The sequence below is a fragment of the Chelonoidis abingdonii genome, chromosome 10 (genome assembly GCF_003597395.2).
Source record: "Chelonoidis abingdonii isolate Lonesome George chromosome 10, CheloAbing_2.0, whole genome shotgun sequence".
Lineage (NCBI taxonomy): Eukaryota > Metazoa > Chordata > Testudines > Testudinidae > Chelonoidis > Chelonoidis abingdonii.
In genome coordinates this window covers 6,650,033-6,794,211 of record NC_133778.1, presented here as the reverse complement: position 1 = coordinate 6,794,211, position 144,179 = coordinate 6,650,033, and the positions used below count along the sequence as shown (strand labels likewise).

General features: G+C 48.8%; 1 protein-coding gene across 1 annotated transcript; it reads right to left on the bottom strand.

The window, feature by feature from the left end:
- Positions 1-37,965: 37,965 nt before the first annotated feature.
- Positions 37,966-106,760, bottom strand: COL6A1 (collagen type VI alpha 1 chain). Its single transcript, XM_032769467.2, has 35 exons — positions 106,469-106,760; positions 105,323-105,452; positions 99,152-99,352; positions 92,952-93,111; positions 91,850-91,969; positions 91,689-91,709; positions 90,795-90,815; positions 90,650-90,694; positions 89,293-89,346; positions 87,034-87,078; positions 86,868-86,894; positions 85,893-85,919; positions 85,748-85,792; positions 84,734-84,787; positions 83,698-83,760; positions 81,489-81,551; positions 80,707-80,760; positions 80,588-80,623; positions 79,449-79,511; positions 72,440-72,502; positions 59,761-59,823; positions 58,940-59,002; positions 56,414-56,464; positions 56,284-56,319; positions 55,335-55,397; positions 52,666-52,731; positions 50,284-50,319; positions 49,774-49,810; positions 47,639-47,647; positions 46,584-46,717; positions 44,230-44,339; positions 43,094-43,280; positions 42,475-42,649; positions 40,810-40,839; positions 37,966-39,846 (listed from the first exon to the last, which is right to left on the bottom strand). Exons 1-35 carry the CDS (start codon positions 106,575-106,577, stop codon positions 39,266-39,268), a joined length of 3,042 nt encoding a protein of 1,013 aa, XP_032625358.1. The 5' UTR covers positions 106,578-106,760; the 3' UTR covers positions 37,966-39,265.
- Positions 106,761-144,179: the final 37,419 nt, after the last annotated feature.

Below are 144,179 nucleotides of genomic sequence, written 5' to 3'. Positions count from 1 at the left end.
GCACAGAGAGCTCTCCCTCTCTCTCTCTCTCTTTTTGCTGGGGCTCGGCTTGCTCAGTAGCCCCTTTGTGCCATGTCCAGTACCCACCCAGTAACTCTAATGAACAGCACAATGGTTTTGTAGCATAACAAAGCCCCTGCTGCAGCCTCCAGTCTGTCCTGGCAATATGTGCTAGCAGTGCAACCTGGTCACTCTCCACTTCTCTTCTCTTCTCTTCTCCATGCACTCCGGAGACCCTGGACCAGCCCCTCAGTGGGTGTATGTTGCTGTAGCTCCAGTGAGTTATGCTGATTTACGCCAGCTGAGGAAATAAGAACATAAGAATGGCCCTACTGGGTCAGAGCAATGGTCCCTCTAGCCCAGTCTCTTGTCTTCTGACAGTGGCCAATGCCAGGTGCTTCAGAGGGAATGAACAAAACAGGGAATCATCAAGTGATCCATCTCCTGTCATCCATTCCCAGCTTCTGGCAGAAAGAGGTTTAGGGACACAGAGTATGGGGTCACATCCCTGACCATCCTGCCTAATAGCCATTGATGGACCTACCCTCCATCAACTTATCTAATTCTTTTTGGAACCCAGTTATACTATTGGCCTTCACAACATCCCTTGGTAATAAGTACCATGGGTTGCCTGTGCATTGTGTGGGGGAGGACAGATAGCTCACTGGTTTGAGCATTAGCCTGCTAAACCCAGGGTTGTAAGTTCAATCCTTTAGGGAACGGGGGTAAAAATCTGTCTGGGGATTGGTCCTGCTTTGAGCAGGGGGTTGGACTAGATGACCTTCTGAGGTCCCTTTTAACCCTGATATTCTATGAAATGTTTCCTTTTATTTGTTTAAAACCTACTGCCTGTTAATTTCAATGGGTGACTCCTAGTTCTTGTGTTATGACAAGGGGTAACTAACACTCTCCTGTTCATTTTCTCCACATGAGTCATGATTTTATAGACCTCTATTATATCCCACCTTAGTCGTCTCTTCCAAGCTGAACAGGCCCAGTCTTTTTAATCTCTCCTCATATGGAAGCCATTCCATGCAGTTGTACATATTACAGAAAGCCCCTAATATCAAGATGGTCCTGAAAATATCAGGATGTCTGATCACGTAGGTTTGCTGCCCAGTCACCCAGTTTTGTGAGATCCCTTTGTAGCTCTTCGCAGTCTGCTTTGGACTTAACTATCTTAAGTAGCTTTATGTTACCCTTCTGCCCCTCTGAGTTGGCAGCAACAAGGGCTGGGTTAAGTATCCAGGGGTTCCGTTTCAGTAACACAATACAAAACCAGCTCGAGCCCCCACCCAGTGACCTGGGACACTTACATACCACCCCCCCGGGTGCATCTAGGAGGCAATACTGCCCCACTCACTAGCACAGAGTCTGAGTGTAGCAAAATCCTTTTAATAAAGGAGGGAAACAATGCAGCATTACGTTGGGGAAACACCACAAACAGGATTATAACACAAACCATGAGCAAAAGATCCACCTCCAAGTACATTTGGCAATGTCCTTTCCCCCTTAGGGTCTTAAGTCCAACACCCCAAAGTCCAACAACCCAAAAGTCTCTGGCCCTGGTCAGTGCCACTCCAGTGTTCAAAAGTTCATCGGCAGAGTTTTACACCCCCCCCAGCCTGGGTGGAATTGGGTGGGGGCACACAGGGTGTTAAGGGGCACCTTACGTGAGCGAGGCCGACTGCCCTGCCTCTCTGTGGAGATCTGCTGCAGCCTTCACCACGAATGGCTCTGCTCCACCAGCCGCTCCACTCCTCTCCTCCAGTCGTTCCTGCAAACCGCTTTGCTCCGCTCCGCTCACTGTTCCGTGGGCTGCTCCAACCATCCTACAAGCTGCTCCACTCCACCAGCCACCCCATGAACCACTCTAGCTGTCCCCGCAAACTGCTCAGCTCCACTCCGCTGTGCTGGCTTACTGCTCCAACTGTCCTGCAAACTGCTCTGCCAGCTGCTTAGCAGTATATCTTCAGGCTCCCCCACTAGTTAACACAGCACTCAGTGATCTCAGTTCAGTAGTTTTAGCTCTTTTAGTGATTTCAACTTGTAGTAGGGGAGCCCCAGTGCTGGTGCACTATTGGCCCAAAGTGAATTCAGCTCAGTAGCCTCTAGCTAGACTCCTAATAGAATCAAAATTAGCTCTGCTATTCAAGAGTGGAGAGAAAAAGGAAGTGCAACTGGTGTGCTAAGCCCTCCAGAACAGCCCATACCATCAAATACACACAACTATCTCCAACCTCTCTGCATTCACTGGGTTTTGACACCCATGTCCCTTGTCTAGCAAGTGCTATTCACTTGATGGTGAGATTCTCTGTCATACGGCAGTTTCATAGTTCCTCATTCACATAATCAGGGTGACAGCACTTTATTCTTCCTTCCCCAGTAACAAAGAAATTGGGGATCCCACAGCTATCAAAGTAACCATTTTAGGCTGCCGTGGGCTATGCTAGGCGGGGTGGGCATGCCTGTGCAAACACAATCAGTCCCTAAAACTCTTTTCCACGCTCACCATAATTCACCACCAGATGTCAGGGTAGAGCTCATCCTGACTCTGCTTACATCTATATCATCTGCAAATTTTGCCACCTCACAGTTTACCCCTTTTTCTAGATCATTTAGGAATATGTTGAACAGCAGTGGGCCAAGTACAGACCCTGGGGGAAAGCTGCTATTTATCTCTCTCCATTGTGAAAACTGACCATTTATTCCTACCCTATGTTTCCTGTCTTTTAGCCAGTTGATCCAGGAGAGGACCTTCCCTCTTCTCCCATGACAGCTTACTTTGCTTAAGTCAGCCATATTGGTCCCAGGATATTGTCTCTCTCACCAACAGAAGTTGGTCCAATAAAAGCTATTACCTCTCCCACCTTGTCTCTACTTTGCTTAAGTACCATTGGTGAGGGACCTTATCAGAGGCTTTCTGAAAGTCCAAGCACATTATCGCCTACATGTTTGCTGCAGCCCTGTTTTCCTTCATAACTACGCTGCACATGGAATAAGCCATAGGCACATATTGTGCTGGCAGCCTGAAGGACATGCCCAGGTTAGCATCATGCTTCTGTCTCTGGATGCCCTTGTGTCCAGACTCAGCTGAGCTCCCTGAGTCACTTGCTTTGTGCCAGAAGGACCCTTACTATGGTCTGTGAAGCCCAGCATGGCCAAGGCAGGGTGGCGCTATGTGCTTCCTAGCCAGGCGTTGGAAGTGTACAGTCTGGTGTATGCAGTGTGTGTTTCCTGCAGCCTCCTCCCTTGGCTGCTGGAGACACTCTGAATGCTGCTGCCTGTCCAGTTAAGCTTTTCCATCTGTGTGTTGGTTTGAGGGAAAGAGAAGTCAAGATCCCGGCCATAAATGGAAACATTTGGAAGGGGCACACGGAGCTGCCAAGTTCCCGGGGCGATGACTGAACAGCGCAATTAAAACAAGATACGGCCCCCTCGGCGGGAGTGCTGCTGCTCCTCCCTACCAGGCACACATGCTACCAAGTGGTTAGAGGACGCTCCATCCTGCACTTTCGGAACATGTCATTCAGCTTCAGGGGGAGGCTGGCAGCTTATCAGCCCCCAGGGAGCCTCATCCTCCAAACCCTTCCAAAGCAGCCCAGCTGGAGCACGGGCCTCAAATAAATCTGGGATAACGCTGGAGAGTGAGGGAGGAGAAATCGCCTCAGGGAGCATAAACAGCGCTCCCCATCTCCGGGATTCAGCCTAAGCCAAAACAGGGGTGGCAGAGGGCACCCCCATTCTTCCCTTTTCCTCACTGACCTCCCTCATCCCCCTACTCCCAGATGCTTCTCTGTGACATCTCAGAGCAGAGATTTAATGCTTCCCTGCAGGCTTTGGGGTGGGGGGGAGGTAGGCGGCTTGCAGCCCCAGCCCTGCGCTATTCACCAGCCCCTCTCATTAATACAAGGCAGACAAGCATGCCTTGGGCCTTGAATGGGTGCAGGGAAGTTTGGATCCAGGTCTGAACTTGGGCTTAGGCCCGGCTCTGCTAGTAACTATGACAGACTGGGACTGAATAGGAACAGGAATACGCAGCGAAGCCAAATCATTTGCAAATCAGTGTATGGTTCCTTACAGAACTCTGATCAGACCTCTGAGTAGGGTTGCCAACTTTCTAATCACACAAAATTGAACACACTAGCCTTGCCTCTACCTGAGGCCACACCCCTTCCCCACCCCTTCCCTGAGGCCCCGCCTCTGCTCATTACTTTCCCCCTCCCTTCGTGGCTGGCTGGCCCACAACCTTACTCACTTTCATTGGGCAGGGAGTTGAAGTGGGCGTGGGGGGCTCTGGCTGGGGGTGCAGGCTCTGGGCTGGGACCAGGGATGAGGGGTTGGAGTGCAGGATGGGGCTCCAGGCTGAGGGGTGGGGCCAAGGATTTGGTGGGGGCTCAGGGCCGGTGCTTGCGACAGGGGCAGCAAGTGGAGCCCTGTTGCCCTCCCCCTCCCACCTAGGAACCTGACCTGCTGGCCGCTTCTGGGGTGCAGCATGGTGCCAGGATAGGTAGAGAATTGCCTGCCTTAGCATGGTTGTGCTGCCGGCCGGACTTTTAACAGCCTGGTCGGAGGTGCTGACCGAAGCTGCCAGGGTCCCTTTATGACCGAGTGTTCCAATCAAAAATCGGACACCTGGCAATTTTAAAAAAGTTATTCCAGTTATGCATTGAATATCTTATACAGATGGCAGTAAATGTCCATTTTAAAAAAACATAATGTGGCAAATTGCCGGCACTATTATGATGGGTCTTGCACTTTCTCTTCATTGGGTGGGGGTTCAGCGCGCCATTTCTTGTCCCTGAATTGGAATATTAACTGCCCCACTAGTGTCCTTGAGGAGGGGAGTGGAGAGGGAGGGACCTGGGCCCACCCTTTACTTCAGGTCCCAGCCCAGGGGCCCTGAGGATAATTGTGAACCACTTGAACTGGCGGTTCCTTCCCCTGGGCTACTTCCCTCTCCTGCCCTCCAGCTTGTGGAGGGCTTCCTGCCCTCCCTCTATAAAAGCCAGGTGCCCCTTTACCTAGAGTCTTGGACTTCTTAGCCCACCACAGCACTTCTCCAAACTGTTCTCTGCTTCCCTTCAAACTGTTCTCTGCTCCAGCACCAATCCTCTCTGCTCCATTCAAACTGTCCTCTTCTCTAACACCAGTCCTCTCTGCTCCAACTCCTCCAAACTGTTCTCTGCTCCAACACCAATCCCCTCTGCTCCGACTCCTTCAGACTGTTCTCTGCTCCAACACCAATCCTCTCTGCTCCGACTCCTCCAAACTGTTCTCTGCTCCAACACCAATCCTCTCTGCTCCGACCCTTCAGACTGTTCCTCTGCTCCAACACACAATCTCTCTCTTCTGCTGCCGACTCCTCCAAACTGTTCTCTTGCTCCAACACCAAATCTCTCTGCTCCAACTGCCCACAAACTGTTTCTGCTCCAACACCAATCCTCTCGCTCCGACTCCTCCAAACTGTTCTCGCTCCAACACCAATCCCTCTGCTCCGACTCTCCAAACTGTTTCCAACTCCACTCCTCAAACTGTTCTCATGCCTAACACAATCTTTCTGCTTCTGACTCCTTCAATCTGTTCTCTGCTCCAACACCAATCCTCTCTGCTCCGACTCTCCCAAACTGTTCTCTGCCCAACACCAATCCTCTCTGCTCCGACTCCTCCAACGTTCTCTACTCCGATCCTTCAAACTTCTCATGCTCCAAACACCAATCCTCTCTGCTCCGACCCTTCAGACTGTCTCTGCTCAACACCAATCCCTCCTGCTCTCACTCCTACCAAAACTGTTCTCTGCTCAACACCAATCCTCTCTGCAACCAACTCCCACAAACTGTTTTGCTCCAACACCAATCCTCTTGCTCGAACTCCTCCAACTGTTCTCTACTCGACCTTCTTCAAACTGTTCTCTGCTCTAACACCAATCCTCTCTGCTCCAACCCCCAAACTGTTCTCTGCTCCAACACCAATCCTCTCTGCTCCGACTGCTCCAAACTGTTCTCTGCTCCAACACCAATCCTCCTCGCCCAACTCCTCCAAACTGTTCTCTGCTCAACACCAATCCCCTCGCTCCGACTCTCTCAAAACTGTTTCCGCGCTTCTGTGCACCAATCCTCTCTGCCCGACTGCCTCCAAACTGTTCTCTGCTTCCTTCAAACTGTCTCTGCTACCAATACCAATCCTCTCTGCTCCGACTACCCGACATAACTGTTCTCTGCTCCACTAAAGAATCCTCTCTCGCTCCGACTGCTCCAAACTGTTCTCTCTCCTTCACTGTTGTCTCTGCTCCCAACACTCAATCCCCTCTGCTTCTGACTCCTCCGCAAACTGTTCCTCTGCTCCAACCCAATCCTCTCTGCTCCAACTCCCACAAACTGTTTTCTCTGCTCCACACCAATCCTCTCGCTCCGACTCCTCCAAACTGTTCTCGTAACTCCGACTCCTTCAAACTGTTCTCTGCTCAACACCAATCCTCTCTACTTCCGAGAAACTGCTCTGCTCCAACACCAGATCCTCTCTACTCCGACCCTCCAAAGTGTTTAACTCTGCTCCAACACAATCCTACTCTGACTCTCCGACTCCTCAAACTTGTCTCTCAACACCAATCCTCTCTGCTCCGACTCCTCCAAACTGTTCTCTTTCCTCCAACACCAATCCCTCTGTCCGACTCTTTCAGACTTTCTCTGCTCTAACACCAATCCTTCTCCTGCTCCGACTCTCCAAAACGTTCTCTGCTCTAACACCAATCCTCTCTGTCCGACTCCTCCAAACTTTCTCTGGTCCACACCAATCCCTCTGCTCCGACTCCTCCAAACTGTTTCTCTGCTTCCAACACCAATCTCTCTACTACTTCCGACTCCTTCAAACTGTTCTCTGCTCCAACACCAATCCTCTCTCCTCCGCTGCTCAAACTGTTCTCTGCTTCCTCAAACTGTTTTCTCTGCCCCACAACCCAATCACCTCTGCTCCAACTCCTCCAAACTGTTCTCTGCTCCAGCACCAATCCTCTCTGCTCTGACTCTCCATAACTGCTCCTCTTCTCTAACACCAGTCCTCTCTGCTCCAAACACCTCCAAACTGTTCTCTGCTCCAACACCAATCCTCTCTGCTCTGACTCCTCCAAACTGTCTCTTACTGCGACTCCTTCAAACTGTTCTCTGCTCCAACACCATCTTCCTAGCTCTCCAACTCCCAATTCTGTTCCTGCTCCACCCAATCCTCTCTGCTCCGACTCCTCCAAAACTGTTTCTCCTCCAACACCAATCCTCTCTGCTCGACTCCTCAAACTTTCTCGTGCTCCAACACCAATCCTCTCTGCTTGACTCCTCCAAACTGTTTCTCGCTCCAACACCAATCCTCTCTGCTCCGCACTCCTCCATTCTGTTTCTCTGCTCCACACCAATCCTCTCTGCTGTCCGACTGCTCCAAACTGTTCTCTGCTCCAACACCAATCCTCTCTGCTCTGACTCCTCCAAACTGTTCTCATGCTCACACCAATCCTCTCTGCTTCCGACTGCTCCAACTTTCTCTGCTTCCCTTCAAACTGTTCTCTGCTCCAGCACCAATCCTCTCTGCTCCAACTCCTCCAACTGTTTCCTGCTCCAATACCAATCCTCTCTGCTCCAACTTCTCCAACTGTTCTCTGCTCCAGCTACCAATCCTCTCTACTCCGACTCCTCCAACTGTTCTCTGTCCAACACCAACCTCTCTGCTCTGACTCCTCCAAACTGTTCTCTACTCGACTCCTTCAAACTGTTCTCTCTAACACCAATCCTCTCTGCTCCGACTCCCAAACTTTCTCTGCTCCAACACCAATCCCTCTGCTCCGACTCTTTCAGACTGTTCTCTGCTCTAACACCAATCCTCTCTGCTCTGACTCCTCAAGATCTTGTTCTCTGCTCCAACACCAATCCTCTCTGCTCCAACTCCCTCCAAACTGTTCTCTGCTCCAACACCAATCCCCTCTGCTCCGACTCTTTCAGACTGTTCTCTGCTCTAACACAATCCTCTTGCTCCGACTCCTCCAAACTGTCTCTTCTCCAACACCAATCCTCTCTGCTCTGACTCCCACAAACTGTTCTCTGCACCAACACCAATCCCCTCTGCTCGACTCCTTCAAACTGTTCTCTGCTCCAACACCAATCCTCTCTGCCTCCGATTCCTCCAAACTGTTCTCTGCGCCAAAACCCATATCCCCTCTACTACCGACTGCCTCAGCTGTTCTCTCTAACACCAACCTCTCTGCTCCTGACTCCTTCAAGTCTGTTCTCATGCTCCAACACCATCCGTCTGATCCCGACTCCTCCATTCTGTTCTCATGCTCCAACACCAATCCTCTCTGCTCCGACTCCTCCAAACTGTTTCTCCTCACTCTCCACTGTCCCACAATCCCTCTGCCCACTCCTAACGTTCTTGCTCCATCCTCCCACTCTCCCAAACTATCAACTCCTCAACTTTCCTCCCACATCCTCTGCTCCGACTCCTCCAAAATTTCTCTCTCCAATCACCAAAATCCCTCTCTCCGATCTCCTCCAAACTGTTCTCTGTCAAAACCCAACCCCTGCCGACTCCTCTCAACTAGTCTCTGCCTCCAACACAATCCCCTCTGCATACCGACTCCTCCAAACTGTCTCATGCTCCCAACACCAACCCTCTCCGATCTCCAAATTCTCACCGCTTAAAACTGTTCCTCCTTCCAACACAAATCCCTCTGCTCCGACTCATCAACTGTCTCATGCTCCCAAACACCAATACCCCTACTCCGACTCCTCCAAACTGTCTCTGCTCCAAACCAATCCTCTCTGCTCCGACTCCTCCAAACGTTCTCCACTCGACTCCCTTCAAACTGGTCTCTTCCTCCAACACCAATCCCTCTGATCCGACTCCTCAAACTGTCTCCTGCTCCAACACCAATCCTCTCTGCTCCAACTCCTCCAAACTGTTCTCTGCTCCAACACCAATCCTCTCTGCTCCGACTGCTCCAAACTGTCTGATTGAAGCAGGGGTTTTTATCAGGTGACTGACTGCAGGTGCTCTAGTTAATCTATAGCAAAGCTTCTCCCCTCTAGAGAGAATAAGGCTCTCTTCTAACCTTCTGCAGCTGCCCTCTGGCCATGCTGTATCACAATAATAAAGCAAATTTCTTGTCAAGTGGCTTAATGGAAATTTCTGGTTCCTGGAAAAGATGTGCGGTGTACCAAATTTATTTGCACTAATGCAGCACAAACGTTCCCATAGCGTTCCAGTGGCTAATAAACAATTGTCTGCTAAAAATAAACTGAAAAACCAGTGTCCAAGGGCTGACTGTGATTTCATGTCAGTTGAGCGCAGTGGTTCCCAGTGTCACAGCTCTGTAAAGAACACTAGCCTTTCATTTCATTTGGCTGCTACGAGCCAAGGAGAACAGGAATTTGGGGCAAAGTTCTTACAGATAAGACACAACTGGTCAAGTTCCTGCTAATCCACCCAGAAAATATCAAGTAACATTTACAAAGTTCCTGCGGCGCCAGAGCCTCATATACACAAGTGACCTTGGGCACAGCTACCTGGGGTTTAAAACCTGCTCCAGTGAATCTGAGAGCCTGGGTGTACGGACTCAGGCTCGCACTGCAGCAGTGTAAATGCTGGGGCTCAGCTGGAGTTGGGGCTCTGAAGCCCCCTGGCTCCTGCTCAAGCTGTGGTGTCTACCCTGTTCTTTTTTGTGCTCTTTTAGAGTCGGCCGCCCTGGGTGCTGAAACTCACTGGCGCGGGTTTTTAAATCCAGTGTAGACGTACCCTGTGGCATTGAGAAGCTGGAGTCCTGTTAAAAGTCAACAGGAAATGAGCTCCCGAGGGCCAGCACCACCAAGGGACCCAGCACCTCCAGATGCAGACAGGCACGTGGTGGGATTGCCAGCACACCCAAGCAGGGCAGGGGCCCGACCCCATCGACATCTCCTGTGCCAGTCCCACCAGCTGGCATCTCAGAGCCTCTGCCATGATTCCTTCCACCCAGCATGGAATTTTCTCAGCTTTCTCTTTTCACCAAAAATCACTGGAAAATGCTCCCTTGGGGGGTGACATGAAATAATCTATTTTGAATTGTTTAGTTCAGCTCCCTGTCTGAAAAATCAGCTGTTCGCACAGCTCGACATGTTCATAGTAGGTCACTGATCATGCAGGTCACTTGGTGAAAGTGCCCTGCCCTGGCAGGGTTTTGAGCCGTAAACCATATAACAGAGGCAAAAGTTGGCTAAAGTCTTGCATCTCAAAGTGTCTAATGCCTGTTATGTATTGGAGGGGGCTCTCCCTCTGTCCCCTCTGGGTGGCACTCCATGCAGGTGGCCGTGGATTCTCTTGCCATTGTCCTTTCTTATTCTTTCCAAGATGCAGCAAACGTTCTTGCCTGAGCCCCCGGGCAACTGACCAGGTGCAACATGTTTATCAGCTATCTCCTCCTTGCCAGACCACCCATCTAGCAGTCAGCCACCCAATGGACAGTGTGTTCTCTTCGTAGTGTGTACAGAGGACTTCCTGCCAAAGTGCCTTCAGCACATCCTTCTGCCCGTCACTCACTACATACGCGTATCACCCAGTGACGGTCTCTGTCTTTGCTGGGACTAGGTGTCTGATTTTGTATCAAGAATAAGTACGGAATCAGCCTGCTGTTAAGTCGCAAATCAGCCTGAAAGAGCCTCAGAGAAACAACCAAACTGGGAGACGCTGTTGGTTCAGCTCCTATACAGGTATCGGCTCATTTGCTGATCATGCTGCTGGGAACAGCTACGGCTCACACATGCAGGGCATCCAGGCACTGAATCCTGCCATGAGCGAAGCAGAGAAACCCTGTGCCCTGCTGCAGTGTCATTGAGTCAGTGGAGCAGCCCATGGCTGTGGCTGTCCGTCCCCTGCCCCACAGTGGGACACAGACACCAGGGCCTGTCCCAGCACCTTGCCAAGGGCCAGCTGCCATGGCCAGATGTTTGTCACTGTGCTCTGTCCTGCAGCTCAGGCAGCTCTGCACTGCCCTCCCTGCCCAGGCCAACCTCTGGGATCCATGGCTGCAGGTCCCTGCGTTCTCAGAGGAGCTCCAAACAGTTTGTGGCTGCGGGGAGGGTTGTGCTGCTCAGGCTGACATGACAGCACAAGGCTGCAGCATATTCCTTACCACAAGTCCCCTGTGGGTGAACTCAGGGGACCTCCAGCTACAAGGAGAATATTTCAAAGCAAGTCCTGAGGCTGGGCTCTAGGTGTGAGCCCTGTGCACAGGAATCAGGTACTTTCCTGAGTTCTAAGGAGACAAATTATTCCCAGAGCCAAGGGGACTCTGGGAGGAGCTGTACTGAGCCATGGAAGGTTTGCAATAGGATACTGCTGGTAAGGTGCAGTCTCAGGCAGTCCCGTGCAGCCTGTCTGGCTTTGGGGAGGGCTCTGAGCCCTGCTTTTCAGGAATATCAGAGTCACTGGGCCAAATCATTAGCTCGTGCAAACTGCCCTTGCTGCATCAGGTCAGTAGAGCCAGTGTGATTGCCTGCGGGGGAGCAGCCTGGCCCACTGTTTGTGGGATGTGGAGTGTCAACAGAGGAGGAAGATTCTGTTGAATGGGGATAGCGTGTCTTAGCTCCTGTGTCAGCAATGAGACGCACTCCACGCCAGGGATGGATGCTCCTCAATCGAGCACAATGTTTAGTTGGCTCCATCAGTTTTGTACAGTAGATAATGAGAGTAGGACCTATAACAAACAAGTTATTTCAGGCTGATGTCTTCCTGAACAGGTTCAATCACTGCAAGCGGTGCCTCCTTGTGGCTGCTCTGGAGATCAGCTCTGGTGCCCTCTTCTGCTGGTTACTCAAGCTATGACTCTCTCTCTCTCCACGACTCGGCCCCCCAGCCAGGTCACTATATCCTCACCTTTTGGAGCGCCTGTGCCACTCCCCAGTGACTGGCAGGGGAACCCAGGCCTGCCATCTACCCTGGAGTCCAACCCAGGGCCCCTATAACAAGCAGCCATAGTCTGCACAGTTCTGTCCCTTGCCTCTTTCTACCTAACCTGCTCAGGCTTCCTTTCCCCACAGCTCTGCTGGGGTTGACCCTTCTGCCAGGGCTAGAACCCCAGGGCTTATTCCCTCCTTGGGTTCTCCCCCCTCCTTCTCTCTGTTCCCAGAAAGTGACCACAGCCCGCCTGCCTGCAGCCCCCTTCTGCTGCAAACTGCCTGGCTTTTTAATCCAGCCCACTTCTGCCCCACTGGGTTTTTTGTTCACTGAGGTCTGGCTCTCCCTCCAACTGCTGCAAGGTGCCCTCGTTGGCCCCGCAGGCCCACATTAACCCCTTTGGGCCCTGTGACGGGCACACACTGCATCACAACTCTCTGCAAAATCCGGGAGACAAGGTTAGGTTTTGCTATCCCACTGCTGACATTGACGCTAGTTCTGAGCATGGAGCAGGATCTGTAAAACTGGGGATAATGCTACTTGCCTCCTTCCCAGGGGTGTGGGCAGATAGATACGTGAAAGCCTGAAAAGCCTTATGGAAGCTGTGGATGAAATGCTCTAGATAAGAGCTGGGCATTATCAGACTTAACCTGTTGCATCTGTTCTCATCCCCCTCCCCCCATTATCCGTCCTTTAACACACCCTCTTCAGAGCAGCTGGGACTCCATTGGGGTGACTCAACCATAGGCGCCAGCAGCTGCATCCTGTTAACAACACGTCTGGCTCTTCCCAGGGAGGCTGTCAGAGCAAGGGAACTACAGCTCCTCATTATGTCCTAGGCCTTCGCTGAGACAAGGGTGGTGTCCAACACTCCATCAGTCCTGACCATGTGAGGTCAGAAAAGCAACATGTTGCTTTTCCAGGCTGTTCTTGAAAGGCATGAGGAAAACACCACATACATGTCTGCTCAGTTTCCACGTTAGATACAGGTCTAAAGAGTTCCTTTAACAGCTGGGGAGAGAGGGCAGAAATCCTGGGGCCAGCCTCTCCATTGGGGATGGAAGCAGGAACATCTGAAGAGGAAGAGCAACAACTTAATGTTGGTGCTGTGCTCATGGGTGTGGATTCCTTCCCACGCAGGGGAGAAAGATTGGATGCTTGCAGAAGCTAGTGCACAACACTGAGTTACTGCATGTTCAGGAAAGTCTGAGCTGCTGGGTTATGCAGTAGTGACCAGCAATCCTGATTCTTGCTTAGCCCAGGCTTCCGTTTATCTAGAATGTAAAAGAAGTCGCCCTTGGAAAGCAATCATTTGAATCATGGCTGAGAAAGTGCAGTAACACCAGCCACTTCCCGGCCTGCCCGTCCCCTCCCCAACACACCCCTTCTCATGCCCACGCACTTTGTGATTGGACCCAGAAACTTTGCTCTTAGGCCTGGTAGCATAGGCAACAGATCATACAGCTATCTGATGCGGGGAGAGGGCCAGCCTGGGCTCTCAGGTTCTTCAAGCCCCTCAGGAGAGGTGTGAGATGAGCACCAGGAGGCCGTGCAGTGGTAGGGTGGGGCGGGGGGCAACCTGGCTAAAGCAAGGCTCCACTGCTGAGCCTGGAGCCCCCCACCCTCACCAGCTCCGATTCTTTGCACTTTGCTGGTAGGTTCAGACAGGCAATACCGGGTTAGTCCCCCCCAGGGGGCCTGGCTGCAGGAAAGCTGGCTGGGGTGGGAGGCTGTGGTGTGTCCTGGGCCTGCAGTTTGCCCTATGGGCTGTGGGCCCACAAACTGTCATGAGGTGGCAGAGGAGGGGTCTGTGGGCCACTTGGAGATGGTGTCCCAGCATCCACCCCAGGCTGATCTGGGGGCAGTGTCCCTCTATAGTGACCCCACCAGAGGAGGTGCTGAGGCTGCTGGGCTCCCCCAAGGAAACAACCCTGGACCTCTGACATCCTCCAGCCAGCCCAGGGCCGGGGTGTTGCAGCCCAGCTGCCGTGCTAGCTCCTAGGCTGGGATCTAGCCCATGCCCCTCTGGCCAACAACACATGGTGTGGCATCTTCAGGGGGTTGAATCTGTTGCCTCAACCCCCACCAGACTATGCAAGGCCAGAGTAGAGACTCTTTCCCTGGCACACGGTATGGGGGGGTGCTGTCCTCAGCACTCCACCCCAGCACTGCCCCTATGTGAGTCTTAGGTGGCCTGGGTAAAGGTCATTCCAACCCCTGGTCGTCTCTCTGAACCAAAGGGAGCCTTGGGAGGCTTGTGACCCCTACCTGAGCCCCATTCCCGACCAGGGGCAGACACGGCTACTGCAGGGCTGGCTCGATGGAAAGCAGCAGCAGGTTGTGGGGGCTGGTGTTTGCTCTTTAATTTACAGGCTCAGAGAAGTCACTGAGCCAGCAAGTGCTGGTGAGACTCATTCCCTAGTGAGTCTTGAACCTGCAAAGCTGCTTCTCTCCACGGGAACATGTCATTTAATGCCAGCCTCAGTCACCCAGCAGAGTGCACGGGAAAAGGGGAGCTGGGCTAGAGCAGACAGCTGTGATCTCCACAGAGCAGGTGCTGCACAGCTCTCCTGGGGGCTGACAGACGGAGCGCTGAGCCCTCCTGCATGGCCAGCCTGATGGGGCCACCGTCACAAGCTCTAAGACCCTCCCCTCCTATGAGCAGCAGCTTCCCCAGAAGAGGTCTCTGGGGGTGGCTTGCCAAGGGCCATTTGCTGCCTGCTGTATGTTATCTCTTGACCACAACAAAAGCAACCGTTTCCTTCCTGTCCAGAGAGGGGTCTCATCTTCATTTGGTCACAGTTTGAAGATGTGATGGGTTTGGCCACAGAGACCCCCTTGGGACTGTCAGCTGCTGTGCTGAGACTACCTCTGAGTCCAATTTCTCTGCCAGTTTGGGCCTTCAGGACCCTGCCTTGTCGAGCCAGACACGCAAGCCTGCTGCAACACAGACTCAGGTCTGAACCACACCCTCAAAGCTGCAGACTTAACAGAAAACAGCTTAAGAAGTGCTCCTGTCTCCGGCACCCAGACATCCAGCTCCCAGTGGGATCCAAACCCCCAAAAATCCATTTTACTCTCTATAAAGCTTATACAGGGTAAACTCAAACTGTTCGCCCTCTATAACACTGATAGAGAGATATGTACAGCTGTTTGCTACCCAGGTATTAATTACTTACTCTGGTTTAATTAATAAACAAACATGATTTTATTAAGTATAAAAAGTAGGATTTAAGTGGTTTCAAGTAATAACAGACAGAACAAAGTAAGTTACCAAGCAAGATAAAACAAAACGTGCAAGGCTAACTTAATACACTAAGGATCTAGTTACAAATACTAACTTCTCACCCGAGATGTTATCTTAGGTACAATCCTTTCCAGACAAACCTTGGAGATTAAGGCCCAAGTCCAGCAATCACTCACAGCCCCTATAGTTACAGTGCTTTGTTCTGGTTTCTTTCAGGCATCTCTTTGGGGTGGAGAGGCCCTCTCTTGAGCCAGTTAAGATAAAATGGAGGGGCTTCCAGGGCCTTTTATATTCTCTCTCTTGTGGGCAGAAACGCCTTTGTTCTCCTGTGCAAGATCACAGCAACAAGATGGAGTCTGTAGCCACCTGGGCAAGTCACATGTCTGTGGATGATTCAGCTTTTTGCAGGCTGATGTCATAGTTTACATGTTGGTTTGAACATTCCCAGGAAAGCTCAGATGTGGACTGGCGTCTCCGAAAGTCCATTGTCAGTTGAATAGCCCCTTCACAATATATTGGCCAAACCTCCCTTATGGGTTTCCTACAGCGAACACTAAAATACAAGCATGGAGCCAATGCAGATATAAAGATGATACATCCATACAGATAGGATGTATATATTCAGTAGAGCATAACCTTTGCAAAGATGTCGCATTTATCTTATATTTATGCTTATAAGCATATTTCCATAAACATACAGAGTGCAATGTCACAGATGAAGTCTAGCAAGTGTTTCTGGTACCAAGTGAGTTAGTATCTTGTAACCCCCGGTTCGATTCCTCTTTCATTGCAGTTTAGGTAGCTTTAAGTCCCAGGACACGACTGTGACAGTCCCCCAGATATGTTTGTGTCAGCTTCTGAATCCAGGGCCGTCCTTAGCCATAGGCAGAATAGGCAGCTGCCTAGGGCACCACTAGGTCTGGGGGCACCACTGTGCTGGGAGCCCGAACAGACGGGAAGCAGTGGAGCATGTAAGAGCAGGGCTGCTGGGTCCTAGAGAGAGCCGAATGCAGCACAGTCTGAGGGAGGGGATTGGCTGCTGGGGTCTCTGGGAAGGGGTGGGGGAAGGAACTCACCTGTAGAGTGACCAGATGTCCCGATTTTATAGGGACAGTCCTGATTCTTGGGTCTTTTTCTTATATAGGCTCCTATTCCCCCCCACCGCTGCCCCGGTTTTTCACACTTGCTGTCTAGTCACCCTAGGTGGTGGTAATTGGTACCTATATAAGACAAAGCCCCAGATATTGGGACTGGCCCTATAAAATCAGGACATCTGGATCTGGTCACCCTAGCTAGGGAGCGCGTCTCTCCCTCGGGCTGGCAGTGATCCATCTTATCCGGGGAGGGGGAGGGAGCTGCACAGGGCAGGATAAGCTGCTGTGGCTCTATGGGTGCCCTGTCCCTGAGATCAGATGCTATGCTAACTTCACCATGGTCTATTGGGCTGGTGGTGGTGCCCATTGGTGAGTGATCGGACCTGAGGGTTTGCTGCTGCTGTTGCCACTCTGCACCCAAAGAGGTGGATTTTGGGGTCCTGCACTTTTCCACCTATCTCCTCCTCTACTGCAGCTGTTGGACCAGCAGGCTGGGGGGTGAGCCAAGCACAAAAGTAGTACGGCATTGCCATTTAACAAATTTGTTCACCAAAAATGCTTGCTAACAATCCTGAATTCAATTTCAATATTTTTTGTTTAAAAAAAATCAATATCTTAGCCAAAAACAGAAAATTAAGTTGTTGACAATTATTTGTGACAAGTTTGGTACGGGGAAGGGAGTGGGCCAGTTTTCATCAGAGAAACAAAAAATATTGACTGACTTTCCTATAGCCCTGTTACTGCTAAATAGAGCCCTCCAACAACTGTAATATGCTCATCTCCTTACTAATGTATAGAGCAGGGGTCAGCAACCTACGGCACAAGTGCCAAAGGTGGCACAAGAGCTGATTTTTGGTGGCATGCAGTGGTGGGCTGAGCGGCTCAGCCCACCACTGCTCTGGGGTTCTGGCTGCTGCCCCATTGCCACCCGGGGTCCCGGCCACCGGCCCCATTCAGCAGCCACTGCTGGCCTGGGGACCCCCAAGGAACCCCAGGCTGGCAGCGGGCTGAGCAGGCCGGCGGCTGATACCCTGGCTGAGCCACTTAACCTGCTGTCGGCCTGGGGTTCCATTCACTCAGCTGGTAGGTGGGCTGAGCAGGACTAAATTCAACAAAATAGGAAAAGAAGAGCAACTAATGACAAAGTGCAAGAACCTACAGCAGTGGTCCCCAACCTTCTTCATCTGGTGGGCGCCAGATGAAGGACCATGGAGGTGGACAAGCATCTGCCGAAATGCCACCAAAATTCAGTGGCATTTCAGCGGCAAAGCCTCTGGATGATGCTGCTTGTTGGCAGCAAGCGGAATCATCCAGATGTGTTGCTGCCGAAATGCCGCCAAATTTTGGTAGCATTTTGGCAGATGCTCATCCACCAGCCAGTATGCGGGTGCACTGAGAGGCCTCAGCAGGCACCATGGCACCCTCGGGCACTGCATTGGGGACCCCTGACCTAGAGAGCCTCCTGAAGCACGGCGATCATTTTAATTTAAATGGACTTGAACTGTATGAAGAATTGAGTACACTGTCATCAATGGTGCCACATGCAAAATCAATGATGGACATTGCACAGTTCACTCATACCAGTAAACTTGTTGACATATATCCTAATGTGTACATTGCCACTCGTATTCTACTGACAATTCCTGTAACAGTAGCATCAGGAGAACGGAGTTTCTCAAAACTAAAGCTCATTAAAAACGATCTCCGCTCTACAAGGAGTCAGGAACACTTGACTGGTCTTGCTATTCTTGCAATCGAACAAGACATCACATTGTGTTTGTCATACAATGACATTATTCCTGATTTTGCACCGAAACTAGCCAGAAAGATTGCTTTTAATTAAAAACAAATCTTTGTTTTAATACCTCTTCATATAAATTTCCAATAAAATGCTGACAAATTAAAAAAATTATATTATTTGCATCATTCTGTCAAATCAGAATTTTTTCTATAGTGCTACCTCTTTAGTGCTAGTCCATCAGCATTACAATGTGTTTAATTAAGTTAAACTGGTTTTAGTAACATGCATGTGGCAAGTTTTCCAGTAGTGTAAGCTTATGTTTGTGTTGCTAAGAGCAAGACAGGCACAGGGGCACCAGCTTAATAATCCCGCCTCGGGCACCATAAATCCTAAGGACGGCCCTGTCTGAATCCCTTGTTGTGTATGAATAGCATTTATGGCTGTGGCTATCAGTGTGGACTAGCACCTTCCTCTGTCGCAGGAACAGACTATGTTGGGAAAACTGAAACAGGGCCAGCAGCACGGACTAACCCAGTGCTGGTGGGACAGTGGGGTTGCTGCTGGCAGAGCCACAGATTTTTAACATCTCTGTGCCCAGCCACCCAGAGGGGGTTCTGAACATGGGACATCCCCAGCAGAACGTGTCCGGGCCTACTCTTAAAACTGGCATGCTCTCTAAGCAAGGGGGCCAGGCCATTGCCAGAGAGAAAAGAAAGAGCTGGAGGAGTGGGGGCTGGAGGGGCTTTACCTTCCCTTGAGGTCTCTGCCCAACCCCAAGGCCTATCTGGAATGGGGAGGACAGGAGGTGGGAGGAATTGCGTTCAGGTGTTTGTTGTTTTGCCTAGATCACACTTGTGGCACCTTAGAGACTAACAAATTTATTTGAGCATAAGCTTTCGTGGGCTAAAACCACTTCATCGGATGCATGGGCTGGAACATCTAAGGGTATGTCTACACTATGAAATTAGGTCAAATTTATAGAAGTCGTTTTTTCAGAAATCGTTTTTATACAGTCATTTGTGTGTGTCCCCACACAAAATGCTCTAAATGCATTAAGTCAGCGGACTGTGTCCACAGTACCGAGGCGAGAGTCGACTTCTGGAGCATTGCACTGTGGGTAGCTGTGAGTAGCTATCCCACAGTTCCTACAGTCTCTGCCACTCATTGAAATTCTGGGTTGAGATCCCAGTGTCTGATGGGGCAAAAAAGTGTCGCGGGTGGTTCTGGGTACATCGTCAGGCCCCACCCCAAATGAAAGCAACGGCAGACAATTGTTTCATGCCCTTTTTCCTGGGTTACCTGTGCAGATGCCATATCACGGCAAGCATGGAGCCCGCACAGATGAACATTGCTGGCCAATGTGGGACTGCATTGCTACACAGCAGCAGCTCATTGCCTTTTGGCAGCAGACGATGCATTACGATTGGTAGCCATTGTCATCGTATTCCTGGGTGCTCTTTTAATGGGCCTCGGTGAGGTGAGTCAGGGGTGCCTAGGCAGACATGGGAGTGACTCAGCCTGGTCATTCCCATCTTCCGCCGAGCACCCAAGAGATGACGATGGCTAGCAGTCGAATTGCACCATCTGCTGCCACCCTAAAGATGTAAAAGACAGATGGAGTGGATCAAAACAAGAAATAGACCAGGGGGAAGTATTTGGGTGAACTGTTTCAGGAGGACCAGCTTGACTATCTGGGCCCCCGATTTTATTTTGGGTTTGAGCCACCTCCAGCATGCTTTTCGTAACTTCTGGACGACCAGCTGGGTTCCTGCCTCCGATATGTATTGCTGGAATGTCTCTTCTGAGAGGTCCAAGGAATCAGTGTATGGCCTTGGGCCTCACCGGGGCCTAACACATGATACTCAGCTTGTGCTACTCTGGTTAAGTACAGCCCATTGGTCTCCAAGCTACTGAGCTACTATGGCCACTTCTCAGGATCATCATCGGGCCTCATCTTGGTAAGTTTGAACAGGGCGTCAATCACAGGTGCGGTGTGGTGTGGCTGGCTCCGCTAGAGTGTGATCACCAGCTGTTGCTGTTGGGCTGCTAGCTTGTGGATCGGCTGCTGCTGCTTGTTGGCCATTTGCTGAAGCAGTTGTTGTAGTTGCTGCTGCTGGTGGGTGTTTTGTTCGGCCAGCTGTGTTAGTAGCGGCTCTATCTCCATTTAGCAGGGTGGGGGTTTGTGCTGGTGGCTTAAGGGTTTTCGCCCCTCTCTCTCTCTCTCTTTTTTTTCTCTTCAGTTCCCTTATACAAGGAGGACATCTGCTCATGCTCTCTACCAATCTGTAACAGCTGACTTGGAGGGCTGAGTGGCCTAGTGGTTGGAGTGCTGGACCTTTGGCCCCTCCTTGGTTGAGGAGCCTCAGTCTTTAAGGCCAGGGTGATGGGGGTACCAGGCCCTCCCTCTCCACTGGGTCCGAGGCCAGGGGCCTGTGTGCATCAACCCCTGAACAGGGAAGCCCTCCCAGCAGGGAGTCTCAGTCCTCCGTCCTGGGCTACTTCCTACCTGTGTTCATCCAGTTTGGGGTGCGACCCCTCTAGCCCAGTTGGCGGATGGCTTGCTTCCCACAGTGCCTTCTTGCGGGTTTGCTAACCCAGTTACCTCTGGAGCTGGAGGCTCCTAGGTCCCCTTTGCAGTTTCCCTTGGCTGGGGAGACAGTGCTCACTCCCAGGTGGCTACCTTGGCTGGCAGGCTAGTGCCCCTGCCTCTCAGGTCAGGAGGTGGCTGCTTCTGCCTCTTTGCCAGTCATTCCCCAACTGAGCCAGAGATGAGGCTAGCTGGATCCCAAGGCTCTCCTTAACCCCTGCTGTGCTGAGGGGTGGTTTCTATGCATCATCGCAGTGGAAATTCTGCTTTTTGATCACCTCTCCTCCATAATGATCCCAGCTGGGCTATTATCGTGCAACATCCAGCAGTAAGAGATGTAGAAAACAAGCCATCTCACCAGCTGAGCAGGATTCCCTATGGATTTGTGAGTTAGCCGAGATGACATCCTCATGATAATGAGAACGGGTGTTGGAAAAATCACAGTGCTGGCTGGCTACAGAAGACAGGCTTGTTAATGAGGATATAATGAAACACTTAACAAGAGATTAGTAAATTCCATTAAAAACAGTCACAATGTTTTGGAAATTGCAGGCTGTTCTGCTGGGCTGGCAGAGCAGTCCAGCCAGCAGGGACCAATGAGGACTGTACCCCAATGTTTAAGTAAAGACTTCTTATGAAGAAAGGCCTTTCCGAGTACTTTGTACGAGCAGATAGAGGCTTGCATAAAAGTTAGCTACAATGTGTGCACCCTTCTGATTTAAGCCAAAGTAGAGTGTCTGAAGCAGATTGGTGGCCATTGGAACGCATTTTGGTATTGTCTGTCAATGTGCACAGGGGACAAAGCAAGGACAATGGTGCTAGGAAAGCTGGCTATGTTCAGGAAGTCGCAGTTTCTTCCATGGAAATAAATTCTTACTAGAGGCCCTGGGCAGCTCATCTCCTAGTTTCAGTCAATAGTTTATCTCCCAAGCCCCCTAGAATAATTCTGAACTAAATGTTACAACAAACAGACAAAAGTGTCCTTTTGCCAGGAAAAAAAAAATCTCCAGAAACATGTTGTGAAGGATACGATGTGGCTGAATTCTCCTGGTTTCCTATCATTATTTCTCTCTCTTTTTGCTCATGATAATATTCAGAAAATTTTCTCCAGCTGTGTTCTTCTGGCCTACATCTCACAAGTCCCAGTCACTTGGAAGCTAAACACCAGTATTTCATGGGGAACAAGAAAACACAGCATTTCCTGTAAGCATTTATCACAACAACTGATGGGACTGGGAGTTTTGTCCAGTTGGGACTGTAAGCCGATGGAACTACGGCTTCTTGTGTATTAGTTTACTGGACTAAATTGCAGCCTTACGTATCGATCCCTGGTGGAAATGCAGTGTAACTCTCTTGGTATGCTTTGCGCAAAGGTATGTGATTGTTCCTAAGTCACAAGTTTCCTGTCCAAGGGAGACGCTGCTTATGGTTAGAACCTCTAGGAACTCACTGGGTCCCGATCCTGAACTCTGATCCACTCAGTGGGGGTGTTCTTGTGAGCTGGGCTCCACCCATGAGATCACCTGTGTTATAGATATGGGGCACAAGCCACAGCTGTACACCACCAGTGCCAGGCGCTGCTGGGGATGGAGAAGATCCACACCAAACACTGGCAGCTCGCGGAGCTGGGAGTTGTTCTACACTATGCCCCAGAGACACATCCTGTGCTTGAGGCTGGGGGAAGCGGGTGGTGTAGAGCCAGGCCTAGCTGTACACCAACCACCCAGGGATTCTCCCAGGCCAGGGAATCCCCAGCTGATGTTATACAAGCGTCCTGGACCCTTTGCATCTCCAGAGCACCCAAAAGGGGCTGGAGTGGGATGGGGAACTGGCAGCCAATGCTGCTGTATCTGAGAAGAAAGTGCTGTTGTTTGCACATACATGTCGCATGCCTGGAACTCATCAACATGCCATCCAGAGCAATCCCAGCCCTGTGTGTGACACTCTGGCATGTAGTATGTAACAACCAGTGTGGAACTCAGAGGGATGAGCACAGGTTGCAGGAGGGAATACTGTGGAGGAAGCACCAGGAAGTCAGTCTGTGTGCACATGGCTAGAATGCTGGCAGCAGGTTACTCCTGTGGCAATTCTGTGCCACTGTGCATGTGCGGTATTTATGACCCTCTGCAGGTTTCTTTGCTTCCCTGCAGAAAAATGACTTTCTGATGGGGAAGCAAAGGGAAGTCACAAGAGCAGTCATACGACTCTCCCCAGAAGTGTGTTTTGAGTGCCCAGAGCAGCTGGCAGAGAGGTAAATTACTGTGGGGCAGGGGGCGAGACTGGATAAAACCCAGCTGGTGGCTTCTACCCTGTGCCAGGCTCAGCTGCTAGTGCCAGTTGGGCTGGGGAGGATGGTACTTCCTCTTCCCCTGCACAGCATCTGGGGCTGTGTCAGACCCACCCCTAGATTTCTCCCCTGGGTGTAGGAAGCTCTGCAAACTGTCTCTCCACCGCGTGTTTCCTGCACCCATTGCTTCTTAGCTGAAGGAGGAAAGATCACTGTACAGGGACCTGCTCCTCCATCCACCCAACCCCCGTTCATCCAGACCCTTTCATACCCAGACCCTCGTGCCGAGTCTCACCCAACAGAATGAAGGCAGCAACAGGGTGGGAGCAAGTCCCCCCACTAACAGCGATAATACAACAAGATGTGGGAGACTGGTTTAAAGACAGCTCGCTTGAAGGACTGAGGCTTGATAGGCCTCAACAGACCAGCACGAAAGGGCTTGTCCTTGTAATGGACTATGTACTGGTGGCCTCTGGTCCCAGCACATCAGCAACCACTTGCACAAGAGACATGCTTACAACAACAACACTTATTAAAAAGAAAGATGTAGCAATCTGCATGTGCCTTGGAAGGAGGAACACAGCTTGCAGCAGGGGAGAGTTTGGAGTAGCTGTGCGTGCGTGGTTGGAATGCTAGCTACAGCTGCAGCACCTCTGTACATAATTCTCTTAATAAAGAACCAATTTACTTTTAGAAACCTAGAGATCTCAGCTGTTATCGGACACAGCAATCTCGGCCCCATGTGTGACAGTCTAGCACACTTGGGAACAAGTGAGCCTCTGTGGTAATTCAGCCTCCCAGTCCCAGACCTGGACTTTAGCGTCCACAATCTGGTCCTGTCCCAAACCTGGACCTTAGCGTCCAAAAGTCTGGGGGCTTACCTGAAACTCCCCCAAGCTCACTACCAGCTTGGGTATTTGGGCTGCCACCAGGTCAGGAATTTAATTAGAGAGCCTGACCCCCCTCTTTCCTCTCTCTGGTGCCCCAACCCTCCTTGGTGGGACCCCGGATTCCAAATCCCTTGGATGCTAAAAGCAGGGGAGAACCCCTGCCCCCCTCCTTCTCAGGCTTGCCTCTTGGTCGAGCCTGCGAGTACAGGAAACGGTTTCTCTGCTTCCAAGAGATAAGCGTTTCTTTACTCTCAGGACATGAGATGCAAAATGCCAACAGCTTGGCTTTGCCTTCCCCCGTGCCTGCTCTTTCCCTGAAAGCAACAGGAAACTAGCCACAGCCTGGCTGTTTCCCTTCCCTTTGCCTCCCTAGGAAAAGAAACTTTCAACCGATTTAAAAAAACTTTATAGAAAAAAAAGAAGAAATACAAAACAATAATCTTGCTTAAGAACTCAATACAGGCTTTTGCTATAAAAATATGAAGAAACAGTCTGATTTAAAAGATAGCCCGATTAAACCAGTCCAACCAATTCACATACATGTAAATACAACCAAAGCTCCTCATAGCTGATTGCTTGGGGGTTCCTTGTACTCACAGATGTGTAGGAGACACTGGAGAAAGATGCAGTTAGGAGGAAAGCTTGTTAACTCACAGCCGAGAAAACAAAAAAAGACACAGCCATCCACATCTATTCGTACAACCCAAAGCTCCTCACAGCCGACTTGCTTTGGGGGTTCCTTTGTACTCACAACTTTTGTATAATATTTGAAATAAGAAGGAGTAGGAGGAAACCTTGTTTACTCACAGCCGAGAAAAAAAAAGACCCGAGTATCCAATCCCGCCCCTGAACTTAACAATCCATTCTCCGATTGGTCCTCTGGTCAGGTGTTTGGTTACCCTTTCCAGGTAAAAGAAACTTAACCCTTACCTTACCTATCTATTTATGACAGCCTCACAGGGAGGTGGGGCATATCTGTGGATTGGTGTCTCTCATCCCTTTGGGGGATATATTCTGAAAAGGGGAGAAGTGACATATATACATTTGCATGTTACTGGGTTAATACTGCTGGGTATTTTGCCAGCAGATAAGTTACCCATTTGCACAGGTGTGCGACAGGGTCTTCTCTACTCACTGCTCAGTGGCACCTCCTTGTGGTTCATCTGTGGAATTAGCTCTGCCACCTGGTCTGATGCCCCTTCCTGCAGTTATTCAGCCCACGGTTCCACTCACTCACTCCATGGCCTCTCAGGAGCCAGGAACGTTAGTGCTTTTCTCGTCCTGGATTAGCCCTCTGGCTCAATCTCAGTAAAGTTCTTCCTCCTTCTGGAGTATCACCAAAGTCTACTTCCAGAATTCTTCCAGCTGTCCCCAGTTGGACTCTCCTTGGTGTGTCACTCCAGCAGTGACTTGTAGGGGAACCCAGGCCCACCCTCCACACCAGATTCCTATCTGGGGACCCTCGATCCAGCAGCTCTGGGCTTTTACTTTCTCAGCCCTTCCTGCCACCTCCCTGGACTGCTTCCTATTCTGTCATTACAGCTTCCTGCATCAGGGAATATGACTGCCGATTTCCTCCCGGCAGCCTACCAACTTCCTCCTTCTCCAGCTGGACTTCATCACAATTAGGCCCTAGCTCTTCCTGGGCTTTCTCCAAAACTTAATTGGCTTAATTTACCCCTTTAGGCCTTGTGTGGGTTGAATTCCCCATGAGAGGGTGATTAGCTGCTTTGTATGCATCCAGCTGCCCTTTAGGAATTCAGCTGTGCAGTGAATGTTCCTACAACCTCCCTTACAAAGCGTGTTCAGTAATGCCACCAGCCTGGGCTAACCAGCAGAACTCAGCACTGCTCACACCAACACCCTCTATCACCTGTGGACAAGATGTGGCTCAAGGACACGGAGCAGCATTAAACTCAGACAAAGAAAGTTTAGTTACAGTAAAAGGCTGAGAAGTGGACCAAAGTGTGTCTTTGTTACATAACACCTCCATCCCCCAGCGCTGCTGAACATCTGCATAGCAGCTGAGAATTAGCAAAACAGGCCTGCAGGGTTTTGAACCTTCCTTGGATGGGAAGTTAAATGCAGAATGAAATGACAGCAGTTAGCAAATGCAGAAACGGGAGACAGGAAATGCCCAGCACTTATGGGTTCACTCTGCCCCAGGGCACAGACCTCCTCTGTACTGGCTGTTACACAAATGGCCAAAGGATAAACAAAAGGGACAAAATATGCATTACACTGAGAGACCGGGAATGAAAATTACAGCTAGGCAATATCTCTGGACCAAATATTTTTTGTCAGAAAATGTGGCTTTTGTGACATTTTTCATGGGGAAAATTTCTATTTTTCAACCAACTCTAATAAAAATGAGACACTCTTGAACTTCAGTGATGTTCCAAGTTAATGTGTCTGGGGGCATGGACTCCTCCTTACCTCAGCAGAGGTCTTGATGCCAGAAGCGAAAATTGTGGGGCCTTCATTTTTTAACTCAAGTGTTGATGTCTTCCTAAAAAAAAGTGCTTTAGCTCAAACAGACACCGTGGCCTTGATGCAGGAATTCAGAGGTGCCATTTCCTGGCCTGTGCTCAGACTAAATGGTCTATTCTGGTCTCAGAACCTATGGGTATGTCAGCATTGCCGGTGGGAATGAGCCTCACAGCTAGATACCCACTAGCTCTGCCTGAGCTAGCGCACTACAAATAGCCATGTGGATGTGACTCCTAATCTCCTGTTAATCGGATTGAGTCTGAGCCTGGGGTCACTTAGAAGGCTCAGTGGGACAGGCGCTAAGTGTAGCACTTTGATTCTTTGCCTGGGGCCTGGTCTGCCTCCCAGCATGTCTGCCCGGCCCCAATTCCACCATGACTGGGGAGGCCAGTCTGGACACAAATTCAGGACACCTACTTCTACATAGAATCAGAGACCTGGAAGGGACCTCGAGAGGTCATCTAGTCCAGTCCCCTGCACTCAGGGCAGGACTAAGTATTATCTAGCCCAGGGGTAGGCAATCTATGGCATGCGTGTCGAAGGCTGATTTTCAGTGGCACTCACACTGCCCAGGTCCTGGCCACCCATCCGGGGGCTCTGCATTTTAATTTAATTTTAAATGAAGCTTCTTAAACATTTTAAAAACCTTTATTTACTTTACATACAACAATAGTTTAGTTACATAATTATAGACTTACAGAAAGAGACTCTAAAAAACATTAAAATGTACCATCGGCACATGAAACCTTAAATTAGAGTGAATAAATGAAGACTCGGCACAGCACTTCTGAAAGGTGCCGACCCCTGATCTAAGACCATCCCTGACAGGTGTGTGTCCAACCTGCCTCTAAAAATCTCCAATGATGGAGATTCCACAAACCTCCCTAGGCAATTTATTCCAGTGCTTAATCACCTGACAGTTAGGAAGTTTTTCCTAACGTCCAACCTAAACCTCCTTGCTGCAAGTAAGCCCATTCCTCTTGTCCTATCCTCAGAGGTTAAGATGAACAATTCTCTCGCCTTTTATGTACTTGAAACTGTGATCATGTCCGCTCTCAGTCTTCTCTTCTTCAGACTAAACAAAACCCAGTTTTTCTTCATCTTGCCTCATAGGTCAGTTTTTCTGGACCTTTAATCATTTTTGTTGCCCTCCTCTGGACTTCTCCAATTTGTCCACAGCTTTCCTGAAATGTGCTTCTAGAACTGGACACAATACTACAGTGAGGCCTAATCAGGGTCGAGTAGAGCAGAAGATTATTTCTCGTGTCTTGCTTACAATACTCCTGCTAATACATCCCAGAATGTTTGCTTTTTTTGCAACAGAGTTACACTGTTTGACTCATATTTAGCTTGGTCCACTATGACCCCAGATCTCTTTCCACAGTGCTCCTCTAGCCCAGTCATTTCCTACGTATGTGTGCAACTGATTGTTCCTCTCCTAAGTGGAGTACTTCATTTTTTCTTATTGATTTCATCCTATTTACTTCAGGCTATTTCCTCAGTTTGTCAGAATCATTTTGAATTTTAATCCTACCCTCCAAAGCATTTGCAACCCCTCCCGGTTTGGTATTGTCCACAACCTTTATAGTGTCTTCTATGCCTTATCTAATGCATTGATGAAGATATTAAACAGATGGACCCAGGGAACATTCCTGCAGGACCCCACATTGTTAATGGCTTCTAGCAGAACTGTGAAACCATTGATACTACTCTCTGGGAGGACTGGTTTCCAAAGCGAGTTTTGGCATATCCACGTATAGTAGCTTCCATCTAGTTTGATTCCCTAGTTGTGTTTATGAGAAAAGTCATAACCAGACAGTTACACAAAAGCCCTCACTTAAAGTTCAAGATATACCACGTCTACCGCTCCCACCCTATCCACAAGGCTTGTTACTGTATCCAAAAGAAAGCTATCAGGTTTGGTTTGACATGATTGTTCTTGACAAATCCATGCTGTTTTGTTACTGGTGATTACAGCCATGCCATGAGGCAGCATAAGAGGTGTAGCCAGGGGCCTTAGTCCCTGCAGGAGTGAAGGTTTGCGTTTAATTAACTAGAACAGCTGTGGCAAGTTAAGCACCTGACTCCAGTTAGAGCACCTGACTCCATTAAGAGCACCTGACCCAATAGAGCACCTGACTCCAGTAGAGCACCTGACTTCATTAGAGCACCTACTCCAAGCATGCGATACTAAACCCTGCTTCAAGTCGACAGGGGTGTAGTTAAGGAAGAAAGGTGGATTGGAGCAGAGTGGCAGATGTTGCAGAAGAGAAGAGTTTTCCAGAGAGAAAATAGAAGTTTTGAGGAGTGCTGCAGTGATTTGGGATAGCCTAACAGAAACCCCCTGGTAAGGGGCACCAGGCTTGTATAGAGAGAGGCGAGGAAGGCCCTTCACAAGCTGACGGTAATGAGAGGGAAGTAACCCCAGGGAAGAAACCTAGTCAAGTGGTTCACGCACAACCCAGGGCCCTGGGTTGGGACCTGGAGTACTGAGGGCGGGCCCAGTCCCTCCCTTTTCCACTCCCCTCCTCCAAGGACACTAGGGAGTGATTTAAGAACTGATTCAGAGGCCAAGCATATCGCCTCGAACCTACCCCAAGTGAGAAAGGCCGAGACCCAGAGAACACCGGATTGACCAGCATTTGCTCACCTGGAATGAATCAGCAAGTATCGGTGAAGGACCTCGCGGTCTCTATCAACACTCTTGCTCACTCCAGCCAGGGCTTTGTGTCAACGCCGACCTTAAAAAACCTCTAAGGAGGAGATCCACCACCTACTCAGGTAACCCATTCCATGCTTCATCAGCCTCTCTAGTGAAAAGTTCTTTCCTAATATGCCACCATAACCTCCCCCACGCAACTTGAGACCATTACTCTTTCTGTCATCAGGTACCACTGGAGAACAAGTCTAGATCCATCCTCTTATGGAACTCCACTTTCAGGTAAGTAGAAAGCAGCTATCCAATCCCCCTCCTTCTCTCTCAGCAGATAAACAATCCCAGTCCCTCAGCTCCTCCTCATAAGTCAACGTGCTCCCAACGCCCCCTATATTTTTGCTAGCCCTCTCGACTTGGACTTTTTTCCAATTTTTCCACATCCTTCTTGTCAGTCATGAAGACCCAATACTGGACACAGTACCTGAGAATGAGGCCTCATCAATGTCAAATAGAGGGGAAAAATCACAATCCCTGCGATCTGCTGGCAATGCCCCCCCTGACTTATACAAGCCCAAAATGCCATTAGCCTTCTGGCAACAAGGCATGCCTTGTTGCCAGAAGGCTATGGATTTTGGCTTGTATTAAGTCGGGGCATTTGCCAGCAGATCGCGGGATGTGATATTCCCTCTATTTGACATTGATGAGGCCTCATTCTAGAGTACTGTTCGTATTGGGTCTCATCTACAGAAGGATGTGGAAAATTGGAAAAAAGTCCAGCGTCGGAGGGCGCAAAATGATTAGGGGGCTGGAGCACTTGACTTATGAGGAGAGGCTGAGGGAACTGGATTGTTATCTGCTGAGAGAGAAGAGGGGGAATTTGATAGCTGCTTTCAACTTACCTGAAGAGGAGTTCCAAAGAGGATGGATCTAGACTTGTTCTCAGTGGTACCTGATGACAGAACAAGACGTAATGGTCTCCAGTTGCGTGGGGGAGGTTAGGTGGATATTAGGAAAAACTTTTTTCATAGAAGGCTGAAGAAGTGGAATGGGTTACCTAGGGAGAGGTGGTGGAATCTCCTTCCTTAGAGGGTTTTTAAGGTCAGGCTGACCAAGCCCTGGCTGGGGTGAGCAGGTGTGACTAGGATGACCGCCGAGGTCTTCCCAACCTCTGATCTATGATTGGTCATCGTGAATAAGTAAGTGCAATGCCGAGTACTGTGTTTCTGGTCTCGGCTTTCTTTCTCATGGGGTAGGTTCAGGGCGATATTGCTGGCCTCTGAACCAGTTTTAATCACCTCCCCTTAGTGTCCTTGGAGGAGGGGGAGTGGGAAAGGAGGACTGGGCCCGCCCCTCTACTCCAGTCCCAACCCAGGGGCCCTGGGTTTGGGTGACCACTGACTAGGGTTTCTTCCCTGGGGTTACTTCCCTCTCATACCGTCGCTTGTGAAGGGCTTCTTCCCTCTCTTCTATACAAGCCTTGGATGCCCTTCCTATGGGGTTTCCTGTTAGGCTATCCCAAATCCACTGCAGCACTCCTCAAAACCTTCTATTTCTCTCTGGGACAAACTCTTTCTTCTGCAATCTGCCACTCTGCTCCAATCCAACCTTTCTTCCTGTCTAACTACCACCCCCTGTCTGACTGAAGCAAGGGTTTAGTTATCCCATGCTGGCAGTCAGTTGCTCTAATGAAGTCAGGTGCTTCTATCTGGAGTCAGGTGCTCATTGGGTAGGTGCTCTAATTGGAGTTCAGGTGCTCTAACTGGAGTCAGGTGTCTTAATTGCCACAGCTGTTCTATAATCTAAAGCAAACCTTCCTCCCTGGCAGGACTAGGCCCCTGGCTACCTTCTTATGCTTGCCCTCTGGCATGCTGTATCCAGTTAACAAACAGCATGGATTTGTTCAAGAACAATCATGTCAACACCAACCTGATAGCTTTCTTTGATACAGTAACAAGGCCTAGTGTGGATAGGGTGGGAGCGTTATTAGGACGTGGTTATTTGAACTTTAAGTGAGCTTTTTGTACTGTACTTGGTATTATGCTTTTCTCATAAACCAAACTAGGGAAATACAAAACTAGATGGGAGCTTACTATAAGGTGGATGCCAAAACTGCTTGGAAATCAGTCCTAGAGAGTGTTATTCAATGGTTCACAGTCTGCTAGAAGGCCATTAACAAGTGGGGTCCTTCAGGAATCGGATTCCTGGGGTCCATTCTGTTAAATATCTTCATCAATGATTTAGATAAGGCATAGAGCCACACTTATAAAGGTTGTGGACAATACCAAACCGGGGAGGGGTTGGCAAATGCTTTGGAGGGTTTAGGATTAAATTCAAAATGATTCTGACAAACTGAGGAAATAGCCTGAAGTAAATAGGATGAAATCAATAAGAAAAAATGCAAGTACTCCACTTAGGAGAGGAACAATCAGTTGCACACATACGATAGGAAATGACTGGGTAGAAGGAGCACTGTGGAAAGAGATCTGGGGTTCATAGTGGACCACAAGCTAAATATGAGTCAACAGTTGTAACTCGTTGCAAAAAAAGCAAACATTCTGGGGATGTATTAGCAGGAGTATTGTAAGCAAGACACGGAGAAATAATTCTTCTGCTCTACTCGACCCTGATTAGGCCTCAACTGTAGTATTGTGTCCAGTTCTAGAAGCCACATTTCAGGAAAGCTGTGGACAAATTGGAGAAGTCCAGAGGCAGGCAACAAAAATGATTAAAGGTCCAGAAAACATGACCTATGAGGCAAGATGAGAAAAACGGGTTTTGTTTAGTCTGAAGAAGAGAAGACTGAGAGCGGACATGATCACAGTTTTCAAGTACATAAAAGGGAGAGAATTGTTCATCTTAACCTCTGAGGATAGGACAAGAAGGAATGGGCTTACATTGCAGCAAGGAGGTTTAGGTTGGACGTTAGGAAAAACTCTAACTGTCAGGTGATTAAGCACTGGAATAAATTGCCCTAGGGAGGTTGTGGAATCTCCATCATTGGAGATTTTTAGAGCAGGGTGGACACACACCTGTCAGGGATGGTCTAGATCAGGGTCGCACCTTCAGAAGTGCTGTGCCGAGTCTTCAGTTTATTCACTCTAATTTAAGGTTTCATGTGCCGTGGTACATTTTAATGTTTTTTAGAGGTTCTCTTTCTTGTAAGTCTATAATTATGTAACTAAAGATGGGCACTACATTAGCCTTTTTCCAGTCATCCAGGACCTCCCCGAATCACCATGAGTTTTCAAAGATAATGGCCAATGGTTCTGCAATCACATCCGCCAACTCCTTTAGCACCCTCGGATGCAGTGTATCTGGCCCCCCATGGACTTGTGCTTGTCCAGTTTTTCTAAATAGTCCTGAACCACTTCTTTCTCCATAGAGGGCTGGTCACTTGCTCCCCATGCTGTGCTGCCCAGTGCAGCAGTCTGGGAGCTGACCTTGTTTGTGAAGACAGGCAAAAAAAGCATTGAGTACATTAGCTTTTGCCACATCCTCTGTCACTAGGTTGCCTCCCTCATTCAGTAAGGGGCTCACACTTTCTTGACTTTCTTCTTGTTGCTAACATACCTGAAGAAACTCTTCTTGTTACTCTTAACATCTTTTGCTAGTTGCAACTCCAAGTGTGATTTGGTCTTCCTGATTTCACTCCTGCATGCCTGAGCAATATTTTTATCCTCCTCCCTGGTCATTTGTCCATTCTTCCATTTCTTGTAAGCTTATTATCTTGTAGGTGTTTGCAAACTGATTGCTTAATTATTTGTTCAGTTATCTTTCTGGGTACAGAAGTTAAGCTGACTGGTCTGTAATTCCCTGGGTTGTCCTTATTTCTCTTTTTATAGATGGGCACTAGATTTGCCCTTTTCCAGTCTTCTGGAATGTGTCTCGTCTTCCATGGCTTTTCAAAATAATTGCTAATGGCTCAGATATCTCCTCAGTCAGCTTCTTGAGTATTCTAGGATGCATTTAATCAGGCCCTGGAGATTTGAAGACATCTAACTTGTAATTAATTTTGTAAGTAATTTTTGACTTGTTCTTTCCCTATTTTAGACTCTGATTCTACCTCATATTCACTATGTTAGACGTCCAGCCGTCACCAACCTTCTTGGTGAAAACCAAAACAAAGAAGTCATTAACCACCTCTGCCATTTAGGGTGACCAGACAGCAAATGTGAAAAATCAGGATGGGGGTGGGAGGTAATAGTTGCCTATATAAGAAAAAGACCCAAAAATTGGGACTGTCCCGATAAAATCAGGACATCTGGTCACCCTACTGCCATTTCCATGTTTTCTGTTATTGTTTTTCCCCCCTCATTGAGTAATGGGCCTACCCTGTCCTTGGTCTTCCTCTTGCTTCTAATGTATTTGTAGAATGTTTTCTTGTTTCCTTTTATGTCCCTAGGTAGTTTGATCTTGTTTTGTGCGTTGGTTTTCTAATTTTGTCCCTACATACTTGTGTTATATGTTTATATTCATCCTTGGTAATTTGACCTAGCTTCTACTTTTTGTAGGACTCTTTTCTGAGTTTTAGATCATTGAAGATCTCCTGGTTAAGCCAGGTGGTCTCTTGCCATCCTTTCTATCTTTACTACACAGTGGGATAATTTGCTCACACCCTTAATAATGTCTCTTTGAAAATCTGCCAACTGTCTTCAATTGTTTTCCCCCTTAGACTTGCTTCCCATGGGATTTTACTTACCAACTCCCTGAGTTTGCTCAAGTCGCCTTCTTGAAATCCACTGTCTTTATTGTGCTGTTCTCCCTCCTACCATTCCTTAGAATCATGAACTCCACCATTTCATGATCACTTTCACCCAAGCTGCCTTCCACTTTCAAATTCTCAACCAGTTCCTCAACATTTAGGCATCTAAATAGCAGTGATCTTATTTTCAAAGGAACTGGGTGCTCCCAGCTCCCAGTGCAGTCAGATCCACTACCAGACATCTTAAATGGAAAAGGATGAGGGTCAAACTTGGGAACTGGAATTGCTCATTCGATAAGTTGCATAAATTTGATCTAGTTGGTGTTAGTGAATGGTTCCTCTTGGGTAAGGAATGGTGTCCCTAGCCTCTGTTTGTCAGAGGGTGGAGATGGATGGCAGGAGAGAGATCACATGATCATTACCTGTTAGGTTCACTCCCTCTGGAGCACCTGGAATTGACCACTGTCAAAAGACAGGATACTAGATGGACCTTTGGTCTGACCCAGTATGGCTGTTCTGATGTTGTGGGACAACTCCCATGATTGTAATGTTGTTATCAATGGTATGACCTATTTAGGAAGGATTGAGAGGGCAAAAGAGGAGGGGGAATGACACTGTCAGAAATGGCTTCACCTGCTTCCAAGTCACTGATAACTCAGAAGAAAATGAGCAATATCCTAACTGATAAAGCACAGGATGGGGTGCTAGCTGGTGTCTGCTACAGACTCTGAAATCACATTAGGGACTAGGATAACGATCTACAACATGTAGGAAAAAAGCTGTGTGATCATGAGGTATTTCAATTTGATTGCCATACACTGGAGGTGTCATGCTGCCCATTCTAAAACAGCCTTGGAAATATAACAAATGGAAGATGATAGTCATGAATATAAATCAGAAATGAGGAATTATAGAAAATTGATAAGGGAAGCCCAGGGACACAGAGAAATCTATAGCCAGAGAATTAAGGACAATAAGGCATTTTTAAAAAAATATTTTAAAAATCTAACACTGGTATTGATCCATTACTGGATAGAAACGGTAGAATTATCAATAATAATGCAGAAAAGGCCGAAGTATTCAGTAAATATTTCTGTTTTGTATTTGGTGAAAAAACAGAAGATATAGTTTAAAAAGTATGGATTGGATGAATGGAATATAAGGTGGATAGAAAGGTGCCTAGACTGTCGGACTCAACGGGGTAGTGATCAACGGCTCAATGTCTAGCTGGCAGCCAGTAACAAGTGGAGTGACCCAGGGGTTGGTCCTGGGGCCGGTTTTGTTCAATATCTTTATTATCTGGATGATGGGATGGATTGCACCCTCAGCAAGTTTGCAGATGACACTAAGCTGCGGGGAGAGGTAGATACACTGGAGGGTAGGGATAGAGTTCAGAGTATCCTAGACAAATTGGAGGATTGGACCAAAAGACATCTGAAGAGGTTCAGGAAGGACAAGTGCAGAGTTTTGAACTTAGGAAGGAAGAATCCCACACACCGCTACAGGCTGGGGAATCATAGAATATCAGGGTTGGAAGGGACCTCAGGAGGTATCTAGTCCAACCCCCGCTCAAAGCAGGACCAACCCCAACTAAATCATCCCAGCCAGGGCCTTGCCAAGCCTGACCTTAAAAACTTCTAAGGAAGGAAAGTCCAGCGGAGGGCAACGAAAATGATCAGGGGGCTGGGGCACATGACTTACGAGGAGAGGCTGAGGGAACTGGGCTTATTAAGTCTGCAGAAGAGAAGAGTGAGGGGGGATTTAATAGCAGCCTTCAATTACCTGAAGGAGGGTTCCAAAGAGGATGGAGCTCGGCTGTTCTCAGTGGTGGCAGATGAAAGAACAAGGAGCAATGGTCTCAAGTTGCAGTGGGGGAGGTCTAGGTTGGATATTAGGAAACACTATTTCACTTGGAGGGTGGTGAAGCACTTGAATGGGTTACGTAGGGCGGTGGTGGAATCTCCATCCTTACAGGTTTTCAAGGCCTGGCTTGACAAAGCCTTGGCTGGGATGATTTAGTTGGGATTGGTCCTACTGTGAGCAGGGGGTTGGACTAGATGACCTCCTGAGGTCTCTTCTAACCCTGGTATTCTATGATAGTCTCATTATATGGTGATACTAGTCCTTCAATTCCACTAGTATCTCTGGAGAATGCTAAAGAGAAGCTACTAAAGTCAGACATTTTCAAATCAGCAGATCCAAATAACTTCCTCCAAGAGTTTTAAAAAAGCCGGCTGAGGAGGTCACTGGACCATTAGTGTTGATTTTCGGTAGGTCTTGAAGCATTGGGAAAGTTCCTGAAGAATGGAGGAAAACGAATGTGCCAATTTTTAACAAGGGTAGCTGGAATGACATGAATAATTATAGGTTGTCAGCCTGAAATCAATCACAGGCAAGACAATGGAATGATTGACATGGGACTCAATTCAACATGAGTTTATGGAAAAGAGATAATAAAACTAGAATGATGGAAAATTAACATGGCACACAGTAAATGAATTAAAAACTGGCTGCCTGATAGCTCTCAACAAGTAACTGTTCATGGGGAATCATCATCAAGCAGGTCTGTTTCCAGTGGGACCCTGCAGCGATTGGTTCTTGCCCTCCACTATTTAACACCTTTATCAGTGATCTGAAAAAAACATAAAATCATCACTGACAAAGTTTTCAGATGACACAAGAATTGGGGGAGTGGTAAATAATGGAGGGTTGCTGACTCCAATCACTCTGAATTGCTTGAAAAACTGGGCATAAGCAAACAATATGTGTTTTAATATGGCAAAATGTAAATGTATACTTCTAGGAGCAAAGAACGTCGCCATACTTACAGGATGAGGGACAGTATCCTGGGAAGTAGTGTCTGAAAAAGACTTGAGGTGAGGCGTGTTGTCGTGGAGAATCAGCTGAAAGTGAATAAATACGTGCGCTCTTCAATCTAGTAGAGAAAAGTATAAAATGATCCCATGGCTGGAAGTTGAAGTGAGACAAATTCAGTCTGGAAATAAGGTGTAGATTTTTGACAGGGAGAATACTTAGCCATTGGAACAATTTACCAAGGGTTGTGGTGGATTCTCCATCACTAACAATTTTAAAATCAAGGTTGGATTTTTTTTTCTAAGAGCTCTGCTCTAGCAATGATTGTGGGGCAGGTCTCTGGCCTGTGCTGTACCGGAGGTCAGACTAGAAGTCACAATGGCCACTTCTGCCTTTAGAGTCTATGCATCTATGGAACAGCAGCTCTAGCAGTGATAGGGGGAAGCATCGCATGCATCAAGATATCACTGTATTACTGTGGGGCATTGCTTGGAATTTGCTTCGAAATACTATGCTGTGGTGCAGGTTGAAGGGGGAGGGCTAACCAGGGAAAGCAGATAACTGTTTACAGCTGTCTGATTGATGATGTGGGCATGGGAGGAAGTGGGTCATATTATATTTGTTTCTGCAGGGGTGGGAGAATTGGTGGCTTTTAAAACAAGAAAAAAGTCTGGTTCCAGATCTTCAGGCCTCTTTGGAAGCTTTTGTGTTGCAGCCTCTTCTCTCAAATCTTTCCCACTGTTTCCACAAGGCCCAGGTCACCTCAAATTGGGCACTGCAAATTAGTGAACATTTATGACCTTAATCTCTCTTCTGCTTCAGTTCACCATCCATAAAATGGGGCTAATACCCACTCACTTCACAGGTGAGCTAAATTCCTTACTGTTTGTGAAGCACGCAGACACTGAAGCGATGAGAAAAGCTCAGTAGGTAATTATTAATTCTGTCTCTGGAGCAGGGTTTGAATAGGGAGCAGTCAGTAAGATCTGGGGGCACCCACTGAATAGTGAGAAAACAAAATATTGAACAGCTGCTCACACAATGAGCACTGTCCCTCCTGTGCCCTGAATGAGGCAGGGAGCCTGTGGAAAAATAGTGTGTGACTGGAAGCAAATGCATGCACAAGTATTTGAGTCAGAATGGATACACAAAAGGGGGCCGAATTTAAGTTGCATGGATGGACCTTAATTCTGGCATTTCCTCAGTGCTTGACTTTGCAACCTTAATGTTCTTTCAGTGTAATATTTGTGTGTGCAAGAAATACTTCGACCAATAGATCCCTGGGACATGGGAACATTTCTGAAATCAGGAAATCCAAGAGACCATTTTTGTGAGCTATAAACACTGGTTCCCTTCCCTTGTACTCATATGTAGAGTTCCCCCGCAGCTCTGTAGAGACTCACAGAGCACCACAGGCTCTTGTGTGATGTACTGACAGTTAGCCACACTTTCCATGTAATGGCTCCTTCCACAAATGATGAAATCACCAAGCTAAGTCCATCTCCCTGGGTTACATTTACACACAGACAGCCTGCCAACAGGACTGTGGAAAACCATTTATTTGGACAAATTCTTGACGTGGAGACATTTCAGTAAAACAGGCATAAAGTAAAAATAACTGGTAAAATGGATCTTGGTTACAGAGTAAAATAGACTGCAACATTGACGTCATCAACGGCATTTCTTTTCGAAGCACATGATTTCATAGCAAGAGCACCACTGGGAACACTGAATGAAACTCCTCCAAGCCAATCCACATCTTTAGTGTGGTCTTGGCAATTACCGTGTAAACATATAGGGCAGACATCACCCAGGAAGGGGTAGCACCTTTTTTTGTTACCATATCTTATAGGGCCTGATCCCAAACCCACTGAAGCTAATGGGAATCTTTCCATTGACATCACTGGATTCTGCATCAGTACATACTACAATGTGCCTTGACAGATTTTCTAAAGGATGCTTTGGAACATAACAGATCATAAGCTCACTGGTGAGATTTACAGCTTTGTTACATGGGAATGACATTAGCTAGCACAGGAGCACTGTTACCTTGTTCTTCCACCTTTTTCCCCTCTGGCTATTCTCCAACTCTTTTTAAGTCAATAGGTCCAATGTGATTGGATGTATGCCCCATCGAATCCCATTAATATGGATGGGAATGCATGGGGGCCAGCCAGTGCTGAGCTGTGCTCCATCACCTCCACTCCTGCCCTAGGAGATATGGATGTGCCGAACAGAGTATAACCCCGTGGCACTGAGAGTCGTTTGCACTTTGGACCCATCTCCGACACCGAGATGCAGAGGATGGTTTTAAAGCCCATTCGTCCCCACTGGAGCAGGAGATATAAAACAAACCTTCCAGCCATGACCATGATCCTATCTTTCTACTGGCCAGAGAGATGTTGACACTGTAAAGTTTAACCTTAAACACGGCATTGGTGAGGCCCTTGGAGAACGGGGCAAGCAAAGAGCTTTAATTTGAATAAAGAAAACCAAAAATCGATATGTAAAGTGTGTGCTCAATCTTGTAAAACTGGGCAAGTTCTTAGTGGTCTTCGTCTCATCAGTCTAATTCGCCCCAGGGATCTGTGTGTGTTCTGAAGGCTAGTAGCTAGGCTGCCTCTGTGCTTGTCTGCTGAGGGGACTCAGAGTGTGGGGAAGGCAACTCAGACCCAAGGGGATGAAAAGGGAGCTCCAAGCAGGGGAAAGGGATTGTGCACAGACAGACTCTGACACTATGGCTTTATATATAAACACAAGTTCATCATGAATATTGCTAACTTCTTCATTTTTAAGAGATGCAAAGCATACACCGCCTGTCCTCTGGGAGGTCCTCCCTGCCGCTCAGTTCTCAGCAGTGATCCTCCTGGAGACTGTTTGGTAGAAGACACCTTGCAGCAGGGACTTGTAGTCAGGCAGTCGGAAGAGATCGTTCCCAGTAACAAGGGCCTGCAGGTTGGACTCGTGGGGTTGGCTGCCTACCGCCAACACGTATATCGTAATGCCCGCCTGTTGAGCCTCCTGCACTGCCCTCTCTAGGTCATTTCTTGTGATCCCTTGAGAGTTGCCATCTGAGAAGATCAGTACCCTTTTGTTGGCGCCGGCCCGGGAGGACTGTCGGTACAGGTTGGTGACGTACCGGAGGGCGGCATTGACATCAGTGGCATCATTAATGAACTCCATGTCATCAATCACTTTGGCGATCACTGTGTAGTTCTGCAAAAACTGTGCCTCTAGTCTCTGTTGGTTCTTGCCGCTGTACTGGACAACGGAGACACGCACAGAGTCCTCCGAAGGCATTTTCGCTGTCAGGAACCGCTCCGCCTGCCGCTTCACAAACTTCTTGGTGAGCTCAAAGTTCTGGCTTCCAACACTGGTGGAACTGTCCACCAAGAGAGTGATGTCAGTTGGCTTTGTGAAGGTGACTGCATAGAGAAAGGTTCATTGTTATTTACATGGCTTATCCTCCTTAATTGTTTCCCTTCCTCATCAGAGTCCAGTGGACTCATCGGTTGTCTCTGGCTTTCTCCTACTAAAGACTCAATGGATTTTGAGTCTTTGCCTCTATGCTCTTCAATCTATGCTTCCCAGAGCTTCATCTCACACTTTATCTTGCTCTTGCTCTTTTCTATCGGCTTCTCTCGGGTGGATTCTCAGGACTGTATGTTGCTTGAAAAACCTATAGTCCCTTGTCATTTAAACACACTAGGCTGTTTTCCTTGCCTTCCTGCTTCCTTTTTTGTCTAGGAGTGTGAATGCCTCCTGAGGCTTTGATTTGTTTGATCTAGCAGCCTCCATGCTGAGTCCAAGGATTTTTTTACTTACCTTTAGCTTTAGGGTGTTCTGGATTAAACTCCACATTAAAAAAAATCCTCTTTTCTAAAGTTTACTGTCACTGTGCCAATTTCTGTACCTTTCTCTCCCCAAGAATTCCAAACTTAATTCCACCCTTGTCATTATTACTCGCTGGTTCACCTATGCCTGCTTTGTGAAGCAACTGCCGGGTCTCACTTAGGACTAAACCAAGAATGGCCCCTCCAATCAGAGCTCTAGCTGCTCTGAAGGCCCTTATCCAGTCTTCTCTAACCCTTACTCCACTGTGTCATTTGTCCAGCATATCTGTGGATAGTTGAAGTCCTCCATTAGTAGCGTTGACTTAGCTGCCTCTTCCTCACCACTGTGTGCTCTCCACCCAGGCCAGCAGTACAGCCTGGCAAGCCTATATTCATCTTCTGGACTCAGAGACAGATCCTACCGTGTGGTCCTCTCCACTCAGAAACTGCATCTCAAATTCTCTGGCATCTCCTCGGCACAGTGCTATGCCCCCACCTCTGCGCCCCCACCTGCCCTCCTTCCTGAGTTGCCTCTCACTAGTCGGAAATACTCACTTGCGCACGTGTAGTCTGGACATTTCTTCTCTGCAAGAGAAACAAGCAAAACAAACCACCTTAAATCATTTCCCTCACTCAGGAAGAGTATTTCTTGTCTAGACACTAGGCCGATGGTGTCGTCATGGCACCCCAGGATTAGAACATTCAGTCTGTGCAGGGCACCATCCCTCAGAGCTCAACACAGTACTTAGCATTTACAGCCAGATTCGCAGCAGAGGGCTGGGGCTCCCAACACACAACGCCCATTAGTCATAACACAGTGCTATTGCCAGATGCCACAGGATGGCTCTCCCTGATGGTAGTGGAGTCACCAGTTACCCTATGTTAGATTGCACGGTGCCATCCTGGATTTCACGGGCATGAAGGAAGCGACTCTCAGCACCACTGCTAGATGCTCCAGTTCTTCTGCTCCCTGAAAAATCTGGGTGGTCTGAGTGGTGGAGAGTGAACACCATAGCTGCGGTGCAGCTTGGTTGTCCCTGTGGCTAGCTTGCACTGACTGATTCTCAGGGACAGGTTGGGTGCCCAGGAATGACTCAGGGAGGGGCCACACTGGGAGGTTCCAAGAGGAAGCAGAGTGTGTGTCTAACTGTGTACGTACCAGGTGGCAGTGCCAATGAAACAGCCCTACTGGAGCTTAGCACTAGGGAGTAGGCATTGCCAGAGCAGGTGGGGGAATGGTGGGCAGGACCTCATCCTGAGAAGGAAGCTCTCCACTAGACCTAGAAATGGGTCTCAAGAAGGGCTGGGGTGTCCCAAGGCTCAGCGTGGGTTTGCAGGGCGGCAGAGAGATTACAGGATCACCCCAGCCCCACAGCCACATTAGGGTACCTGGACTGGAGTCCTGATGTCTCGAGTAGGCCAATACCACCCCACATCAACAAATGGGCATGGAAGGACCATAAGGCCCTGGCATTTCAACCATGATTTCCAGGGGGACTTTATCACAGCCTCCAGGTTTGTGCCTGTGTTTTTAAACCTGGAATTAATATGGGCACATTTGACAGTACTTGGGCAGGTAATTGCCGGATTTACTGGTGAAATCACAGTGCTGCAATTTCTTATTTGTACTATGGTAGTGCTTAGAGCCTTGACTAGCTTGAGGCCCCCCTGTGCTAGATGCTGCATGAATGTAGGAGACAGTCATCAGATGGCCCAAAGAGGCAGGTTCATAATTGGAAAGTGCTTCTGAATCTCAGGGTCTAACTCCAGTGCTCATCCTGCCAGCGCAGTGTATTGTAAGAGGGCGACTGTCTGCTAAAACCTCCCTTGGCTGGAGAGAGGCTGGCAATTTGGAAACATCCAAAGACTGTGGTTATTGATTTCCCAAAGTCGAGACATTTCAGAATGGTAGAATCCCTCATTGATCAGCCTCCTGAATCACCTCCGTTCCCCTGACTTCAGAACACAGGCTGCTCCTTTTTGGAATAACAGCTGAGAACACGATCAGCTGGGACGTGATCAAGGCCACCACCCCCCCAAACAATCAGGCCCTGACCACCCCTCCCCCATTTGCCCCCCACCTGGCTCCCATTGTGTATTGCCCCCAGTGTCACTTCTGGCTCTCCAGCAACACTACAGACGGGTAAGCAGCATGTGGGCACCATCGCACAGCTAGGCTCAGCTGGGTCACAGCAACGCCAGCGGAGGATGGTCACCCACCTCGGCAGATATATGAGGTCACGTTCTGGAGGAATGTGTCATCCAGCAGCTCAGCGTAGTTGTCCTTTTGAAAAGACAGTCCCGGGGTGTAGGATGTGCCTTCACAAGCAATGACACCGAGTTGCTCTGAGTTAGGGGATGCTCGGAAGATGTCACCTATTCCCAGGGAAACAACCTACAGGGCAAGCACAGATTCGTTATTGGTGTTTAACGGGTTGGTTGTCACTCCATCTCTCTGTATTGTGGTGGTGCCCAGGTGCCTTCAGTCAGGCTCTGGCTCCCACTGGGCCAGCTGTGGCATGAACTGTATGAACATGAAGAGGTTTCTAATGAAGATGCCCAGCAGACAGGCAGGGAAAAGGGGTGTGATCCCAACACACACACATCACATACACACCAATAGACGCGATTAATAGATAAGTGCTCATCAGTTGCACTGACACTAACTCTCCCTGTCTTGATGGTTCGAGCTAGCGTGCACTGGCACCAGAAGCGCAGGCGTCAGCTGCACCGTGTCTGCCTAGACACTTACTACTGCTCAGAGCAAGGCTGCCCTCTTCCTTTAGGGACCCTCCCTTCTCGGGAAGCGTCAGCTAGCCTCAGACCTGGGCTCGCCTACCTGGGTGTTGATTTCACAGAGTGAGGAGAGTGGAGTGAGATCCCGCAGCGTGTCAGACCGCCCATCTGTGATCACAATGGCCACTCTTTTGTCGGAGGCAAATCGCGCCAGCAGTCTGTCCTTGGTGAACTGAAGGGCCTCCCCCGTGTAGGTGCCACCTGCTATCCAGTTCAGATTCTTCACGGCCCTGCAAGCAAGTGGCAAAGGGAGGTCAGAGCTAACAGGCCCTGGTCCTAGACAATCCTCCCCCTCAAGATTTCAGAATTCAGATGAGTTCACAGCTGGGAATGAGCTGCTTTTGTGGCTAATGTGCTGGTATTACAGGACAAGCGGTGTCTGCTGGGCTGCTTCATATTTCATGGCTAAATCACCAGGGAAAGCAAAGACTTCTGCTCCCAGGTGGAGAGGACTGTTCTGCTGGTGAACAGGTCTCCTGGCAAATGCAGTGTACTTAGTCAGTCAACCTGGCAGATGCAATCCACTTGCACACATGAGGTACTTGCATCCCCTTGGAGGGGACCCACACTCTGTTCTCACCACTGCATGCATTTAGACACCCAGTCACTTCATCTGGGAGAGCAAGTTGGGGGTTTGGCCTCCACTGGCACAACTCTTTGCATCCACACCACTGAGAGGGCTTTATAGACCTATGTAGTCCGTCCATGCCAGCCAAGGGTATAATCGCTTGTAAAAGGCTTGTGATATGAAGAAGAGCTGAGCACTTGTGGAGATGGACACCGCTCAGAGCTCAGACAGGCTGTCACTGCAGGATGGGATTGATTGGGTGTGTTGTCAGGCCAAGCTAAGGAGAAATACAGTCACTAGGGACTGTGCACAAGTGAAGGAAATAGAACGCCACCCACCTCTGACCATCACCCCCTCCCACTCATCTCAGCACATTGGGACAGGTCCTCCAAAACCCCACTGCTGATTCTGGGTATGTCTACACAGTGGCAGAGAGGGCTGCAACACACACACAGTTAAGATGCAATGAGCGTGTTACTGCTTATTACACTAGCAGGACTCAGCGATGCAGGACTCAGGCAGTGCTACGTGCAGGACAGTAACTGCTCGTGGCCCTGGCGCTGGTCTCTGAGTGGCTCACTGAAGCCCAGCTCCCAGGCCTATAGACTTACTCCTTCAGGGCTCCGATGTTGTTAATGTTGGCATCGCCCATCGCCACCAGCTCCTGGGTGTTGTCATGGCTGTACTGTACGACACCCACTCGGGAATCCCCAGGTTCAAACTGTTGAGCAATGGTGAGACATGAATTGAAGTTGGGAACAAGGTAGGAATTTTCTGTCATATCTACGAGTTATCTGCATGACTCTGTAGCTATCACCTGGGCCCAGGGAAGCTCCTTGTCCGATATTAACCTGGACAGTCGTCTCCTTGAGAGGTTTGTCCTCCATCCAGTACTGGGACAAAACAGGACATGGTTTTGTCCGGTATTGGACGGGGTCACCGCATCATCCCCTCTGGCTCTTAAAAATCCCTCCCCCCACAGGGTGAGCGTACACACACTGACACACTGGTGGACAGGGGCAGGCCCACGCTGTTCCTGGAAGGCCCCGAATGTCCGGTTTTCCAGGGATGTGTGAGTGGCCCCCCTACCTTGGCATCCACTGGGGGGGAAGAATTTGTGTTCTCCGTAGCCTAGGGACTAGGACTGGCTGGCTGGAATCAGCACGTTTAACTGAACAACTCTACGGAGACAATGGGAACCCCAAGGCCGGACGATTAACTCCTCGCTGCAGACGCAGTTGAACATGGGAACACAGCCCAGCTGAGTCCGGAGAACAAAGAGGTGTAGAGCTGAGCTCTCAGGGTACAGTACACAGCAAAGAAAAACCCGTGGCTGGCCTGTGCCAGCTGATTCGTGTCTGTGGGGCTTCGGCTGCGGATTTCACTGCTGTGTAGACTTCAGGGATTGGGCTGGAGACCGAGCACTGGGACCTTCCCACCTTGCAGGGTCCTAGAGCCTGGGCTCCTGTCAAGCCCGGAAGTCTACCCAGCAGTGACACAGTCCTGCAGCCCGAGCCTCGCAAGCCTGAGTCGGTTGACAAAGGCCAGCAGTGGGTGTCCAAAAGACACTGGCCTCACCTGGAACTGAGAGACAAAGAGACAGAAAGAAAACCAAGATGGTTCCTTCAGGGAGCGCTGGCGTTAGCCAGTATGGAAGCTGTCTAACCTTTGCTTCTCTCTGCTAAGCGAAGGATTCTGCAGTCAGGTGCCCAATAGATGGTGTCCTGGTTTTGAGAGGGCTGCCTGGTGTCACTGCAAATAGGCCCTGGGAGCCCTGCGCCCAAAGGAGGTGGGAAACAAGCTCCTGGCAGGACTCTGGCGTGGCTGGACTCACTGCAGAGCCATGGAAAGCGACACCCAAAGGCTCAGTTTCAGAGCTGTGGAGGCCAGGGCCTGCTCTATGGAACTCTGAGGGTCCTTAGGGCTTGGCACACTAAACAGGTCACTACCAAGGGACAGGTTACAGGCTGGGACATGGACCAGACTCTGTGGATCTGTGACAAACATTGTCAACCACATGTTAGCAAGAGGGTAATGCATCCCGGGGCCCACAGGCAGCTCAGAAAGACCCTATTTTGTGCCTGTGGTGCCTAAAGATGCTGTGGCTCTGGCCTGCTAAAAAAGCCCCTACACATCATCACTGACCCAAAATGAGTAGAGGGAGGGTCCCACTTCCAGGCCCATCCCCTGCTTCTGGGGAGGAGAGGGCTCGCTGTCACAAGTCCAGGCCTATACTCAGCAATGGCATCTCCTCTCCTATCCTTCTCTGTTTTGTTCCAGCTGGACTCAGTGTACGAACAGGTGGAGGTGGCCGGGAAGGGCATTAAACCACCTTCGTGCTCCCCTTAACCTTAGCATGACTTAGAGCAGCTTTGGACAGTGTTTTTGCATCCACTCGGCTGCCACACACTCCTAGAGGCCATGGTGGTGGCTGAGAGTGGCCTGAGCACAGCAGCGCTCTTCCCATGCTCCTCTCCCAGGCACTGCCCCGGCACTTACCAGGACATACACAAGCGGGCTTAGGAGCTCAACGGCATTAACCCATGTTTGAACATCTCGGACACAAGTGCATTAACCAGGGAGCTTTGTAGACTCAACGGGAGCTGAAATGGATTTGCCCGTTCATCTAATCCAGTCACCCAGAGAGCGTTCCTCAGAACACGTCCCCTAAGAATTGGCTATTCTGAGGCAAAGAAGACAAGCCCATGGCAAAGGGTTCTGGTGACTGCAGGATTGGTATGTTGTATTAGGAGCTTCCGCTGCCGCTCTGCTCAGCTGGGAAGGAGACCCCTGTAGTTACACGTTATTTACCAACTGAGCCTTATGGTGTTAGCATACAAGTGAGGAGTGTTTGCCTGGTGTGTGTGTTTGCACTGTGTGAGGTGGCTCAGTCCATCCATTCTGTGTGGGAGGGAGATTTGTACCTACCGCTGTGCACACAGTACACGTCACCTTGAAAACTCACCTTCACACGCTCATCTTTGCTCAGCCTGTCAATGACTTTAATGATGAAATCCTTGGCGATCTGGAAGTTCTGCAGGCCAATACTCTCCGAGCTGTCCAACACGAAAAGCACATCGACGGGGCCGCATTTACACTCTGCAGCAAAGCATAGACCCAGAGGGATGTGTGTTAGACAGCCCGGCTGCTTTGACACAGCATAGTGCAGCTTGCACGAGCCCGTGGAGTGACAGCTGGTGTCAGTCCATAGTGATGTGCTCGCTTTGCCAACAAAGAAGATGTAGCCCAAAAGCAAGCAGAAAAATCACCACACGTAGGATTGGAGCTTTAGTTAGCCAGTTATTCCTTTTGATTTCCTCAAGGTCTCTCCTGACCTTTAAATGTTCTATCCAGCTTATTAAACACATAGGCAACATTTCAAAGAGCCCAAACTGCACTGACCACATCCCTTACAATTCTCATTTCTTCCAGCTACTCAGCTCAGAAGAGACAGAGGTGTAGGTTGTGTGTCTGATTCAGCTAGCTCTCCTCCAGGCTACAGATTGACTGGGCCATCTGGGTTTGATGGGGAAGCTCCACCTCTGGAAAACAATTTTTCTCAGCTCCCCTCCACCCCCGTGCCTTTGGGTTCCTAAACCACACCATCAAGACATTGTAAAGAGAAGCAAAATGGCAACTCCCTCATCCCTGGGAGTGGAGGGGAGGAAGCAGCAGATCTGGATTTACAACATGTACAACTGCTGTCTCTTTCAGTACAGAAATGATGGGAAAGGTCTCCCAGAGCACTGCTGGCTGTGGGTCATCCGGACAGTTATCTTCTCGAGATACAGCCAGATGCACTCTGGACTCCTTATTGCGAGTGCTGGAGGCCCTCAAGCTTTCCCTGCTACGATTCCTGCTTGGTTCTGAGGCTGTGTTCTCGGAGCTCTTTCAGCAGGACCAGATTGAATTGCTTGGCTAGTTACTGTGGCTTCGGGTACTGGAACAGGAAGGAGGTGGGATGGAAATGAGCAAAAGAACCAGGAACTATTCCCAAAGAGTTTGTAAAGTGACACTCACCGCAGCAAGCTGGAAGAAAGGGAGAGAGAGAGAGAATGGTAAAGCAGAGTGAACTTAACGTTCTTCCACACAGTAACTCAGGCAGCACAACTGCAAGAGCTGCCATGAAATATCACAGCTTGAGTGATGTACACAAGGACACAGCAAAATTACAATGTCTCCATTCAAGGAGGCTTCCCTCACATTTGGTACATTTAAAAACATCTCCTAGGTTCAGAACGTGCACGTTCAGCATCAGGCCTCAGCACCAGCTAGACAAGAGGGGTTTTAATGAAAAGATTGACGAGCCTTAGGGAATATGTGTGGAGAATATATTACTACCAGATGATACCAAAACAGAATCTTTCAGGGAGTACCCAAACACACGTCTGCAATTCAGTGGACTGGCCAATCATTTTCTAAACAGAAGAGGAGGTTTTAGAATAGACTGTACATGGAATCCTGCTTACCTGTGCTAAATACAGGCTGGGGAATGTTAGTTCAAATTTAAAAAACACCATGCAGTCGCCATGCACTGAAAACTTTCCCAAACACTGTAGATAGCTTCTCTTAGCACATTCTGCAGGTTTGGCTGCACTAGGGATCAGAAGGTTTGAAACAATTTCCTTGGCCAAGTTCCTTTCCTAGATACAGTGATTTATTACTTAAACCCAGAAAGATTAAGGAATTTCAGAGTGCAGAAAGCAAACTCAGCTCCCCAAATCCACCTCTATCCCGATATAATGCGACCCGATAACATGGATTCGGCTATAACGCGGTAAAGCAGTGCTCCAGGGGGGCGGGGCTGCGCACTCCGGTGGATCAAAGCAAGTTCAATGTAACGTGATTTCATCTATAATGCAGTAAGATTTTTTGACTCCTGAGGACAGCGTTATATGAAGGTAGAGGTGTACTGCAAATCCCCTGCTGCCCAGGTAACTGAGCATTGCATACAGGGCAAACAGCCTCATTCTCCCTGATGGTCACAGTTAGAGACGTTAAATTCCATTTTTTAATGAAAAATATTAAGGGCTTGATTTTCAAAGTCAGATGCAAGACTGCATTCAAAAATACATGCACAGATGTGCACATAATTTATATGTGCAGTTCCTAGCAGCACGCACAAATTCAGTGTTTGCACGTGCAATTCAGGTAGTTGCATGTGTCGCACTGGCCACCACCAACTACCTGATTTGCACATGCAGTTGCGAAAGTGGTAAATTACACATGCCTTTGCACACGAGGCATTAAAAATCAAGCCCTGACAGCCTGGGTGGCACAGGGCTTGCCTTATGGAGGGCCTGCATTTTCAGATGCTCTCCCAGCTGCAGATAGGTTAGACCTCCAGAGGACTGAGTTGTCAAACCCTCAGTCAGTTGGCATGTTGGATGGGAATGGTGCCTGCTTCCCCTCTCTGACCCTTCTGCAGTGACGAGTCCCATTGTTCATTGTGGGTGAAAAGTGGCAGAAGCTGGTATCACTGTGGGTGACTCCTTGACAAGGTAGCGAAGCCTAGGTTTTCCACCCATGCCATTTCACTCGACCCTAATGGGTGGAGGATGAGAGACTAAAAGCAGGGCCCTCACATCCTAGTGCTGTCAGAGGACTGGCTGGCACACCAGGATGGCTGACCTGCCATCCTGGAGTAGTTCTTAGTCTGCTTTGGGCATAGGAGTGGTTCCAAGCTGAACTGCACTGAGTAAATGGGCTTTAAGCTCTACTGTTGCAGCACACAGGCTGTCAGAGTTTCTGCAGCCACTGCCCCTACTCAGGGGAGGGCTTCTGAACTGCAGCCAGAGACAGACACACTGGCCCCATGCTCCCTTCAACCCCAGGGGAACAGAGCTGTGCTCTGCAGTGCACTAGGATGGGCAGCATGGCCTCATGGTGCAGCACAGCCCCTCAGGAGCAGGGCAAGTGCCATGCTTCCCTGGGCTTTGCTCAGGTTTTCACCTGTGGAAAAAATATCAGGCAAGAATCTGTTTTAAAAGTTTCTCTTTTTCCACAGGGGTTTTCCTGCAGCAACACCGGTCATCGCGTGAGCTTGTCTGGCAGGTCACTACCCAGTAGCCAGTCCCAGATCAAGAGCTTGCAGGTGGCTAGCTGGCTTGGCAGGCTGCCTGCCTTCCCAAAGCAACCAGGAGGGGGATACTCACAGCACATTTTCATTATGATGTCTAAAATTTCACATTCCTGGAAAGAAAGGAAAAGAAATGCAGAAGGGCCTCATTAGTGTACTAAAAATTCATTAATCTCTGTGAAATCACAGTCAAAGCCTGCCAATTCTATTACTATGGGCATATTTCATGGAACCCATAGTGATTCTAGGGGGTGAGGTATATGCTTGTTGTGTCCTCCTCCGTGGGAGGAAACTCAGGCCCTTACAGCTATGTGAACTGCTGGGTCCCAACAAAACACAGGGTTTCCAACTGGTAGAAAAGAGGGATTGGAATTACTGGAAGGGCCTGCAGGGAGGAAGACACAACTGGGTTTGGCCTCCTTCTAGCTACACCCTGAAGTTTATACAGCCCTACTGGGGACTTGCCCTGCACATGCTGCTGTCTAAGAACCTTCTAAAGGAATATTGTTCCCCTCAAGCCATAGCACAGGGCAGCTGAAAGACAGAGGCGGGAAAGCAAACAGTGCACACAATCGGTGTCACTCACATCTGGTCCTGGAGGCCCGGGGGGTCCGGGACGTCCCTGTCAAACAAAGCAGTGAAAAGATAGATGAGAGAGGAGCCAGAGTTGTCTGCAGTTATCTCCAGACTATCTGCTGTTAAGCAACACAGAGCAGAGTCTGGAAAAGTAGCGTCACTTCCAGGACTCAGCTGCTGGAGCTGAGCTTTGAGCAGGTCCATCTGCCTGTCTGAGCAGGCCCATGGAGCCAAGCCATAAGGTAAATCATCAGAAGCATTTTCCCAAACCACTCCAGCTGCGTAATGTGGCAGCTCCCAGCTTCCATGCACCAGCCTTTATCCACGTTCGCCAGATGAGGCCAGAAACGCGCTGCTAAAAATAGTGGTGCTTCTGCGGAGAAGGGAATATCCCCTCCGTCTCTGTCAGAGCCATGGCACCCTCTGTCTCCTCCTGACATCAAAGCCAGGGGACAGCTAGGGCTGGGCATGCTTCCGAGTCAGATGTTACCATTCTGCCAGTGGCCAGAGCCTGACCACTGAGCAGTAGCAGCCCCTCCTGCTACCCCAGGGCAGGTCACTGGCTAGCCTTCCCTGCCCAAGGGCTGGGCTCCTGTGAGAACACCAATGGGAATTACCTCTCCTGTTGTACAAACACAGTACAGACAAGGCTATGCAAATCAGCCCCTTGCAGGGGTAAAGTGCTGACCTCCCCATGCCACCTCACGGGACACACTGCAGGAGCCTGGGCTCCACTCAGGACCTTGCAGCAAGAAGACATTCGGGGCATTTTTTATCTCACTATAAAAATCCACCTCTAGGCTCCATCAGTGCTGGGGCTCCACAGGCGCCAGGGCACAAACACCAGCATTCAGCTTTGGGAGAGTTTTGCTCATTTTCCCAGGAGGGCAGGGCAGTGAGGAGTTGGGCCCTCAGCTCTAGTCACCCTCCCACAGGCTGTATTTATCAGCTGGGCTCAGATGCCCTAGTGAAGGCCTGGTCTGCATTATAGCATTGGCTAATTCAGGCAATGATCTATAGTCCATCTTCACTGGCCTCCATCTGAATTCTCCTCTTCAGCAGAGACTTTGCTTGCCCAGAGGAAAAGGAGACATTTATTTTACCCATCAGAGTCAGTGTGAGATTGCCATAGGCACATGAGGAGTGGAAAACTGAACTGGATGTGTTTGGACATATGAGGTATAACAGTGGCCCAGCTGTGATCTGTCAGTGCAGCAACATGGTAGAATTCATGCACAACATATAGTTAATGCTGGGTGGCAATTTTCCACCGGGATGGTTTTCTCTGAGGGAAAATGTAGTTTCTGCTTCACTGAAATGTTCTATGAGAAAATTTCAACTTCGCCAAAAAACACTGATTTTCTGTTGCAAGTAATGTAACAAACTATTTTGTTTCTGATAAGTTGAACCCAAATTGAACATTTCATTTTGCTGACCTGACCCAAAGCATTTCATTTTGAGCCCGTTCAACATTAAACTAAATTTCTTATTGGGGTGTATTGCCTCCTGGGAGTTGTATTTCGAGCCCCTATTCTTTCCAAAGGGTGGGGCTCACAGGAGGACATCTCTTATGAGGCAATGCAGACTCTCCAGTGACTAAACTGTGTGGTGTCTCATTGGAATTGCATAACTGTGGGTGCATCATGGGAGTTGTACAACCAGGGGAATAGCCCATAGGGGATAATGGAGGCATCAGGCTCCCAAACAACAATTCCCATGAGGCAATGCGCAAAAATGGTGAAACTTGGTTTAAGGTTGCACTGAAGTGTTTCTAGTCAGTTTCCAAATTGAAACAAAATGTTTCTATTTTGGGAATGTCTCAATGGTTTGTTTTGATCCACAATGCTGGAAAGTATCAGAGGGGTAGCTGTGTTAGTCTGGATCTGTAAAAGCAGCAAAGAGTCCTGTGGCACCTTATAGACTAACAGACGTATTGGAGCATGAGCTTTCGTGGATGCATCCGACGAAGTGGGTATTCACCCACGAAAGCTCATGCTCCAATACGTCTGTTAGTCTATAAGGTGCCACAGGACTCTTTAATGCTGGAAAGAAATGTTTAGATAGTTCTGAATCAACATTTTTCAGAAGTTTGTTTTGTGAAAAATTTTGATATTTCAATATTTCATCACAATTTGGGACACAAACAATTGCGCCGATTTGAATGTCTGTTATAGAGTTCATACAGCTCTGTCACTGCCCAGGGCTTCAGGAGCTGACAACCAGGATCAAAACTGGACACAACGATCTCTGTCAGACTGGCCTGCAGTTCACCACAAGCAGGTCAGAAGAGTAGATCAGAAAGCTCCCAGTGGCCCTAGCTCCTCGGTGCTCTGTCCCCTCCAGTCTGCTGTGCTTTTCAATACAAACTCTTTCACAGAGCTGGGTTACTTACCGGGGAGCCTTCAGGTCCTCGGTAACCCTTGGGCCCTCTAGGACCTTCAGAACCACGGAAGAGATTCTGGAAGAAAAGAACGAGCTGTTACTGAGGGATGGGACTGCAGTGGCATTGTCAGCTCTGCTGGATTACAGGGATTGTTTGCTGGACTTCGGGAGCTACGACTGACTTTGGCCTCACACATCACCCATGCTCTTAGCATTTTATAGAGTACTTTCCATTATCCGACACGCAGCATTATTATTTCAATTACGTGATATGTGATGCCAACTAAGAAATACACCAAAAGATCACTGCAAAAGCTCCGAGTCTGCAGTGTTTTTTTTAAAACCAATGGCCAAACTATGGCTGCTGGAGCCCATTTCCAAAGGCCAGCATGTTATTGTCAGGATGCCTCTTTACTGGCATGGGAGCGTACTGACACTAGTAGATTTAAGCACATCGGTGACACAAGTTGTGTCCCTGTCAGTTACTATTTGCTGCTATAAAATGTAGAATAGACTAACATCAACATGGCAAACTTCAAGTTATACCAACAGGAGCATGAACGAATTAGGGCCAGTGCCTGTATCTTTTGGTGCCAAGAGTAATCCTTGTGTGAGCAGCCCCAGTGAAGACAGTGAGGTTACTTGAATGAGGAAGGGGTGCAGGACTGGCTCCGCAGCTTTTCCAGCTTAATCTCTGACTACACTAGATCAACCAAACTATGGAAGTCGAATCTGCAAAAGCACATTGCCCCCAAATGAGTCTGACTGACAGCAGCTGCACCAATCCTCACCAGTGTTTAGCCCAGTGCAATTTGAAATTGCAAAGATATTGATTCATGAGAGATGAGATTTATAACCAAACTAAACTGTAGCACCAAAGGCCCATGGCAGTAGGATTAAAGCTACTTGATAACTTCCACAGTGAAAAACAAGTCATGAGATGGCAGATCCATGGGAGACACCTGTCCTGGCTTTAGGAAGTCTCCTAGTAAATCTGGCAAGTCCGATACGGTCAGCAGGCCAGATGGAACTGTGTGTGTATTTTGAAATGATTTGCATGTGTCCTCTGGGCCTTGGAGGGGTTCCTCTCAAACACTCGCATAGAAATGGTGGCCACAGCCAGGGTGAAGGCTCTGCTCTCTCAGCCTTGACATTTTCTTTCTGGCCAGGCTGCTTTCTGAAGCTTGTCCTTAGAGATGGAAAAGCAAATGAAAATGAAGCACAATCTGCTTTCTCTGTCCTGGCCACAGCTGGGAGCGAAGGGGCCCTTGGGAGAGGGGTTGCCTGGCTGTTGCTGAGCTCCTGGGCTGAGCACCCTGCTGGCATGCAGCCAGCATTGGTGCTTTCACCTCCAGTGCTTTCTAATCTCTGGCTTGGGGATGCCAAGATGAGCTCCCAAGGGGCCCCAGATTGTGCTGACTGGGCATGTGGAGCTTGTCACAAACCAACCTTCTCACTGGCCTCTGAATCCATAAACCCCCCTGCCATGTCCAGCTTGCTCCTGATGGCTGAATTTCAATTTCTGCTGGGGCTCCTGATAGTCTAGCAGCCCAAGGGATAGCTACCTTCAGCTTCTCCCTCTGACCCCCGGCTCTCAACCTTTCCAGATGGCTGTACCCCTTTCAGGAGCCTGATTTGTCCTGTGTACCACCTGCTTTCATGTCACTTAAAAACGACCTGCTGACAAAATCAGACATAACAATGCAGAAGTGTCCCAGCACACTGTTCCTGAACAATTGCTACTCTCTCATTCTTACCATAGAATTATAAAACAAATCATTGGAATATAACCACTACTGTACTTACGTTTCAGTGCACAGTGTATGTAGAGCAGTATAAACAAGTCACTGTATAAAATGTGAGTTTGTACTGGCTGTGCTAGCGCTTTTCATGTAGCCTGTTGTAATACTAGGCAAATATCTAGATGAGCTGATGTGCTCCCCTAGAATATCTCTGTGTATCCTCAGAGGTACGTGTACTTCTGGTTCAGAACAACTGGCCTAGTCACGTTGATGGTACATCAGCAAACACAATGGGCCATGGAAGAAGCTTATCTCCACCTGATGAACTTTCTTGTGGATGTTCTAGCCAGGATATGGGTAATGGCTTTGCTATGAATGGCTGGACAGGCAGCAGCTGTGGGTTATGGGGGGTTCGTACTGCTTCACGGTTCTTCACTCACAAGTGCTTGGAAAAGTTCCACTTGCACTGAGGACTTAGACCACACGGCAATGTTCCCAGCCATTGCCCAGCAGAGAGAGCAGGACTCTACCTGCTGCTGGGTCACAGAGCACTCAGTGTATGGCTAGCCAAGCCTGTCCTCCATGCACACCATTGGCATCAGCTCCAGAGCCCCATGGTATCTGTCCTTTGCTCCAGGGAATCGAACTAAAGAGGAATGCCTGACACCAGGATTCCAGGCTGCATTGACAGTGTTGCTGTTATGGAAAACAAATCAAACAGATCTGAGCTATTACCTCCCTGCCATCCTCCCCCATACACCCTAGAACAGGATATTTACACATGGGCAAAAGGCACTCCTCAGATTGGGACGCTTTACAGCAGAGCAATAGGCTGCACCAATAGTTTAGAACCAGAGCAAAACCTCTGGATTCCTCTGCATGGGGGAAACAATTCAGCTTTAAAAAGAAAGAGCTATCAGGCTCATTCTGCACTCACATCTTCCCCAGGGTCTCCTGCTTCTCCTTCATCGCCCTTGGGACCGGGATAGCCTCTAGTGCCCTGAAAAATGACACCAATAACACTGCGAATTAAAAGCCACGTATTAAATAACAAGCGTCCTCCCTAGCCTACAGTGAGTGTGAGAACAAGCTACGAGAGCAGACATCCCTGAGGAGTCACAGCTGGTCTCTATTCCTTGATGCTGAGTTACAATAAACGTGTGTCATCAAGATGGAGACCTTCTTTCTTGGCATAAAGCAACAAAGAGTCCTATGGCACCTTATAGACTAACAGACATATTGGAGCATAAGCTTTCGTGGGTGAATACCCACTTCGCCAGCTGTAGCAGCAATCCTTGCTCTGAACCACATTACAGAGTCCTCAGTGGGTGGAGAACATGGTCTGGGAAGCTTTCACTGGCTACAGAGAGATTCCTGTGCACTGCAGAACCAGCCCCAAGTCTCTGAACGAACCAGATCCTGAAGTGTGCACTGTACAGCTTGTATCCAGCTAACTGATGAGTGAGTTGGTGTGGATGATTAGTCAATGAATACCCACTTTCTTGACATGAGTTACCATACAGCCCTTACGGAGGTAACCTTGTAACACGCACCAGCAGTTCCATCAGCTTTTGCGACCCCCTCTCCATGTTATTATGAGTTGCACCAGAAAGGGAAATCCATACAGAGCATATCTATAGCTAAAGATACCCACACAGCACAGGTCCGGGGGTAGCAGGGGACGTCCTAACCTTTTGGAAACATGGACTTCGGGATGAGCAGGGCTGGCCAGCCAGCGGTGGGAAGCCCATTTCAGAGCATGGTCAGCCAACAGGCTCCGGTGCCAAGTGGCTAGTTGTGAACAATGCTAGGGGCTATAACCAGGATGCTTTGCTCAGGCAGTTTTGTGTTACATTACCCTGTAGGGGAGATGGAGGCAGACTTACATTAATACCAGGATTTCCTCTGTTGCCTGGATAGCCCTGAGAGGGAAGGGAAAACAGTATGTTAAATCAGAGGAATAGAAATAATGTTAATTATTGTGTAACCATTTTCTGTGTAACAAACAAAACTCACTGGGAAGCCTGGGAAACCATCTGTGCCATTTCCTGGAATGCCATCCGCTCCCTAGTGGGAAGAGCAAAGATAAGTGAGGTGTCAAAACCAAACCAATTAATTCACTTATCTGCATGTCACACTTTCTCTAGCAGGCAGCCATTCACCCACAGCATAGTGTCCACACACTCTCCTATTCAACAGAGCTCATAACTTCTCCCTGGGATGGGACACTCGCAGGCCAGAACCCTACAACATTCCTCCTGGCCTTCTCCAGAGACACAGTCATGATGAATAAGGTGAAAGTCCTCAATGATGGGCCAACTATCAATACGTCCTGCTGGTTTCCCCCCTGTAACCATTGTCATCAGGCATATGAATCACAAGCTTTAGTGGCCACTTCTAACTGGAAGTGCTTAAGTCTTGTCCACAACTACAATGAACCCATTACAATCACCATGTTCACAGCTTGTGTTTTGTAAAAGGTGACTGCTGCAGGAATGCCTGCTCTTTATTTCTGAAGTAAGAAGTAAAAGGGAGAGCAGCAGCAGGGTGTGGCAGGTGGGAAAGGCACGAAGATCTCCTTTTCCTCCTCTGGAGTTTTACTGTTATAGGGACCTTTCAGAGATCAGGCGTAAGGGATTTGGCCGTTGGAAGGAGGATGCAGCCAAGACACCAATACACATGCTTTATATATACACACCCCAATAGAGGAACCAGCAGCTGTAAAAGAAGACTAATATTTTAGACCTCTGGGTCCTCTACCGAAATGTGTATTCAAGGCATAACTCTTCCAGCCTGCAGAGCGGGAGACCATAGTGCAAGGACTCTTTTCAAAGGGCTGGCTAGTGACAGTATGATAGACATACAATTAATCCTACTTCCACCAGAAAATGTGTAGGCCAGATGGATTGTTTTTTCTCCTCTGGATTGGATGAGTCTTGTTACTTCAATGAACCTCCATTGCAGTGCAGTGACATGTGCAGTAGAAATCCTTTTGGGAACTCCAGCTGAAGGCTGCAAGCTAGTCGTGTGCAGTGGCTCACACAATAAGTAACAGGTGTGCTGGTTTCAGTTCTATGTACGCCAGAGAAGTGGGATGGGAAAAGTTCAGAAGAGAAGAGATCAGAGAAGAAAGGAGAGTTTTGTGGCTGAGCTACTGACGGGAAATGCTGCCTGCCTCTTGGACCAGAGGCTGTGCTTGTAATGGCTCATTTCTTTTCTATACAAACTAAACCCACAGAAGCAGACCCAAACGATAACATAGGTTTACAGCATTTCACAGACAGAATATTCTGAACTTCTCTGTGGAGAAAAATGGATTCCGTTCCAACCAGTGATGAGCTGCCAAAATCTTAACAACTGGTTCCCTATAAAAAGTTCTGATTTAAGTGGGGGGAGCAGGAGAGGAGCCGGGGTTGGGGGAGACATACTCATGGGGCCGGGGGCCCCTGCAGGGCCTGAGGCAAATTGCCGCACTTGCCCCCTCCCCTCCAGCCAGCCCTGGAGCTTGCAGCAGCCCCCGCCCCACACACACACACCTTGCTGGCTGCTCAAAAAGTGGCAGCAGGACTCCTCCCGAGCTCAGCTGAGCTGCCCAGCTGGTGCCGGCAGCTGGCCACCGTGCAGCTCGGGGGAAGCAGGGGAGGGGGAAAGTGGGGAATCCTGGGAGCAACAGGATGGCCCAGTCCACGGACTGGAGTTCTTTGCCCACCTCCTGGCCCTTTAACAACCGGTTCTCCACGGAGGTCTAATTTTAGCAACCGGTTCTTGGGAACTGGTGGAACCTGGCTCCAGCTCACCACTTGTTCCAACCATTGGTAGGACAATGAATGAATCCACAATACAAAATGAATACGAAATGTGAGAAGAATGGGGACCCATTTGGAGATCGTCAGCTGGTGGAAATCAGTGTAACACCATTGACATGAATGGAGCACACCCGCTGGGGAGCCAGTCCATAATCCTAAGTGCATTTGGTACCAAGGGACACATATTACAAACAGCTGAGGGTGACTTGAGAGTGGTGGGTTCCAGACTGATCTCTTTTGGGGCCTGAATGTATTTTAGAACAAAGTAAACTCAAGTGTGTACGCTGGCCCGCTAGAGTCTCTCTGCCCAGCCCTGCTGGCAGATGTTATGTTTGGATCCCTCTCCCCCAGCATCCCAACATACCATACAGCACAGCTGGAGCCAGACTCCAGAATGGGTTTAACCTGTCAGCTACGTCTCCCATTCTGTGGCTCTACTGCATGGGCCAGACCCCCAGCGGGTGTCAATCAGACCTAGCGCCATTGGCATGAATAGCCCAGATCCCCAGTGGGTGTAACTCAGCCTATCTCCAGCTAAGTCAATGAAACGATGCTGATTTTCACCAGCTGAGGATCAGCCCTGTGTATGTGTGTGACCAGTGGGGACTCCTGCACAGCCCTCTGCAGTTCTGCTGTGTAAGCCAAGGGCGGGGTGTGGGAGGGCTTCCTCTTGCTGAGCACGACCAGTTGTAAGCCACTTTTCATCTGTCATATTCCACTGTGAAATACCACTCACCCTTTCACCCATCAAGCCAGGGTCTCCAGGCAATCCAATGGCTCCAGGGGATCCTTTGGGGCCCTGAAGGGAGACGGTGAAATGGTCAAGCATATTGTAAAGGACCTTAATGCACAGCAAATGATCCCTTCAAAGGCAAACCAGCTGCATTCATTTTCCTGTGACATTTTGATCCCTCACTTCCTACCTTATGAGAACCCCGATGCTCTGAAGAATACAAATGGGAACATTGCTATATTCCAGGTGAAGTTGTTTACTTGTGGACAGCACGGGGAGTAAACTGTGCACCTTTGCCATTGTTTCAGTTCCCCCTTTTCCTCAGGGCAGTGGTGCAGGCCTGTCAGGTGATCCATCCCGGAGTAGGACCAGACAAAGCCCACAAGGTGCATTGTAGGGAATGAGCCAACCCAGGCTTGTCAGGTTAGACTAGTGTCCTAAGAGGGCCCTCCTCTACATTCTGGAATGTTCTTATTGCAGAAATCAAAGAGAGTAGACAGGCTGCTGTTAATAAAAATCTCTTGCTGAGTAGCTATACTGTCTACCAGCTCTGCTCAGAAAACTGGCCCTAGAGATCTGTGGGTCCACACTGAAGAAGAAGCGTTTAAATCCTACCATCCCATCATGGACGTGAATTACTGTGTGTCTTGGAAAACCAGCTTCCCTGCTCCTGTTTATAAGGGCGCCGCATGGTTTTCCAAGATCTGCAAGGCTAGGCACCCTGTCCATTGGGAGGCACGAGGGAGCCTTTTTTGATCACCGCTCTCTGGTTTATATATCACACAGCCATTCCTTCCTTGAAGGCAATGATAAAGAACACTAACCTCAGGTCCCATGGGTCCTTCGTCTCCTCTGTACCCCTTGGATCCAATCGGACCAACCGCACCCTGTGAAAGTAAAAAGAGAACTGAGAGTTTCATTTTTTCCCTGTCTGGCTGGTTACGTTCCTCTGGAGACATTGCCCAGAGGAGCACAAACCCGTCTCCCATGCATTGTGCACAGGGCCTGTGCAGAAACGTGATTCCCCGCTATCCTGCTACAGGATGGACCCTGGGCACCACATCACAAACCTCACCTTGGATTCTGAGCATCCAGCAAGACAGAAATGCTGAGTACTGCACAGTCACAGATGTCGTGGCTGGCAGCCCAGATTCTGCCAAGTGACTCATTCCCAAACGTCATGCTTGAAAGACTTTTGGTGCTTCAATTCATGTCCAAATTTAGCTCACCAGGGTGGGGAATATTTCTTCATTTCATGACCCACAGGGTGAGGGCTGGTCCCTGATGAACCCACTACACATTAATGGGTCATGCTCAGCTCATCACAGTTTATTTTAAGGTTTCCATTTATACATACAGGTGGTCAGACTGGATGATCACAATGGTGCCTTTAGATCTTGGAATCTCTGAATCTAGCTATCTATAACACACACTACTCCTGTCAGTAACAAGCTTATACCCCCATTATATATGGAACCTTAATATTAAGTGTGGCCTCTAATTCCTTTCAGCTGGCAGCAAAACCATTCTTCCATGCAGGCTTTGATAACATACATAATACACATGATTACGTGTTGTGTCTCTTAGACTCATAGATCTTAAGGCCAGAAGGGACCATTGCCATCATCTCGTTTGACCTTCGGCATATCGCAGGCAACAGAGCCTCACCCACCCACTCCTGTAACAGACCCCAAACCTCTGGCTGAGTTACAGATGTCCTCAAATCACGATTTAAAGATTTTAAGTTACAGAGAATTCACCATTTACACTTGTTTAAACCTACAAGTGATCCTATGCCACATGCTGCAGAGGAAGGTGAAATCTCCCCACCCCACCCCCGACCCAGGGTCTCTGCCAATCTGACCTGTGGTAAAATTCCTTCCGACCTCAAATATGGCCATCAGTTAGACCCTGAGCATGTGGGCAAAACCTGCCAGCCAAACACCTGGGAAAGAATTCTCTGTAGTAACTCAGCCCTCCCCATCTAGTGTCCCATCACCAGCCACTGGGGATATTTTGCTACTAGCAGTCGCAGATCAGCTATATGCCATTGTAGGCATCTCATCACACCATCTACTCCATCATCGTATCAAGCCCAGTCTTGAAACCAGTTACCTTTTTTGCCCCCACTGCTCCCCTTCAGAGGCTGTTCCAGAACTTCACTCCTCTGGTGGTTAGAAACCTTCACCTAATTTCAAGCCTAAATTGTTGATGGCCAGTTTATGTGTGTTTGTTCTTGCACTACTGCACAAGCACTGTCCTTTCCTCTTTGCAGCTGGGCTGCCACATCCTTGCCCAGCAACCTGCAGCAGATTCCATTGCCTGAAACTGCAGCAGCCAAGTTCCTCGTTGTAGCAGATCAGTGGTGCTCCAATGACGCAGTAAGGTAAAAGCTGAGATGAGGAATCGAGTCTTTCGCCCTTAGGTCTGTAGATAATATGTAGTGATCATAGCTTTGTTCCCATCTCACAGCTGTATAGTGCCCTAGGAGAGTCATCTTTCAAAGGCCTACATTGCCGACTGATCTCACCGTTATGTCCTGCTCTAGGGAGCATGATGAATGCAGTGACTCTGCGACCCCTATACTGTCATTGTCAGACAATGCTGCCGAAGCAATGGTGACCACTAAGTCTGGACTGAGTCGTTGGTCTCAGTCCGGTTCAATGCAATGAGCTCTGTGGCTGGCAGAGAGAGGCCAAGCACTTCATAGAGCAGAGAGGATGAACCAGCATCCTACTCAGTAAGACTCCTGAAGGATCTTAACAGGATCCTCACTGCTCTGTCTGAGACATCCAGTCTCTAGAGGTATCAGCCTGGCATCTCTCACAGTCCTATTGTAAACCACCTGCTATGGTAAATCTGTGAGCAACTGCACCCAGCTCTCTTCCTGTGGGCCCCAAAAGTAACCTGCTCAATTAGCAAGCAAGCCTTTCCCAAACATGCTCCCTCTCCCCTGTCACTCAGATGAATGGAGTGGAAGAGGCTAACTGCATGCTAGACTCCTCTGCTACTTCATGTGCAAGTTGGTCACTGCTTTCCGTGGAAAGACCCTTCCATTGTTCACAACCAAGCTCAAATCACCAGGTCGCCAAAACACACTGCACAAAGTGAGCTGCTTTCCCAGCTGCTGTGTGAAATGGCCCATCTGCATTGAAAGGGACAAGCTTTCCCAGCGTGAATCAGCGCCATCGCCAGCATGTGCATGGGACACTATGACCAGCCTGCAGGAGTAGGGCCAGAAACACTCAGCCATGTACACCCCTTGCCCCCATGCCCACAATTACAATAATAAGCTAAGCCTTAGAGAAAAGGTTTTATGAAAAGGGAGCAAGTGGCCTTTCTCTCCTGAAAGCTCTGCCTGGTGTGCACAACGGCATCATGCTGGACACACAAGGGGCAGGCCAGCGCTTCCATTAGGCGATCCTAGGCGGTCGCCTAGGGCACCAGGATTCGGGGGTTGGCATTTTGTGCACTCCCCATGGGACGCACAGGAGCTTCCGGTTCTGTTCCCGTCCCGCCGCCTAAGAAGGACCTTCTGCCGACGTGCCGCGGAAAACAGTGTCAGGCAATTGAGCAGCTCAATGACTGCCGCTGTCGCCTGCAGCATTTCAGCGGAGGGTCCCTCTTCAGCGGCGCGACAGCAGCGGAACCGGAAGCTCCCGCGTGCCCCGTGGGATGCGCACAAAATGCTGCCCCCCGAATTCTGCCTAGGGCTCCAGAAATCCTGGCGCCGCTTCTGATAAGGGGTGGGACTCACAAAGATATGATGCACCTAAACACATTTGTGAATCCCAGCTGAGATGCTCAGGCATAAGAGCTCAGGAAAGAGCCGGGGCTGGGGATTTAACCAAGCTCTCTAGCCCTCTTGGGCAGGTGTTGTGTGTCACACCGTGCGTATGACATGAACTTTGTCTTGACAGAGAGGGCTACTGCATAGCCCCTTCTCTGTTGCTGGGCTCGGGGGGTTGGTGTATGGCGCCAGCTGGGGTGACAAAGTTATGCCAGCAAAGTGCTGGGGGCAGATGGTGAAATGGAAACAGTGTGTTGGAGTTTGGAAGAGTTGGTATTGCCCACACTCTGAGGCTTGGACGAGGCACAGTCTCAACTTAAAGGGGCAGGGATTTCACCAGGCAGCCCCCAGCAGTGTGCACAAGAGCTGAAATGGGAGGCTGAGACTGCAGCCTTAACTAGTCAAGGATTCCATCCAGGCACAGGCCATGCCCTCTGAACATCCTTGACGTGAATCCTGGGAACAGCCACGAGCAATCAGCGTTTGGCCTTGAACCACTGTAGTCACAAGCTCCGGGCTGAGCCAACCTGACATAGACTCAGCTAATGCTCTCAGGGGTGGCACCATTGGCAAAGATGGCGAGAGGCAAACGGTGGAAGAGAGAGGTTCCAGTGGAAATAAATTTCTCAGCGTGCTTTTAAAGGTTTTGAAAGAAGAATGTCGCTTAGCAATAAACAGAACAAGTTACAAAGACACTGTTGCCAGGAAATTGGATAATGATTTTGATGACCCACTGCTCTGCACTGCTGGGCTAAGTGGAATTCCACAGGCTAGATCACATGGAGCTAGCTGGGCCTGCTGGCCAGTGCAGTAGATGAGTGGTCTTGCTTTGCACTTCTTTGATGGAGGTCACAGTCCAAACCCTTTCAGTCTCCAACTGAGCAAAGGCAGCACACCCAGGCTCTGATGAGGAGTGTCACATTGCTCAGCTAAAAAGAACAGGTGCACTTGTTGCACCTTAGAGAACAACAAATTTATATGAACATAAGCTTTCGTGGGCTACAGCCCACTTTATCAGATGCATAGACAGAAACATATAAGAAGAATCTATATATACACACAGAGAAGATGCCATACCAGCTCTAAGAGGCTAATTAATTAAGATGACCTGTTATCAGCAAGAAAAAATACTTTTGTAGTGATAATCAAGATGGTCAATTAAGTCCATAAGAATCAGGAAGATTGACAAGAGGTGTAAGGATCATTATTGTAAGGAAATAGATTCAAGTAGTGTACTGACTCAGCCGAGGAAATAGATTCAAATACTTGAATCTATTTCCTTATGATAATGATCCTTACACCTCTTGACAACCTTTGTAATTGACCATCTTGATTACCACTACAGAAGTTTTTTTTCCTGCTGATAATAGGTCATCTTAATTAATTAGCCTCTTAGAGCTGGAGTGGCATCTTCTCTGTGTGTATATATATACTCTTCTTAGATGTTCCAGTCTATGCATCCGATGAAGTGGGCTGTAGCCCACGAAAGCTTATGCTCAGATAAATTTGTTAGTCTCTAAGGTGCCACAAGTACTCCTGTTCTTTTTACAGATACAGACTAACATGGCTGCTACTCTGGAAATTGCTCAGCTGAGACCTCTCTAAGGCCAGATAATACCTGCCCACAGACGTGCAGTGAGAGGTAGGTAGCATTGGCGAAAGGCAGGATGGACGTTCTGGTCAGGCACGCCTGTCCTCCTGGAATAGCCACGTGGTTAGGGTATGTCTCTCAGCTGCAGAAGACTGGTTCCGGCTGGTTCTAAACAGGAGCCTGGGTCTCCACGTGAGTGTTTTAACCATCACGCTATAAGCTATTCTATGAAATGGGCTTGTCAGTCTCTCCTACTGGAACTGTTCCACTTTATACTCTCCATTGCCAGGTGGCCTGGGGGTTCCATGGTTCAGGGCTTCCAGCGCACCCAGAACCCCTCCAGCCTGTCAGGTTAGGTGACAGGAACCTGGAAGCCCTGGGGCCATTGGTTTGTGGCTCGTCAGCAGCCCAGGCTCTAGATACCATCTGGTCCTGGTGACTTGTTACTGTTCAGTTTATCAATTTGTTCCAAAACCTCATCTAATGACACCTCAATCTGGGACAATTCCTCAGATTTGTCACCTAAAGAGAATGGCTCAGGCATGGGAATCTCCCTCATATCCCCTGCAGTGAAGACTGATGCAAATGTAACACCGCCTCCCCCATCCTGTTCACTGGCCCACTCTAAGGTTGTTCAAACCAGGGTAAGTCAGCCTTGGGGCTTTTTACACAATACTAGGACACTGGGCCTGAGGTTCCTCTGTGTACTCTGCGTTGTATGTCTGTGTGTCACCTCAGGCCAGACCCACTCAGACAAACCGTCAGCAACAAGGCTTTATTCTGTAAGGAAACCAACCAGGATTCCAGCCCAGCAGCCTCCTGCCAGCTTGCCAAACTCAGGCTCCCAGCTCAGTCAGTGCTGAGACGTCCTGCTGGGAGGGCAGAGGGTACATCCTGGCAGAACCAGGACGTTCTTTCAACATGCTGCAGTTTGTAGTCTGCAGTTTGTCGCTCCCATGGCTGCTGCTGAAGCACGCTGCACTTGGGATACACCAAGAATTCATTTTGTTTCCTCACAACAGCCTTATCTTCCTGGAGTGCTCCTTGAGCAACTCTATCGCCCAGCGGCACCACTGATTGTTTGGCCGGCTTCCCGATTCTCACGGACTTAATTAGTTTTTGGTTTTTTGAGTCTTTTGCTAGTTGCTTTTCAACTTCTTTTTTGGCCTGCCTAATTGTACTTTTATAGTTGACTTGCCAGAATTTATGCTCCTTTCTATTTTCCTCAGAATGATTTGAATTCCAATTTTTAAAGGACATCTTTTTGCCTCTTACCACCTCTTTTACTCTGTTGTTTAGTCATGGTGGCATTTTTTTGGTCCTCTTACTCTTTTTTTAAAAAAATTGGGGTGCACATTTAATTTGAGCTTTTATTATGGTGTTTTTAACAAGTGTCCATGCAACTTGCAGGCATTTCACTCTTGTGACTGTTCCTTTTCATTTCCATTTAAACAGCTTCCTCATTTGTGTGTAGTTCCCCTTTTGGAAGTTAAACACCGCTGTGGTGGGCTGTTTTGGTAGCCCTCCTCTGCTGAAGGATGTTATATTTAATTACATTATGGGTGCTATTGCCAAGCGGTTCGGTTATATTCACCTCTTGGACCAGACCCTGTGCTCCACTTAGGACTAGATCAAGAATTGCCTCTCCCCTCGTGAGTTCCAGGACTTGCTGCTCCAAGAAGTTGTCGTTGATGGTGTATAGAAATTTTATCTCCGCATCTCGTCCTGAGTTGACATGGGGTTAGTTGAAAGCCCCCAGAGGGACCAGTCTGTGATGCAATCACTCCCGGATCCCACCAATTATCTGAGGCATGTCTTACTAAGACTTTCTCTCCCACATGAAAATTACGCAGCTGCATATGACTATTTGTGGCCATTTGATCACACAGTTCCTTACAAATGTCCCGACTGATATCAGGCTTTAGCACGTCCTGGCGAGACCTTAAAGGATGTCTCCTGAGCAACATGGCCGGTGTCTGATTTGTAGTATGTGGGCTGCATTCCTAACATAGCAGCAAAGTTACATCCTCTAAACAAACTGTCACACAATGCACACAATGGATAGGAATAGTGTTGGTCCATACAGGGCGCCAACTCTTTGAATAAGGCCAAGAAGTTCATACCCCCTGAAATGGCCCTTGCTCACTATAATGCAGCTTTGCCTATAAAATCAGCTTGTGACACGTCCGATATGTCTGAATAAATCTTTCTGCTAGTTCACTTGTGGAAGGATGGAACACAACTGATGTTTGATAGCCTTTCTTTTGACAAAGAGTTGGGTCTCTTCAGATGTGAATTGGATCCCACTGTCTCTTACAATCCGTTCCGGAACACCCTTCTGAGAAACACGAGTCTGCATGCTCTTGGCATCTGCACTGAACTAGTTGAATTCATACAGAATGTTTCAATTCATTTAGAACGAACATCTACTGTAATCATGCACATCTGTCCCATAGATGACCTGGAGTAATTCATGTTGTACTGTGGCATTTGTTCAATTTGTGCCCCATAGAGCATATTGTCTGTCTCTTGTTCCATTTGGTATCCTTATCTGCCTCTTCCATGGGCCAGCATGACAAGCAGTCTGCATTCATGTGGTGGTTGGCACTTCTGAACTCAATATTGTAACAGCAAGCACCCAAGAATATCACCTCAGTGCTGGGACTGCTCTTTGGGTTAAAAGGTGAAGATCTGTAACTAGAGTAATTGTTTCCAGACGGAGAGTGGTAAAACTTTAACTCCACAGACAGCTCAGAGCTTCTCCATCAATTTGACCATAGGTATGTTCTGCTGAGGTAAGCAAAGGCAATAGGTCTTTCAATCTGATCTTCCACAATGGGACATTACTGCTCCTATGTCACGTGGGGAAGGATCATAGGCAAAGCTACACATTAGTGGGTAAGAGCCCTTTCTTGGGCTCACTCGAAGCCTTGGCAATGCTGTGTGGACATCCTCCATCTCTGTCCCTTGTGTGACAGGCAGTTTGAAGGCTGTAACTCTGTCACTTGTCAGGCAAGAACCTCTGGAAATGACGGGCCATCACTGGAAAGGAATGTCATTGTGACACATTCGGAGGCTTCAGCCTCTGATCTCTTTCTCAATGGCTTGGCTTCAAAACACAGTTGAATTCACATTTCTCCTTGTTTGCTCTAAGTTCTCGCTCATCCAGCCTCACTAGAAACCTTGAAATCACCACAGACATGCGCAGCGCCATTCTTTTCACCACTGCCATGACAGAGGCGCTCCTCTCCTTCAGTTCACTTTGGATATAATCCCAGCATCCTGTAAGTGCTGCAGTTCAGTCTCTGCCTCTGGCCAGATTGCAAAGGGTCCTGGCCAAGCTTTGCAAAATGCAGAAACTTCCTCCTCTTAATGCTCAGTTTTTGCTTTCACATGTTTTAAGGTTTTGATACCATCCTGAAAGACATCAGCAGCCTTGTCCAAAAGCTCTGCTCATTTTAGTTTGGGCCTGGAGGGTTTTTTTGTTGTAAACCTGCAGAAATGTTAGGCTTTGCCAGTCCACCTGAATCTCTCCCAGCCATTCTTTACCACGTAGCACAGGACTTCCTTGCTTCCCAAACACAGAGTCTGCAATGCGTTGTTTCCAGTCACGTATTCCCTTCACTGCAATAATGCCCAGGGATTTCCCCTGTGAGATATTAGTAGAACTGAGGTTTTCTGCAACTTCATCCTACTCAGTGGTCTCTGATAATCCTGCTGTGAAATTAGAGAGAGCAGGTGCTGTATCCAGCTCCATTTAAAGTTTTACTCCTCCCCCTTGACGGGGAATCCATGCAACATTTCATTTGTTGTCTTCTCAATGTAACAGTCGTAGAGATAGGCTCCATGCTGTCATCTGGTATCCCATCTTCATCTCTGATTGTTGGTCTTTTGCTCCTTGCATGACAAAAATAACATGAAGAAACCACAGGGGTACAGCTGGATCCAAATAACTGTGTTTACCGAACAGACACAGACACGCAAGGCCTAGCTATGTATACGTGGCTGCTCTGGCTGGGTTCTGAGAACTTGTAAGACACAGAACACAGTGAGTACCACTAGAAGGCTCACAGACCATTTAAAGGGATGCTACCTTATTCCTATCTACTACAATAAACCTGAAAACAAGGAAAGCTGGGATGATGGTGGTAGTGGAGACAGAAAACTGTCCTGTTTTATGGTGCCTGGAGTCCTGACCAATATATTCTTGGCTTGTACTGTCCATGCCATTTCTACAGACTTGGTACAGTGCCTGGAGTGCATTTAGGTTTCTGTACGCAGCAGATCTCAGTAACTCCCATCCACCTACTCTCTGTGTGTGTGTGTGTGTGTGTGTGTGTACACTGTGTAACATGGGCATTACACACAGACACACACACACACACACAGAAGGTAACACCAGCGCTTCCAAAGAGATCAAAGCAAGAATATACTGACCTCTAGATTCTCTCGCAGACATAAAGAAAGTGAAGGAGACTCAAGGATTAGCAGGACCCCTACATTCAGCCAAGAGAAACACGTTCCAAGAGCCAGAACTCGCAGATAACAAGCCTTGAAAAATACTGTTTGCCGAGCTCCTTCCCTTGCCAATACCAATTATACATTTATTTTCTATTTGGCTGATCAAAAGCATTTTCCCCTAGCTTATGGAAAAACCTCTTAGAGCGCAACTGCTTTTGAAATCTTACTGGAACGCTATATCTATTTTAGCTAGACCTGACCAGGATACTCAGCAAGTGTCCTGTCTGGGAAGAACTCAGATCTGAGGTTAGAACATGCCTGCTCTTCTGACAGGTGATTGATTGGCCCATCATATCTTCCATGGAAGGATGGAGACTGTGTCTTCCATATATTGCAGCACAGAGACAGGCCCACTGCCTGGGATTCTTACTAAATAACTGCGGATGGATTTTCTGGGGGCAGAATATACTTGTCCTGAACAGATCCCCAGTTATAAACCTACTCTAAAAGCTTGGTCTCAAGGTCTGCATTGAGGCTCAGGCAATGTCTGTATTCATAGTTCAAATCTGGAACAGGCCTCAGCCACAAATGAAGCATCTTAGTGGCCAATGGTTATAGCTTGTCCACATTCCAAAACAGTGACTGTCTCGAATAAGAATGTGTCTGCCGTCTCTGTCCCTTTCTTGGAAAGGATCCATCACAGACGCAGTCTGTGCCCTCCCCCCCCCAGTCTGAATATATATTTTAAAAGAACAAAATGGTACGAGGGCCTGAAGTGCTTCTAAGTCATGAGTCAAAACCTACAATGTATCTCTCTCCTTCCTACCGGTTACCATCCCTCTCATGTCCAGCGGAGATCCGTCCCTCCCCTTCTGACCCAGAGAACAGGCCCTTGTGGCGCACTGGATCCGTTCCCTGCTGCTGCTTCCCTCCTTCCCCCAGATCCTAAAGAACAGCCACTGTAGGCTGCTGGCTTCCCCTGCCCATATCTGTGGTCCCAGGACTCATTTTGCAATGGCTGAGTGAGGGCAGGCTCATGTTGCAGATTTGGGGAAACTGGCCAACTGTTCTTGCTTTATTTCAAAAAAATAAAATGAGGGCAGGGGCAAAGCCCAGCTGGGCCAGGTCTCTTGCTGCAGAGTGGCTGGAGATGGGGAGGGAGGGTTACAGGAAAGCACTTCAGAGCCCTTTGAAATGACTGCTTTTGGCAAAAGCCTTTGCAAAGAGTTTCAGCCAGCACAGGAGAAATACCATAAATGCTCATAAAACAAATTGCTTTTCTACAACCAAAGTCTCTCCTGTACCCAAACCCTTTCCAGACGAGTGACAGCGCAGAGCTGCATAATGTAGAGCTGTCAGCTGGCCAGATCCTGCTGCCCTCGGAGAGTTAAATGCTTTGGCTCAGTTAAGGACGTCAGGATCTGGCTCAGTGGCATCTCACTGCTAACTTGATTCAGTGCTCAGCATCAGCACAAAATGTCCTGCTCCCAGGACTCAAGTTGTGGCTGGCACAACTTACAGACCAGCTCCAACACCAGCAACCGCAATTCGTCTTTCCATGTGGCTGCCTTCAATTAAACTCTGCGCTGAGGGGACGGGTGTGCTCTGCAATGCTTCTGGGGGATCTCGTTGCTCTGGAGGAGGCGAGGAGGCTGGTTGGAAGCAGCTGTGCTCCCTGTCCACATAGACCTAACTCCTGAAGACACGCCCCACAGCAGAGAGAAGGGGCAGGGTTGGCCCCACAAAGCCAGATTCCCCAGGGCCCCTTTGCCTGAATGATGCCAGCACAACAGATCCACCAAGCACCCTGGGGCATGCCCCAGACATTCCTACCCACCGGGGACTGGGTTGATGCAATAGGCCACTGGGGCCATGGCAACCAGGGCACAACCTGGCCCCTGGCAGCCCTGGATTTTGTGTTGCCTTATCTCCGTCCCTGCCATGGGGGTGAATCAATTATATGTAGGAGTTGTATTCCAACCACCTGAGAATTTCTGTAACATTGCCTAGCTGTATCTTGGGTCCACCCGAGAGTTACCCTCCCCCCTAACTTAGGCAGAGGACAGTGTGTCCTCTGGCCCCGATGCTCAGAGCTGAAGCCCTGGTGAGCTAGTGTTCTAGTGGCTGTTTGCCAGTTGGCCCGGGGGCTGGAGTGTATCTGGGGCTCGGGTGCATCTGCAGCTCATGGCAGCTCAGCTCGGTGTTACGAGCTAGGGAGGATTAAAGCTTGGCAGCCTGCTGGGGCTGAAGGGCTTGGACAAGGAGCTGGAGGTGGGTCCCTGCTGAGCACTCCCCACTCTGGAACAGCAAAGCAGAGAAGCGGCTTTTCCCGCCAGGCTTGGGGCACTCTGCTGTGACCTGGCTCCCGGGCATGGCTGGGGTGGCACACAGCAACAGGTGGTGGAGAGGAATAGCTCAGTGGTTTGAGCATTGGCCTATTAAACCCAGGGTTGTGAGTTCGGCCCTTGAGGGGGCCACTTAGTGAACTGGGCTAAAAATGTGTCTGGGGATTGGTCCTGCTTTGAGCAAAGGGTTGGACTAGATGACCTCCTGAGGTCCCTTCCAACCCTGATATTCAGTGTTCAGTGGATTGAAGCAGGCAGGCCCAGGACTGGGGTGGGCTGTACTCACAAGGCGCAGGGATTGGTGTGCATGGTGACAAAAATAAACATCTGCCTTAATCCTCCCATTGGAGTTTGCCACACTACAGCTGAACATGGCAGGGTGAGTGCAGTGGAGCCTAGGTGAGTTTCCACAAGCCCTGCCCTGGGGCCTCCTCCTTGCCTGCCCCACCCCTCCCAGCTATGGGGCAGCAAGTGCCAGATGGAGGCTGATGCCCTGGGGGAGTATGAAATGCAGGTGGGGAGATCAGCCGGGGGTTGCTCTCCTTGCCAATGATTTGGGAGGTGTTTGGGCTCCTAGGAGCCAGCTAGCACAGAGCGGTAAGAGCTCCAAAGGGAAGGGGAAGCAGCATTCGGCAAACTCAGCTAGCAGCACAGAACCCGCACTTGTCTTCAGCGCCCACCCACCCTTCGTGGAGACAGCCAGGGCTGCTCCTGCCAGAGCTGCTTCCTGCTGGAGGAGGGGGAGTCTCTGTGGAAATGTCCCTGTTCCCACCGCAAACTGCTCTGGGCCCTGCAGCTTCCCCTCCTCTTATGACCGTGGCGCACACAGCTTTGGTGATGGGAGGACCAGAATTTCTGGAAAGCCAGGGCTGCCCCGAAACAGAGCCCTCGATCTGTGCATGCTTTACAACAGACCATGTAAAGACACAGGGCTCTAGACCACAATGCAGGGGCCAAATCATGCTCCCCCTCCGTAGCCCACTGACTCAGGTGACTAAGAGGACCTAGGTCTCACCCTTAGGCTTAGCTGCTGTTCAGATCTGTAAGTTTCCAAATATACTGGACTGACTTGCTGGCACCTCTTTCCACTGGGAGGAGGAAACGATGTGGAATTTTCTCAGTCCCAGCCAGCCAAGTCTCCATTTTCTAGGTTTGCCGGGGTCCTGGACTCCAGCATGCACCCCTCCCACTGCCTCTCTTTCTGGAGGCATGTGTCCAGGCTGGGAAGGAAAGGCTGGATGCACACCATCTCTAGCCACATCCCTGTCTGATTTGAACACACTTCCCCAGGGGTGGAAGATCAGCCGTCTTCTTACCGGGTCTCCAGGCACTCCGAGTGGTCCTTCCCGTCCTTGGTCACCTTGTGGGCCAGGATCACCCTGAAAAGGCCGAAAAAATATATAACTCAAGGAGACACTTTGGAAGCTGAGAGTCCTGCAGGTGCTGGGCAACAGAGAGCCAGAGAGAGCAAAGAGGCACAGGTGGGCAGAAAAAGAGACATTTCAGAAAGCAGACCTTTAGCCATACACAAAGCACCTTGGATCGTTAGCCATCTAGCCAGATGGGTCCAAGTTACAAAGATCAGGTGGGAAATTAGCTAGTGCCCCAGGGAGTTTGCACGCAGGGTTGAGCATCAGCAGATGGGGTTCATCTGGGAAGACCAGAATGGATTGAGAGCCAGGCTCTCTCAAGTACAGGGATGTTTGTATGTAGGGTTTTGGTTTGGGCCCATCTCTGCCTCAATGACTCACGTGAAGTTTCATTTATCCCTGTCAATGAGTATGGCAATGGCAGCCCTTGTCCCCAGTCAGGATCAGGCCCCTCTGTGCTAGGGGCTGTATAAACACCTATGAAGATGTAGTTCCTTCCTCAATGATCTTATAGTCAAGCCAAGGTATCCGCCCAACCTCTCTCACCCCCGGTTCGGTGGGTGCCCTGCATCGCACACTGACAAGATACTTTTAGCTCTGCATGCACACAGAGAGCGGAGCTGGGGTCCCTCTTTCCAAACTGGGCCTTAACCTCAGCTCTGCTTTGGAAAGATGTGTGCTGTGGAGCTATAAAAAGCAACAAAGAGTCCTGTGGCACCTTATAGACTAACAGATGCATTGGAGCATCAGCTTTCGTGGGTGAATACCCACTTCGTCAGACATGCTCCAATACATCTGTTAGTCTATAAGGTGCCACAGGACTCTTTGTTGCTTTTCACAGCTCCAGACTAACATGGCTACCCCTCTGATGCTGTGAAGTTGTGTATCTCCCACAGTGCACAGGGCTTCCCAACTCCACTCATTCTGGGCTATTGCCAGGTGCTTAGGGACTTTGTGCTCTGAAAAGTGTGTGTGTGGGTGGGAAGGGGCAGGAACTGGCCCTGTTGCAATGTTGAGCAGGGAGCAGGAGCAGAGAGGCTGGAAATGTATCTGCTAACTGACAAGGAATTCCAGGGAGCAAAGGCCAGGAACAATCCCTGTGGAGGATACTGGGATGGGGGGTGCTTGCAGTGCCAAGGGTATGGCCATGAAATGGCTCATCACCTCCTGCTTTTAAAGGGCCAGGATCTCCACCTTTCTCCCTTAACGTCCTCTTCCTCACACCTATTAGCTGTACAGCCTGCCAGGCTCGCTGGGAGCGGAGGAGAGAGATGGGGCTGAGAGGCGGTGACTGGACACAGGAAGCAGGGATTCTCCTGGGAACTTGGTGCTCTTAAACATCCAAAGCTTTTCCTACAGCTGAAATGGATGATGTGCTGGAGCTGGACGTCTCTCTGTCCTGCTGTGGAGAGCCCCGCTCAGCACAGCTGTGAATGGAAACCCGTGGGCAGACGTGCATTTAGCATTGAACCCTTGAGCCTAGCATTGCTTCTTTCAAAGCGCTCTGTGCTAGGGGCCAGCAGCAGGGAGTCCTCGACTGCCCAGTTAGTGAGGAAACCTCGCACCACGGCTCTGCAATTCAGACCTCCCACAACTAACCACAGTGCAGGGCTTTGCATAAGGGAGAACACTATAGAGAAAGCCCAGAAACTGTGCCATCCCTGCGCACTCACTGACTGTGCCTGAATGTGCCACACCAAGAAAGGAGCTTAGCAGGGGTTAGGCTGCAATGTGTAGCTCTGAACAGTCAGGAAATGCCTCATCCCCTAGGTCTCACTGTCAATTCAGAGCCATGTAGGCAAATAGCCAGTTCTCTGCAATGCTAAGCTAGCTCCACTCCCACGCACAGCACATTGGCCCTTAGCTGTGTGCTTCATGAGCTCAGCAGCAACAGCCACTGGGCATACTTGCCTCCGCCCAGAGATCTGCCAGCCCCACCATCAGGCCCACTTGATGAGAATCTAGACTCTTTCACTTTTCCCTCCATGCTTTCATAGCTTTCTTTAAGCCATGCAGTTCCTCAGCCTGGCTGTGCCACACTAAGCATTGGCACACAGTAAAACTAGCGGATAAATCTTCCATCACTTTATACCTTACTCACAACCTTGCCTGATGGCTAGAGGTCGGGGGACTATGAAGCGCGGAACAATAAAGCCATTGTTTGATAGCTAGATGCTTCCATAGGGCCATGCAAAGCAGTAAATATAAATCATAATATGAAGGTCCTGAACACTGATGGAGACGTTTCTGGCAATGCGATCATCTCTCAAGCCAGAACAGAGCCTTGGAAATTCGCCTCCGCATCTTTCTTAACAGTTTCATTCCAAAGCACTATTGTGGCTTCATTCTAATGCACATCTGCCTTGCAAAGAACAGACAGCGGGCCTGCTGTTCCCAGGACACAATATGTAAACAGGAAATTACAATTTGGGCATTTTCCAACAACAAACAGGACTAGAGAACCCCACGAAGTTTCCTTTGTGCTGTTCTGTACATGCCCCACCCTTTATGTCTATAAAATCAGGTCGATCTCTACCATGCTAATGGTTTCTAATGCCAATACTCATTGCAGCAGGGTGCATACCAGTCTGCTGTCAGTCAGCCTATGTAACTAGATAACACAGGACCAGAGGTGTGATATGAGAAATAAGTTGCCATGTCTATGCACAACTGGTTGGGAGCAGTTATCTATGGTTTGCCGTCAAACTGGGAGATTGTTTCTAGTAGGATCCCACGGGGTCAGTCCTGGGTCCGGTACCATTCGTTATTTGTTGGTATTTTGATAGTGGAGGTTAGAGTATGCTTATCAAATGTGCGGATGATACCACACAGGGAGCAGAGGAGGTTGCAATCACTTTGGAGGACAGGTGCAGAATTCAACATGACCCTGCCGAATTGGAGAATTGGTCTGAAATCAACAAGATGAAATTCAATAAAGACAAGTGCAAAGCACTTTACTTAGTAAGGAAAAACCAAATGCATAACTACAGAATGGGGAATGACTGGCTAGGTGTTTATACTGCTAAACAGGATCTAGGGGATATAGTGGATCACCATGGAACTTGGGTTAACAATGTCATGCAGTTGTGAAAACAGCTAATATCATTCAGGGGTATATTAACAAGAGATTCGAATGGAGGACATGGGAGGTGACTATCCCACTCTCTGTGCTGGTGAGGCCTCAGCTGGAGTAGTGTGTCCAGTTCTGTGGGCCAGGCTTTAGGAAAGTTTTTAATGTTCCAGTGTGTTAAGGTCTCTTATGAAGAGGATGGTGATCAATGGTTCTCAATGTCCATTTAAGGCAGGACAAGAAGTAATGGGCTTGTTCTGCAGCAAGGGAGGTTTAGATTAGACATTAAGAGATTCTTTCTAACTCTCCAGGTAGCTAAGCTCTGGGCCAGGCTTCCCAGGGAGGCTGTGGAATGCCCATCACTGGAGGTTTTGAAGAACAGGCTGCACAACCAGCTCTCAGGGAGGGTCTAGGTTTCCTTGGTCCTGCCTCTCAAGGTTTCTTCCAGCCCGGCCTTGTACGATTCTATGGCAAGTGACCAGGCCCTTAGGATAGGCAGGAAATCTCAGCCCTGACCCCATGGACACTGACCACTCATGCACCAGCAGTAGCGCCCCACAGGTAAGACCCCCTCTCCGTCTGGTAGCAAGACTGGCTTGTTGTGATGCCTTTGGCTCTCTCATCAGGTGGCTTCCACCTCTGAGTGCAGAGTTGATGCAGAAATGAGTGACACTGGCCTAAGGAGCCTGCTGCTTATGGCAGCAACCCCATAACTCCTCTATCCACCCTCTAGCTGGGCCACCTTCCCAAATAGGGCACATTCAGAATCACCTGGAGTCTCCCAGAGGGGCTGTGAGTGGCTCCATGTTGGGACATGCATAGCCTTTAGCCGCCTTTGCCCCCTTCTCCATCCAGCCCCAGTGTCACAGCCTCAGGACACACGTGCTGTCCTCCCTGCCTTATGGCAGAGGCAAAGAGATGGCCCTAACATGCTGGCACATCTGCTCAGGCTTTGGGAGATCCTCCTGGCTGGGATGCTCTGCCAGTCAGAACCATGGGCAATGGCTTGCCCAGTCCATAGGGAGTCGCTCAGCTCTTTGCTGTGTGGATGGATGATCCCCATGTCCAATATAGCAAACCATATTGACCAGGTGCAGCAGCTTAACATTGGAATTCTTGGCTCTCCCCGTGGCTTTGTGGGGCTGTTCCTACACTTGCTGAGTACTTCCTACTGCTGCAAAGTGGATGGCCCAGGTGTGCGCAGCAGCACTGGCAGATGACATGGGAGAGGAAGGGGTTGACAGGAGATCCAGAGCAGGAGAAGCACAGGGAGCTATGGGTGATGGATGGGACCTCTGGGAAGTGACTCACTTGGTGACTTCAGCTGTTGAAAGTGGATTGGTGTTGAGAGCCTGGTTTGGGGCAGCAGAAGGAGCTGGGGTATCGGGAATAAGGGCAAAACAAAGGAGATTGATCGAAAGACCCCCTCCTCTCCTGTCTAACACCACACTAGCAATCCACTGTGCAAAACAGGCGGCCAGTTTGCTGGTGCGGACACTGCTCCCCTGTGTGCACGTGGAGCTGGGAAGCTTTAGCAGTTTACTTTGCACTGTGTTTTAAACGGGTTCAGCCACATGGGCAAAGTGAGCGGGTTCCACCGAAGGTAGGTCTGACTCTGCGCACTGTGTGGGTCAGCGCTTCGTGAAGGGTTTCATGGGGCCTTCCTTCCACATGTATGGGGAGCACAGCCCAGCTAGTGCTCTGGCTGCCCCGTAGCATAACCGTCTTGTGGGCAACAGGGAGTGACTGGACTGATGGGAATCCGTCAGCGATAAGCTAGCGCAGTACGTCCTGCTGGTGCTGGTTCTATTCCTCATCACCCACACCTCTCAAAGCAACTGTACATTTCCCCCCAGCCTGGCATGACCTGCCAGCTCCCAGGGCTGCAGCATGTTGGTTTTGGACAACGGAGCCTGCTGGATGAGTCACCTTGTGGCAGACACACGGATACTTTCCTACTGGCTCCCAGCCCACGCAAGGAGCTCAAGCCCTCATTAAAGGGGAGCTGAGTGACATATCTCCCTCTCCTCCACACACACTTTTTCCTGCTCCCCAGCCCCAGGTCAGCACCATCCACCCACTCCCTCCTGAGTCACACGTACCCGGAGACGGCAGCGGCCCTGCACACCGGCACAGGGTCGCCGGACTCGCCTTCAAAATAGCTCTGAAGCAGCAAACTCATGAAGCTAAAGTGCCGGATTGTTGCTAATACAGCGAGAAAACGTTGAGCCATTTATTCTGCCATAAGCACAGCCGGTGAGCTGGCTCCGCAGCCCCTGGGAAGGGTATGGAGAGTCTGACCAAGGCTGGGGCTCGTCTCTCTCACACTTTCCCTTGCTTTCGGGAAGCTCTTTCCCACACGGTCATTGTTTACTTATTGGGTTGCAGTAACCTTCCTGCCCCAGGCTGGCCCCTCGCTGCAATGGAGACTTTTCTACACTTAGCCACAAGTTCCTCCCACCAGAGCAGCTTCCGGCGGCCTCCTCCCAGGCTACCATTACCAAGCTGGGAGGGATTTCAATTCAGAGCCTTGAAACCCAGCTGGTCCCAACTACACCTGTCGGGCCCGACTCATGTCGGGAAGCAACCCAGGTCGTCTCTGATCCCCTCCTCTGGTCAGTGAGGTTGGCGTGGGAGCGGCTGGGTGTGGTGGGGCGAGTGTGCTGATGAGTTGCTGTGCAGCGCACACAGCACAGCAGGGGGCGGTGGCTGGCAGGAATGGGGCACACAGCTGCCACCAGGGCAGGAGACAGGTCATGGGCATTGGGCTTGGGGAGTGGGGAGCCGGCACCAGGCCAAGCCCCGAGGATGAGGCATAGCGCTGATACAGATTCGAGGGGGAAGGGTTGGGTCAGGTCTGAAAAGGACTCAACACTCCCAGGTCAGGTTCAGGTTGGCTGGGCCTGAGACGGGTTCGGGCGTTACTTACCCCAAACCATGACAAAGATGAGCCATCCCAGCGTGGGAAAGGGAAGGCTGCTCTCCATGTGGCTGGGGCCTTTGCGACAGTAGCTTCCCACAGCTCTCGCCTCTCCCTGAGACAGGGTGGGCAGGAGCAGAGAGCATGGCCAGCGTTTCCTGTCACCCGCGCCATGGATCCTGCCTCCTGGAGCGGCCAGCATGGCTCTGCGCTCTGCGGGGCTGCTGGGGGGAGGGTCTCACGCATGACACACCCAGACACCTCAGCAGTGCCCCACAGGCCATGGGAGTAGCTGTGTCTCTGAGCAGCTGTCACCAGCCCTGGCTTTTAGCAGGTAAGGCGTGTCCCCCTTGGAAGGGGAATGTGACGCCTCCTTCCTTCCCAGCTAGCCATGCCCCAGCTGCTCATGGGTAGCTCACTTCACATAAGTAGCCACGGAGGAGCCAGAGGCAATTCTGCAGCTAGAGGGATTTTACCACGTCAATACCTTCCTCCTCTGCCTGCCCCAGTCCCATCCCCCTGGGAACTGCCGTGCTGTGCTCCTCTGTGCTGGGCAGGGCTGGGAGCCTAGAACGCCCGAGCAATGAGGGATGTGAAGCCAGCTTTGCACAGCCCCTTCCCCCCACCCTGGTTCTGTCCCTCAGAGTCTCACGCTGCAGCCCACCGAAGCGATGGCCATGGCAGTGCATGCTGGCGCTGACAGAGTTACGGCAGGAATAGCTGGGTAGGTGACAGGCAGCAGGGCACCAGGCATGCAGCTTTGTGGCTCTCGTAACACTCAGTGGAGTCACCAGGAGCTTGGCATGTGACTGGACTGCAGGACTGGTCAGCCGTCTGGTGGGGATTGGAGCTGGGAGCACATTTCAGCTCCCTTCCCGCCCAGGTTAGTGCCTTTGTGCGGAAGCAGGTGTGGCGAGCCCAGCCAGCCAGGAGCGAGGCACAGCTGTGTGCATGCGAATAGTTACCTTGTCTCCTCTAGGCCCACGAATACCGGGGGTGCCCAGTGGCCCTCGTTCTCCATTGCCTCCCTGTTTAGAAAGAAACAGAGTGCCGGTTCAGAATCTGCTCCGCACGAGAGTCAGCGCTGGACACGCTGCATCACTCAGCGTGATCACAGGGGCCCATGATCACCCAGCCTCAGGGCAGATAGCCACTCGGCCACATGTAAATAATACCACACACCCCCTCTCTTCACCTCACGGAAGCCACTGCAGCCAGCAGGAGCTGGAGGGACTGCCAAAGGGGGGCCACAGCTAGGGCAGAGCACAAGGCCCCAGTGAGGATGGCAAGGTCCCCCATATCTGGATATCTACCAGATTTGGAGATGGATCCAAATCACCATCCTCTGATGGAACAACAAAGGGGGAAAGAGTCTCCACAGATTTCCTCCCCCAGAGCCTCCTCCCTCAGGAGAAATAATCCAGCTCATTATGCAGATATATCCCTGGTTCCTAGTCTATCATCTCTGAGCGACTACCGTACCCCCCACTTCTGACTGCGAATTCCTCAGGGCAACACCTGGCTGTTTGCACAGCGGCCTGTCCAGCGGTGGTACCACAGCAGTAGCAATGGCTCCCTCGGCTTTGAGGATCATGGGTCACAGGGTTAGAACTGCATTAATGCACTCACATGTGTACCATTACAACACACGAACACAGCAATACGCAAACTAGAAACAGCCCTTTGCTCAGCTCTCCCAGTAGGGAGAGGAGAGGAGGAGAGTTAACCTCTGTTTGAATAAGTTTCTAAATGAGGCAATGGAGGAATGTGTGGCCAGAATCCAGCCTGTTCCATCAGTGTTACCTGGGGACAGATTCGAATGCAGGGTTTTAAACAAACACTCCCAGGTCGCCCCTGAGCCCCCCAAAGAATGGCCTGACTTAGCCACAGAACTCCCAGGGCTCGGAGCCGGCTAAGTGCAGGGAGCTGCTGGAAAGGATGCGCTCGGAGGAATCCCCAAACAATCTCAGCCGGTCCCAGCCTGTCTCTGCTTACGTCTCAGTCACCTCAGCCCCTCTGAAGGGTAGCCAATCCCAGACACGCCCAGGCCCCCATCCCGCCATGGCTTGTGACCCGCAAGTACAGTATAGCAGGGCACTCTTACCCTTTCTCCGGATGGGCCAACTTGGCCTGGAGCTCCCTACGCAGACATAAAAACAGTGTTAATACAGTCGAAAGTGCCAGCAAATCAAATCAGTCAAATGCAGCGCACACATGACTCACCTCATCCCCCAACTCCCCTTTCTCTCCAGGGCTACCAGGACTGCCAGGCTGTCCCTAAAGAGGCAAATCAGACACAAGCAAACAAGATCAACCACAGGGGTTTGGAGTAACAAACTAGCTGTGCACTAGAAACACAGTCGATCTAGTCTTCAGAGAAAGCAATACAGCTGGTTGAAGTCTCCTCTTTCAGACTGAAAGGGTTAAGACCATAGGTGCTGGAACTAGGAGTGCTGTCATACCCCCCGGCTTGAAGTGCTTTCCACCATATCCCAGGTTTACAGTCTGGTCCAATGGCTCTCAGCACCCCCACTGTACAAATTGTTCCAGCACCCCTGGTTACGGTCCTGCTGTTGTAAATACTTATGCATGGGCTTAACCTCACTCATGTGTAATGGGGCTCCTCGGGGGAGGACAGTGACACACTAACATAAGCATTCTGGGGATGAAGGCCAGGCCATATAGCCCCACTGATAAGACCCTCACCCAGCTAACCACTGGACCCAAAGAGGAGCTGTGTAAAGAACCAAACATTTCCCCACTGGTTGCACTGCCAGCACATCCTGTTACATTCCCTCCCTACAGCCCCCGGGGTTGTGAAAAAAAAAACAATTAATTTTTCCTTCAGTTTGAATTTTTAGAAGAAACCAGAGAGCAAAGGCCGAGAAGTGCCCTTGCCATGCGTAGATACTTGGAGGTTACATGGCAGCTCTAGCCAGCAGTAACAGGGGCAGAGATGATAGAGCGCAGGGACTGAGGACAGTGTGGTTGCTAAGGTGGTTTACCTTGTCTCCATAGTTTCCAGCATACCCAGGTCTGCCAGAGTTCCCAGACTCCCCTGGTTCTCCCTTGACAAAAGATAAAGGGTGTTATAAGTATGAAGCACCACTCCCAGCTCACACTGGTCCATCTTGAACCCTGGAGTTTACTTGTATCAAACTTTAAGCAACCAGACCCAGGTCCCATCTCTGACCAAAAGCCATTTTTCCTTCAAGTGTCAAACCAGTTTTTGTCATTGGCCACAGAGAGATCAGCCCTGGGTAACAGAGCATTAGGGCACTCTCCGCACCAATGACAGGGATTTAAGCCCGGCAGATTTACCCACAGAGACTTCGCTGACCTCAAAGGGAATTCGCCACTTTGAGCCATCTGCAGTCAAAGCTGTGAAGTGGCCGGGTTTATACATCTCAGAGGAGGAAGGTGTCTTAGAGATGAGGAGATGGTTTTATTTAACCACGAAGCTTCTGCATCCATTTTGCTCTGCCCCTAAGGATTGCTTGTGTGTATTCTGAACTGTTCTGCACACTCTGCTACTATCTCAGGTTGCTTGGAAAGCTGTGAAGGAACTGATAACACTAACAAAGGACGTGATGAATCACAGTGGCCTATGTATTCTGACTACTGTGCCCCCAACTATCAATCTCAGTCTTCTGAAAACGCCTTGTCTCTTGTTGGGAGTTGACTCCACATTCACACAACTATTCAGTCTCTCTTTTGGCTTGGCCCCCATGGTGTGACCTTCCAGAAACAAAGGTCTGGAGAATAACCTTCACAAAAAGCACAGCAGCATAACACTGCCGCACACCAGACGAGCACATTTTGCACCCTGCAGACATTCCACTAAAGGAAGCTCTGAGACTACCCTCAGAGCTGCTCAGCAAACAGCTCAGCTGGTGAAAATTTTCTAGGAACACGGAAAGCCTTGGGACAAGTATGATATCAGGGCTTCAAAATTACATCCCCTTTACATTTGCAGCTGCACATTCATCTGCTGGGAAACATTTCTGTTCTTTAAATCACAGGGCCATGAGCCACAGAGCTGAAAGTGGCCCAGTTAAGCCTCTGAGAGGAAACATGATGCCCCATAAACTTCTAAGAACCTTTTGGTGGCCCCAGTAGTCAGTGTCAGTCTGGGCCTTTCCGAAGTGAGTTACAAACAGTACAGTCTGAACCACGAAGTCTACATTTAACTGCTGACATTTTAAACCCTTTCAGAACTCACACGGTGTCAGCCAATAGCATTCTTTTCTGTTACCTAGACTTACAAGACCTAATGCCATGATAACATTTTCCATTTTGCAGCTCTCCAGACACCTGTTTTACTGTGTTCATTACCAGTCTGAATGACTGATCTAGACAGAAGTCTATCATCACTGGCCAGTGACCTGTGCACTTCAGCATGAGGACGCTGGTGATGGATGAATGACTGAGCACGTCCTACGCCTCATTTCCAAAGCTGCTCGACCAAGGAATGCCTTATTTGCTAGCTGTCCTAGAGCTGCCAGGACCAGTGTGCTTTTTAACACTACTTAGCCTCTTAGGGTATAGCTCATTGTAGTACCAGGCGGCGTAACATTCGGTTGCTGGATCCACTGGTCTCCAGAACTCCACAAAGGCAACCCCACTGAGTAGACATACAAATGGGCTGTGGCAGGGTGTTTATGTTTATCCATTAATGCTAATGAAGTTTAGGATCGATGGAACAAAAAAGGGCAATAGCAAAACGGAAACCATTTGACTTTGCTAGCCCCGGAGAGAGAAAAGCACTGGGTATCACAAGTCTGCTTCTCAGAGGCATTGGGCACCTGCAGTTCCACTGGAGTTAACCAGAGTTTTGCCCCCAAGTTAGCCCTGCAAGTTCAATGTAATGAAGTAGAAGCTGCAATATCATTATTCATTTTGGTACGTGGATTTACCAAGGAAACTTTAACAACAATTAGAGACACCTCACACTGTTAAACAATTAAATCCCCTTTCCACATGGCAGGCAGAGAACAAGGCCAGTACCGTCCATCTACTGTTAATAGGAGCATGATTTCCAGCTCTCTCATGCTGGATTGTGCGTGTATCCTCCTGGCTTCTCACTTTATCCTCCTGGCATTAACATCTAGCAGGGGCAGAGCTCAGACTGCCCTGCAACCCCCACAGCATTGACAGAGGGAAGCTGGAGATGTATCATGGCTGATTTGATACTGGGTGTGACTCATGACTCACCTTCAGTCCTTTGGGTCCGTATTGACCAGGATCTCCATTAGGTCCAGGAGGGCCTTGGAATCCCTATTAAAAACCAGGCTGTTGTCAACATATGCAGAAAATCAAACATCTCAAGTGTCACTAAATAGCCTATCACATTCTGGGGACTCGGAATGAAGAGGTGAATAAGTAAGCTAGTCAGAAACACGGGGATTGGGGAAGTTTAAAGTATTCTTGAGCTAGGTACCTCTGGGGCTGTGAGAGGCACATTCCGACACTGCGTCTTATAAAATGCTGTAAACCTTGACTTGCTTTTGAAATTAAAAATAAATTAAAACAAAGCCACTTTTAAGTCTCATTGGTGGATTCTAGTGATGATGTTTAAATGAGAATGTTGTATTAATGCCAATAGAGCAAAATGTGCTGTGCCATCAACAGATGGGAAATAACTGGTCATCTAACCTCCGGCAAGGGGAACAACTAAGTGACTGACAGAACTTGGCACACAGAAATGAATGGGCCAAGGCGATACTAATGTGGTTATTTTATGATTTTTAGAAAAAATGGGGTCCTGACCCCCTTAAATCCACTTCTTTGTGGTTAATTATCTTTAGGTGACCCATAATCGAAACACAAGCGGGAATCAAGGTCTGCCCTAGTTACACCGTTTCTGGCTTGAACATTTCCCAAGCATTCGTCAGTGGAACAATTCACTCTGATTTTACCGTTTCCTTTAATTACTTAATCTGCCTGTACACCAATGAAACTGCACAATCCACAGTTTGTATAAATTGCAACCAAGTCAGGTATGTATAAAAATAACTGTTTTGATTCAATTTTGGACTACACCTCCTGGATGAATATTCACATTTAAGGTATAGCAAATGCCATCACCCCCTCTCCCCCCAGGATAGCGCCCTGCTCCCAGCAGTCCCCCACTTTGAGATTCTCTTTGACTGGTTGCTAGTTTGCCTGACTTCCAGCCCTAGGCTCTACCACTCTCCACATCAAGCTGCATTCGTTATTGTAATGAAAAGCAAACCAACCAAGCACGTACATCAAATCCTGGTGATCCCTTGCAGCCTGGCAATCCAGGAAATCCACTCTCCCCCTGGAAGGAAAGGAAAAGGCTGGCAATGAGTCCCATTCGGTGTGAGCAGGCAGCGCGCATTGGATCTGAAGGCACTAGTAGCTGCGTACCCCCGCTCCACAGTTCAGCAGCCCCCCTTGACAAGCCCTGACAGATTAGTGGCCGCATAGAGAGGTGCTGGCTGGCTTGAGGACTGGGCAGGAGTCCCATGCCCGAGTCCCAATAGCTAGCCCCTCTGCCCACTGGAGAGGAGGAAGTGGCGGCTGCTGATAAAGCTGGGTGTTACTGGTAGCGGTGCTGGAGGGAGTCCTGGGGGAACTCCTGCCCCCCTGAAGGCAGCAGGAGGGGCTCCATCCCCAGGCCAGGGGTGGGCGTTTGGGACTGAGGGCCAGCCAGGGGGCACAGGCCACTGAGCTGATGAATTGCTTTACACCATGCAGTGTGCCCAGACACAGCTGTGATGGGCTGCATGGTGAGTGACTACAGCCAGAAGCACTCTGCCCCTGAGAGGGGTGGAGGGGCAGGGAACAGCTGAGACACCCAGCCCATGCCCTGTCCTAGTGACAGGCCTCTCAGTGGGAATCCAGAAAGCCCCCTCAGCACACGGAGCATTAACTCTCCATTGGATCCCCAGCGGGATTCAGGCCAGATTTCTTCCTTTGGGACCTGTGCTGCCAGGGGGAGGTCAGGCCTGGGCAGTTGCCTCACCTTTCTCCCTTCCTTGGCTGCTCCCGTCCCAGTAGCTGTATGGCTTTACTGCAGGTCTCAAGATCAGTGTCTGTTCCTGCACCCAGCCCCCAATCACTCCGTGCCAGGACCCCACCCCCACCCCTGAGGGCCTGGGGAGCCCAAAACGTCCTGGAGTCAAACAGAGCCTCCTGGCCTTCCAGCATCAGGCTCCTGGCCCACAGGTGTCTCTGTGGTAACTAGCGTACAGAGACAGCACTCCCAGCATCCTGTGCCCCTAAGTGTGAGACTCACCTTCATGCCATCTATGCCGTCAATGCCACGCCTGCCCTTCTCCCCCTGGGAGGAGAGAAACAAGAGAACAGTGTAGGAACCATTTCTGGCATACTCCACACCCCACCAGGGCCCACCAAGTCATAGGAAAATCCCAGCAGCTCACCTTAGCTCCTTTGGATCCTCGCGAGCCCTGTCCGGAAAGGAGAGGAGAGGTTAGTGACAGCAGACAGGTCATGTTCACCTCCTGGCCGTGTGTGGGCTGTGCATTGGCTTGGCCCAGCTGACCAGGAAGGATGGGAGACACAGGATGCAAGCTTCCCTTCGAAGTGGCCTGCCTCTTCTCTAGTAAAGGAGGCAGGGCTTTCCTCCCTCCCCTGGACAAATTCACACCAGCGGGTAACTGGTGTTTCGAGATAACACTTCACTCTGGTACATATTCCAATGACCATCCATAGCACTTTGTCTTTGTCTCAACCGCTTGGATAACATGCTGCTCCTAGCAGGGCACTGGAGAAGAGCGCAGACCTGGCAGGTGGGCAAACACCAGCATGCTGGGCTTGAAAGTTCATGGAAAGGATCATCAGTCTGGACTACATTTCCCTGAGCCCCAGTCCCTCCTGTCTCCAGAGTGGAGGATCCTAAAGGGCCTGTCCCTTTGGCCTTGCCGTGCAGAAATGTGAGGACAACATGCACAGCTGTGTTGTCGTACTGGACCTCCCGCACTCAACTTGCCAATGTTTGGAGATGCAGACCCCACTGGGGCTGAATCAGCCAGGGTCAGAGTCCTGATGAGCCTAGGAAAAACCTGCTTCTCTTTACTCCCCTGAGGTAAGCTCTTCTGGCACAAGTGTCATGAGGGGAAACCAATCACCCATAGCAGTGTGTGTTGTGTGTGAGGGAGAAGCAACCATAGAGTCACTAAGCTGACAAAGGAGCACAGAAGTAGATAAACGTAGTTGATGGATCCCCCCGGACACAGTGTTGGCAGTGGCAGTGGAGGAGGTCACGTTACAGTCTCCAGGAGAAAGCCTAGTCATGCTGCCAAAGGGGGAGGTTGTCACAGGAGACTGTATGGGGAAATTAGCAAACCTGCAGGGTTGATGAAGGCCACTGACTACACACTGCATGCCACACTCACCTTTTCTCCTCGAGTGCCTTTTTCTCCCTAAACAACAAAAGACAGACAACAATTAAACTGAGACAATGAAGTGTTCATCATAACACATAACACCGCTCTAAGATGCCATGACGAGGCTACTAGTCCTAATCACCCTCCAATAGACTGCAAAGGAAATTATACATACCTTCATCCCCTGGTAGCCAATGGGTCCCAGGTCACCTTGCTTGCCCTAGAGTACAAAACCACAACACATTAGAATCTCTATAGCAGGAAATCGCTAACCACAACCCCTCCTGTTGAGCAGCATACTATGTATATATAAGGGGAAGATGGTATTCAAATTCTCTCTATTTATGATGGATTTCTAGGTTTTAACACAAATTCAACAAAAATCCACATGACAAAAATCATGTTCCTGAAATTTCTCAGTCCACTTCAGAACTTCATTCAACTGAGCTGGACTTTTCATCATCTGCATAACACCCACTTCCCTACACCTGGGCTCCAATCTTATCAACAAATACAAAGGAAAGTGAAGACAAAATGATTGATTTCTGACAAATCTACGCTGGGTATTTCAGTGCAAATTTTGCTGCTGGGTTTCAAATCCAAACTTTGCCAGTGAGTCATACAAAGCGATTCCTCTTCACATACCAATACACAGAAAGTACTCAGTAACATTTATGTTGCAAGCATCTAACCACTTCAGGAAGTTAAAGGAAACTTAATTGCTTCCTTGGGAAGATAAGGAAGCACTCATCCCCTTAAAGCTCTCAAAATGAATATCTGAAAATCTGGTCCTTTCCAGGGCTAGGGAAACAGAGAACTGCAAGAGGTGTCTTTTGGGATGAAAGTTAAGTCTAGGAAAAAAACTACAAAGAAGAAAATACATAGTCACATGTTTTCCAAGCTGAAAACACACAAGCTAACTGTGCACTGATGCGTGTGGGAGAAATGCACCTACAAAAATAAATGTACCTAATAAAACGGGGAGGAGGGAAAATGATGTTTTCCTCCTCCTGTTAGCAGATTAAACACCTCCCTGTAACACTGCCTTGTCTATAGTGGGAAAGCACACCAGAGCCAAAGTGAGGCGGGCATCCATGGGATGGGTGAGTCAGAGAAATACCCTGTAGGAAAAATGGTTATTTTGGGTTTGGCACTCAGAGGCTTGGTGGCTACAGGTTTGCAGTGAGGAGAAGAAGGGCTTCTCATCTGAATCATCCTTAGACCGTTGTCATCACTCTCAATGCCATTGCCATGGTGTCCCACAGAAACACTGTGGCCCTGACTGGGAGTGGGGGCAGGGAGGGAGCTCTCATTGGCCGCTCTACTATTCTGTTGTAACCAATCAAATGTCACTACCAGATACCCTTTCCCTCTGCACTGAACTGCTCCTGTGTGACTAGCGTGGGAACCAAACTTAGACCTGCCTATGGAACCCCTCCGACTCTGAAGAGAAGCTGAAGTGAAGGCAATCTCCAGGCCAGCTACTGCTGAAACGCTGCATCATCTCTCCTCAGACTCGAGCCTGTCAGGGATTCAGACTCCTCACCACCTTGGGCTTTCTTGATTGACCCACTGGCCGTGGGAAGGCCTGTCATTACCAATCCATCTGTTCTATTTATTTGGCTACTTTGGTTTGCTTCCTGGTTGGCCGAGCACAGGGCTGTCCTTACTCCCTAACAATGCTAGAAACTGTGGCCAGGACGTTCCAGCAGCCTGGCTCTGTGCAGAGAGTCACAGCTATGAGTGGCCTATTGGACAGCTGCTGCAGAGGTTTTATTTCCTCAGACCCCTTAATCTTGGTCCCCAAGAGAAGTAGGAGGCGGGGCAAGGAGGAGAAAAATTCCAGATGGGTCACAATAAGGGAAAGTATGATCTAGCAGACTGGACATTCTCATGTAATAGGGTACATCCTGTTTATTACCTGGAGTTTAGAGCACCATATTTCCTGCACTGTTGGACCATCGACAGCTAGCACTGTAAACATGTTAGCTCATCCCTTGTTGGGCAGAGCTACGTGATAATCTGACAAACTTATTGGTCAGAACTACAGTTGACTGGAAACCCAGCAACATATTGCCCCATGACCCATGCGAACAAGGCCTGTGCCACAGCACGCCGGTGTGAACATCACTGAACCTGACACACTGAAACAGAACATTACACCTTCCAACATCTTCTTGGAATGCAACAAGCAAGCCCAGAATAAGGTGACTGCTTAGCACCATCCCACGATGTAGTTAGCCCAGAACAAGGTGAGCATGCAGCACCATCCTACAATGGAGTTAGCCCAGAAGGAGGTGAGCATACAGACCCACTCCACAAAAGAGTGCTGTCCCAGGAGCTCCAGAGTGTTTCACACGAGCCATTAAGGGTCAAAGCATAGCCTCCGGTGCAATCTCCCCCATCAAAGCCCCATGTGTCTTTCCCTACTTACTGGCTCTCCAGCAGCTCCTTTCTCACCGGGAAGACCTGGCTTTCCTCTTTCACCCTGAAACACAGAATATTTATCAGTGTAGGACACAATCTCTGTTTATATGTAGCTTTATCAAGTGATACAATTTCATCCCCAGCATAACTCCCTGGAGTGACTCTCTCCCAAGAACAAGTGGCCCCAGCCATGCTCACTGTCATTAGCTTAATGTTTCCGATCAGCCGGATGTGTGTCCACACTTATTGTCTAGGACCAAATGACTTCATTTGCTTTGGGTCTGTGACAAGGTGCTCACCAGCAAGGAGATTCCTGATTCATAAACGGCAACACCTCTGGCAGGCCAGCTCGCTACATCTCTAGAGCTAATGAGAGAGAGCAGGGCGGTCCACTGAGCAAATTGGAAAATGTAGCCAATGGGCTCAAAGGATTTTGCTCCCATTCTTCCCATGACTGGCTCCTTATTTCCCAATCTCATATGTCATCTCCCACTCCAGCCTAGAGGGAGATTGGAGGAAAGCAAACAAGGCGCTGACATTCCCGCAGGCAATGGAACGGGATCCTGGCAATGACTGGTCGGTAAGTCTGACGCCCGCTCCTTTGAAGTAGAAACCAGTGATGTCAGCTAAGTGATCGCGTGGAAGGGGAACACCTTGTGAGATGGTGTGGCTGCAGGAGTCACAGGGCCTCTGCAGCTCCAGGAAGCCCAGGGAACACAGGGCTTGCCACAATGGACTGACTGGTGTTCACTTGAAGGTCATCCCCATCTTGGCTCTCCTAAAGCTCAGGAAAGCACAGCGGTGATCCCAACACATGTCCTTCTTGGTTCAGTTCATACTGTCCCCCTCTTCTACTTCCTACTGCTGGGAGCCTTGCTGGGGTGGTGTCCCAGAAGCAGTGCTGCCTGCTGACCCTGGGGAGTGACAGGGATGTCACAGGACTCCTGTGCCAGCTCCAAGGAGAGGAGTGGCCTGGCATGGCCCACCACTGGCATTTGGGAGCACAAACAGCATCTGGGTAGGATCCCAGCTCTTCTTGTCTGGAGGATGCAGCTGTGTTGTAGGGCTGAAAGAGGGCTGGCTTGTAAGCTCTCAGACAGCAGTGATTCTAGGGGGAGGGTGGTCTAACAAAGGGGCATGGAGTTAAAGCCACAATTACTGTTCTCTGCTTAGATCCTTCATCTATATTTTCTTGACTCAGGCAGCCTTGGTCTGGAAGGCCGCAGGCTACAGCACAAACCACATGGAGACAGATGGTGATTATGCCATGAGTATCCCTGTCCAGTGGCATTTCTGCTCCGGTGTACCCCATCTCAGCCTCACTCCCATGGCAGGGCAGTTGCTGGGTGCGTTTATTTACTAACCTCATAGCCTGGATCCCCAGGTGGTCCCAGAGGCCCTCTAGAAGGCTGCAAAAAATGTGAATGATTAGAGCAGGGACACATGCACAGACATGCAGAAAGATGTACTCAATGCGAGCTAAGGGAGGGCTGGTAGCGCCCCACTCACCTGACACTCAAAGGAGCAGCACTGTTCAGATAGAAGAAGAAAGCACAGTGTTAGAGACATGGAGGGGCTGGGCTACCACAGTTAACCTGGGCAGAAATTGAAACTGAATTATCGCAGTCCCACCACAAACTGCCATAAACCCAGGAAGGGGCGAGCTGGATCAGACTGTAGGTGTTCAGACAGGTGGCACCCGACGGCGACTTACGCTGTTATGAGGTCAAGAAGAGACCTGGCGTGTCACAGTCTGCAGGCGAGCCACTCTCCCTGTACAGGGAGGCCAGGTTATTCAGATGTGATAATAAGAAACCCGAAAGTCTCTCCCCCCACTATGCTCAGCTGCACTCACTGGACCCTATGGGGCACAGCAACATACATCTGGGTGCCTGGCCAGGCTTCACCCCACTGGGTACTTGCTAGCAGCTAGCAACAAATGCTAAGAGAGGGCATCCTGTGCTTTTGGCCAGCAGGAGTAAGAGGGGCTACATGTGCATCCTCTCCCTAGAGCTGAACTGTGCATAGGCAGGAGATTTCAAGGCACGTCCACTCAGCCGCAAAAGCTCTGCATACCCCTGGGGGGCCTGGAGAGCAGAAAAGGCTCAGGGGTGGCTCTCCAGGCCTGGTATAGTTTGTTCCCTACTGCCTGGAGGGGAGGAGTCACACTGCATTCCTTTACTGCCTCTGGGCTACAGACGGAGGTAGCCCAATGGCCCTCGCTCTGGGCTCACTGCTGTGTAGGATGAAGCGAAAACAAGTGCTGCCTTTCGGCGTGGCTCACAGGAGGGCCAGCTTGGCTCAGACAGTGAGGGAGAGGGGGCTAGGAAGGGAACACGTTCAGATGGAGAGGGGAGTGGCCCCTGCTGTACAAGTGAAAAGCCCGGAGAACGCAAGACTCACCATTTGTTCCACATTCTTTTTCTGAAATAGCAAACACAATACAAACATTTGATGAGCTCCTTTAGACCAGCGTGGCCAAATACCCCATGGCAGTGGGCTGGGATAGACAGGAGAGACATGGGGCCAGGAGCAATGGCGGGGAAGAGCAAGGGAATACTCACAATCATATCTATGATGGTTTCTATTGTACTCTCAGTATCTACCGGAGACTGTACAAGGCTGGTTGCTGTGAAGTTGCGACGATAGTTGTTGTCCGTGGCAATAACACTCAGCCTTGGTTCCTGGGGTAAAACAACAACAAAGGAGCAAGGTTGGACTCAAAGGTGATCAGGAGCTCTAATACCTCCTAAGTACCCTTCCATCCATGATTAACTCAACTAACATGACTTGATGGCATCCCTGCATGTGCTAGCCTTGTAAGTTACATTCTAGAAGTGGCCTGCCCATGCAAAGAAATCAGTGTCCTGGGAATCATCAGGACAGTATTATCCAGCCTTGAGATAGTACTTGGGGAAGTGGTTGAGAAATTAGAGAGGCAGTGCCATGTTCTCGGCATTCAGGAAGCCAGCTGAACTTTTCCCTGGGCCGTGAACCTCCTCCTATTTTTAGGAGGACCCATCAGACAAACATGCTTTAAATCTTTTTGGGTATATCTACACTGCAGTCAGGAATGAGCCTCCCAGCATGGGGAGACAGACTCGCACTAGGTTGGCTCAAGCATAGCATGCTAAAAGTCGTTGGGGTTGGGCATTGTGTCTGCGTCTCTCTTGCCCAGCTGGCATACACTGCCATCTTGCATAGCATGGTTTCAGAAAGTGTCATACCTCAATTTCATCTCAGTGTCTGGACCTGCTGGGTTCTGACGCTGTTGCTCAGCTGAATGTAGAGATAGGATCAATCATAATATTTAACTATGGAGTTGAATCCAAGTTTCCCCAGAGTTAAGATGTGGGTGTCAGATCTAGGAATTTATTTGGGGACCAACTGTGTTAATTACAGGCATTGGACCAGATTCTCATCTGGTATCAACTGGCATAGCTCCGCTGGTACTTTATTTCTAATTGTAATTTTTTTTCCCCAAGCTTCAAACTCCATACTCATTGGCTGCCCATCCTGGAATTACTGTAGGTCATGGGACCCTCTGCATCAAAGAGAGGATTAATTGAATCCACTCAGTAATATCCTGTTTCTAGTTTCATTCCTTTCCACTCCAATTATGAAATACCCAGGCTATAACAAGGGCCACATTTGAGCAATTCATACCAGATGGTCAGGAGAAATGGCAATGGAGAACACTTTGATCCCCAGATGCTTTGCTTCATTGGCAGCATCTTCCAGTCCTCCACATGGCTCTTTGTACCCTTCCAAGGGGTGTCCGTCTGTCACCACAATCAGGTATTTGTTCTCCTTCTGATGGGAGCCGCTGTAACAATTCAAACTGGTTAGCTGGAAATGGGTAGCTTTGCTGAGTACCCCCGCGTCTATGCTGACACTACCGACGCTCGCCGTGTTTCACAGCATTACGGCAATGTCTGTTTGGGGGACGTTGCTGCACTCGCGACGGAAAGATTAACGGTCTGCAGGTATGCAGCACTCGAAAAGGCCAGAGTTCAAACACTTGGCATCTCAGCCTGATTACACTGATAGTGACACTCAGGGAGAGCAGTTCAGGGTTTTTCTGCAGTTCTCTTTTCTTGAGAAATTTTTTGCCTCATTTTTAGGACAATAATAATTTATCAGCATTTAACATGGATGTCTTTAAATTAGAACATAGATTGGACTCCTGTGAAGTCTTGAATTCCAAGTGATGAACTTCCAGTAACACAGGGATCAGCCCCCGCCCTCACCAACAACCTGTACTAACAGTAAGTGTGAGGTGGGGGTTGGGCTAAGAGTTTGTCGCAATTTGTAGGGTTGTTTTATGGCTTTAACCTGAACCTTACTTATCCTGTGACATGACTGTAATAAAAGGATATTTGGAATGAAATTAGGTTTCCTTGAGCGATGGTTTAATGCTACGTATAAGGATATTTCTATACAGAGAACTCGAATTATTAAACCAACGACACCCTGAGCCAGATCTTTCCCTTTTCGTGTCACTCAGCAGCAGGAAGCAGAAGCAGCAAGATAAACATTATTAATGATTATTTACAAAGAGTGTACATACGCTGCATTTCAAAAAGAAACACAATGCTCATAATTTAAACCCCAGACTATCTATCTACACAGTACGGTATCGCTAAACTCAGATCCACAGGTAACATCTGTGTAGACAGGAGCTTGACTTCCAAAAGGAAACACTTCCAGTGAATGGACACAGAGGAGAAAGGTGAGTGGAGTGCTTGCAATCCCAGGCCAAGCTGATCAGCTAACTTTGGAAGCAATCTGGAAGGGAGGGTGGGTTGGAGAGAGTGCATGGCAATTCCGCATCGCTGCAGAGAACACAAAGCCTTTTACTGGGGAGTGCAGTAACCCACATTTGCAGTTTCAAGTCAAGTGTCAAAAGTACCAGGATGGCTTTTGTCAGCCTGGTGGAGAAAGGCAACACTCCAGCTGAAGCTAAGCACCTGGGCATTAAGCTGTGTGCACTCACACATGGAGTAAGGGCGTCCATTAGGTTCTGTGACATAATACTGAGCTTTCCTCGTCACAACACAAGCAGTGTTGCTTCTGGTTATCGTCTACGGGAATGAAGATCTCAGGCCTGAGTGACAAGACGGGTTAAACGGCATGCTAAGAAGCATACAGAACTAGGAAGCTCTGACTTCACCTATTACAAACAGCACATCCCTAATCTAAACCTGATTCACTGGTAACCGGGGGGATTCACTAGCTTCCTGCTCCACTTTGGCTTCCCCTTAGACAATTCCCATGAGACGCACCAATTCTGTTACTGGAAGCCTGAGACCTGGTTGGTGGGTGTTGCTGGAAAATGGCTCCTCTGCTTCCCGCCTAGCTCTTAAGAAACTGTGCTTTTGCTGGGGTGCCCCAGCCAGGATATCTGACTCAGCTCTTCCATCCCCACGTCCTCACTGTTGGTAGAGCTGTTGTACCCCCAGCCAGCTCCAGCATAGCACCTTCCCCAGCTATCTAATGACCTCACATTTTATTTGACTGTTTCTGAACATCAAAGTGATGTGCAGTGTCCCCCAGTGCCTCAGCGGGATGAGGCTTGGAGTGGATCTCTAAACACAACAGTTTTATCCGGTCACTATGTCCAATGGACAGGGGGAAGGATAGCTCAGTGGCTTGACCATTGGCCTGCTAAACCCAGGGTTGTGAGTTCACTCCTTGAGGGGGCCATTTAGGGACCTGGGGCAAAAACCAGTACTTGGTCTTGCTAGTGAAGGCAGGGGGCTGGACTCAATGACCCTCAGGGTCCCTTCCAGTTGTAGGAGATAGGTATATCTCCATATATACATTTTTTTTACAAAAAGAACACTGAAGACTTCACTTCTGCACTGCACATTGCTTTTGCCAGTTGCCAGAGCCTCCCCAAACACCTCCTCAACTTTCTATTTGTGACAGAGCATTGCCTGGGCTATCCATAAAGGATCAGCAGTGAGATTCCTGCATTACACCTGGGTTCTGCACAATGCTATTTCTCACAATTAGCTCTGCCAGTATTGTTAACAGTCTCACATGACGACCACCTTTGACTTGCTCTCCATTCAGATTCAAGTCAAGTCCTCTGTGGAAAGGCTGCCAATTACAGGAAAGTGGGTGGCAGCAAATCGCTTCATCCAAGAGCCAAGGACAACATTCTCTCTGCCGTCTCTCATGGACTCATAGACTTTAAGGTCAGAGGGACCATTATGATCATCTAGTTTGACCTCCTGCACAAAGCAGGCCACAGAATCCTACCCATCCACTTCTATAACATACCCCTAACCTATGTCTGAATTATTGAAGCTCAATTTGGGTGGAAGAGCCTTCAAGCGCAGAGAATCCTCCAGCAATGACCCACTGCCACTCTCAGAGGAAGGCAAAAAACCTCCAGGTCCTCTGCAATCTGCCGGAGAAATTCCTCCCAACCCAAATGTGTCAGCAAACCCGGACATTGGCAAATCACCAGCCAGCACCCAGGAAAGAATCCTGTAGCAACTCATTCCCATCCCAAAGAACCCCACACAGACCACTGGGATACTTACCGGCTGATAATCAAAGATCAATGCCAAAAATTAGGCATCTCATCATACCACTAACATAATTTCATACATTCCCGCCATAACGACCAAGCTTAGTCTAAAGCCAATAGCGTTGCCCCCATACTCCCTTCAAGGTGTCCAGAACTTCATCTCAATGTAGACCCCCTCCATCTAATTTCGATCTAAACTCCCTAGGTCCAGTTAATCCATTGTCTTGTGTCACATTGGTACTAAGCTTAAATAAGTTCCTCTCCTCTCCTAATTTACCTCTAACATACTATAAAGAAGCAATCAATATCCCCCTCAACGTCTTGGTTGGGCAAACAAGCCAAGCCTTTGAGTCTCCTCCTAGACAGGTTTTCGCAATTCCCGGATCATCTAGTGCCGTGCGCACCTATTCATTCGAATTCATCCTTCTTAAACATGGGAGATCAGAACTGCACACAGCATTCCAGGTGAGGTCTCACCAGTGCCTTGTATAACGGTACTAACACCTCCTTATCTTTGCTGGAAATACCTCGCCTGATGCATCCTAAAACCACATTAGTTTTTTTAATGGCCATATCACATTGGCGGCTCATCGATTCAGAGAGATGGCTTCTTTAACATCAATGTCGCTACAAAATATACTTTTGTCATCTCTGGGTTTACACTGCCAGACTTGCAGTGTCCTAGGTCTTTACCATGGCAATCAGTGATATCTTCCCCCACCTGCTGCTACTATGGGAATGTCCCCTTTCTAATTCTCTTCTGAGGGTGAGGAAGCTCTGGGTCTCAAAAACTGACTCTTGTTCATCCTCACCTGTCCTGATTGTGCCCTGGGCAAAGTGGGACAGCTGGTCTGGGTCACTGGAGCAATTCTGACACTCTCATTCTGAGATGCAGTTTTCTGAACTGCTGGCCTGCTCCCATCATATAAAGCTACGTACAATTGAAGATCATGTCACTAAACAGTGCTCTTAAGACTGGCGCAGATTCAGTCTCCTTAGACAATGAGACCCAAGTGTCACAATTTTGATCATGACCCATGTGAGCTGGTTAAAGGGGTTGGTGCCTCCATGAGCCACATGAGGGAAGGTTCCTTTCCCATTAGCTCAAGAATCCAGTATGTGAATAGAGAAAACTAGCAGATATTCATCTCAGTTTACTTCCACAACAGAGCAACTATGCTGCAAACTTTAGCACTGAGCTGTGCTGCTTTCCCAGCAACAAGAAACTCATCAGCACAGACATCGGACTCGTGCTAGGAGAAATCTTTTTGGCCCAAAATGCAGATTCAGTGACATTAAAAGGTTGAGCGAATTCGTGTAGATTTCTCCTAATTATTTTGGTTGAACTCCCCCTCCCCCCCAAAATTAATTTAAAAAAACCCCCAAAACATTTTGATTTTTCAGTTTAAAATAACTTTTCTTTTCCAAATTACCTTTAGTTTATTAAAAACAATCAAAAATCTTCTACAATGGTTTATGTAGAAATGACACATTTTGTTTGACCCCAACATTTTTTTTTCAACTTTTCAATTCACTTCACATTTTTTAAAAATTTCATTTTAGGTTCTGCTTGAAGCAAATTCTTTTTGGGGGATTGCCCACAAACTGAAAAATCCGTTATTTGCCCAGCTTTCCTTGTGGTACCTACTGAAATCTGGATTTTTTAATCACTGACTTGCTCTGTAATTGTTCTATGTCCCCTCACCCTGCCGTTCTCTGTCCTACCAGCGTCTCCTGGGACTACAAAAAAGCTCAAAAAGTGGGAGAGAGGAACTGGGGAAATTTAGTTCAACTTTTCAGTTCACTTCAAATTTAGGGTTTTTTTCAATAAAAATAATTAAACACAGAAATGGAGAACTTTTAAAACATAAAAATAGACATTTGTAAGGTAAATGTAAATTCAGTTGGTTTAGATTAATTTTGTAGACTCAGGCTGTGCACTCTATTGGACTATAGAACTGCATATTCTTATTAGAACAGACTTCCCTCCCCTCCTATTGCTTCTTAACCTCTCTTGGGTCTTTTCTTGATCTAGGCTCCAAACTTACAAGTGAGTCTGTACAAATCGAACTTTGCACCTTGTGCAGATCCCTTTCTATGCCCGGAGCCTTGGATTGCAAGCTGTCTAGGGAAGACCCTGTGTCTTTCTGTAGGGTACCTAGTGCAATGGATCCCAACTGAGGCCCTGGGAGCTACTGTAATATAACAAGAAGAGGCATGTCCCATACAGAGATGGAATCCTCTGTCTAAAATGCTGAGAGCTCCTTAGAGAGACAAGGTTACTGGACCACCTCCTGTTTGTGAGAGAAACAAGCTTTCGAGCTGACACAGAGCTCTCCAGAGGGTCTGGGAGAGGTACTCAGAGTGTCACAGCTACACACAAAGTGGAACATATTGTTTAGCATGAGTAGTGAACACATATTTCAGGCTCCATTCAGGATGAAGTGTCCATTCACTCTCTAGTCAGTATTCAGAGAGGTGTGCCCTGTGTGACAAGCTTTGCCACACTTTATGGCTACATTTGGGTAGCCATACTATTGGGTCCAAAAAAAAGAATTAGAAAAGTTGATGGAGGATTAGCCAAGATGGTTAGGGACACAAATGGATGTTCAGAGTGTCCCTAAAGCTCTAATTGACAGAAGCTAGAAATGGGCGACAGGGGATGGATCACATGATGATTACCTGTCCTGTTCATTCCCTCTGCAGCACCTGGCATTGGCCCCTGTCAGAAGACAGGATACTGGGCTAGATGGACCATTGGTCTGACCCAGTGTGGCTGTTCTTATGAACATTTGCAAAAAGAGACTCTAGTCAATATCAGAGGTACAATTTTTCCACATGATTAACTGCAGGCACAATTAATTGCACCTGTAATTACACCCATCTAGAACTACAGCCACCTAATTGTGTCCACTGTGGATGCAGTTACTAAATTACGCTCAAAGCAGTGGAGCCAGGCTGAGGTGCAGCTAAATGTAATGGGGGGGGGCAGATCCTTAGTGGGAGTCCATTGTCAGAGTGCTGATGAGATTTCTACTGGCTGAGGATCACCAGTGGTCTCACAGAATGTTTTGGGGATAAACACAAACAAAGAGCCCAGAGAAGCAAAGGGGGAAGCGCCTGGTGGAGGTGGTGAAGTCAGACCATAGCACCTCTCCAGAACATTTCAAAGTGCCAGCATGGCTCAGAGCTGCCAAGCTCTGCTGTGCCAACCGGCAGCAGAAAATGACTGTCCCAGAACGAGGAGAAGGCTTCTCCCAGCCCACCTCCTTCCCTCTCCTCTGTGCTCCTTGGACCCCGTGTGGGAGGCATTGTTCTCACTCACCGGATGAGCAGCTCCTCAATCCCTCTCTTGATGGCGCAGTCTGTATAGGTGCCTTTCCCGATGTAGTCCACAGCAGACACTCTGCTCTTTAAGTCATCTCGTCCAGCGGGCATTCGGTCGAGCCCTTTAATCAGCACGACCTCATCACTGTAATGCAGAGCTCCGGCGTTCCACACCAAGTTCCGATCACACCGATAATACCTGGAGAGACAAACAGGGACACCCACCTTCAGTATCTGCTTCCTCCACCCCTGCAGTACTCTCCCCTCACTGCCGCCATGGCCCCCTCCCCGTCCCCACACATCTCTGGCTTTGTCTCTCTTGCAGCGGAGTGGCCCTGTACAGACCTTCTGCTCTCTCAGATCTACCTAAATATTGCCCTGACTTCAGCATCGTACTGACTTACAAACAACATTCCTGGTAATAGTGCAGCCTCTGCCTCAGTCAGAGCCCTGCCTCTCTAGGTCTTTCCTTCAGGTCTGTCTCTTGTGCAATGTGGGGAGATGAAAGATTAAAAGACTGGAAAACATGTTGTATGGTGACACTCCAGGAGCTCACCTGTTTAGCGTAAAGAGAAAACTAAGAGTGACTTTATCACAGTCCATAAGTATCAACGTGGCGAATAGAAGTTTGAAAAGAGAAGTCTCTTCAATCTAGCAGGCTAAGGCTTGGTCTACACTGGCGGGGGGGAGGGGATCGATCTAAGTTACGCAACTTCAGCTACCTGAATAATGTAGCTGAAGTCGACGTACTTAGACCTACTCTCCATGGTGTCTTCACTACGATGAGTCGACTGAGCCGCTCCCTCGTCGACTCTCGCGGCGCTGGAGCACAGGAGTCAATGGGAGAGCGCTTGGGAGTCAATTTATTTCATCTAGACTAGACATGATCAATCATACCCGCTGGATCAATCGCTACCCACCGACCCGGCAGGTAGTGTAGATATAGCCAAAGATACAACAAGGTCCAATGGCTAGAAGTTGAAGGTGGAGGCTTTCATGGTGTAAATTTTTAACAGTGAGGATAATTAATCATTGCAGCAATTTACCCACAGATGTGCTGCACTCTCCATCACTGGAGATTTTAAAATCAGGGTTGGAGATTTTTCTGAGATTTGCTGTTGTTCAAACAGGAACTAATTCAGGGAAGTCCTATGTCTAGATGGTCACAATGGTACCGTTTGACTTCATAATCTGTGAATAAACCCATGCGTAGAATCAGTTCCTTATGCACGTTTTTAAGGCTGAATGTGTCTCATGTATCAATTCTAAATGAAAAGAAAATTCTCTGTGCAAATGGGCGTAAATGCATAGGTATGATGTCACGGGTGCATGTAACTGTGTGTGAACAGAGGGGTGTAGACGTATGGCTGTGAAGATACATAGGTATGTGGATAGGGGGTGTGAAGATAGGGTGCATTTGAATGTGTATGAATAGAGGGTAGAGTAGATGCAAGGGTATGAAGATAGGGGGTTGTGTGTGAATATGTGGAGAGGGGGGAATGCTGCGATCATAAAGCATCTGGCCCTTGTTATGGCAACAGGTGCAGTTGCGCCTGACAAGGAGTGTGTCTCAGTAGAAGGGGTTGCACAGACAGGAAGTTGACATGGCCTGTCACGTTTTAACACTCTCCCGTTTCCCCATCTTGTTCCATTTTCCCTCTTTGTAACTCTAGCACCCTCTCTCCACCCGCTCCCCCGAAAAACCCTATCTGGGCATTGATTATTGCTAACCCCTCTTTCAGGGGCCATCTTCCCTTGCCCCCCACGAGGTCAATCCCCCTTCTCTGCCAGAGAGTGTCAGTGCCTGGCCCACCATGCCATTTGGTGCATTGGCTGGCAGTGCGCACCGCTGGCTGGCTGTATGCACGGCAGGATGCAGGAGTCCTCATCCTCTGGCACCCAGGAAGCCAAGTTGGCTCCTGAAGTAACCCCCAGTTCTCCAGCATCCTGGCAGCAGTTCCTAGCAGAGTCCCAACACAATTGTCATGTCAAGCAGTGAACTCGGGGCTAGGCGGTTTTCCACATGCAGTGAGAGCTCTCCTGACATGGAGTGGCCAGGGAGAGCCTATGTCAGAGCACAAGGGATGGGGGTTCTGGCCCATTGACACAAATGCCATTGTTACTGAGATTGGTTGAGAAACTACCAAAAGGCCAGGTCACTGGAAATCAGAGTATCGTTGTTTATATGCAGAAAGGGCTAGGGTCTCGCTATGCGGTTCTGCTGCCAGTGTGTACTGCATTGGGCCAGCTGCCATGGCAAAAACAGTACACTGGTGAAAGGCTGGGGAAGGGAGTCTAGGAGGAGAAGAGAGAGGAACATCAACCCCCCTCAACACAGGGACAAACTTCTCAACCACCTCCCCTGCTACTTCTAAATGCCAGCTCCTCCTAATCCTAAGCCAAGCTCCATTATCTTCCGGACAGGCCCCCCTGCCCTCATGCATCAGCCAGCCAGCTTCCCACCTGCTCCTGGACCCTTCCTCTGCCCCACCACAAAGCCCATCCTAGTCCCCCATGAATGGTGCACCCACAGCATCCACATGCGCCACCCTGCTTCTGTCTCTGAGCACCTCTGCCCAGTCTCTCAGCCAGGCAGACATCCTCCCCTACAGGCTGGGGAGCTGGGTGGGCAAAAGGAGAGAAGAGTTGGAGAGTGCAGTCTGGAGGGGGAGGAGAAGTGGGGAGGAGCAGCAGGGGAGAGATTGGAAGTGGGAGGAGGGGGTGCGTGGAAGGAGACGAGCAGCAGCACAGGCAGCATCGGGTGGTCCAGGCCCAGGGCAGAGACAGGAGACGATGGAGCTGTGGACAGCAGTGGTCTGTTGGAGCCAGTGGGCATTCCAGTTGGAGTGGAGGGCGGCGGGAGGGGATTGCTGTGAGGTTTGAGAGGGAGGGACAAGGGTGCGGGGGCAGATGTGGTGACCCAGGAGAGGGAGGTCATAGAGAGATAAAGGAGGGGGGGTGGGGGCAGGAGCAGACACTAGGATATGACAGAGGGGTGTGGCCAGAGCCCTAGGTGGCTGGTCATCATTTCTGAACAGATGTGCAGCGAATCAGGTGACCCAGCGAGCAGTAAGTGGAGCCAAGAGGTTACAGGGGGTTGCAAGGAATCAGTGAAGGAAGCAGCTAAGAAAGGAGGTGAGGTGGTTAGCAAAGAGACAATACTTTATTCCCATGCAGTGTGTGATCAGTAGAGGTGCAGCGAGCAATCAGGTGTGGGGAGAAATGAGTCCAAATAGCTACCATGGAATTATAGAAGACTAGCGTTGGAAGAGACCTCAGGAGGTCATCTAGTCCAGCCCCCTACTCAAAGCAGGGCCAACCTCAACTAAATCATCCCAACCAAGGCTTTGTCAAGCCTTAAAAACCTCTAAGGAAGGAGAGTCCACCACCTCCCTAGGGAACCCATTCCAGTGCTTCACCACCCTCCTAGTGAAAAAGTTTTCCCTAATATCCAACCTAAACCTCCCCCACTGCAACTTGAGACCATTTCTCCTTGTTCTGTCATCTGCTACCACTGAGAACAGTCTAGATCCATCCTCTTTGGAACCCCCTTTCAGGTAGTTGAAAGCAGCTATCAACCCCCCCTCATTCTTTTCTTCTGCAGACTAAACAATCCCAGTTCCCTCAGCCTCTCCTCGTAAGTCATGTGCCCCATCCCCCTAATCATTTTTGTTGCCCTCCGCTGGACTCTCTCTAACCAGGGCATTGTCATGCACAGAACTGGCTGAACATCTTCATGCTCCCTGGGAACGGACTGTGGGAGAGGAAATCAGTCTGCCATACACCCAGGACCAGAGCCTCAAGGGTTAATCTTAGTGGGGACCTTCAGTCCTATGTTTTAGTGGGGACCCTTAGTTTGGGGGCTCACTTTCCAGGACCTAGAGGAGAGATCTCCCATCTCAAGAATAGGAGAAACCTTTGATCAGGCAGAGTCATTACACCAGAATGAGCTGGACAAGGAGGCTGCAGGGACAGCCCTGTATCCAAGCCAAGCCATTTGCAAAGCCTGTAACCAAACTGCCTCTCCTGCCCCTCTTCCCTCCATGCTACACCAGCCTCCTGCCACCCAGGGGAATGCGAGGAAAGCTGAGCATGTGGGCTGGTGTGGGAGCACAGCTACAGACACCAGCCTGCTCATGGCTTTAGGTACGGAGATTGCCAAGGAGATGGGGATGGAAACTGGGGCTCTCAAACCTTCAGAGGATGATGGCTGGGAAAATAAAGGGGAAACCGCTCTCCCCAGTGCTGGGGACCTCTGTGGATGAGGTGGGAAGGAGTGAACAATGTGGCAGCCCTCAGGCCCCCTTTTGGGGCGCCGGCTTTGAGAGCTCCTTTGAATATTTTCCAGCAGTCACTAACATATGTAACATTCCCTGTCCCCAAAACCTCCTCCCTGCCCCCACAATCCATCCTGTCCATATTCTTCCCTGCTCCAGTCCGTCAGTTCCTCCACTACGCCCCACCCAGATTCCTCACCCCCAGCACTTCATTGAGGCTTGCTGGTCCTAGGTCCCAGTCGACCCTTCCTGGAGCCACTGCTAAGTGCTGTGTCAGGACATGCTGGTCCTGTTCTCCCCAGGGAGTGCCCGTGTTATTCGTGAGCACTGTCCGCCCACGCCAGGTACCATGTGTGTTTAACGGGATGGGAGCTAACAAGTTTCTAACAATTCCCGGCACAGACCTGTCCCCAGCAGGGCAGCCTGGGCTTGTGGGTTTCTGAGCAAGGGGGCAGCAGGTCTTTTCCCAAGTAGGGCTATTTGAATGGGGGGGAGTAGATCCCCTTTGGTTCTGGGGTGACAGGGTTTCCCCTGACTGCAGCAGGTCTCAAGTTGGCGTGGTGGGTTGGGTGAGGAAGACAGGTCCTCGCTGGCCAGAGTAAGAGGCCAAGTGGGAGACCAGGCCCCCACCCAGTTCCAGCACCTCAAACTTTAGGCTTGGGCTAGGCAGACACGCCCCAGTGGCAAGAGACATGGCTTGCAGCATCTGGGTCCTCCGTCCTGTGCTCCACCCCCTTGAGAAGTGCTGGAGAGGCTGCCAGGGTGCGGCAGGGTGGGGCCGCTGTGCCATGCCCTCCACGCACTGGTGGTGGATGGGAGTTATGCTTGCAGCAGTGGCCACGGCTGAGGCAAGCAGATCTGCAGCCTGGGAGCTCCCCACTTGCTGCAGTGTCCCTCACCATGAGAGCGAGAGGCTGTGCTGGTTTGTGGGATACGAGGAAAAGCTTTGCAAGGAAACGTGCTAGAAAAAGCCTCTGTTTAACAAAGATTCTCCTTCATGGGCCCCACAGGCTGCTCTGTTACCAAGGTGCTCCTGCCAGCCCCATCCAGCAACGTGCTGTGGGGGGGAGGTGGACCGCGCCTGCCCAGCCCAGGCTCACCCCCAGCCCACTCCAGCGGAGCTGGGCTGCACACCTTGCTGGGCATGTGCACAGTGCTGTGCCGAAGCCCTGCACCTCCTGGGGAGGCAGCGCTGCCCCGTCCTGCGGAGAGGGCCCAGCACGCACATACGCTTCCCTCGCAGGGTGTGCGATCACAGGGTGCTGCACATACTCAGCAGAAGGGCTGCAGGGTGCAAGCGGCTGCACGTGAAACCAAAGGCGGAGAACAGGCCAGGGCCCTGCTTCGATTTGAAGAACAGGCCTCAATTACTTCAACCACTCAGATTAAGCCCTGTTGTTGTTTTTTAAATGATCCTAGATGATCATTCTGCCCATGAAACACGCCAGCAGAGCCACATTACCGTCCCCACCAAGGGCCTCCACCCCAGGAAAACCTAAAGCAAATCACACAGGCAGCAAACCTGGGCTACGCTAAGCATTGGTGAAGGATTTTACTGCCACCTGCAGATGGAGATGGAGAAGTGCAGAAAACTCCCGTTACAGACAGGAGAACACTCAATTTAGCAACTCCAGCCAATGGTCCCAGAATGAAATCATTAAACTCTTCCTTGCTGCAGACATTTTCTTTTCATTTGTTATGTAGCCATACACATTACATTTCTCTTATGCACACAGTCATCACCAGCTGACAGACTGAATGCAAAACAAATACAAATTCCCAAGCAGCGTCCCAATCTTACTGGTGTCACTTTTTCTATTCTGGTGAACACCCGTGGAAAAGTAAAATAAAATAAGCAGTGCAGAAAAAATGAAAAGCTTCAATATATTTACCTGTCTGTTAGCTTGTCAATGAACTGGTTGGTAAATGTTTTCACCTGTGCAACTAACTCTCCAAATGGCTTTACCCTTAAAGCAACACTTTCTGATGTATCCAGAACGAAAAACAGATCGACGGGGCAATCTGTTCAAAAACAGAGACAGCAGGTTTTAAACACTGTGTTACTGCATCTTCCAGTTATGCTACAAGATATTTCATGGTGGATTGGGTCTTCCATGCATCATGGTGAAGCATGTGTATTCAAGAGATACAGCCAATGCATTTTCTACAGTACATGTGCAGTCTATATCTCTATACACTGTTAATTTTTTACACTAAGTTAAAGTTTACACCTTGCAAATAATAATTCAGTGTCTCAGAATTATAAATATGTACACACACTCACACTTGCATGGAATTTGTGCTAGGCTGAATTGAAAATATACATATATTCAGTAAAAAAAAACTTGGTATTTATCTTTACATTTATTGTGATTTTAAAAATGAGAGATTGTTTTCCCAGGCGTCTAAGCTCTATATCTATTTAGAGATGAATTAATTCATTACAATGAAATATCAGAAAGATACTATTTAAAATAATGTCCAGAGGTAGTGGTACCTTTTATCTTGTATACATTTTCAATTTAAAGACTAGTATTTTTAAAAAATCCCTATGACAAAGGAATTTTTTTTGCAACAGAAAGACGAGATTATTGCAAATAAAGGAAAAGAACTAGAAAATATTTTTTACCCATTTTGATAAAATTATCGTCAAATATTTGTGAAGTATTCCAGAATATTATCCTCTATGTTAGTTGTTTTTAGTCTCCTTCTTTGCTAAATACCAACCAAAAATGATAGCATATAAGATGAGACAGAGCTGAAGATAACTGGGAAAAAATTGCTTCAGGATAAACTGTGTAGGTGGGTAAAGGGAGCAGGTAGATATTGAATACACGTGTAAGGAATCAAGAGACATTTGAAATATACCTTTTTTAAAATGTTCAGGCAAACCTAAGTTACAACAGTATAAACAACTCGAGACATCTGTTCAGCAGTACAAGGCATACAGATCTGAAGGCAGATCTCGCCATTAACATTCTAGGAAACTATCCGCACAGGGAAGGAAAAGAAAATACACCACAAAGTGACATTCTTACCTTGAAAGGTTTCAATTCTGTTGACTATTTCTGTCTGTTGAGCCAGTGCCCCGCTCCATAGAAAACAGACTTGAAGCAAGAAAGTGAACAAAAAGTTTGCTAACTTCATCTTGCTAGTTTCAGATTTACCATTTATTACTTATGGGAAGGACAGGAGGGAGAAACTGAAGGAGACAGAGGCGAGGAACGGCAGCAAGGAATTTTTATCTTAGTTGGGAATTTTTTCTAATTTTCTACTCTGTCCCTGAGTTTCTGTGGAAGGAGGCACGGGAGAGGGAGTTAAGATGAGGAGGAAATGTCAGTAGCAGGAGCTGCCCAACTCCAGAGGGGGAGGGATCTCAGAGTGTCAATTTCGGTTGATCCTTAGCATAACCAGTGAGTTGCTGAAACACATCGCCTTGGGGTCATGTCTTCTTTTCAACTGTTGTTGTGCCTGCAGAAAAATCCTGATCTGCATCAAAACATAACGTAGTTCTATTTCAAAATATTTTGCCATCCCCCCTCCCCCAATATAGCTTGTATTTATATTGGCTAATGGTTTATGGCATAGCCACATTGCTGCCATTCTAAAAGGAAGAATGGGCATGTTGCAGACCTAAGGATATAATCCATACCATTAAAAAACTTTTGGTATCATTCTTGTGCTAATATCTATAACCCCATTTGGGCCAGTCCTAACATCATTACTCAAAGCTCCATTGAAGTCTGGGGGAGTTTTGTCAGTGTAAGGACTGTATGCCTGGGTCTTCAGCAGTAACGTAGCTAGCGGGGTGCAGGGGAAGCAGCTGCTTCTCCTCAGCACATTTTCAAAAAAGCTGCGTCTTAGGCAGGGTTACCATAGCGCCAGGGGCGAGGCCATGCTCCACACTGAAGCTTGGTCTGTCCGGCTTCCCCCAGCATGCTGCATACCCTGCCCCCACCGATCAGCGGTGTCTCCCAGCAGGAGGGAGACAGCTGATCCTGCAGCAGGGAGGGGAGGGGAAGAACTGAGCTCCAGCAAGCTGAGCTCCTGCAGGCAGGCTTTGCCGGCCTCCCCTAGTGTGTTGCATAAACCATGCCCCCTCCCTACCTCGCCAATTAGCTGTGTCCTAGCAGGAGACAGACAGCTAATCAGTAAGGGGAGGGGGAAAGAACTGAGCTCCAGCAAGCTGGGCTCCTGGGGAGGAGAAGAGGCTGGGGCCTTGGGGAAGATGGGGGTCGGTCGGGGCATGCCCCTATAGGGGGTAGGGGCACCCACCCATCCACCCACCAGTCAACTGTTTATGGGGCCCGTGAGGGCCCACAAGCCATCAGCTGTTCAGTGGGGGCGGGGGCAGTAGGGTAACTAGCTAGGGGAGTGCGAGTGCTCGCTGTTTAGTTGGCTTTTGGCCACCAGCCAATCAGTGAGGGGAACTGGTCCTGGAGCAAGGGCTGAGCAGCTGAGAGGCCCCACTTCCTTCTTCTACCTGCTTCTTGTGGCACTGTGGCAGGTGTGCTTTCTCTGGCTCTGCAGCAGCAGCTCCTAAACCCACACCCAACTAAAGGCAGCCAGTAGCAACAGCTGGTAAGTGTATTTCAAAGGGGGTCTTTCTTGTGGTGAGGGTGGCTTGGGGAAAAGCCCCCAGGTGGCTGTGAGAGCCAGCATCTGGCTGCTGGTGCAATGGCCCTCTGCATGTGGGTGGTAGGGGACTCAGCCAGAGGCATCTCCAAAAATATCCCCTGCACCTGGACCAGGACAGGCATTGGGGGGTGGGGGGAGGTGCATCTCCTGTGGGGTGCCGTGTCCCTGTTTAGGCAGAGACGCCTGCCTCTCAAAGGCAGTGGCTATGTAATGTGCTTGGTTCCCCCTCCCTGGCATCTGGGTGACTGCCTCTTAGAGGGTGGGAGGTGGAAGGGAAGAGACAGTGGGGAAGGGATGGGGTGGGCGGGTAGGAGAGGAAAACCTGAGACTATCAGGGGAAATCTTCATAGCAGTACAATCTCTGCCTTGGGAGTGTGGATGGAATTGTCTCCCAAGGAAAGGCTGGAATGAACTATCTGCTGTTGTAGTATGTTGAGTTTAGTCCATGTGCTCTGGCAACCACAAGTCCAGGCACCATGTTGGGGGGCAGGGAGAGGTAGCCTGATTTTCCCTCTCCTATCAGGAGAAACCTGAACTCTCTCCTAAGGGAAGGGCTTGTGATCAGGTTGGGAGGAGCGGGAGGCATTGCTGAGTCCCAGGGCTGAGTAATTCTCTGCTGATGGTGGTCATTAAGTTACTAATTGTCATTCACTTGCTGCACACAATGGCTGGTGATAGTTGTTTAACATCCACCAGCCATTTGGCCAATGCCTTGTTTCTTGGGAGTTGCCTTCTGTAACTTCTCTAATTTCATCCCACTCTCCTGTGAGTGCAAATTCTGGTTCTAAGGACTGGTGCCTGGATCTCATATTGCCTTGCACTGGGATTGGGAATTAGTGTCCTGACACGCAACTTCTTCTACTGTGCTAGTGTAGATCCTGCTGTTAGTACAGCTATTTGCAGGTGCCCTTGTGTTTAGCTGAAACTTTGGACTTAGTTTAGTGGGGATGGACTCTGAGACTGAGAGCTAAACTGGCACTACTATCCTGCTGTGTGGATCCCAGTGCGCTTGTACTGTGAATTTTTGGCATGCACATGTGGCTGTATTTATCTCATTGTGCTGCTATTGCTACTTCCTTGGTGTGATGATGACATTATGCTAAGATGAATCATGAAAATACTGTCCTGGTGTGATGGTGGTCACTCCGTGCTGTTCATGTGAATCTTGCATTTTTGTACACCATGTTGTAGCCCTGTTGTTCCCAGAAAATTAGAGCCACAAGGTGGGTGAGGTAATATCTTTTATTGGAGCAACTTTTGTTGGTGAGAGAGAGAGAAGCTTTGGAGCTTTCATGGAGTTCTTTCTTCTTCCTGAAGAGTTCTGTGAAAGCTCAAAAGCTTGTCGCTCTCACCAACAGAAGCTGGTCCAATAAAATATATTATCTCACCCACCTTGATATATATATTACCTGTCCCCCATATTACCTTACCCAGCTTTCCAGGACTGAGTTTTCTTGATTTCATGGGAAGTGCTCTGACTGATCCTGACTTCTCCGTATCAGCCCCTCTAGCTTGCACTGCAGCCCAGCACCTGGGGGCTGGGGGCCTGCAGCCCTGAGACTCTGAGATCAGGGACACTCAGACCCAGCTGGGAGGGGAAGGGCACCCCCCTCCTTGGCTTCTCTCTCTTGCTGCCTCCTTTTTCTGAATGGCCTCATGATGCACAGAGCCAGCATGGCTAGGTGCTGCATTGGAGAGTCTCCCTGTGCAGCCCCCCACACCCTGTCCCCTATGTGAACCCCGAACAGACCCTACCCACCTCTGTCCAATTGTGTCTCTTATGTGGAGAACTGTTCCTCCTCCCTCCCCCGGCTCCTGTGTGCTGCCTGCTTCCAGGGGCCCCAGATTGCAGAGCAGCGCCCTCAGGAGAGATGAGAGGGACTGTCCCACCGGGTATGCGGGCAGCCGCCCGGGGCACTGCTTTGCCCCGTTATATCCGAATTTGTGTTATCACGAGGTAGAGGTGTAATTTGATATGTCGGGTGGCTCCTTTTTTTATGTGTTCACTTCCCTTGATGTTAAAACCTGGCTACGCCGCTGGTCTTCAGCATGTTTTATTAAGGGATTTTCTTTGGCCTCACAGGCCAAGAAATGCTCTTCCCAACTGTCTGGTTGTTTTGTAAATGTATCTTTGGGAGTTTATCAAAGTACTGACTGAATCCTGCAAGCACCCTGCTCCTGGCACTTCCACCCATGGTGAGCACCCAGTGCCCAGCGTTCCGGCTCCCTGTGATGAGAAGTCTCACAGGATCAGGGCCTTTGTGTCCTTCCAGACTGGAGACATGGGGCCTCATTCTGCCCTGGCCTGCACTTTGGGGAGTCACACACCTGGGCCCAGCAGGAGCTGAGCGAACATTGCCATTCTGGCTTGCAGAGATGTGAACGACTGCCAAATGTAGAGCACTGAAAAACTGGGGCCTCTAGCTTCTCGCTTCCAAAGGCAGTCCCTCCAAGCCAGGACTGACAGCCATAAACACAACAAGGCAGAGGTATGCGAACCAGGCGAGAGAAGTGCACCCATAAAACGGAGACACAAGTGCCTCCCCAGTCCAGACAACTCCCTGCCCCTTCCTATCGGAGGAGAGGAGGGAGATTCCTCACATGGTCAGTAAGCCACCTCCTTTGTGGCGGGAAGGAGGTAGGACAGAAATTGCAGCTGGAATAGAGGCAGGACAAGTTGGGATCACTGAGGAGTCAGCAAAAGAGTTTAATGGTAATAGTCACATGGCTAAAATATATTCTGGAGCTTTCAAACTTGGGAGCCTGAAGATAGGCCTAAATCCATATGTAGACACCTGGTGGCCAAAATGTCCTGATTTCCCAAGGTGCTTAGCACTGCACCTCACCTGGACTTCAGTGGCGTTTGGAGTTCTCAGTTCTTTGCAGTCTCAGGCCATGTTTAATACAGGTGGTCACAAAAGGAGTTAGAAGCTCAATGGCAGACATCCAAGTTTGATGATTTTGGCCGCAAAATACAAATGTCTATGTATTAGCATGAGAAGCTTAAAACCAAGCAGAAGTGACCTGAATACCTGTCAGTGGAAGAAACCATTTGAATAACCAGGATCTCTGAAACATGGCGAAATGACCACAATCAAGGCAATAATGCAGTACCTGCCTTGAACTATGCAGAAGGAGCAGATTAAGTTGCAGAGGCTGGAGACCTAAACCTAAAAGATTCCAGAGCATCTAAAGATGATTTCTGAGTGGAGTGGACCACACAGGTGAGTCCAAATCTTACTCATAGGAATATAACTCTCCTGGCTACTTTACTAGTTTCCACTTGTGGAAAACGATCTTGAGTGTGCAATGCTAAGGGAGACAATAGAGGCAGGTAACAGTAATAATTAGTGACTGCAGCTTGTGGATATGGAAAAAGCTAATATACTCAATGCTTTTTTTGCCCCCGTCTTCACAAACAGGGTCAGCTCCCAGACTGCTGCATTGGGCAGCACAGTATGGGGAGGAGGTGACCAGCCCTCTGTGGAGAAAGAAATGATTCAGGACTATTTAGAAAAACTGGACGAGCACAAGTCCATGGGGCCGGATGCGCTGCATCCGAGGCGTGCTGAAAGAGTTGCAGATGTGATTGCGAGCATTGGCCATGTATCTTTGAAAATTGGCAACTCACGGGAGGTCCCAGATGATCTGAGGAAAAAGGACTGAATTGTAAGTGCCCATACTTTAAAAAAGGAAGGAGGATGATCTGGGGAAACTACAGCCAGCCAGCCTACGTCCCTCAGTCCTGGAATAAATATGGGAGCGCGTCAACTCAGGAATAAATTCTGAAGCACTTAGTAAGGAGATGGAAAATGATCATGTAGAAACAGCAGCATCGGATCACCAAGGCAAGTCAATCTGACTAACCTAATTGCATTTCTAATGCAGAATAAAGCTGGATCTGTGAATGAGAAGGAAAAGCATATCGGATGTTATATCTCGACTTTTAGAAGCTCTGATACGGTCTCCCACAGTATTCTGCCAGCAGTAAAGAAGTATGGGCTTGGATGAAAAGGACTCATAAGGGGATAGAAAACTGGCTAGATCATGCAGGCTCAGTGTGTAGTGATCAAAATAGCTCCTATGTCTAGTTGGCAGCGGTTATACAAGCGAGTGCCTCCAAGGGTCGGTACTTGCGGCTGGTTTTGTTCAACCTGTCATTCAATTAAGATCTGCAGGATGGACATCGGACTGCACTCTCAGAAGTTTCAGATGACACTAAAACTGGGAGGAGTGGTAGATACGCAGGAGGGTAGGGATAGGGTCCAGAGTGACCTAGACAAATTGGAGGATTGGGCCAAAAGAAACCTGATGAGGTTCAACAAGGACAAGTGCAGAGTCCTGAATTTAGGAAGGAAGAATCCCATGCACTGCTGCAGATTGGAGACCGACTGGCTAAGCAGCAGTTCTACAGAAAGGGACCTGGGGATTACAGTGGATGAGAAGCTGGATAGGAGTCAGCAGCGTGCCCTTCTTGCCAGAAGGCTAACAGCATATTGGGCTGTATTAGTAGGAGCATTGTGAGCAGATCAAGGAAAGTGATGATTGCCCTCAGTTCGGCACTGGTGAGGCCACACCTGGAGTATTGCATCCAGTTTTGGTCCCCCCACTACAGAAGGGATGTGTACAAATTGGAGAGAGTCCAGGGAGGGCAACAAAAATGATTAGGGGGCTGGGGCACCTTACTTATGAGGGGAAGCTGAGTGAATTGGGATTATTTAGTCCACAGAAGAGAAGAGTGAGGTGAGATTTGATATCAGCCTTCAACTACCTGAAGTGGGGAGTTCCAAAGAGGATGGATCTAGGCTGTTCAGTGGTGGCAGATGACAGAACAAGAAGCAATAGTCTCAAGTTCCAGTGAGGGAGGTCTTGGCTGGTTATTAGGAAACACTATTTCACTAGGAGGGTGGTGAAGCCCTGGAATGGTTTACCTACGGAGGTGGTGGAATGATTTAGTTGGTGTTGGTTCTGCTTTGAGCAGCGGATTAGACTAGATGACCTCCTGAGGTCTCTTCAACCATAATATTCTATGATTGTATTCTATGCTGTTGACAGAATATTTAGCCAGACAGTGTCCTATAAGGTATCATATAAAAACTAGTGACATGCTCGCCATGAATATGATTGAGTTATGTATGTAGGAGTTGTATGTAAAGAGGGGTGTGTGTGTGTGCTGAAAATATATTCTTAAAATATGTTTTGAAGGGAAGCCTGCCTTAGACAAACGAATGTAGATTTACCTGTCTAGGTCAAGCTTTGTAAACCACAGGCAATGAAAGTACACTTATATATAAGGTAAACCAGCCACCAAGGTAATAATCGGTAGAGGAAATCGTTTGGCCTGCACACTGAGCGATACATAGGAGTCTGAACCCCGGGAGGTCTTCCTGTCTCTTGGGGCAAAGATAGAGACTTTGGTAAACATAAGGGGAGCAAAAAGACCTAGATAGCCATCACTTAGGAAGCAAAGGGGACAGCATCCTCTGATTCTGTGAATGCTGGAGATGCTGGTAGCTTGATGGGAAACTGTATTGGGCAAAGACATAGCTTGCTAAAATTAAGCTTTGGGCACCAAAATTATGTTAGTTTTGTTTTGTTTTGTAATGTCTTTTATTCTTGCTTGGTATCACTTAAATCTCTGTTCTTTATTAAAAAAAAAAACAACAAAAAACAAACAAAAAAACCCCCTTATTCTTGTTTTGTTACAAACACATCTCAGTGCTGTGTATTAGGCTGGCTGAGGACTCACCCTCTCCTGCTAACAGGCTGCCATGTGCTCGATCTCTCTGGAGACAGTGAACTTAATAACTTCTGTGAATGTCCAGTGAGAGGGACTGGACACTGCAGGGAGACTTCTCGGAGGAACTCGAGAACTGGGGTTCACTGAATGTTCCCTGCAAGACAAGGTTCAGACTGGCAGAATCTCATGGAGTTTTCTGGTGAGGCCCATGGACGGGTGTGGCAGGGACCTGTGTCACAGGCTAATCTCCAGCAAAGCTTGCTTGCTGAGGCAGAGAGGTAACAGCCGCTTATAGTTCTGGATGCCCAGAGGAGAGCGTTAAAACCTCACATGGGGTTATTAAGAAAGTAAGTATTTGTAGTGTCAGGGTCATGGCTCACAAACTGGCAAAGGAACAAAAAACAGGAATAAAAGGTCAGGTTTCATCATGACAAAGGTGCCACAAGGTTCCATGACAGGACTCGTGTATCTTAATATATTTGTAACTCTTCTTCCAGGTGGTGTCTGCAGCAACAAGAGCTGGGTTGAATGTCTAGGGGGAGTTCTTAACATTACAAAACAGAACTGGCTCCAGGCCCCATCTGGAAAATTGGGAAAACTAAGCACCACCCTGGGGCATCTCTAAGAGACAATATTTCCCCACTCACAAGCCCTGGGTCTGTGTATAACAAAAGAAAGCTTTTATTACAAGGGAGAAGGCTGACTTCCTTTAAACAGGGCATGCTCAATACAGCTCAGCTGCCCTTTGGTTGTACAGTAAGGATAACATTTCATCACTCCATGCCCAAGACTAAAGTGCGTTCATCCAAAACTGCCAAAACTGATCACTTTGGCAAAGCAGCTCTGTCTGCTGAGCACCTGTGCTAGGCCAAGTAAGTGTGTCTGTGTAAATATAGTCTTCTCCCAAGGTCTTTTCCCCCAGTTCATCACTAGACAGCAAGGCAGAGCTCTCTCAGAGCCTGGCGTATATGTTTATTGATGACCTAGAAGAGGGAGATGTGAGGGGCAAAATGTGCAGATGACTCAAAATTGTTTAGGTTATTCAAGACCAGAGAGGTTATTCAGAGAGGTAACTAAGTGAGGGACAGGAGCAGCACCATGGCAGATGCAGTTCTTTGTTGCTAAATGGAAGATAATCTACATTAAAGAGGATAAATGGAACTACTGTTGCACTGATCTTCACAACTTAAGATGTGAGGGAGATTCCCAAACCTGAGCCATTCTTTTTAGATGACAAATCTGAGGAACTGTCCCAGATTGAGGAGTCATTAAAGTAGGTTTTGGAACAAATTGATAAATTTAACAGTAATAAGTCACCAGGACCAGATGGAATTCACCCAAGAGTTCTGAAGGCACTTAAATGTGAAATTGCAGAAATAATAACTGCACCCTGTAACCTATAATTTAAATCAGCTTCTGTACCAAATGACTGGAGAATAGCTACAGTGACGCCAATTTTTAAAAAGGGCTCCAGAGGTGAAATCATGCCTCACTAATCTACTAGAATTCTTTGAGGGGGTCAGTAAGCATGTGGACAAGGGGGATCCAGTGGATATAATGTACTTAGATTTTCAGAAAGCCTTTGACAAGGTCCCTCACCAAAGGCCCTTAAGCAAAGTCATCAGTCATGGGATAAGAGGGAAGATCCTCTCATGGATCAATAATTGGCTAAAAAGATAGGAAACAAAGAGTAACAATAACTGATCAGTTTTCAGAATAGAGAGAGGAAAATAGCTGTGTCCCCCAGGAGTCTGTACTGGGACCAGCACTATTCAACATATTCACAAATGCTCTGGAAAAAGGGGTAAACAGCGAGGTGGCAAAATTTGCAGATTTTACACAACTACTCAAGATAGTTAAGTCCAAAGGAGACTGCAAAGAGCTACAAAGGGATCTTACAAAACTGGGAGACTGGGCAACAAACTGGCAGATTAAATTCAACATTAATATATGCAAAGTAATGCACATTGGAAAACGAAATCCCAACTGTACATATAAAATGATGGGGTCTAAATTAGCTGTTACCACTCGAGAGAGATCTTGGAATCCCTTTGTGGATAATTCTCTGAAAACATCCTCTCAATGGGCAGCGGCAGTCAGAAAAGTGAACAGAATGTTGGGAATCATTAAGAAAGTGATAGATAATGTGTGCCCAGTTTTGGAACTCAGGCACTTGGGGGAAAAAACTTTGACTAAGTTTCCTCATGTGTAAAATAGAGATAATATTCCCCAGTTTCACAGGGAAGCCATGAGGCTTAATTCCTTAATATTTGTAAATTACCTTTAGCTTGTTGGAGGGAGAGTGCTATCAACACATACGGTGTTGTTATAGAATTGTAGAATATCAGGGTTGGAAGGGACCTCAGGAGGTATCTACTCCAACCCCCTGCTCAAAGCAGGACCAATTCCCAACTAAATCATCCTAGCCAGGGCTTCTCGTACAAGGCCTGACCTTAAGAAACAAACCTCTAAGAGGAAAGGAGATTCCACTACCTCCCTAGGTAACTGCCTCCAGTGCTTCATCACCCTCCTAGTGAAAAATTTTTTTCCTAATCCACTAAACTCTCCCACTGCAACTTCAGACCATTATTTCCATTGTTCTGTAAAACCCTTTATTGTACTTAGTTAAAAGTGCACTATCTGAGTATATGATGTTACTTGGAAAATACTGTTCAGTGTTATAATGGCATAGCAGGTGCTAGTGTGAAGATTGTTTCTGTGTCTCTGCCTTTAATTTCATCAAGTTTAGGAAATGCCCAGAGTGTGTTGCAGTGCTCCTGCATTTACAGCCTTCGAAAAAATGTGTCACATTAGCCAAATGCAGCTGCAACGGAAAAAATGAATGGATTAAATCCATCAAGATGATGAAGTATTATTTTAAATGTAAATATTGTTTAAATCACATTGATGTTTGCTTCCCAGTCCATTTTTTAGTATGTTCTTTCCTAAAGTGATGACAATTTTCAGATCCGCATATAAAAATGAAATACGTCACAGCAGCTCGGAAAAGCAGACCACACTAAAGAGAATATGTGAGAAGTCTATAAAAATCATGACGGTGTGGAGAAAGTAAATAAGAATTATTTATTCCTTAGTATAACACGAACGTAGGATCACCAAGTAAAATTAATAGGCAACCGTTTAAACAAACAAAGAAATATTCTTCACAATACTCACTGTCACCGTGGAACATCTTTGCCAGAGGATATTGGTGAAGGCCAAGACTATACATGGTCAAAAAATAACTAGATAACGTTCATGGAAGATAGTCGTCAATGCAAGGATGGATGTCTTTAGTCTCTGTCTGCCATAAGTTGCGTGGTGACAGGGGATGAATCCACTATGGTTTCCTGTTCTGTTCATTCCCTCTGGGGCACTGGCATTGGCCACTGTCAGAAGACAGGATTGCTGGGCTAGATGGACCATTGATCTGACCCAATATGCCTTCTTATGTTCTTACTACATCTTTGCTGGGATGTAAATGACCTGCAAGCCTCAGGAAGAGCTGGGGTCGCTGCAGAGCACTAATGTGGGTATAATACCAGGTGAGCTGCAATAGCATGGCAGAAACTCGCAGCTTAGCCACATCAAGTATAAACTGCTGAATCCCTTGGATACTTGCTTGGCACGTGTATAACAGATAGTAAGGGTAATGATTCTTTTACTGTAAAGGGTTAACAAAGGGAACGAAACACCTGACCGAGACCAATCAGGGAAACCAGATTTTCAAAGTGAGGGAGGGAACTTTGGGTGTGTTTGTCTTTGTTCTGTCTGGTTTGTTTCTCTCGCTATGAGGGAAGAGTTTTTTTTTCTATCTCCAAGCTTCTTTCTACCCTTCTTCCCAAGTTTTCTGAGTACAAAAGGAAAGCAATAGGTTTATATTGTATTTTGTATTACACTGTGTGGAGTTGCTGAGATGTTTAAATTGAGATCTTTTGAATAAGGCTGATTATTCATATTTTCTTTAAGACAATAGCCCTGTGTTATTGTCATCTTAGCAGTGATCATGTGATGTGTTTTTTCTTTCTTTTTTTATAAGCTTTCTTTTTAAAACTTGTTGGATTTTCTTTCTAGTTTAGGCAAGGGGAGTAGGAATTCTGCTGTGCCAGGAGTACTGTCTCTCAGAGAAGACTGGAGGGGGGGAAGAAGGAGGGGGGAGTAAATGTCCTCTCTTTTGTGTTTCAAGGATGAAGCGCGAGAAATCTCCTAGTATCCCCAGGGCGGGAAATCTGAGGAAGTAAAGAGAGGAAGGAAGTGGGTTATTTCCTTTGTTGGAGGCCAGCGGCATCTGAGTTTGGGGTCCCCAGGGAAAGGTTTGGGGAGACCAGAGAGTTATCAGGTACTCAGAATCCTGATGGGGCAGCGAGATAAGATCCAGCTGGTAATTAAGCTTGGGGTTCATGCTAAGCACCCAGATTTTGGGACGTAAGGTCCAGATTTGGACAAAGGCTTATTATATGGTGGGCCGACGTGGGAAAGATAGAATCCAGAAGCCGTAGGATATTTGCTTTTCTTTTTCTCTGTAGGTTTTTAGCAGAGAGAAAGGGTTTGGGTTTAAAAGTAGCCAGAGAGAATCTTTTTTTTTTCTGCTGCTTTGGAGGCTGCTATTAAGCAAGGAACGATTAAGGGACATTAAGGGTCTATTGTAAGCAATAGAATTCCAATTGGGAATCAAGTACCCAGCAAACACACACAGGTAAATAAAGTGGCTTTTGTTTTGGTTAATTTACATATCAAAGAGTAGCAAGAAGAAGAAAAACGAGTTGCTAGGCAGAACCCAGGAGACAACGAGAGCCAGCAGTTCAGACAATAACCACCAGAGGGCACCCCAACACAAGAAAACAGAAACCATGAGCTCCAAGGAAAGCCTGAAAAAGGAACGAGCACTGCAACAAGCCATAGACAATGAAAATGAACATCCTTGGGTACTTGCTTGGCATGGTTAGCCCATGTCATCACCACCAGTCTGTGGATGTGTAAGTGAACTGGGAATTGCCCCCCGACCTTGTCCTGTAGACATTGCCAGAGAGCACAACTGATTAGAGACAAAGCTTCTAGTATAAGGAGAGATTGACAAGATAGGGACTCTTTCATTGAGGGAGAAGATGAAGAAGGGACATGCTAAGGGGTGTATGTGTGGAAGATCTAAAGAACACAAACTCCTATTTACCCTATGTCATAACACAAGAGCAAGACGTTCAATGAAATGGAAAGGCAGAAAATTTGATTGTGAAACAAGGATATTCTTTTACACACACTGTATTGTACCCTGTGAAACTCACTGCCACAAGATATTACAGAAACCAAGAGCTGACAAGGATTCAAACAGGGATTAGACATTTCTATGGAAAGCTAAAATTTTCAGCAGTTACGGTAGGCATGGCAAAATTGTGTTTATAAGGACTCTAAACCCTCCTGTATGAGAAACAGAGAACAAAACCAGCCAAGAAGGCCTCCTATCCAGAGAGTTGATTCCCAATTGACACACAAATTGTTTCCAGGCACATACACCACTAGCAACCCCCTGCAGTCCCTACCACATCCGTCCCTCATCCTCCTCCCCTAACACACTGTGATCAGTGCAGAGACGAAAGGAGAGGAGACAGGAGGGCTCTAGCTGATCAGCCTCCTCGGAGACCCTGTCTTGGGTCCAGGAAAAAGAAAGGGGTACTCAGAGGTGTGTGTGTGTGTGTGTGTGTGTGTATGGAGGGTGGGGGTGGGGAATTAAGAAGAGCAACAGCCAGATAGACAAATAAACAGGCTGCCAGGGTGACTTGTTCCCATTGTCAGGAAACAGTGGCCTGGATCTCCTCATCCCTGCTGAGATCTCCTGCTCTTGGCTGCGCTCCAGGAAGTGGAGGAAGCTGGCACACTCCTAAAACCCTTCCTTTAGCACCCGCTTTGCAATAAAACCAGAGGACCAAAACCCAAGCTTGCAGTGGAATGGGCTGGTCCATGATTGACTGGTCGACTCCCACTGTCTGCGCTGGGAGAAAGCAACAGTGGCTCCTGTCCAGGTGGCAGATGTGGACCCAGGAGAGAGAGAAGAATCTCCACCTTCAGAAGGAATCTCCCTGCTCCTCCATCTCTCTCAGACTGGTTCCCAGCTCTGGGTCCACCCCCACACCCATGGTACTCTAGCCTCTCTACCTTCTCTGCTCCTTTCCCTGCAGCTCTGCACGCTTTCACCCTGGGGAGGAAAGGCAGCAAGAGGCACAGTGCCTGGACCTGGCCAGGGTTTCATTAGCCCTTGGTGAGATTTTCTAAAGACTGAGCAGCCTGACTTAGGCACTGGAGAGCCACAGTCCATTGAAAGTCAGCAGCACTGGGGCCCTTTTAAAATCGATACCCTTATGATCCTAAAATATGCTATGGACAAACTATGGCAAAGAGAAACCAGATCCCATTCAGAGCCTGCAGAGAAGCAAGCTCCTCCTGCTGCTTTCCCTCTTCCCTCCCCTCAGCAGGAGAGCAGGGCTTTAGGGTGCCACAGCCAGCCTTACTGTCTGCCTGTCCTAGGGGAGGCCCCGTGCTTTGTGGCTATGGGAACACCTGACTCTCTCGCCTCTGTCTTTGCTGCTCATTTCACTCTGGCCCCAGCACAGCCACTCCCGTCATCTACCCCACTCCCAAGGACCTCAGAACAGGCCAGGGTACCAGGAGACCCTGTTGACTCTCCCACCACTCTTCCCTACCTTGCTATAGAGTGGGAGGAGACAGGAAATGGGGTCCCCCATGCCCCTGTGACAATATGGACAGCATGGGAGTCCCAGCTACCTTCTGGCACTACTCATGTGTGCAAGCATTTGCAGGAGTGGGTGTTAACCAGCAGTTTAGCCTTTTCCCGTTTTGCAATGCTTCTGGTGGCACACGATTCCTGTCAGAACTAGCCACATGCTGGCATATTTCTTTCTATCACATTTAAATGAAGTTCTTGTAAAAAGTGAGTTCTTAATTTTCTTAATTTCCAGCCTAGTTTCTCTTTTCTTATTTGGATGATTTAAGCCTCTGACACTTAAGGGAATCACTGAAATGTCGGGTTCTTTACTAATCCCCATCATCTTCTGTTTAGTTGCCAGAACCCCTATGTGTCAAACTTAAAGCTATCATCATTGCTTCTTCTGTTACAGCTACTCCATTTAACCCCACACACACACTGCCAAACCCCCTAGAAAGTGTCCATTGCTCCTCTGCGGGGCAGGAAAGGCTTTATCATCCATGCAAAACACAGCCACCAAGCTCTTAATCCACAGATCCTTGATTCCCAAATTGTGCCATCTTTGTCTAGTACCAAGAAATAGTTCTAGGAACTGTCCCAGATGCCTCCAGTGCTTTTCTCTTTTTCAAAACAATCCAAACCCTGATATTCACTGTAGAACCACAGTAATTGATTAATAAATCCCTCCTTAAATGTGTGAAAGGCAAACTGATCAACTGAAGAAATGAACATCAAACACCTTTATCTATAAGTTCTACAATCATTACTTTAAGATGTCACTGATGGGGATATCTAGAGGTCTCAGAGAAGTCTGAAGTCCACATTTTCAGCTAACTGTGTGTTACCCTACCTCCACTGACTTAGATAGACATCCAGGGTTGGCATGTTCGTGTTTGAGGGTATTTAGGTTTATGCCACTAGTGACAAGCTGGTCAATTGTCCCTGTAGCTGAAATGGCCAAGAGTTTCTCTGCCACCAAGGCAAAAATGACCAATGAAAGTTTGCAAAAGGGACATTCTGGTCAGCTGTGTGTTGGTAGCCAATGTAAAATCCATGCATGGAACTTTCAAACGTTAGCCGAAATAGCTAATGCCATCCTCCTAGCCAAGCAGTTGTAAAGCCTGAACACTGTCATCTGTGCTTTCCTAGAAGGCCACTGACCAGCAATCGGTGGAAGGAGCATTAAAGAATTCACATGTTCATTCTCAGGCTGCTCTGGCCAGTGGCTTCAGCAAGGGTTGGCCACTGTAATTCCATCCAGTGCCCAACAGGCATTGCAGGGTTGGTACGTGATTATTGAGTGACTTATCAGTGTCCAATTATGCACCATCTGTGGTCATCTTACCATCCTTGCAGTGTCTGGGCCCACCAACACTGACATCACTCATGGGACTGGAAATCATTTTTACCAGAAACCACAGGCAATCTTAACTGGGCGAGTGTAATGCCTAGGGAGCAAAGGATAATGACACCTGGGCAAATGTACTTAAGAAGTTTGGCATCGGGCAGAACAGGAATTGGGAGTGACTGCAGGCATTTGTGGCTGCCAATGACCTGGTGTTCACTGACTTGCTCTTCCATCACCCAAGGATTCACAAGCAGAGCTGGTACAGCCCAGATGGTTGTGCTAGGACAGTTATTGTCCATGTCTTCCTTAAGAGTCATCGGCAGTCAATGGCCACAGATGTACATGTTTGCAGAGGTGCTGAACTTGACATTGAGCATCAGCTTCTGTGGACAAAAGTGCACCTCTGACTTCAAAAGCAGCCTGTTAATTGCCCAACATTCATCCAGTTCAACCAAAAGCTCGTATTACAGCCAAGCTGCCAGGCAGCTTCCCGTTCTGAATGGCTTAGGGTCATTGAAGCATCAGAGACTGAAGTCTCATTCCTTCTGTCCTCTGATGAAGAATGGCGTTGTTCCAAGTCGTCATTGCTGACCACTGCCAGCTCAGTGCTGGGGCCTCAGCCCTTCAGCGGCATCCACAGATTAGTGGGGAGTCACTCACAGCAGATGGAGCTAAGGAAAAACCAAGTCTACAATATGAATCTTCAAAGACACACTTGTTGAGAGCAAAATCAAAAGCTGAATGCATTTGACTTCCAAATGTCGTCAAGTCATTGTGTAAAAATGCTGAGGCATTCTGGTGGTTAACTCAAGTCTAGAAGATCCTGCCACCTGGCATGGTCTCCACACCCTCTATTCCACTTTGCAGTGTTTGCAGCATCCCATAAAGATTTGGGATGGCAGCATCCGCCAGAGCTTGCAGGATCAGTTGCACCAAAGAGAAGATCATTTCAAGACATTTCTGAATTGTCTGTCGCTTGCAGTCCCTCTCCCATGTGAAGAGGGGCAGGAAATTCCAGTAGAGGCACCTTCCTTCAGCCAAGAAGAGAGAGATTTCATTACCACTATAAGAGTTTATGCCAGCAGAGGGTCTGCTCAGGCATTAGTTTGAGATTTGTTATAACTAACTCTAACAGCATCCGGAATACATGAAGATATTCAAGAATCTTTAGATGAAAACTATAGATTTCACTGGATAAAACACTCAGGTACCCCAAGTTCTTGGCTAACTACCATCTAGAAAAATCATATGATGCAGATTATGTGTCTCTGTTGAAAAACCTCAATAAAATTTAATAAAAGGGGCCAATTTGGTAATCATAGAATATCAGGGTTGGAAGGGACCTCAGGACGTCATCTAGTCCAACCCCCTACTCAAAGCAGGACCAATCCCCAGACAGATTTTTGCCCTAAATGATTGGATTGGATTGAATTCACAACCCTGGGTTTAGCAGGCCAATGCTGAAACCACCGAGCGATCCCTCCCCACAAAAAAGTAGCTGCTCAGCAACATATCTTCAGGGCCCCCCACAGCACTCAGTGATTTCAGCTCTCAGCAATTTTAGCTCTTTAGTGATTTCAGTAGGGGAGCCTCAGTGCTAGTGCACTATTGGCCCAAATTCAGCTCATCAGCCTGTAACTAGACTCCTAATGGAATTAAAATTAGCACTGATAGTCCACAGTAGAGAGAGAAGAAGGTGCAATTGGTAATTCAGGCCCTCAAAAGGGGTCCATGCCATCAGGTACAAATACCTGTCCCCAGCCTCTCTAATACCATGGAGTGGTAGAATCTTAACTGTAGAAATGACCCTTTTCCCTGGGGTTACATTCCTCACAGTTAGAGTGTGCAGGTGAGGGAATGTCACCTGATAGCAGTTACGTCACACACTTCTAGTAGAAATCCCAACCAAGGAGAAGTGGTCTTGTGCAGAGAGTGTTTGGCATTTCAAAAGACTGTATTGGCTTGAATTCCCCATGCCTAAAACGGGGGATCCCACTGGAACCAGTTATCTTGCTCAACATGGAAGAAACTTTAGAAGTGCAGCCATTGCATTAGAACAGTTACAATCCTCCATCCGACATTTGATTTAGAGCACTATTATTGCTGGGTCTAATTTTAAAACCTGTAAAAGGCCCTGGGGATTACAGTGGGCGAGAAGCTGGATAGGAGTCAGCAGTGCGCTCTCGTTGCCAAGAAGGCCAACGGCACAGTGCGCTGTATTAGTAGGAGCACTGCCAGGAGATCGAGGGAAGTGATTATTGCCCTCTGCTCGGCACTGGTGAGGCCACACCTGGAGTATTGTGTCCAGTTTTGGTCCCCCCACTACAGAAAGGATGTGGACAAATTGGAGAGAGTCCAGTGGAGGGCAACGAAAATGAATAGGGGGAAGGGCCACATGACTTGTGAGGAGAGGCTGAGGGAACTGGGGTTATTTAGTCTGCGGAAGGGAAGAGTAAGGGGGGATTTGATAGCAGCTTTCAACTACCTGAAAGGGGGTTCCAAAGAGGATGGAGCTCAGCTGTTCTCAGTGGTGGCAGATGACAGAACAAGGAGCAATGGTCTCAAGTTGCAGGGGGGGAGGTCTAGGTTGGATATTGGGAAACACTATTTCACTAGGAGGGTGGTGAAGCACTGGAATGGGTTACCTAGGGAGGTGGTGGAATCTCCTTTCTTAGAGGTTTTTAAGGCCCAGCTCGACAAAGCCCTGGCTGGGATGATTTAGTTGGGGATAGGTCCTGCTTTGAGCAGGGGGTTGGACTAGATGACCTCCTGAGGTCCCTTCCAACCCTAATCTTCTGTGATTCTATTAACACTAACTTACCTCAAGGAGACAGAGATCCCATTTTCAAATCACAGGGGAAAGGGAGTTTGAAAGAGTGGGCCAGTCAAAGAAAGGAGAAAGTGTGATGGACCCAGAGACATTAATTTTATTGACAGTTCCCTTCACAGGACCAATATTTAATTCTGCAAAACAAAAACATTCTCATTCAGCATCCCAAGAATGTGTCAGGCTTCCTCAATCACCTAGAGAGACTAAGAAGGTGATTATGAGTGCTCAGGGCTCCCTCATTTTAAAAGAGCAGAGTGAACTAATTAGGTTTGATGTGGGAAGCACAAAGAAATGGAGAAAACTTCACAATGGGCCTTCAGCTTGCGCATGTGCATGAATACCTTGCTGACTCAGGTTCTTAATAAAGCCTGTAGCTAACCTTTCCATGCCTCTCTCAGAGTGGGCTAGCACATGTCCACCAGAACTAACAAAAGACGCTGCTCAGTAAGGCCAATTAACCAGGGCAGACTGGGGGTTCTGGGCCAAGCTACGCTGAAGACATTGAGTCAAAAAGCAAAGATTAATGGGGAAAAAATCCAAAAAGTAAAGGTTCAAAGCACTATCAGTTCACCCCCACTTTGAGTGGCACCAGCTTCCCAGAAAACCACCCCCCTTTTGGGATGAGATGCTGCACGTGGCTTTTGAAAAGATCCTTTTTTCTGGGGAGAAGGTTAACAGTGGGGCTTGTACTGGGAAGCTAGCTTCACCCTGCTGAGGGTGTGGCTACCATCAATCGGTGATGCAGCCCTGTCCCAGCCTCCACGGCTGGAAAAGCTCCCTTGGCAGCCAGACTGGGGTCATTCCACAGGATAAGGGGGGAAAACCTTGTGTGGAGCCGTGGAGGAAGTTGCACCCTCCATAGGTATCATGGAGCTTAGCTGCAAGAGGGCTCTGGGTGGCAGCAGACAGGGGCTGGGTGGAGTCGAGGCATGGGAGTGCCGGGGAGGAGTGAGTCATGTAAGGGCATCATAGTCTGAGACAGAGGATTCCTGTCTCTGCTCCTTGAGCCTTCTGCCCAGAGTCCAGCACAGCTACTCAGGGTGGGCATGGGGCAGAGGGTTTTCCCTAAGGCTGGAGGCTCAGGGTAGCACGCAAAAGGGGAAACCATAACAACTCAAGGGAGGGGAGCTTTCCTGATGAGCACATGGGATTTATGCTCTTTGCAGAGCCAGTTAGAGAAGGAGAACTAGTTTCTCTTCCTCTCCTTTCCGTGATACGCTATTGGCTCATAGCAAAGGAATGGTGGAGAGCCAACCCACAGGTATTTTATTTATTTACAGTAAAAGCTGCCTGAGGGAAACCGTATCCGTCTTCAGTTGGCTCTTAGCTGCTTTGTGACGTACTGCTGGGAGGGGAGGCAGTACATAACGGTAATGGTATGGCTTGTGCAGTCCATCTCTGCCCATATATGGCCATTGCCGCACATCTGTTACTGATCACAGGCAGGAGCACAAGGAGCCCTGCTGGGCTCTGAAAACCAGGCAAAGGGTCACAGCGCCATCATGGCTGTGGAGCAGAGAGCTGCAGCCGGCTCACTCAGCTCACAAGCTCACCGGGTCCTCGCTCCGTTTGGAAGTGCTGCTCTGTAAAACTGGAGCTGTGTGTCCTTGAATCTCTCCCCTCCTGGGTTTTGCTATTGAGTCCACACCATTTCCTCCTCACTGCATCGCACAGCAGTGCTGAGGCATGTGTGGGTAGAAATGGGGCAACGAGCGCCCTGGCTTGCAGGTGTGTGATCCAAAGAGCTGACTCGCCAGAGCCATGTCACAGGAGCCATCTGCACTTGCAGGCCTGGTGCTGTCCTGGAGACAGAGACTGCTGCCTGCTAACACCAGAGGCACAAGCCCTGGAGACAGCGGGAAAAGTGGGCGGCAGGGGGCAGCTCACTCTCCCTAGGAAGTGTCCTGGGGGACATGCTCCCTTCTGAATCAAGGGGAATGGCAGTTCCTGTGCTGAGGGGAGGGTGTGCCCCAGGGACAGCAGCCCTGTGGATGGTGCAGCCTGCACATTAGGAAGGAGAAATCAGGTCTGATCAAAGCACTCTAATCACTGCATCTGTTCCTGCCTGCAGTTAATCCAGAGCATTAATGACTATTTACATAGCACAGAGAACCCAGAAAAGCAGAGTCCCTGCCTGGTGGATCTTGCAATCCTGGGCATATGTGTGGTACAGCAGAGCGCCCTAATGCAGCATCTGTCAAATATTAAACGGGTGTGGCTGTTAACCTAGGAGGTCCAACGGCCTCTGTTAAAAATTCAGGGCAGTGTTGTCTCATCTGGCCATGTGCTTTGTTTATTTTAAAATAATAAGTTACCTAGCCAAGTTTCTGAACATCTCTAATTACAGAAAATCCAAGCAGCATTAAATAATCACCCCCCGGGAACACAGATGAAAGTGGCAGAAAACGCCAAGAGAGATTTACAGAATTTCAGCTGACTGCTCTGCAGCACAGCTGGCCAGCGAATAATGGCATCCATCTGAGGGCTGGCTGGCTGACTGTGATGTTGCAATCCCACTGCATACCAGTGTGCTGCAAGAGGCTGTCTTGAAATCAAATTAAGCTTCCCAAAGGTCTAAAAAGAGTCCCCTGATTTTCATATTCTTCCTCCAAGGGTTAGAATCTTATGAAAAATAAGTGTGCAGCTGTGAATGAGTTTCAATAGTCAAAGATAGTTCTCACTGCTACTTCTTCCCATCTAAGCCTGAGAAGGGAGTTGCTGAGGGGAGGCCTTGGGAGCTGGTTGTGGGAGTTGTAGGGGGGTGAGGGAACCACTACTGCCAACCCCAAGCATTAATAAACCCCATGACTGGCCCCAAAAGAAGAGGGGTTTTGGAAAAGATGTTTCCCAGTCTGGCTGCTTGTTGTTGAACTCCCTGGCCACACATGCCACACAGAGACAATCACAGGTGGGAAATTCAATCAGAGAACACCTGCAAAAGGTGCAGCTGCACAAATGCGGGCCACAACCCCCTACACAGCCTCCACTTCCTCCTCCAGCCCACCGCCCTCTCCAGCTCCCCAGCGCAGCGCTGTGAAGCTTAAAAACCAGGAGCAATTTACAAAATAAAAATGGTTCAGGGATTTCATATTTCCCATTTATAGCTTATAGAATTTAGGTCCAGATTGGGCCTTCCTCTGAAACACCAGCGATTGGCCACAGCTGGAGACAAGACCCCGGACAGGGGTAACCAGCGCTTTGAGCTCTTGTATAAGTCAAGCTAATACATTTCAGCCAGTTACCCCTGCTTTGAGCCCAGTGACTTTAATTAAACTAAAGCATTTCTGTCCTCAGGAGACTAAACTGTTGTGAGCCACAAGCAGAGACCACGAGGGGGCGAGGCCCCTGCAATGGCAGGGGATTGATCAGATGGACATGCCCAGATGATCCCAGCAGTCAACCTTGGCTTCATGCTTCCAAGGAAGGGGACACCCCTCCACCCCCAAGTTCCCTGCCAGTCTGGCCTGGGAAAAATTCCTTCTTAACCCCGAATGTGGTGATCAGTCTGACCCCAAGAATGTGAGCGAGGCACACCAGCCGGACATCTAGAAAGAGGATTCTCAGAACACTGGTCCACCACATCCAGTGTCCTGTCCCCAGCTCTGGCCAATCCCTGATGCTTCAGAAAGAAAAAATCCAAATGACAATTGTGCATGGGGAAGTAAATATCTTCCTGACCCCGACAGGTCACCAGGTGAAGCCCTGAAGCATGAGATTTTATTAGAGTCAGTGTCATAATGGAGAGCTGCAAGTGGTATGAGCATGTTCGGGGCAATGCAGACAAGTCTGTTCTCCCCATGGCTCATGAAGGAAGCTTCACTCACCTCACAGCCAGACGAGACCACCACAGCTACCCAAACTCACCCCCCTCCCCCGTCCTCTTATCAACACACCACAGCAACGGGGCCAGAAAGTGGATTAATTGGATCAGGAAAATGTTAATCTGGTCTCAGAGACTCCAAGCCATGGCGAGTCCATCTTCCGGATGTGAGCCATGCAGATGCACTAAGCTCACGTTTCCCGGCTTTTCTGCACAGCCATGAAGGCAAGAAACTTCCCTGTGTGTTGAAAGGGAAGCTGAGGTTTCCATGTAATGAATCGTCTCCATGGCTGGGCTGGGAGTCCAAAGGAAATATCACAGGCCTGGTAATGAAGCCACAAGGGCGGACAGCCCTGCCAGTGCTGGCTTCTCCAGCATCCGGCTTCCCACCCCCTCCAGCTCCTGCAGCCACCCTTTGGCTCTAGCCAGCAGGGAAGGGGTCTGCCCAGAGCTGTGTCCCCTGCCTGGCACCATGAACAGAAGTCTCCTCTGCTGGGGGTGGGTGGGGGGCAGGAGGCCCATGGCCCCCTGCAGCACTGGCAGGACAGCCAGCTCTAGCAGCTGATGGGGGAACTGCAGGTGGCTTGGGCAGATCCCCAAGGAGTTCAGGGGCCCCCAAAACCAGCCCCAACCCCTGCACTGTGACTCATTGGCAGGGCTGCTAAAGCTGAGGCTGCCTGGCTGGTCTTCGTGCTTCACTCTCCTCCCTTTCCCACCCTGCCAGCCACTGCCCTGGGGTTTCAAGCTGCCTGGCACACAACGGGCAGGTCAGACAGGCAAGCACCGCACCAGCCCCTGTGAGCCAGCTGCAGCCCCCCCCCCGCCCCAGATGTGCCAGAGCCCAGCGGGGGGTAGGTGGGTGACAGGCAGGGCTCCCAGGGTACCCATCACAACCAGTGCCCATGCAAGGCACTAAGAAATGGCAGTGCCATGTATCAGCATCCTGCCCGCTGTCCTCGTGAGGCCCAGGCACCGGGGGGCTCGGGGTGCGCTGTCAGATCCACTGCCCTGCACGGCAAATCTCCCTGTTCACCGAGCACAGGAGCTGACTTCCTCACAACCCACAGCGTTCAAGTCACAGGTCAGCCTCCAAATCATGAGCCTGGCTTTTAAAAAGCTCTTGATTTTTAGGCTAATAAATGGGGGGGTTCTCTATTTGCCTTCTGGTTTTGACCCTTTTAGAGTGCCCCTGAATGACATTTCCCAGCTTCTCCCAACCGCGTGGGTTAGAAACTTCCTTTTTTTTTTTTTTGTAACAGCAGCTGAGATTCTCCTGCCATCCCAGGAGCTCTGAGAAAGATACCGGTTATTACGAGATTCATAATCAAACCAGGGACACTGCTTTATTGCCTGTTTTAGCTGGAAAAGGCAGAAGTGGCACCACAAAAATGCTACAGAAGGACCACTGAAAAGGACAGCCAAACACAATCACATTCTACACAAGAGTCACTGAATCCAAACACAGGCTCACAGGAGCCATGGGAGTTCACCAAAGCTGTGACTGTTCATGCTATGAATCAGGAGTGGGTGTTAATGAACTGTCTGTCCTGGAGTTCCAAGAGGTGACCTTTTACTGAGTCTGTGTTGGAAACGAGTGGTCCTGTGACCATGGAGATGAGGGAAAGCAGGCTGTTATTTGGAGAAGGAGCATCACTTGGCTGAGGTCAGCGTGGCAGAGAACTCTATGCAGCACTGCCGTGCTATCCCCAGGGACCCAGACCCAGTGTGATGGCCAGGTTTGCTCATGGAGGTTAACCCAGTGATTTATCCATAGATTCATAGATCTCGAGGCCAGAAGGGACCACTCTGATCATCTCTGCTGACTTCCTGCATAGCATAGGCCAGAGAACGTCCCCCAAGTAATTCCTACGGCAGAGCTGTTAGATAAACAGCCAATCTTGGTAAGTTGTTCCAGCGGTTACATACTCTCACTGTTATAAATTGACCCCTTCTTTCCAATCTGAATTTGTCTGGCTTCAGCTTCCAGCCATTGGATCCTCTTAGACCTTTCTCTGCTAGACTGAGGAGGCCATTATTAAATATTGGCTAAACAACCAGAGGAGCTAATGAACAAGAGCAGCAAACAGGGGAGATGTGAGGGAGTTTAGAAAGGGAACATGAGAGCCAGATACCCCAACATACATATTTTAAACTTAGGTCAATAATGCCCCTCCCAAACCCCCTTTCAAGAGTAAAAACACTGCAGGGAGCAGTCGAGCTGCAGGGCGGGGGCTAGTCAGTGTATTGCATGGAATGCAGCATGTACAATTACCTACCTTGTGGGCAGATGGCATTCAGTGCAAGCAACCCATGGCCCTCAGAGACACAGTATAGGCTCTTGAGCCAGAAATGGCTGAACTGGAGGAGCTAAGGGAGGCAGAGAGGTATATAGATAAGACTCTCAGGGACCCAGTAGACCAGTCCCACCGACCACCTGACAGCCTCTGTGCTGTTGAGGAGGACGAAGGTCTGGGGGAAGGAGAACATCTAACTGGAGCAGAGGGAAATGATCCCATAATTGGGATGCTTCTTCCAGATGATGTCATAGTGTCTGCTTGCATGGAGGATACTTCTCCAGGGGAGGAAAGTCCAGTTAATAGGAAGAGACAGGTAGTAGTAATGGCGGTTTTGATTGTTGGAAATATAGATAGCTGGGTTTGTAATGACTGGGAGAATTGCTTGGTGAATCGCCAGCTGGATGCAAAGGTTGCAGACCTCTTGAGTCATCTAGATAGACTAATGTGCAGTTCTAGGGAGGAGATGGGGATTGTGGTATATACAGCCACCAGTGACATAGGGAAAGGTAAGAAAGAGGTCCTGGAGGCCAAATTTAGGCTGCTAAGAAGAGATTAAAGTCCAGGATCTCCATAGGTGCATTCTCTGAAACACTTTCAGTTCCATGCACAGGATCAGTTAGACAGGTAGAAATGCAGGGTCTCAATGCATGGATGAGACGATGGTGTAGGGAGGAGGAGTTTAGATTTATTAGGAACTGGGGAACCTTTTGGGAAGGAGGAGCCTGTACAGGAAGGATGGGTTCCACCTAAACCTCAAACTGGAGCCAGATTGCTGGCATGTAAAATTAAAAAGGTCATAGAGAAGTTTGCAAACCAAGAGCTGGGGGAAACCGACAGGTGCGGAGGAGCACATGGGTCAGACAGACCCATACTAAGGGGTGTATCTATTAATGGAGAGCCTCGATATCCTAGTAAAGAGGAGAGGATAGAGATTGATAAAGTACAGGTAGGAGCAGAAGAGAAAAACTCAGACAGAAAAGAGTCCCATTCAATTACACCACATGAAGGCAGAGAACAAAATATTGACAGATTTTAGAAGTGCTTGTATACAAGTGCTAGAAGTATGAAGGCTAAGATGGGTGAAGTTGAGTGCCTGGTATTAAATGAGGATATTGATATAATATGTACCATAGATACTTGGTTGAACAATGATAATCAGTGGGATACAGTTAATACCTGGGTACAAAAGATATAGAGGTGACAGAGTAGATCACATTGAGGGGGAGAGGGGTGGCACTACCTGTCATGGCATAATTCCCAAATTTGAACCTTAGCGTCCAAAATATGGGTACCAGCATGAAATCCTCTAAGCTTAATTACCAGCTTAGATCTGATAGGCTGCCACCAATCAGGATTCTGAGTACCTGATAAACTCTGGTCTCCCTAAAACCTTCCCTGGGGACCCCCAAGACCCAGATTCCTTGAGTCTCACAACAAAGGGAAATAAACTATTTCCCTTCCTTCTCTTTACCTCCTCCCAGATCTTTCCTGCCTGGGTAAACCAGGAGATTACCATGCTTCAACTCCTTGAAACCCAGCACAGAGAGATCAGGTTTCTCTCCCCCTTCTCCCCCTCACCCAGAGGCAATACAGATTCAAGCTCCTTGAATCTAACACAAAGAGGAAATTTACCTTTCCCTCCCACCAAGTCCTTGGGGAATACAGACTCAATACCTTAGCATTAACAAGGAGTAAAAAATGAATTAGGTCTTTAAAAAAGAAAGTTTTTAATAAAAGACAAAAAGAGTAAAAATAATCTCTGTAAATTTAAGATGGAATATTACAGGGTTGTTCAGCTTATAGAAAATGGATAAACAGCCTTATCCAGAAAAAATGCAATTTAAAATATTTCCAGCAAACTACACATTTGCAAATACAGAAAACCAATTTAAAAGCCTATACCGTCTTTCTACCTTTGTACTTACAAATTGGAAACAGAAGATTAGAGAGCCTGTAGATACGTGTGGTCACTCTCAGAGCCAGAGAGACAACAGACCCAGAACAAAGAACCCACACCCAAACTTCCCTCCACCCAGATTTGAAAGTATCTTGTTTCCTGATTGGTCCTCTGGTCAGGTGTTGTTTGTTAACCCTTTCCAGGTGAAAGAGACATTAACCCTTAGCTATCTGTTTATGACAAGAGTAGATCACATTGAGGGGGAGAGGAGTGGCACTATGTCAGAAAGAAAGCACAGTCAAATACACTAAAAATCTTCAATGAATCAGTCTGTACACAGAATCTCTATAGCTAGAAATTCCATGCTTGAATAAGAAGAGAATAGCAGTAGGAATATACTGACTAGGATGGTGCAGGTGACTGTGAAATGCTCAGAGAGATTAGAGGCAATAAAAAAAAACAGAAAAACCAATAATAATGGGGGATTTAAACTATCCCCATATTGACTGGGAACAGGTCACCTCAGGACGGGATGCAGAGATAAAACTTCTAGACACCATTAATGACAGCTGCTTGGAACTGCTAGTCCTGGAACTCACGAGAGGAGAGGCAATTCTTGATCTAGTCCTAAGTGGAGCACAGAGTCTGGTCCAAGAGGTGCATATAGCTGGGCCATTCAATAATAGCAACCATGATGTAATTAATTCTTAATAGGAGGCGAAATACCAAAGAAACCCACTACATTAGCATTCAGCTTCAAAAAGAGGAACTACCCAAAAGTGAGGAAGCTAGTTAAATGGAAATTCAAAGGAACAGTCCCAAGAGTAAAATACCTGTAAGCTGCGTGGAAACTATTTAAAAACACCATAACAGAGGCTCAGACTAAATGTGTATTCCCAATAAAAAAAAGCAAGAGGATCAACAACAACAAAAAATGCCACCCTGGCTAAACAACAGAGTAAAAATGCAGTTAGAGGCGGAAAGGCATCCTTTAAAGATTGAAAGACATACCCTACTGAGGAAATAGAAAGGCGCATACACTCTGGCAATTCAAGTGTAAAAGTATATAGTAACTGCTCATCTAACGGTGTAATCCGGTTCCTGAAAAATGGATCTTTAAGTGAAACAATGTTAAGCGAATCCAATTTCCCTATAAGAATTAAAGTAAATGGGGGAGGAGGTGTTAGGTTCCAAGGAAATTTTTTCTTGCCACACAGTACAGTACTATAGTTGGGAGTATACCCCACACAGGCACAGCCCACTGGCACTGGAGGCAATGAGGCAGGCAAGGAGGCTGAAGGTGCTGTAGGGTATGAGAAGCATGTTGTGCAGCAGCAGTGGCAGCTTCCCCTACTCTGCAAGCACGAGGGGCAGGGGGCTCAACCCTCGGCCTGCACACTGCACCCCTTCCCCAAGCCCCCACCCTTGACCTGCCTCTTCTTCCCCCCCCACTCCTCACCCTTTACTCCACAAGCTGCATCCTCACTCCTCCCCCTCTCCCTCTCCTGCTTCCTGCCTGTAGCAGTCAGCTGGATTGCAGTGGTCAGGAGGCAGGAGGGGGAGGGAGCGAGGACTCAGCGCGCAGGCTCCCCCCTCCCTCCTCTGCCTCTTGCCCATGGCAGTAAGCTGGTTTGCAACGTTGAGGAGGCAGGAGTGAGGGGGAAGGAGTGAGGACTTGGCGTGCAGGCTCCCCCCTCCCTCCCCTGCCTTCTGCCTGCAGTAATCAGCTGGTTTGTGGCGTTCGGGAGGTAGGGGAGGGAGGAGGAGCCTGTGCACTGAGTTCTCACTTCTCCGCCCTTCCTCCTGAATGCCGCAAGCCAGCTGATTGGCACGGGCAGGAGGTGAGGAGAGGAGGGGGAAGGTGCTGATCCGCGGAGTCTGCTAGCAGGCGGGAGGCGCTGTAAGGGGGGCATAGGAGAGCTGTTAGGGGGGCTGCCAGCTGTGGACAAAGCAGGCAGCCAAACGACATTATAGCTTGTTCTGTAATTGAGCAGGGACGTAAGATCCAAACAACATTAAGCGAGAGGATGTTAAGTGGGGAGTTACTGTACCAAAATACCTGCCCAGAAGAGTACAGGACTAAAATCAGACTCTTTGATGTATTGTGATTTGATTTCTTGTTGCTTGTTAAGTTCTAATATTCTATGCTGCATCCATTCTCTTAAACCTTGTAAATACCATCCGATAGCCAGCATTTTTAGGTTCTATAATTCAAATTTAAAAACTAAATAACCATTTTAGTAATAAATCTGATAGGTTTCTAAGGATTCTGAAGTCTGTTCTTTAGCTAAGGAACTGAGATCCAAAGAACCCCAAGCAAGGCGATGTTACAGTCACTAAACCATTGTGTATTCAATGCCATAGCTAATCTTCCATTCATACAATGAACTCAGTGACTTCCACGGACTGTAGCAATACTGAGTCATACCCTAAGTTACTAAAAATGGAGGATTTGTGGTATGATCATTGTAGCGGGGATCACCCTGCTCCAGCCTGGAAGGGGTTAAAACAGCCCTGAAGAGGCCTGTGGTGGAGAAATGCTAGGCTGATTGGGGAAGCAGCCACAGCTGTGGCCAGCTCAATCAAGGCCCAGATAGCCCTTATGAGAGGCTGTGGGCCAGAAACTGGAGGAGTTCCACTCTAGCCCTGGAGTGGGAAGGGCTGGCTGCTTGGGAGCGAGGTACCTGAGGTGGAGCAGTCCTGGGGAGCTCTGGCCTGGTAAACCCCCAGGCTGCAGGCCTTGCTAAAGGCCTACAAAAGGTACTGGGGCTGCAGAGGCAGCTGGTCCTAACCCTTGCCAATGATGAGTGGCCATTACAGACTGCTATCTGCCCCGTGAGCAGGGGCTAGCTGAGGACTGGCTGTAGGCACTGAGGCAAGGTGGGGATAGAGGGCTCGGGGTTCCCCTGGGATGGGACACCCAGACTGTGGGGGCACTGCTGGGGGCAGAACCCTGAGGAGAAGGGGCACCGGGGTCCACGAAGGACACGGGGACAGCAGCAGGCGCGACACTGGACTGTAGAGGACGATCCATGCTAGAAGAGCTAATTCCCTGGATGACCAGAAGGAGGTGCCGCACTGGTGAATCATCCTGCTACAGTCAGTGAAATACAAATATTAATGAATCCCCTTAAACAAATAAACTGTCCAGAGAACTTCCCTGACTTAGAGGATGATTCATTAAGAAAAATAGTTACACAAGTTAATCTCCCCATTTCCACGGCTCTCCTGGATGGCTGCTAGGGTGAAGGCTGCACAAAAGTCTTAGACACTTTCATGCTCACCTGTAACTGTGACTCGCATGGGAAAAAGCAAAGGCCAGCTACGTTCTTCCCTTTCTAACGTGCACTTTGTGCCATGGATGGAACGCACTGGGGGTCAGACACAACGTGCCCCTGCGTACCCTTCACCGATCCCGGCCCAGACCTCACACAACAATTGCATCAGTTCCAATTCCCCTACTGTAGGACCTGGCTTCCTTCTACCATGCCATTGATGATGTGGGGAGGGGGAGGACTGTCAAAGAAATCATTCTCCTTGGCCAATGGGCACTCTCCTGCCCAGTGACAGCCTGCTAGCCACTACCAGTCCTTATCAACAGCGGCTCTCCTCCCAAACACACAGCATAATGCTCCCCAATCCACGATCCCTGGTGCTGCTCCTGGGAGGAGGAGAGCCCAGGGACCACCTTTCAGCAGGGAGAGGGGGCTAGAGCCCAGGGCCGGCCTGTAGGGCACACTGAGGCTGTGCCTGCACAAAAGGAAGACAGGACCTTGTTGTGTATTTGGTTATCAAGGTTTTTGTTCCCATGGCAACTGAGTTAGATTATTAGGGGATAGCCTACCCTGCTTCGGCCGGTTAGGTGAGCTCTGTATCTGTAAATAAATGGTAGCTTTGTTAGCTGTTTGCTGTCTGGCCTCAAGTGATTTCTTCCTAAACCGGCTGCCCCCAAGGATATAACAGTGGCGATGACATGGATGGGGATTCCAGTGCTGCGTCCAGTAACAGAAGGAAGTAGAAGTCAAGGTAAAAAAACAACAAACAAACAAAAACTGCTTGTTGCACGTGACTGTGAAGTGAAACTAAATCCATGGCTACTCTGACCAGCCACTGGAACCTTTTGATCGAGAATAATAGAGCAAGTGGGCAGTGTTTTATACTGCAGTGTTTTTGAGCGTTTTTGTCTTTTGCAGAATGACATATACAAGTAGCCGAAGAAGAAGTGCCAATATTTAAGTGTTGTCGGGGCTAAACCTATCTCCCTGGTACGCAGCTTACTACACCCTGTTAGCCTTCGAGACTAAATCTTACCAGTGACCTTGTGGAATCCTGGGGCCGCTCCCCATTTTTCCCCATAAACCGATTGGTCAATTGCTGAAAAGATATAGGTTCCACAAAAGAGACCAAAAAGAAGATGAAACAGTTGTATAATTTGTAGCAAATTTTAAAAAAAGCTAGCAGAACACTGTGAATGTTTAAGGAGATGTTAAATGATGCCCGTGCGTGACAGTCGTTAGTGTGTGGCCTGAGTACAGTGAAGCTACCATGGAAGCGCCTACTGACAGAGGCTCAGCTTACATTACAGAGGCTGTTTGATATTGCTGTCTCCAAATGGAACTGGCTACAAGGAGGCGCAATACATTGGGTGCATCCCCCTAGGGTGCAAAAGTGTCACAAGAAACCTACCCACAAACTGTGCAGAGTCAAGAATGTTACCGCTGTGGTAAGCCGGGTCACCAGGCATCAGAATGCTGGTGTAAGGGACCTGTGTGTCGACACTGTGGCAAAAAAGGGACACATTGAGTTGTGCCTGTAAACAAAGAAAAAAGAGGCCTGTGGTCTGGCTGACAAAAAGAGGAACCCTGCCATACCCTAGAGCAGACCCAGGATGATCAAGGTGGACACCTCATCGCAAGAGGAAGTTGCGCTGCATGTTTTGTCTTTGGCAGTGGGCTCACATGAATACTGGGTAACCCCGTTGTTTGGATGGCAAACCTATACGCATGGAACTGGACACTGGTGCAAGCCGTCTCAGCTGTACGTCTCTGAGACTGTGTATAAAGAAAAGTGCAGCATCTTCCGCTTAAGGCAACAAAAACTGTTTTCTGAAGACATGTACGGAGAAGCTGTGCCCATGTTGGGCTCATATTGATAGTTAAGCGTGGAAGCTTCATGGACAGGCTGCTAAATTGCACTGTTCGTGGTGGAGAGGTAACTACCAGCCTTAATGGGTAGGTCTTTGGCTTTGGGAGGATTCAAGCTGAACTGGGCAGAAGTGCACCGGATGACTAAAGAAGAAACCAGGTCTAACCCTATACTAAGGAAACATGCTGCTGTTTTGGAGATGTCTTGGGAACGTCTATGAAGGGAATCACTACGTGACATTGAACATTAAAACCTGACAGTCCACCAAAATATCTGAAAGCCTGAACTGTGCCAATATGCCATCAGGCCAAAAGTTGTAGCAGACCTGGAGCGCCTGGGTCACCAAATGGAGTCCTAATACCAGTTACCCATAGCTCATGGGCCACTTCTATCATCCCAATAGTGAAGAAAGGTGGCTCCTTCTCTGGATTTGCGGTGATTTTAAAGTCACTTGTCAACACCAGTGCTTGTGTGCAGAGCAATACCCACTTCCCCGCATCGATGACCTTCGCTCACAGGCCTGGCTGGAGGACAAAAGTTCAGTAAGATTGATCTGAGTCAAGCATATTTACAGATGCACGTCGATGAAAAGTCCCAAGAGCTGTTGACTATGTGACTCATAAGAGGCTTCGCCTATCGATACTGTCGCCTACCCTTCGGAAATAAGTCTGCTCCCGCCCTGTTCCAGAGGGCTATGGACAGAGATCTTGTGTGGCTTATCAGGAGTTCAGGTGCTATCTGGATTGATAATCCTGGTCACTGGAAGGAATGAAGAGGATCACTTAAGAATTTAGAGGCTACCCTACAAGACTGGAAGAGTATGGCTACAGTTCGCAAAGACAAGTGTGAATTCTTCCAGCCCTCTGTTGAATATTCCTGGGACACATCATTGATTCTGCAGGTCTTCATAGGGCCCCTGCAAAAGTTAAAGCTATCTGTGGAGGCTCCCCCAACCTCGAAATGTAAGCCAGCTGCGCTCGTTTCTAGGACTTACTGAACTATTATGGAAAGTTCATCTCACAGTTAGCCACACATGCTAAAACCCACTTCATGATGAGTCTCCTGGGGCAGATACAGGCCTGGAAGTGGACTGAAGCCTGTGATGTTGCATTTAACAAGCTAAGGATGCATCATGCTAAATTCTGAAGTTCTAACGCACTTTGATCCATCCTTACCCCTACAATTGGCTCTGCGATGCCTCCCCTTATGTGGGAGTGGGAGCAGTCGTGTCACACATTTATGCCTTCGGGAGAAGGGTTATGAGACCTATTGCTTTTGCTTCACGCACTCTAAGCAAAGCAGAAACTAACTACGCCCAAATTCGAACCATGAGGCATTAGGAATTGTTTTTGGAATTCGGAAGTTTCATCAGTACCTGTTTGGGCGAAAGTTTTACTCTTCTCACAGACCATCGACCTCTGACGTCAATTTTTGGACCCTACACAGGCATTCCCCATTAGCTGCTAGTCGTATGCAACGTTGGGCATTGTTACTTTCAGCACAACACATATGAAATCAAATATCGGAAATCCACTCTGCACGGCAATGCAGATGGCCTCTCAAGGTTGCCTTTGCCGGTCAAACATCAAGATAGTGCCCAAAAGGAAATCTTCTACTTTGAACAGGTAGAGAATACACCATCACTGCTACTCAGATAAAGAAGGCAACTCGCAGTTGACCCAGTATTGTCCCAAGTTATGGGACCTGGTGATGCATGGAAATCTCGACAAACCTCTCCGTGTCTCACCCGACCTTGTTACCTACATGTCCAGGAGGATGGAGTTATCGGTCAATCTGGTTGTTTGTTGTGGGGAGACGTGTCATTATTTTCCACCACCACTGAGATCACAGATGTTAGAACAGCTACATTCCGGTCACTGGGAATAGTGCGCATGAAGGAAATTGCACAAAGCTATTTTTGGTGCCTGGATTGGGACAGTTGCTATTGAAGAGAAGGCAAAAGCTTGTATGTCATGTCAGGGTGTGAGGAATGCACCCAGTGGGCACCCTACCCATGGGACTGGCCTGAAAACCCGTGGGCAACTGTATTCACATTGACTTCGCTGGCCCCTTGAAGGAAGCATGTTCTTCTTGGTGGCAGTAGATGCCCATTCTAAATGGCCAGAAGTCTCTATAATGCAGTCCACTACTGCAGAGCGTACTATCCAAAAACTACGGGACTCTTTAGTCGTTTCTTTAATCCTCTAATTTAATTGCTCATAATTTTCTATTTGTCTCCTTTTGGACTCAAACTTCCCACATTTGCTCTAGAGAAAAGATTACTTGTTTTAGCAACACGAGGGAAATCTTTTCAGCCATACTACAGAACAAAAGCTCATCTCTAACTGAAGGGGGCTAGGAAGAAACTGCTTTTTCTTGCACTCTCCTGTGAAACAGCTGGTACAGGCCACTGTCAGACACAGTATGCTAGACAAGATGGCCCACTCCTGCGGTCTCATATGGCAACTTCTGTGTTTGAGTTACCCAAGTGGAAAAAACTTATATTTCCTGGTAGTTATATTTTTGCTTGGTTGTTTTTTTATTTTATTTTTTGGTGTTTTCTTTTTTACTTTTTCTTTTTTATGTTTTTTTAAAGTTCACAATGTTTTTTGTAATGATTTAGTGACACACAGTAGGAGATTGGACATTTAATCCTGATCTAGTCACTAGGCATCAGTCAGGGTTAAAGAACAGGTTAATACCTCTATTACATGACAAGGTTCAATATTTACTGACTTGAATGGCTGCTCAGAGCGCTCAAGCAGCCTTTCTTGCACAGGGGCAACCTAATTGCAATTTCTGGTGCTGTCCTGAGCACATGGATTACTCCTAACTAGCACCCTCTGAAGCACAAGTCCCCCCCACCCCGAAAGGGTGGGCAGGAGAGCCCCAGTTCATTTTCTCCCTCCTTCCCCCCCATACTGACCAGCGTCATGGACAGTGGACACAGAACTCTCTTGAATAGTGATATAGTGGGCATGTTTCCCTAGCAAGTTGAGGAGTTCCAAGAGGCACTCTGTCTCCCTAAGGCACATTCCCTCCCCCTGTACTCCTGTTTGGCTGATTCAGCTCCACAACAGCCTCAACCTGGGGCAATAACTAACTGCTGCAATCTGGTCCTTAATGTTGCATGAAGGAAGGATTTGTTTTGAATTTTGTTGTGTATTTGGTTGTCATGGTTTTTGTTCCCATGGCAACTGAGTTAGATTATTAGGGGATAGCCTACCCTGCTTCGGCCGGTTAGGTGAGCTCTGTGTCTGTAAATAAATGGTAGTTTTGTTAGCTGTCTGCTGTCTGGCCTCAAGTGATTTCTTCCTAAACCGGCTGCCCCCAAGGACATAACAGACCTGGCGGTACCAAATGGTCCATCAAGGTTCTACCTTCCCAGCTGGAGTGCGGAGGCAGTGAGCCCTTGGGAATCCCAGCTGGGCCAGGCTCTGCTCTTGCTCCTGACTGAAAAGTGATAATAAATGGCCCTTCCATTTCCAGCTCTGTTATGTGGGATCCCCACTTGCCCTTCCCCCACCGTTCTGATTCCTTGCTGGAACTGTGACTCAGGTCCCCGGCAGAGTAGGGAGGGAGGAGCAGCAGAGAGGCTTATTTGTGGGGGATGTGGAGGGTCCCAGGGCGTGTCAGGCAGATGTTAATGGACAGATGGTTCCCTGGAAAGCTGTAGATGGACTCTGGGCATTAATAGGCTCCACTTTGCACTGAGACCTTCCCTCTTTGTTTCAGCATTTCAGACTCCTCTCTGTAGCCCCAGCCAGCAATGTAAGACTAGGGAGACCAAAACTGCCCCTGAGAGCAAACACCAGGGCCTGGGGCTGGGATCTAGCTCTGCCCTAGAGCACAGCATGGCATATTGCAGCTCTGACCCGCTCCTGCTGCCCCCACCCGGCCCTGTGCCATGGAGGCTGCTATCACAGAATACCCGGGGGGAGCTGAGGCACGGGGTGTGCGCGTGCCTTGCCCAAGTGCCTGGAAGCCGCTCCTGGAGAGGCCTTCCCAGTGCAATGGCAGGCTCACCTAAACCTGCCAATAAAGCAAAGCTAGTGAGGATGGGATAGTGGCCTCAGTTCAGTCGTATTAATTGGGGCCAGGAACAGGGACAGTGTAACAAGCCAGCAGACGGCGCCCAGGTGCCAATGGCCGAGAGGGGCAAGAAGCCAGAGGATTCCAGGACAGCAGGGAGGAGCTGGGATGGGGGTGCCATCTTGGCAGCAGTGTGTGTATGTGGGGGCTTGGTGGAGGGGAGAAGGACTGTGCTAGCCTGGGGGATGGGCTGTGGTTGGCATGGCTAGCCTGGGGCTGGGGGCGAGTGCCAAGGGAAGGTGCAGGACGAGGAGCAGCACCACCAGGCTGGAGGTCCAAACCAAGCAGCCATCTCACCCAGCTGTGCACATACCACTGGATGGATTAGAGGCCTCAAGGCCAGGAGGTGCGGAGCGGAGGGTTTTCAGCACTGCTGGAGGTGGGGGAAGGGATTGTGTAATTGTTTTTCATCATTGCTGTTGAATTCCTTTCAGTTCCCATCCCATCAGCCTGTTGGTCAGTTCCCTGGCCTAATATCCTTTCGTATGGATGCTTTCAGACCTCCTCTGTATGCACTTGGGTCTTTGGCTCAGGTGCTGCCGGATCCACGTAAGCAAAGGGGGATCTAATGCCCAACCCAGAGAGGAGGAGGTGCAGGCTTGCGACCTTAGGACAACTACCAGCACTTGTGCCCAGTGCCAAGGAAGGGTGGGCACAATATCACCATGTGACCTGCTGCCTCGTGGCTAACTGATGGATTTGGCACAAGTACGTTGTGAGGGTCAGCATGTCTTAGTGCTGCCACAGGAGCAGACTGGAACCAGCTCTTGACTTTCAGTGGGGCAGCCTGGTTCCTAGCTCCTTGGCACTGAGCAGTGCCAGACCTCTACCTAGCAGAGGTCACTTCCCTCACTGTGCCAGTTCTGTGCCATGTCCAGCAGCACACTGGGGTTGGGGGGTGTCAAGGCACTGCAGGGTCCCTGCCCCTGCCCAAGCGTGGGAGTAACGATAATGCCCGTTTATCCCTTGTGAGGAGCACAGGGTGGCTTATGATTGAGCCCTGAATTGTTATGTTGTTCCAAGCCCCTTTAGTATGGGATGGAGACCCAGCGCCTATAGCGTCCCACTGGAATTGTCTCCAACTTCATGTCTGGTTGACACACACATACTACTCTTTGCCGTACAGTGGGGGTAGGCAACCTATAGCACGAGTGCCAAAGGCGGCATGGGAGCTGATTTTCAGTGGCACTCGCACTGCCTGGGTCCTGGCCACTGGTCCGGGGGGCTCTGCATTTTAATTTAATTTTAAATGAAGCTTCTTAAACATTTTAAAAATCTTATTTACTTAACTAAACTATTGTTGTATGTAATCTATTATAGACTTATTGAAAGAGACCTTCTAAAATGTCAAAATGTGTCACTGGCACGCAAAACCTTAAATGAGAGTGAATAAATGAAGACTTGGCACAGCACTTCTGAAAGGTTGCCGGCCCCTGCGTACAGCGCCGCACACACTGCTTATCGGGCAGGCACTTTTCACACACACCTCCAGTCCCACACATTGCCTCTCCCCCCATTTTGTCCTTTTCTGCTTAGCAAATATTGTTATTTTAGACAGGCTGAGGGCCACTGACCATCCCCAGGGAGGTGCTCATGAGCTCTTCCACTGGTGCAGGAGGATAAGAACACCCCCACCCTTGCATAGAATTGCCAGGCCTTGGGTCAGGATACAGTGGGTGGAGTCTTGACTCCTGACAGCCCATCATATGGAGGAAGCAGGGAGGGATTGTGACTCAGAGGGGTATGTGATGGGGTGTTCAACCCTGACCAGCCTTGAAAGGGTTAATGAGGCTGAAAAGGGGAGCAATTAATTTGACAAGGGAAAGGAGGAAACCACGGGAAGACCGGACGCTCTGGAGACCCAGCCCTGAGGGAAGGGCATATCCAGATGAGGGTGGAGAAAGAGCCTAATAGAGGTGAAGTAGGAGCAGCCCAGGGAAACAGTAGCAAGGTTTGGGATTGTGCAGACCTCAGCTGCTGGTTGTAGGGTCCCAGAATGGAGGGGAAGGCCTGGGTTCCCCTACCAGCCACTGAGGGATGTGGCACAGTCAGGTTAGTGGGGCAGAAGACTGCCCAGGACAGTCATCCAGAGAGACTTTGCTATCCCAGAAGGGCATGACCATAGTGACCTGGCTGGAGGGCTGAGTCACAAAGGAGCACCCTGAGTCCCAGAGAGAGAGAGACAAGGGGGTGAGGAAAGGGGCTTCGGACCTAAGTGCAGCTA

Coding starts and splice junctions, on each gene's coding strand:
- COL6A1 (XM_032769467.2), bottom strand. CDS start 106,577: ATGAAGTTAGCAAACTTTTTGTTCACTTTCTTGCTTCAAGTCTGTTTT. Junction 89,347..90,649: donor CTGGGGATCCAGGCTATGAG/GTTAGTAAATAA, acceptor TCTGTGTTTCAG/GGTGAAAGAGGAAAGCCAGG. Junction 59,824..72,439: donor TCGGAGTGCCTGGAGACCCG/GTAAGAAGACGG, acceptor TTACTTTCACAG/GGTGCGGTTGGTCCGATTGG.